Source organism: Jaculus jaculus, chromosome 1 (assembly GCF_020740685.1).
Source record: "Jaculus jaculus isolate mJacJac1 chromosome 1, mJacJac1.mat.Y.cur, whole genome shotgun sequence".
NCBI classification, from domain to species: domain Eukaryota; kingdom Metazoa; phylum Chordata; class Mammalia; order Rodentia; family Dipodidae; genus Jaculus; species Jaculus jaculus.
This window is the reverse complement of record NC_059102.1, coordinates 200,587,880-200,732,058: the sequence shown is the minus strand read 5'-3', so window position 1 is coordinate 200,732,058 and position 144,179 is coordinate 200,587,880.

Sequence of the window (144,179 nt, the reverse complement as noted above, 5' to 3'; positions counted from 1 at the left end):
GATGGCAGGGGAAAATGACAGCATGAGCAGATGGTGGGCATTACCTCCCGTCCAACATCATATGGACAACAGCAGCAAGAGAGCATGCCAAACACTAGCAAGGGAAAACTGGCTATAATACCCATAAATCTGCCCAGGAGGCTTTAATTTCCAAATTGCCATTGGCTGGGACCTAGCAACAAAACACCTAAGTTTATGGGGGACACCTGAATCAAAACACTACATTCCACCCCTGGGCCCCATAAACTGATAACCATACATGTTATAAAGTACAATGCATTCAGTTCAACTAGTTTTTATTAATCTCAATGATGTTCAAACATTGTCATAGTCCAAGGTCTTTTACTGAGCCATAACACCAAAAAAATTCCACATGAAAAACCCATAATGGCACAGAATAACACTCAGAATGCAAAAGATAGCACTGGGCATGGCAAAGAAATATTCAACCAACACAAGATTTAAACAGGGAAAACATTGAACTCTGTAACTGTAAGTCCAACAACTCTAATCAGTGACAACTCTCCAAGCCCAATAATTCTAACTAGCAACAAGTCTCTAGAATTCCAATTTTGCCCTTCCAGCTAGGCTACTCACATTCCTGGAAAACTTTGTCCAGCCAGACCACTCCCCGTAGCAACTATCTCATAGTCCCAGCATCTCCACTGGGTCTCTACTTCAACACATGGTTCATCCTCATGGCTCCATCAGGTCTCCATGCAGGCAATCCTTAGCAGATCTTCACACTGCCCAACGCTGTTTTCAAAACTCAAGACTGTGTTGCAAATTCAATGGGCTTCTCTTTCCTGCATTTCTTATACTCCATAATACCAGGTGAAGTGGCAATTTGATAATCCAAAGGGGAATAAAGCATATTTTGAAGAATAGGACACTCATTCAGTATTCAGGCCCCTTCAAAAGTCTATATTCATTATATTGTTCCAATGCAAGCCATCTGGCCCAATCTCAAAGGTTGTAGTCTCTCCTACAATTTCAGCTGGATGCACAGAAGTTTAGGCCCAAAGATTTCATTTTTTTTTTTTTTTCTGTGTCATATCCCTCTGCTCACATAAGTCCATTTCTATGCACTGCAACTCTGTGAAAGTTTTGAGGACATGGGCATAACAGCAAGCTTCTCACACAAACTGCTTCTAGCCCAGTCCAGGAAAAACTCTTTGTTACCCTCACAAGCCACAAACCTCACAGTCCATAGTTCTTACTGCATTCAGGTCTTTCAACTCTTGCAAGAATGATCCATCAAGCTGTACTTAAAGCACAGCAAGGCATCTCTTAGGCAACAATTTCAAATCCTTCCACATTCCTCTCAAAACTTAGCTCCAAAATGCCAAAAGCCACATACTCAGGTGCCCAGTATCAATAACACCACTCTTGGTATCAACTTTGCATTGCAGTCAGGTTTTCATTGCTGGCAGAAAACACCTGACTAAGAGAAGATAATGGGAAAATTGGTTTATGTTTGCTTACAGACTTGAAGGGAAGCTCCAAGATGGCAGGGGAAAATGGCGGCATGAGCAAAGAGTCGACAGACATCACCTTCTGCCTATTAATAGACTCTCTCCAGGAGGCTTTTATTTCCAAATTTCCATCAGTGAAGGACATAGAATCCAGAACACGTAAGTTTATGAGGGCACCTGAATCAAACCATCACACTTACCATCAGGGAAATGCAAATTAAAATAATTAAGAGATTCTGCCTTACTCTAGTAAGGATGGGCAATCATTAAAAACATAAATAAATAAAACAACAACAAATGTTGGCCAGGTTGTAGGGAAAGAGGAACTCTCATTACTGATGGTGGGAATGTAAACTCTGGAAATCAATACAAAGATTCCTGAAAATGATGAATATAGAATGACCAAAAGACCTAATTATTCCCTTACTGAACATTTACCCTAAATACTACACACTTCACTACAGAGATATTTACTCAACCATATTTATAGCTACTCAATTCATAATTGCTAAGAACTGGAATCAGCCCAGGTTCCCATCTTTGTATGAATGGATAAAAAAGTTGTGGTACATTTAGACAATGGAATTACACTCAGCAGTAAGATAAAAATAGTACAGTGAAACTTGTAAGAAAATGAACATACTTGGAACAAATCATACTCAGCAAACACACAAATCACAGAAAGACAAATGCTGCATTTCCTTACTCATCTGCAGTTCCTAAACTGGATCAGCTCAAGTTGTTGGCATTACTGATAGACAACTTAAGGCCCAGAAAATAGGATCCATCCCTTTGTCTGGGCAAACTTGAACAAACGATACAGTTTAGGGAAAGGGGGAGCTTGAGGGGCAGCAAATGCAAAACTAAACCTAAAATGAACTGGTACCATAGAAACCTTTATCCTTCAAGGTAGATTAAAATATTTAACCCTTAACAGGAGTATAGGTGGGGCACCTGAAAAGAAGGGTCCTTCGGTGGGTGGGATAAGCCTATCCTTAACTTTTTGGGGGCTGTCACCTGTAATGCCCAGTACCAGAAATTGGTTGCTACCCACAATGAGCTGTTGATCGGAGAAATCTATGAGGTCCCCAAAGCAAGCCAGTTTTCTGTCAAAGCACTTGATTACACACTGGAGGTAAAAGGTAAGACCCTATTGCTGAAAACACAACATGCTGCCAACACAGAACAGAGAATCTGGAAGAGAGCCAAACTCCAGACAGCCTGTGTAGTGCTGGACAAGGCTACATGAACCACTGGGGGAAAATGGCCAACAATAGTGTCAGCAATCAGAGATCTAAGCTATTCAGAAGCAACCATCTTGACAAACAGTACACACCTGTGCAATGGTGGCACATAGCCTTGGAAATCAATAGCTTTCTGATTGGCTAAGAGATCTACACAGTATAAAGGAACCCATACCTGGAATTGAGAATCAGATCTGAATTTTATGGAGACAAATATTATGTTCTTCAATGTTAAACTCCCACTAGACTTTGGCTAAAAGAGTGGCTACATCCATCAAATTCTCCCTATATATCCCATTTAACCTATGCTGACTTCACTCTCCAATGGAGAACTTTCTTTTTTTTTTTTTTTTATCAGAAGGGAGCAAGACCCGAGGAAATAAACCACCTGGTGCACTTTAGCCTAGGCCCAGGAGAAACTACAGGGGAACTGGGGAGATGAGCAAGAGTGCTGCTTCCATGGTTTGCCTGACAAGCAGTACCAAAGTAAAGGAGAGAGACCCGAGGATACTCAACATTTACCAAATCAGAGATTGAGAGGTTCCTAAGAGCTCATCACTGAAGTAGACTTAAATTACACTCACTACTGTTCAGGAAATTTTGCAGCACAGGGGGCAGAAAGGTGGTAAGAGCCACATGTTAGGACATCATACCCAGAGGTATTGCACCAGCCCCAATATCTGGCCACTGTTCTCACCCTACAAACCCATGGGAAAACCATCAACCCCACCGAGGAGGGCCTCCAGCAGAATGGGGTTAGGATTGAGAAAAAGAATAGTACCAACACATTATGTATCCATACGAAATATGTCTAAAATTAAAATTAACATTAAATGAAAATAAGAAGTTAAGCACAATCTGAAAAACTGTTAATCAAGTTGTGTAAACCATATGTATTAGCTAGTAAAACAAAGGCTATTATTCATATTTTTGATGTTTTTCAAGGTGCTTGCTGGCATGGTTTATATAAGAATAAATTTACAATTATTTTTGTTACTTTGAATTCCCTTCTAGGTTTATTGAGGTATAGTTGACAAGTGTACATATATATATATATACATACGTATATATATGATGGACAACATGGTATTTTAATATAGATATACTCCTGGAATGATTTCCAAAATCATGCCAATATATCAACCATCTCACATAGCTATAGTCCATTAGTTCTTATGATTTGGATACAGAATGAAATGCCTCTCTTCAAAGATGATCAATAAAGTAGTTATATTTTAAAGATAAATTTAAGAAAACTAAAATCTTGAGTTAGCAATATATCTAAGTACACTAAAGAATTTTAACATATCTTAGACTTTATCAAATCCTTTCAACATTTCAGAGTAAATTCTACTTTAATTTGTAATTCAAAATTTCAAATGAATGCACATGTTGAACCTACTGTTAAAGAGGTATTCTATGTAGTAGTAACAGGAAAGTATATTAAGTTCCAAGCAGATGATCATTGCACAGCTCATGTCTATCCTGAGCACTAGTTAGTGAAAACATGATTAATGATAATGTTGATATCTAGGAAAATCTCAGGCGCTTCAGATGCATAAGCCTGGCTGAAAGGAAGATGAAAAATAGGGAAGGTCAGGGTAAGAGAGGTGTATTTGCCATCTTTCTTATGCCACTCTACTGTGAAATATTGGCCCTCCAAAATAGGGATAGCAGTATGCATGTAATGTATATACATGACCCACCCCACTACAGAGATTAGATAACTGTTGAAAATAGCTTGAACAAAGCCTACCAATTTTGTGCTAAAACAGTGACCATGGCTGGTGGGAAAATTAGTTATGGAAGCCTGCCAGAAGGCACGCTAGGGTGTGTTGTTGAAGAAACACCAATAAACTTTACGATACCAGCTTTCCTAGTAAATATTTATGGTTAAAAATCTACTTTAAAAAAATCTAAAACATGGCAAAATATAGTATTTCTTCCTGGCATATATTAATTATAGTTTAACAATATTGTTTTATTTAATTTTACACATTATGACATATAAAAATTTATAATATTTATAAAAATACACAAAATTGTATATGGCAAAACTGTATAAACATATTTATGCATTATATATATATACATAGATAGATAATAGATAGATAGATAGACAGACAGATAGATATATTTGTTCATAAACTAAAGTCAGAGAGAGAGAAAATGGGCATGCCAGAATCTTCAGCTACTCCAGATGAACTTCAGATAAATGCACCACCTTGTGCATCTGGAATTGAATCTGGGTCCTTTGGCTTCGCATGCAAGCACCTTAACCACTAAGCAATCTCTCCAGCCCCATGCATGCTCTTTCAACACTAAGTAGTATCATTTACCCTACATTAATGTTAACATAATTAGAAATCACTAATTCTTTTAGAAGTAAAATAAATTAATATGAATGATGAAGGGAAAACAAAGCATGGAAGGAGATCTGTTCAGAAAGGGCACAGGGTGGGATGTAGGTGTTTGACCAGGCAGAATTCAGAAGAAAATGGGGAATCAATGAGTAATGTTCATGGAGTATGGTGACAGCAGCTAATATAGAGTCTGTCTTGCTTAACATCCAATCACAGCTCGAGGGAGACAAATACAAGCAGATTACTGGGTACTTCCTGTAATTGTGTTGTGGACTCCACTCAGCCATGTGAACACCTCCACATGTACCCATAAATGCATCCATACACTTACACAAATCTTATCATAGTAGCATAAAACATAGTAGACATCAAATATCAAGACACAAGAAATAGCCAAACAAAAAGAAGAGGAAAGTCTAAGAACCAGAGCTTAGCTACACCTAAAATAGAGAGACATAGGAGTTTCTTGTTGCAGAAATAGAATTGTTTAAGTATCTCTGCATGTAACACATGTTTTGATTTTACAGATTATACAGTTGAGAAACTACCTTTAGCCTCACATGGACTTTAGATTTTTGAACAGTGTTGGAACTGATAAAGACTATGGAGACTTTTAAGTAAGAAGAATCTGAATGCATTCTGTATCATAACCTGGCCATGAGCTACTGGGCACCAGAGTAAAATGAGGAGGTTTGAATGTAAGATGTTCCCCATGACTCATATGTTGGTAGCACTGTTCAGGAAGATTGTGGAACCTTAGAGAAATAGAGCATTGCTGGAGGAAGTATGTCACCAGGGGAACATCTTGAGGTTTTATAATCCATTCTGCCTTGCTATTCTTTTCCTTCCTGTTGATACGGCAATGTGACACTGGTTTCCTCCTCTCACTATGTTTTTCCTGCTGGGAATGACTCAATCCTCTGAAACTAGAAGAAATAAACTGTTTCCTTTCCTAAGTTGCTTCAGGGTCCAGGTTCAGTAATTCATTCCAGAAAAGAGAAGCTAACTGATAAACTTTCATCTATTGTTTAACAAGTGTTCACTTGATTGATCTCATGGGTGGTGGGTGATTACAAGGTAATTCTGATTTCTGCACTTCCCAAAGCTAGTGCCCTGACCTGGTAAAGTACAGTATTTATTTAGATAAGCCCATGTCTCCACTCTGATATCACCATTGGTGACAACAAATGTCACAGCTTAGGCAGAGGTGTTTTCCTAAGAGCCTAACTCCCCTCTCTCTGTCTCTCTCTCTCTCTCTCATTTATCAATCAATCTATTATCTATCTATCTATTATCTATTTATCTGCATATCTGTGTTTAGCAGATCTGGATGCCTCCAAGAATTGATACCTAATGAGTAATATTTCAGGTACATGAAGCCCTAAAAGTGATGAGCTAGTATAAATCAAATGAACTATTTAAAACCAGGAGTATGAATTTTCCAACACCCCTATAACCAAAAGCAGCTCCCTAAGAAGTTTAAACATCAAAGACTGAGTTTAGAGTGGTCAGATATTTATGAAATATTTTCCCTAGGGGAGTTTCCTTTCAAAGATGTTTGGGAGACAGAAACTGTTCAGATGGAGTATACATAAAAACAGATCACATAATTTCAAGGTTTTGAAGTAACATGTTCTTTAACCTTCAGGTAATAATATGTTAGAGTTTCTGAGAATTTTTTTTGGAACTTTAGTTAAGTAAAATGTTACTATTTATATGGAATAGTCAATTATTAAATACACATAGAAATTTTGAAAACTCCTTTTATTTTTTCAGCATCAAAAGGAAAAAAGAATAAGATGAATATGATTTAGCAAAATGGTACATAAAAACAAAATTTAGAAGTCTATAAAACATTTCATAAGTTACTGGAAACTCATGTTTACTTTTATTAGCATGAATAAGAATAAGGTAACTGTATTTTTTATTCCTTCATTCAGACTATTTTCATCTGGCAACACTGCCAGCACTCATAAGTAAGATAGCAAGGGATATTGTCTTAGTGACTATCTTATAAGGGTATAATTATAGCCACATTCTGTCTTATATTATCATTTCATTCAGTTCACTAAAACTTCATTTATTAGTGTGTCCAAGAAATAAAACAGAATCATTATGACTTATGTTGTTTAGGAAAAAAAGAATTCTAAGGTGGAAAAACTCAGACTTTCATCTTTGTTTTTTGTACTTACTAGAGTTAAAGAGAGATCAACAAAACAAGCAATAAGTGAGAAGACTTGGAAAGTATCAGGCTACATTTGAAAACTTCCAGTGTTTGCTGCAATATGGAGAGGATGGGATCAAGGAAATGATAGCAAACATGACCTCTCAAAAGAATTGTTGGAACATTAAATCTTTTAAGTTAAAAAAGAGTAACCCTGATTTTAGAATGATGTATAACCACAGACAATCATACCTGAATTGTGGTGCTGGGACAATGTTGAAAGCTGTTTAAGGAGGAGATAAACTGTATTTCTTCCTCACAACCAAGAAAACACCTCCTATTTCTTCCCAGTCTAGGACCAGAAGTTCAGTATTGAGGGACTATAAAACACATGATTCACGACATCACCCCAGTGTGACACAGGAAAGAGATCACATTTTAGAAGTAAATATTTATGTCCTCAACTTGAAATCCCAGTTTTATTTTTAATTCACTTAACATAATGCTAGAAGCAAGCATAAAGAAAAGACATTGGCAGACCCTTCTTTAGTGATCTTCTCATTCCTGGAGATAAAATCCTGACTGCTGAAGCTAGCAAATGAGTCAAATCAACCTAGAAAGGCACCCACAGCTCACCCCCTAGCAACACAAATCTTCCTTAGAGTTCTCCTTTACAACATTTACAGATATTAGCTGACAGAAAAGGATTTTCAGATTTTGAGTAGATGTAACATGAAATATAAACATCTAAAACAAAAGAGCAACCATATTAGAAAAAAAATACCAGAAGGCATGTAAAGTCAAAATAATGTTCATCAAATAGCATTAGTGCCTCCAGAGAATAAGAGGTAGCATCAAGAAAAGAGTGTTACAGCAAAACAAGATTGGAAATCTTTTCATTTTCAGTATATAATGGCGGTATGGCAAACAAAACTTGCAAAAGTGAAAAATAACAAGAGAAAATGGGGACAAAATATAAAACAAGCTAATAAAATTGGAGGTATGCCCAAGAGGTAAAGCAACCAACCACTAGGAACAGCAAAAAGGGAAAGGTAATTTTCTAAGAATAAATGAAGACATATCTTACAAACTAGGAAACACAAGTTCATAGTGGGCACGGACCTGTGACTACCAGTACAAGCATGTGGCTACAATCCACAATGAGCTTTTGATCAGAGAGACCTACAAGGTTCCCTAAAAGACAGACAGATTTCTGTCATAGTACTTGATGACCCACCAAAGGTTAGTGGTAAGACCCTACTGCTGAAGACACCATATGCAGTTGACACATAAAATGGAATGGCATGGCTAGAAGCTAGAAGAGAGTCAGTCCCCAGACAGTCAGCTCATCTAGTGCCAGAAGGTGCTACATGGGCGACTGGGGGAAAATGACCAATATCTTTCAAAGAAACTCATGCTCTAACCTACTTAGCAGCAAATAACCTGTTATGATGCCCACACAAGTGCAATAGTGGCACACAGCCATGGTGGGGAACCACCTGCTCTTGATTTGGCTAACTGATCCCCTCAGTGGTATGGGACCCATAGCTGGAGCTGGAAAACAAGTCAGAACCATATCCAAACATAAGCCCACTCTCCAATATATTAAGCTACCATCAATCATGTGCTATGAGATGGCCTACACCTGTTAAATTCTCAATAAAAAAAAAAAAAGGATTATCTCATTTTTCCTGGGGCTAACTTACTCTCCGTTGGAGAATCTGCTTCTCTTTTTCAGATAGATGTAGATCTTAAGGAGAGAGCCACCCCATCATACCTCAAAAGGGCCCCGGCTGAAACTAGGGAAAATTAGTGAAACAAGCAATGGTGCTGTTTGCCTGATGAACTCGATACCAGCACAAGGGGGATGGAGACCAACACAGAAAAATCAACTCCTACCAAATCAGAGAGCTAGAACCTCAGAGGCCCCCAACACCTCATCACTGAAACAGACAAAAATGAACCCAACATGGCTCAGGGAAATTTTGTGGAAGAGGAGGCGGAAAGAATGTCAGAGCCACATGTTGGGTCATGATATACAGAGTCATTTATCTTACCCATGACTGTGGGCTTACTCCACAATGCACGACCCATATACCTTAACAAGGAGGGTACAATGGGGAGGGGGTAGGTCATGGATGAGCCTAATAATGGTACCAAACTGACTGCATTTGCTGAATACAAAACTACTTAATTAAAAAAAAAAATTAAAAAAAGAAAATCCTATACATTTTCGTGAAAGAAAGCAGTGCAATACTTTGAAACTTAGGGGAAAAATAAAAGCTTATTTCTAACAAAGATTCTTTGACCATTTAAGCTATCAGTTAAGAGTGAAAATGTGGTCAGATTAGGTGTTTTTTTTTTTTTCTCTTTTTCAAATTGAGGAATGTGACAGAATATCTAATTATCTAACCAAAATGAAAGGAATGCACACAGCGAAGAGAAAGACTGACGTTCAATCCATGATATATGAACAGATAAATGGGATAACCATTATTATTTTAGAGAAAATTTAGTAGGTGTAGGCCCTTTTGTAGTCCAATATTGGTGGGAGCTTGGTAGTGGAGAGTGGGCTCATTTTTTTGGATATGTTTCTGACTTGTTTTCCAGCTCCAGCTATGGGTTCTGTTCCACTGAGTGGATTTGTTAGCTAAGTCAAGAGTAGATGGTTACACACTATTGCTGTGTGCCACTGTTGCACTTGTGTGAGCATCATGTCAGGATTTTTACTGCTGAGTAGCTTAGACCATGAGTTACTTGGACAGATGTTGGCCATTTCCCCACAGTCGCTCATGTAGCACCTTCTGGCACTAGATGTTCCATACCAAACGCATAAGGTGTCTTCGACAGTAGTGTCTTACCTCTAACCTTTGGTGGGTCATCAAGTACTCTGACAGAAATCTGTCTTCTTTTGGGAAACCTTGTAGGTGTGTCTGATTAATAGTTCATCACTGTTTAGTTTTAAGAGTGTTTTAAATACAAATATATTGAATGCTAATCCTTTATCAGATACATGTTTGCATACTTTTCCCCCCAGACTGTAGCATGTCTTCTCATTCTATTTTCTTCACAGTGTAGAAGTATTAGGTTAAATTAACTAAAGTGGGGGCAGGGAAGGAATCACCATAAGATATTGTTTACAATTATGGAAGTTGTCAATAAAATTTAATTAAAAATTAATTAATTTATTAGCTGGCTGATCTTTTTTAAAAACAGGATAATTTGCAATTGCCAAGAATTCAAACTTTGTATGAAAAAATGATAATAATACAATTTCCCTCTTTGTAATGTTTATGCAGTCTAATTAATGCAAGCAGTTAATACTTAGAGAGCAAATGATGATGTAAATATGTTAGAATTGTGGGACATGACTGTTTGCACATGAGTGTGGCTTTGTGGTAATCAAAGAAAGCTAAATCTTCTTCCATTTTGGAAAATGGAGAGGTTAAATTAAATTCTAATAAGCAAGAAATATGATTGGGACCATAAAATCCGCTGTTATAGTTTAAACAGATTGCCTCTGTGATGCAAAAAAAAAAAAAAAAAAGAGAGAGAAGAGTGAACATGGACATTTGTGTTTAATTTATAAGCTTTGTAAGGTTATTTTATACTTTATATAGATACATATTTATTTAAAAATATTTGTATTTATTTATTTCTTTATTTAAGATAAAGAGGCATAGAGAAAAAGAGAATGGGTGTGCCAGGGCCTCTAGCCACTGAAAATGAACTCCAGATGCAATCATCATCCAGTGTATCTGGCTTACATGTGTACTGAGGAATCAAACATGGGTCCTTTGGATTTACCAGTACGCACCTTAACCACTAATCTATCTCTCCAGCCTATTCTTTTAATTTAAATACTTAGTTACTTGAGAGAGAAGAGAGAAAATTAGCAAGCATCAGGGCTTCTTGCTGCTGCAAATGAACTTCAGATGCATGTACCACTTTGTACATCTGGCTTTACCTGGGTACTGGGGAACTGAACCTGGGCAGACAGTTTTTGATAGTACCTGCCTTTAACCACTGAGCAATTTCTTCACCCTACATTTTTGAAAGGTAAAGTTAAATGTTAAAAGTAGAGTTGAGGGCTAGAGAGATGCATCAGCTTGTAAGGTGCTTGACTGCAAAGCCTGATATACCAGGCTCAATGCCCCAGTACCCACTTAAGCCAGATGCACAGGGTGGCACATACATCTGGAATTCATTTACAGTGGTTAGAGGCCATAGCATGCCCATTCTCTCTCTCTCTCTTTTTCTTTCTCCTTTGTTCTCCCTTTGTCTGTCTCTTTCTCTCAGTCTGTATCTCTGTGCTTGAAAATAAATATGTATATAAAACATTTTTTTAAATGAAGTTGAATACCTATTTCATCACATATTAAAAATGTGACTGATGTTTTAGAGCAAACACTGGAAAAAATTCTTCTTGTGGAATCATATTAGTGGAAACATCTACATAAAAAAGTAAAATATACAAGTAGAATCATAAGATAAATCCCCCAAAAGGGACTATTTGCAGGGTAATAACCCATTGTCTCAGATACCTCATGATATAATCAAATAAACGCAACAACAATTAGAGAATGAGGTAAGACAAACAGGAAGGGAGATTTTTGTTGCATACGAAAAAATGTAGTGTGCATAAACTGATAATATTCTTTCATAAACAATACTTGGGGACAGAAAAGATACCCTAAATATGTCAAAATTAGGAATCATGGTTAATTTCTTAGGTGTGATAAAGAGTTTGTGAAGGTAATATGTAATCAAGGACTTATGAATAAAGTGCCATGATATCTGTAATATTTGAATATTTCAGGAAAAGAAACAATAGGTTTTAAATATAGGTTTTAAGGTATATTATATGTATTATTCAGTCCCATGTACTTAGTATACTGTTATAATGAAAACTTAAAAACATCAAATATATCCAGATGCTTAGCATAATTTAAGAGAGAAAGTATTTTTCACATGTTTTCATTTTGATGGTAGAAAATTCAAAGAGCCTTGGCATTTGCCAACTCTGATAATACACAGCTTGTCTCAATTGTACAGAAATCAAGACTGCAGAATGTTATCAATTTTAGTGTCAGTGCAAATTATTTTCAAAAGCAATACAAATTTGAATATATATATATATGACTTTTTCTCTTGATTATTGTGGTGGTTTGATTCAGGTGTCCCCCATAAACTTAGGTGCTCTGAATGCTAGCTCCCCAGCTGATGGATATTAGAGAATTAATGCCTCCTGGAGGGAGTGTATTGTTGGGGGTGGGCTTATGGGCTTTATAGCCAGTTTCCCCTTGCCAGTGTTTGGCACACCCTCCTGTTGCTGTGGTCCACCTTCTGTTGGCCAGGGGGTGCTGTCCACCCTCTGCTCATGCCACCGTTTTTCCCTGGCATTGTGGAGCTACCCCTCGAGCCTGTAAGCCAAAATAAATCTCTTTTTCCCAGAAGCTACTCTTGTTGGGTGATTTCTACCAGCAATGCGAACCGGACTGCAACAATTATCAATGTTTATTTGAAGATAAAATTTACAATTAGTTAATCTGTGATCATCCAGCTCCCAGAACATACCCACTGGGTTTTAAATACATCAATAATTTGTTTATGTAATAATTTTACTTATTTTCCAAAACATTTTTATAAAAATATTTCTGGTTTCTATCAGTGCAAAGAAATAAGTAATAAATAATCATTATAGTTGGTCAAAATTATTTTCTGGTTCATAAGTCAAAATAGAATAGTAAATAACTGCTCCAAAAAGTATTTTATAAAACCCATTATTCATGATCTCCTTTTGGTTAAGGCCATGTGTATATTGCTACCTTTTCTAGCTACTCTTGAAATTAAACATAGTCATGTTGATAAAACACCATTACCAACACCAACAAAGCAGCTCCATTTAGAAGTCTGATTCTTTAGAAAGAAGGTCAATGTTCTCATCAATTAATCCTCATTTTTCATATTAAAAAGTATGGGCCAGCTGCTGAATCAGATACTTGGACAAACATTGCTGCTCATTTTGTAAAATCAGCTATAGCACATTTGTGCATGCAAAGAGTAGCTGATTTTGCAAGATGTTGCAATACCTAAGCTACATATGGTTCCTTGTATTTCTACTATATTGCTGTTTTCAACCAAGAAGACACATTAAGCATTTGTCCCTTCTTTTGTTGAATAACTCTTGCTTTATGCAAATTACATCCTTAAACACAAGGAACATTTGATTTCCTTCTCTAATGAAAGCAGACTACTAATTTTTAAGATATTTTATAGCTTACTAAAATTTTAGTGATGAGGTAAAATATTGTTGTTCTGGGGCCTATCATTTTCACTTTACAACACAAATAAGACTTGGCTACCAAAAGGGACCTTTCATTTGTTGATTTCTCTTCTATTACTCACACACAAAATCTTTGCCATGCCCAGTGTTCTAGTTACAGTCAACTTCATGTTGCTGTCAGAAAACACCTAACCAAGAGTGTCTTGTGGGAGGAAAAGGTTTATTTTGGCTTAAAACCTTGAGATGATGGCAGGGCAACCAATGGCACTTGAAAAGGATGGACATTACCTTCTGGCCAACATCAGCTGGAAAACAGTAACAGGAGAGTGTGCCAAACACTGGCAAGGGGAAGCAGACTATAACACCAATAAGCCAACTCCCAACAATACACTACCTTCAGGAGGTCCAATTACCAAATGGCCACCAGCTAGGAACCTAGCAATTAGTAGACATAAGTTTATGAGGGACACCTGAATCAAACCACCACAGTCCTTGTAGTAGATTATAAAATTAGTTTTTACAATTTTTCTAGAAAACTCTATGTGTTAAAGGAGAAAATATAGTACTAGACTTTTATTAAAAATACATAAGGTTGCCTGGAGAGATTAAAGTTAAAGCACTCACTTGCAAAGCTGGACAGCCTGGCTTCAATTCCCTAGTATCCACTTAAAGCCAGACAAAAAGTTGTGTCATGCATCTAGAGTTCCTTGGCACTGGCAAGAGGTCCTGGCACACCCATTTCTCCCCTCTCTCTTTCTAACTCTCTGCTTGCAAAGAAATAAATTAAAAATTAAATTAAAATTTATTTAATATTAAGTCAATTAAAATTTGAAAATAGAAGGGTGCCAGGCATGGTGGCACATGTCTTTAATCCCTAGCACTTGCAAGGCAGAGGTAGGAGGATGCCTGTGAGTCTGAGGTCAGCTTGGGTCTATAGAGTAAGTTCCAGGTCATCCTGGAATGGAGTGAGCCTGTACCTCAGAAAAGTGGGGAACAAAAAAGAAAAAAGAAAAAGGATTTTTCTGCTGGGCATGATGATGCACAACTTTAATCCCAGCACTCAGGAGGCTGAGGTAGCAGCATCACTGTGAGTGAGTTTGAGGCCAACTTGAGATGAATTCCAGGTCATCCTGGGCTACAGCAAGACACTACCCCCCCAAAAAAGATATAAAGGTGAATTTTATATTTATCCATGTAACTTCTCCTTCACAAAAAAAAAAAAAAAAATCTACTTTAAAGCTTCTTTAAAGCATTTTGACTGGTAGTTTATTGAGTTGTTAGATTTTATGTTGATTTGTCCATATAAATCCCTTAGTATTTAGACATTTTTTTCAATATTTTCTTACTGAGAATGGCTTATTTCTCTAGTAAAACTGAAATAACAAAGTTTTTAAAAATATTTTGATATAATAAGTAGAAAAATGTTATCTAGATATATACAACCAAATCAACATTAAATTAAACTTTAATATTCAAAAGCAAAGGATGATAAAACTGCTGCATGAAATAATTGATAGGCCAATGAAATATGTAAGCCTAAATACTTGATATAATCATTAAGCAAAATTTTTACAAAAAGAATGCTAAGGTTGAGAACAAATCAGAGATCGTTATAATTGGACATAAAAACATGGAAAATATTTAAGTATTTTCTATAACCAGGAAAATAGAAAACAATAATTGCTAAATCTTTCATAAAGCTACTTTGACAAAGGAGAAAAATGTGTAAATTGATCAATGGATCTTGTAATTTTTTTCCAGTAATTCCTGGTGATAGTAAATTGCCATTAAAACAGTAACAAAATATGAAAATGGACTAAATCAGAAGGGATAATATTAAAAGATAGCTTGGCACTTGAAATACTCTTATCTTCACAAAGCTTCATGCAATGCACCTCAAAGGAACTGGGACATCAATTGAAGTATCAGATCTATCGATAGTCCTTGGATTTGAGATAGACTCTTCTTGATAAGGTAGAAATGGTTACTTCTATTTTTAAATATGTGTGTTTGTGTGTGTCTGTGTACAAGGACTTAACATTTATTCCTATATGTTTTAGTTTCCTTATAAGTTGGTTTAATCAATTAGACTCTGAATGAAGAAACACATTTTCTAAGGAGTTTTCACAACATCTGTCAACTTAGAGTAATGAAGGTATCATCTGAAAAGGCTCAAATGATCTGTTAAGCAAAAAAGCATTGATGCAGAGCCTGCAAATTACAAGTCAAGAATTACAGCTTTCAGCAGAGACTGATATGTGGGCTGTTATAGAATTGTTCAAAGGGTCTTTTTAAGTGTTAACCAAGAATGTTTAAGTTACATAAATTATTGGTGAAGTATTGTAACCACAGCATAAACTCATAGTTACACAAAGTTATCCCAGCGTAAACCAGGCCAAAATAATATCAGTGTTCCTAGGAATCAGTCCTCAGGGTTTCTTTCTCTGAGTAAATTAATATTTTTTTTTTCATTTTTTGCCTGTTAGCAAGCAAAAGATGGCATCCTGAGTCAAAAAATGGAGTCACTGTAGGCAACTTTCTTTCACAATGATAAAAAGAGTGAAGAAAATGTGTTTCTTGGATAATAGTAAGCTTTCAGGGGCTGGAGGACATGCACTGTAGCTTCTCTTCTGCAGCTTACGCCCCCACGCATGGAGGCAATTGGGTGTTGGGTGACACTAAGGATGAGAGAGTAACCAAGGTTTCATGTGTAACTAGAAAATAGCTTATCAACAGATCATGAAAAAGTGATAGTTGTTGGCTTATTTGAGTAACCTTTTAGTAACATTGAAGCTATTGATGTCTGTGTGTGTGTGTGTGTGTGTGTGTGTGTGCCCTGTGATGCTTGCAATTGTGACCACATGCACTGTGTGCACACATGTGGTGACTATAGCAGGAAAGGAAATGACCTCTGATGCACTCCTGTTATCTTTCTCTAAATGATAATCTCAGTAAACCAGGTGCTTAGTGTTTTATGATTAGACTAGCTGATCAGTGAGCTTCAGAAGTCCTCCTATCTTAAACCCCCTCAATGATGGGAAATAGGCATGCACATCATGCCTGGCTTTACATGTGTTCTGGCAATTGAACCCCTGCATTCTAGTAAGTGCTCTTTACCTACTGAGCCATCTTCTCAATCGTGAAGCTAATCGTTAAGAAGCAAAGAGGGTAGTATATTTTTAGTGTATTTAAAGACGGCAGTATAAGGTTTGGGAGTGACCAAGACCGTACAATCCACTCTGTGGCAAAAATGAAAGGTTTTGTTAGGGAAAAACATGAGCTGCCAGGGCTGACTCACAAGAGAGGAGCACACGAGCCTGAGTTTTTAGGTAGTGGGCTTTAAAAGACTTTTTCAGTTAGGGGAAGATGAGGAAGGCAAACAAAAGTCATTTGTTAAGTTGAATAGAAAAGTTCCTTTAGGGGAAGTCATTACCTAACAAAGCTAAGAAAAGAGAGGGTTTCTTCCTTAGAGGTAAGCAGGGAGAGAGAGTGAATATGTTGTTTTCAGTCTAAGGTGAGTTGTCAGGAGGTGGCGGTAAGGAGAAAGACCCAGGTGCCTAACTTGGGTGCTTGTATAGGCAAGAGTTGGAGAGTAGATCTTAAGCCTGTGGGGGGAGAAGACAGTGAGTTGTTGCCCAAAAGTGAATTTCTTCCTCTTGGGCCAGAAAAGCAGCTTCAGCAAGAGCATGTAGGCCTGGTGGCCAACCTTGGACAAAGGCTTTTGTTGTTTAAAAAGATAAGCAACAGGGGCAAATGATGAACCATTCATTTGGCCCAGAACTCCCAATGCCATACCCCCTTTTTCTGTGGGATAAAGAAAAGGCTAATGAAGGTCTGGAAGGGCAAGGGCTGGAGCTTCCCAAAGGGCATTGTGCAGGGGGGAGAAGGTAGTGCCTGTCTCTGACTTAGAGTCTAGGGGTTCACAAGGGTTTACTTGTCATAAAGGGGTTTTGCTAGGAGAGAAAAGTTTTAAATCCGCATTCTAAGGAACCCAGCAAACCCAAGAAAAGAGAGGATTTTTTCCTTAGAGGTTGGTGGGGAGAGGAGGTGAATATGTTGTTTGCAGTCTATGGTGAGTTGTCTTGAGGTGGCAATAAGGAAAAAGATCCAGATACCTAACTTGTGTTAAAGGAAGTTGAGCTTTTTCAGGTGAAACTCTATATCCCTTATATCCATGAAGGTTAAGAAGTTTGTTGTTATGGGGCTGAAGAGATGGCTTGCCTGTGAAGTCTATGCACCCCGGTTCCAGGCTCGACTCCCCAGGACCCACATTAGCCAGATGCACAAGGCGACGCATGCGTCTGCAGTGGCTGGAGGCCCTGGCATGCCCATTCTCTCTCCCTCTCCCTATCTGCCTCTTTCTGTCCCTCTCTGTCTCTCTCAAATAAATAAACAAAAATAACAAAAAAAAATTTAAAAAGTTTGTTGTTATGTAGTTTAGATAGAGAAAGTGAGGGTTAGCAGAGCAAAAGATCATCTCCATATTGTAAAAGTGTGCTGGGTGACAGATCCAAGGGGCGGGGGGGGGGGGGACGTCAGTGGAGAGGTGGAGAGATTTTAACCAAATAAATGGCAGCTCTCTCTTAAACCCTGGGGAAAGACAGTCCAAGTGAGTAGAGAGGCAGTGTGCGTACTGGGGTCCTCCCAGTTGAAGGCGAAGAGATCATAGGAACGTGGTGAAGGGGGATGGAGAAGAAGGCAACTTTGAGGTCAAGAACTGGAAAAGGAGTGGTGAAGGAGGGGATGTGAGAGAGGACAGAATAGGGGTTCGGGAGTACTGATGAATGGGCATAACAGTGGCATTGACTAGGCGCAAGTCTTGGACAAAGTGGAAGGTCCCATCAGGTTTGATAACTGGAAAGTTTGGAGTATTGCAAGGGGAATGAGTGGGCAAAGAAGGCCAGCTTGGAACAGCAAGAAATAATATGTTTGAGTTCTTAGTAACATTTAAGTGAGATTGGATATTGAAGATAGCAGGAAAAGTGCACAGAATCTTTGAGTCTAGGAGGACAGGCATGCGCTGAGAGGCTAGTATCAGCAAGGAAGTGTCCCACACCCTGGTATCAACCTCAGAGATAGGAAGGGGGGAAACTTGGATCCTTTGTAATGGATGGGCTTGCATGAGGAGGAAGAGAGAGTGTGAGCAGTAAGTCTGAGAAAGAGACTTTTGCATAATATCTCCACCCAGGAGGGGAACAGGACAAGAAGGTGTTATGAGAAATGACTGGGAGAGGAAAGTTTCTCAGACTATATGGGGGGGGGGTGATGCATGGGGAGTGGGATAGGCCATCAATACCTGACACAGAGATCTGTGAGGGAAAATTCTTACCAGAGTAAGATGGCAGGACTGACCAACTGGCCCCCATAACTAATGAGACAGGCCTTCCTGCCAGCTGGACTGTCACCCTCAGCTCCTCCATTGTGATATGGAAAGTATAGGTGGCAACCCTCTAAGTCCATTCTTGGTCCTCTCTTTATTAAAACATTTAAATGCCAGGTCAAGCAGACCTCCCTGAGGGGTTTGAGGGCCCTTTCTTAGGTGTTTAGCTTTTTTTTTCCTGATGTCAGGAGCAGATCGGGACAGGAAATGGGTATTGAGAACTAGCATTGCCTCTTAGGAAGAGGGGTCAAGGCAAATGTATTGAGTGAGTGCCTCTGTTAGGTGTCCCATAAACTCAGCTGGATTTTTATTTGATCTCTGGGTAAGTGTCCAGAGTTTGGCAAAATTGGCACACTTATGGGATGTATTTTGGAGGCCAGTCAGGAGGCAAAGAACCATCATATCATGAGCCACCTGTCCGGGGGAGTTAGGGGGAACGTGGTATTCCCAGTCATGGTACTCGCTAGAGATAGCAAGCCTTCTCACTGGGAAAGTGTTATCAGCTAAGTGAGCCTCACCAACATGAGCCTGAGCAACCACCCAGACACATTTTTATTCATCAGGAGTGAGAGTGGAGAAAAGAAGTACAAAGAGATTAAATCAGGTCAGGTCCCAGGCATGGGTGAGGTTGATTTTTTTTTTTTTTTTTTTTTTTTGTATAGTGTGTTGGATCAGTGGAGAAAGACCATACATATTTCTAAATCTGCCCTAAATCAGACATGGAAAAAGGAACATGAATGCAAATGACTTCTTCAGCACTTGTTACCTCATGTAAAAGGCACATTCCATCCCTGTGAGAATGAGTACATTGGTGGGGGAAGAGGACAGGAAATGGGAGATTGCAGTAGTGGGAGGGTTGGAGGTGAAACAGGAGATAGATGAAGACAGACCAAGTCATTGGGGCCAGGTCATCTATGACATCTGGGTCAAAAGCAGAGGGTGAGGGTGAGCACAGGGGAATGGTTGAATGAGAGTGCATTCTTTTTTTTTTTTTTTTGATTTATTTATTTATTTGGGAGAGAAAGAGGGAGAGAGAGAGAGAGAGAGAGAGAGAGAGAGAGAGAGAGAGAGAGAATGGGCGCGCCAGGGCTTCCAGCCTCTGCAAACGAACTCCAGACGCGTGCGCCCCCTTGTGCATCTAGCTAATGTGGGTCCTGGGGAATCAAGCCTTGAACCGGGGTCCTTAAGCTTCACAGGCAAGCGCTTAACCGCTAAGCCATCTCTCTAGCCCAACATTCTTGAGACCTTGGATAGAAAGACCTGGTGAGAAGAGCAGGTAGAGCAAAGAGAGAAGGCTGTGCATGCAGAGTGAAAAGTTCCTGAATATAGGGTATTTAAGATCACCTGCCTGTACATTAACAGAAGTTTTCTAAATCAATGAGAATTTGGAAATCAAAACGACCATTTTTAGGCCATTTTGTCCCATTGTCCAGTTCATATTGTGGCCAGGCAGTGTTTCAGGAAAGATCAGACAACAAGGTTTGGTGTCATCCAAGAGTCAAAAAGACATTAAGTTTTCAAAGAGACAGGCAAAGCCAGTAACATAAATTGGTATAGAGGTTTTATTTATCATGGAAGTCTGAGAGTATAGTAAAAGGGATAGTGAGAGGAGACAAAGAGCTAAGCAACGGTGAGAGAAAGGAACCAGGGCTTGATCTGCATTTATATAGAACACCAATATGACCCTCTGGCTCATTAGAATGTGCAGGACCTGCACCTCCTATGTGAGCAGAGGCCAGATAGGTCACAACTATTGGCTGTTCAGTCTGTTAGTGGGCAAGGTGGGCATCTGTGCTCCTAAGTAAGCCACTGAAAGATATGAGCTCAGGAGGTGGAGGGAGAGGAGTGGGTGGGAGGAAGTGTCCCAAGAGTGGTGCAACCGAACCAAAAGACACCCCTTATAGTAAGGTAGATTGGAGAGCAAAAGACTCGAGTGCTCAAGAGTATATATAGTTTAGAGATCTGGGATTGGGGCTCAAAAGCAGGTGAGGAGTGTAGCCTGGCATGCTGGGATGGCTTCCAGGAGGAGGGAGTAACCTGAGAGCAGGCCAACCCAAAAGAGCACTTACCAAGGAGGAGGGAGGAATGAAAGATGGGAGAATAGTGGAGCCAAATTATGGTGAGTTGAGGAGCCTATACCTGGCAGATGGTCCAAAGCTTTCAGAAGGTCAGTGGCAGCTCAGTGGTCTGGTCATGGGAAACAAGGTCTGTCTACCCAAGAAGGCAACTGGGAGCCTCCACTCTAAATCATGGCACCAGATGTAAGGTTTGGTAGTGACCAAGACCATGCAAACCACTCTGAGGCAAATATGAAAGTTTTTATTGGGGAAAAGCATGAACTGCCAGGGCTGATTCACAAGAGAAGAGTGCAGGCAACCTCAATTTTCAGGAAGTGGGCTTTGTAGGGCTTTTTTTTTTCAGTTGGGGGAAGGTGAGGAAGGGAAAAAAAAAACTCATTTGATAAGTTGAATAAAAAAGTTCCTTTAGGGGAGATCATCACATTAACCCTTTAAAATAGCTAGAGTGTTATGCCAGAACAGTGACCTGTAACTTGCTAGATAAGGGGGCAGGAATTCATGACCTGGGACATTGTTATGCAAGAAGGGAATAATGACTCTGTGGTTTCTTGAAGAATGTGGATAATCCACTTCCCTATGCCTCTGTCACCATTCTATTGACCATAGTGACTCTATCTTGGGAGCCCATCCCAACCTAACAGGTAGTGTAATTTATATTTTAAGTTATTGAAATTTCCAAGGCTTTATATCCATAAAGCATTAAAACATATGTTAAGAAACTTATAATGATAATGAACCCAAATATTAATATGTTGCAAGTAGCTTTTTGGTGATTATAGAAATAAAAGAAACTGAGATAGGCAATTTCAGTTTCTAAAACCAAGACAGTTCATTTTAATTAACTTTCACTAAAACATTTAGAAGCCCTTTCAGCTATCTAAGTGATGCCAGCCATTTTGAGAACTTCTAGGTTCGAGTGGCAACTTTTCTTATACTCTCAACTGAAGACCAGTTTTCCTGTATTCTGGGAAGGTCATCCTCTTTGAACAGGGCACCTTCAGCAGGACACACATGGCACCACAAGATCTGCCTAGCCAGCAAGATCAGCAAATCAACCCTGGAAATCAATGAAGTGAACAATGTCACAGCAAGATCGCCCTCACATCCGCCATAACTAGTTGCTGCTAGAAGGACACATGCTCAGTCAAGCCTCTTTAAGATTAATTCTCACCTCTATGCTTATGGCCTCTATGGAATCTCAAGACAAATTGGCTTTTAAATTTTTCTTGAATTCCTCTTTTCTTCTGTTTTTGTAAGCATGTAAATATGTTGTTTTGATCATCTTGTAATGACATAGATGAAAGTACATTTAGATACATTTAGATCAAGTTCATTATTCTATTGGTTAATGGAAATAAAGCAAATTTTCTTTTAGTCATAGACCTAGGCTGGGAAGACTTTAATGCCTGTCTCTTATTTTATTACATACTTTAAACTATCACATAGGCAATCCAGGATTAATTGTGCTGATATTAACTGTTTTCCTCTAATGTAATTTTCTCTCTACAGACTATGCATTCACTTACTTGAGGGCTGGAGTCATTTTTTAAAATCTGTTTTAACATTTCTGGGTTTTTTTTTTTGGTATCACATCCAATGATTAAGACAGTATAGTGCAAATATTAAGCTTCACTTAACTAAAACTGAATGAATTAAAACCCCCTCCTCACTTCAAAATAAATTAAATGATGTCATGAAATATTAAGTCCTAAAGCTTCAAAAATGTCTTGCTTCCTTACTATATTGTATTGGTGAAAGTTCTCTGATTTTCATAGCATAAACTTTTAATATAACTCAATACTATAGATTAGTAGCTATGAACATAATGGCTTTATAAGATATTAGGAAGCAGGATTTCGTTACAAGAGGATATTAGGACTCCTTTCAGCAAAACAGTGTTGCTAACTTTAAAAAAGGGCAGTTCTGGGGTCTCATTGTTTCTTGGAACAATGACATCTTTTACCCACTAACCATAAAACTCAGGGTATTTTTTTGTCTGTTTCAGACTCTTGCAGTTTGTTGCTTATTATGCATTTCCATTTGTTCCTTACATGATTCTCTCACATTTCAAAATCAATTGAATTACTGAATTTGTGTTTCGGAGTCTTAAAATGAAACAAAGGGACGAACAAACCTGAATGTTCCACTCCAAGCTTTGTTCCTTTGTTTTAATATATCTTGTTTAAAGTTATCACTGAAGTTCAGTTGAGGAATTTATTTGTACTATTAATCAATGTGACACTTATGGTGGTAATTACTTCTCATTATAAATGCTAAAATTTACCCTTTTGGATTATAACACAAGTGTGTCATCCTTGTAATAAGGTATTTTTATTTCTGTAAAAAATGTAAATGTGATCATTAGTATACCATATAAAATAATCCAAACAAAAAAATCACTTCAGAACATCATCCACCCACAACCATCCTGCTGTTTGCCAGAATGTTTAGAACTCACTGGGGCCTCCTTTCTTCTTTTGATTCCACATAATGAAAAAAGACAAGTGATTAGAAGGCTTATGGGGTTGCATTTTCCCCTCTTATCTGGAAGAGGGCACTGCCTTTTAGCATCTAAAATTGACAGGTTAGAAATGGACTCCTGTTCATTCCAAATAAAGTGACCAATCAAAAACTCCAAGGGATGCTCCCCTGCAACATTGTGACCATCTTGCTTACACTAAGAAAATCTCTGGAGCTGGTCCCAAAAGACTCAAAATGCACTGACTGTTAGCATTCACACAATTGCTTTATAAGTGTGTTCTATGTTGTCTTCTAATTTGAAGAGGAATTAGATGAATTATCTTACCTGCTTTATTTTGGGGAAAGCAAAACAAATTGCCAGCAGACTAGACTCTGGAGTCATTTTTTTTTTTCCAAACAGGGAAGGAGAAATGGCTACATGCACACTGATGTTGCATTCTACTGGCTAGACAATTTTTGAAAAATTGTTAGTAATAATTATGTGTATATACACATTACATTTACAGCATGCATCTTTTAGGGTGGATTTGGAAAAATTAGTATCTGTGTTCTTTTGTCCTTCAGCAAATTTTGAAGAAGCTTATTATAATGGAAAAGACATGTTTTGTAGTGGTTTGTGCAGATTTAAGCATATGGTCAGTGTGTGTGAGAGAGTTTGGTGGGGGCAGGTGGAGTGAGTGGTATGAGTGTGTGGCTTTTCCCTGCCTTCTTTACAGATAAATGTGCAGGCCTGCCTGAAGACAGGTGCAAGCAGTGTGTGAGCATCTGGCCTTGTACTCTGGCTCCAATCATACCTTTACTTCAGCACAGCAAATTAGCAAAGGATCACAAGTCTGATGATGCTCAGAAAATAACAGGCAAGCCTAAAAGAAAGCAGGAACAAAAGTTACTAAAAGCCCACTGAAAGCCATGGCATGCAAAGAGTTCTGATTGCTTTTCTGCTTGGTAGCTGTTTGCTTTGTTTGCCTGTCCAAGTAAGGCTCCCGACTGTCCGTTCTGGTGTATTTTGTTTGCCTTATTCCTCAGGAAGCTTCCACCTATGTCTAAAATGGCAATGGCTTCTCTGTCTACAGGGAGCTCACAGTAAGGGTGGCCATTCCTTTCAGTGTCTATTTAAGTGTTAGTATTAGTGACTGAATAATTCTTCTGGCTTCCAGTGAAAGGTGAAGTATTCTAAGCACATCTGTAAACTGTCAAGCACAAGTAGGTTTGGGGAAGTCTGTGCTCTCTACTTTGGTTTTGTATAACAAGAATCATGATGGATCTGTAAAGGAGTAAGGGAGGCAAATATGACACAAAATTTTTAATAGTTCCAAATAAATTTTTAAGTAAAAAAATAATAAGAAAATGAGGACAATTGGTGTGAATTTCTAGGATTTGGTTTCTAAAATGTGGTAGGTTCCCATTTTGTATATAGGCAGTCCCTGAGCTCTGTACAAAGTTCTGTGATAGAAAATCAGATGACAAACATCCCTGGCAAAGCCAGACAAGATGAAACAGTAGATTGAAAGAAGGCTTGTCGTTTCTTTAGGGCAGCTTTGTTGATTTGGAGAAACTAAGGAAAAAGTGAAAGCTGAAGGAAGGCATATAGAATCAGAAGCATTATGAATGCAATTTGTAGGCCATAAAATCCAACAATTTGTCATTGTTAAGTCATGACTGAACATTTTCTCTTGAAGGACAAAAGTGAACTTGAGGGTGAAGTGGACAGATACCTCTTAGTACCCTGCTGTTTCAGACCTGTGTGGAACTGACTTTTTTGTTTGTTTGTTTTGAGTAGCTTATATGTAAAGGTCTTATAGCTGATGTTTATTTATTTCAGCAGTCAGTACAATGAGTTTGATTGCACCTGACAATCAGAAGAAATATAGGACTGGAAGGAGGATGTTAACCCCTTTTTAAAATAAAACTATAAAAGACAACAATATTATTTATACATACCAATGAATTCTAAGTATTAAGAAAGTAAATTAGGACTGGAGAAGTGGCTTAGTATTTCAGGCACTGGCCTGTGAAGCCTAAGGACTCAGATTTGATTCCTTAGTACCAGTGAGAGGTCCTGATGTTCCTATTTTCTCTCTCTCTCTCTCTCTCTCTCTCTCTCTCTCTCTCTCTCTCTGTGTCTCTCCATATGTCTCCTGCTCTCTCTCTCCTTCCCTCTCTCAAATATATAAAATATTTTTAAAAAGCAGCAAATAAACTAACCACCTCATTATGGCTGATTTGTTCAATGAACCACATCTTATATAGTCAAAAAGGCACAAGTAGGTATATACTGACTATGTTATGAGAACACTTTTTAAGCTCTGTGACCTCAGTTTAGTCATCAATAATAAGACTTAATTTTTTAGGAAAATTAAGTGACATGGGGGCTGTTAAGCAGTAATGTAGTGCCAATAGCTTCTCAGTCATTGGTATTTTAATTATTTATAATTACATACTTGAAAAAAAGTTAATTAAAATTATAATTCATATTATATCAGGTGACGTGAAGCATGTTTTATATTTAACATAAGACATTCTGTAACATCAAATTACAGTTGAGGTTAGTGCTTTAACCACTAACCACTGAGCAATTTCTTCATCCCTAATGAGATTCCACCTAACTCCAGAAATAATGGCAATCATTTAAAAAGTCTAATGACAATAGATGTTGGTGAGGATGGAGGGAAAGAGGAACCCACATTCACTGCTGATGGGAGTGCAAACTTGTAGAACCATTATGAAAATCAGTAGGGAGATTCCTGGAAAAGTTAAAAATAGAGCTACCAAGTTATCCAGCCATTCCTCTAGTGGGCATCTACCCTACAGGCTCCAGTCTTCACTGCAGAGATATGTGTTCAACCATGTTTATAGCTGCTCCATTTACAATAGCTAAAAACTGAAATCAACTGAGATGCCCATCATTTGACAATTGGGTAATATAGATGTGGTCCATATATACACTGGCATTCTACTCAGCAATAGGGAGAAATTACACAAAAAAAATTATAAAAAATATGTATTGACTTGGGACAGATCATACTAAGTGAATGCACATAAGCACAGAAAGGAAAACACTGCATGGTCTCCTTCAACTGTGGTTCCTAAACTGGAACATATTGAATTACTGTTTTATCCAAGAAGAAACTCAAGGGCCAGATAAGGGAGATGGATGAGTTTGGGGATAGGGGAATGAAGGGGGAATGGAGATATACACAAAACCAAATCCAAAATAAATTGGTACCATATAAACATTCTTCCTGAACACTGAAAGATATAACCCTCAATCGAAGCAGGGAGTGATCCCCTGATAAGATAGGCCCTGGAGAGAATGGGATGAATGAAGCCTAAACCTAAAATATTTGGTCCTGGCTGGTAAATCTCAGTTCCAGAAACAAGTTACAACACACATTGAGCTGTTGAGCAAAGAGATCTATGAGGTCCCCAAACAGACAGCTTCTGTCAAAGCACTTGACTACTTACCTGCCTGATGGGAGAAATAAGACCCTCTTGTTGAAGACCACACATGACACAGACACAGAATGACTAGATTTTGGCTGAATCCATACAAAGTTGAAAGTTAATAAGAAAATGTAAAATGATAGTTGATTAAAAGATGAAATTTTAGTTTATATATCCCTAGGAAAGTAAAAAAAGAAATTGAACTAGGATATTCCATTCAAAAACATCATTTGTAAAATGAATCTAATTTTCAAAAGATTAGATGTTGAGAAGCTTACATCTTCAATCAGTAATGTACAATCCTTCTACTATTCATTTAAACTCTAAATTGTTTATATACAGGATCTGTGGGGGGCATTTTTTACATTCTGTTTCATGAAATAATCTGTCAGTAGTAAAATTAGTTAGAGTTTCATTACTCACCTTATCAAAAAGCACAATCTTATGGACATAGTTCAATTCCTCTCTGGTATTTATCAAGTCACAGGTTTGCTGTCAATTTACCAAGTAGAATAAGTTACTTAAAACGAGATAGCTTATTTTTTTTAATATTTTATTTATTTATTTATTTATTTGAGAGAGAGAGAGAGGCAGATAGTGAATGGGCACGCCAGGGCCTCCAGCCACTGCAAATGGACTCCAGACACATGTGCCACCTTGTGCATCTGGCTTACATGGGTCCTGGGGAATCAAACGTAGATCCTTTGGCTTTGCAGGCAAGTGTTTTAACTACTAAGCCATCTCTCCAGTCCAAAACTAGATAGCTTATTATAGGTTGCTGTATAGTATCTTTGTCACACAGCCCAAGGACTTCTCCAAAATAAAAGTTCAATGTATTTTTAATTATTTTTAAGAGTTTGGAAGAATAAAAAACTGTAGTCATGATAATTGAGTTGTATTACAGTGGGGTGTACAGTGGGTTTTATTGATTGATTACTGTAAGATTCATATGATAATCCATGTGTCTCCCTGTACTTCAGTTTGGTGACCACACTGACTCTGGTTCACTTATGTGAGCGAAGGTAGATGCAGCACTTGGGCATCCCTAGCACGTAGCATCACTAGCACGTATTGGATGTTCTTTTATGTGTGATCACATTTTGGATCATAGGATATCTCTGTAACTATTTGTAGCCAATCACTGCCTATGATAACACTGAAATCATACCTAATTTGCCACTTTGACTTGACTTCCTGGGAACAATGGCATTATCTTCAACAATTTTTTATCTCTCCTATTAATATTTGCTGAACATTAGGGACTAGCAATATGTAATAGTGTTTTCAGATTGACATAAAGAGAACATTCTTTAAGACCAAGTTACTAAATATTTGAAAGTTATTAATATTGTCTTTTCTAAGCTTTTTGATTATTAAATTAAAAACTTGAAGTCAAGAGCTATTTCTAAATTAGTCATAACAGCATAATATAGACATAGTAATTAGTATTTGGAAAAACAACTCTTGAGTTTCTTCTTCCTCTGTAACATAGACCAAGGCATTCAACTTGTGATGAGACATGGATGATTTGTATGTATATTTCTCAGGCAATCTCTAAGTTTAAAAGACAACTATACATTTTATTTAGGATTTTCAATATAGTATTTTATCATAGGCAAAAATGAAGATGGAATTATAAGTAAATTCAGTATTTTTCTAAAGTATAAATGATCTCTCATTTTGGTAAAAGCTTGCCTCCTTCAATGATAATAAAACTCCCAGTACAAACATATTACAATGTCATTAAACCTTCATATACAAATACTATTATGTTATGCACTCTAATGGATTCACAAGGATAAAATTTTCCCAAGACTATCTTCTTAGTATGACATGATATTTTTGAAAGTCTTGAAAAATGTAATATATATATATATATATATATATATATATATATATATATATATATATATATATGTATATGCATATATATGTCTGATTAAGTGAACCAGAGTCAGTTTTCATATAGGCATGCTATTTCATGACCATCAGGTAGAAACTTTTCAGGTTTAATGCTTTGTAATTCTTCCAGCTGAAGCTTTAGAACTTCAAAGTGCTGTAGAACATTTCAAATTTCTCTTCTACCCATGAGAAAACCCTTTGCATTGAAAGTTGCTTTCAACTAGAATCCTACATTTGGTATTACACAACAGTGACATATTTTTGTGGAGATTAAAATTACACACTAAGAATGTAAAGTTGCCCAAGCAAAACCATTTCTACTATTAAAAATGTTTCCCCTAGATACTATGAGGAGCTATGATCTTTTCTTGCCCATAAATAATGCTTTTGTTAATACATTTTAAAACCATTTGTAACTTTCATATTTGCCTAAGAAATGCCTATTAACCACCTACAATTTCCAAAGAGGATTTACTTAAATATAATTAAGTTTATTTTAAATACTGAACAATAAATCTACCACCAATAGCAGACAGGCAATCACTGGGTGTTATAAAGAAATGATGTGAAGATCAATATACAGTTTCTGGAAAGGGCATATACTATACTTTTAATTTGAAATCTACTAGTGTTTAAGTCATGAATATAAAACTTGCTACTGTCAAAATAATTTGTTTGCTGTAAAAACTAGGAATCACCTATGGTTGGTTATCTAATACTTCAAGAAACAGTGTATTAACCCCACTCAGGATCTGTGTGAAGCTAGCCCCCTTTGGCAACTAAAGGAGCTCTTTGAACCATAGAACAGATGTAATGAAAATTGGTTCCATTAAATGCAGCTGGCAAATTACAAACTGAGAAATTAATGCACCATACCATGACTCTAGAGGCTAAAATGAATCAAGGTGTGGTTGCCAGATGCTAGTGTTTCCTTAATGCCTCTCTCAAAAACATTTCTGTTTATAGATTTGCTTAATAGAATATAAAATATTAGTATAGGTAATGCAAATTATGTGATCATGATTTGCTTAATAAAATATTCATCATTGGGATTGACATTAAAATTATGAGGATTAATCAATGAAAACAGTAATTGTATTCAGGTCATAAAATTTAAAGAGGAGTAAAACTAGAATCATGACTTTTACATATACACTTGGGTTTAGGAAGTACCCTGGACTTACCAAAGTGTTCAATGTCCTATGATATACTGACTCTGAATTCCCACAGGAAGGAAACATTGATTTGGTAGGGTCCATAAACAGCATGCTCCTTTGCTGATTTCAATTCAAATTATTCCAACCTGATGTGCTGGATGACTCTTCTAGCAGAATCTGACAAAAGTCCATTTAACATCTGCTTGGGAGGTGCTCTCTAATGCTTCCGAGTGGTCCTCTTGAGGCATTAGCTAAACATTGTTTCAAAGAACTACACTTGCAAGGATCCCCCTGTGAAGACTAAAAATGGAGGGAACAGTAAGCCTGTTCCCAGGTAATTCAGACAACTCCTGAGATGTGGTTTTCTTCTCTTCCCTCTCCTTTGCTTCCCTTCTCTTAAATTTTTTTTTATTAGTAACCGACATACTCAGTATATAAATAGCACATGTTACTCTCATCATTACCTTCATTCCTGCTCTTCCCCCAAGATACCCTCCTCGTTGGGAGTGTCAGTTATCCCCTTGGGGACTGTGGGTAGTGCATTGTGAGGATAGCTATCAGTTATGGGGAAGAGGCTATGTTCTTCCCTTCCTTTCTTAAAGGCAAAAAGCAATCCCCAAAGGGTTGGTTTGGTTAGACTTCTATTAGTTTGTAATTAGTTCAGTAAAATCACATAAAACTAGCATGCTTCAACTTAAGTTTGTGTATACTTAGGTTTTTCAATTGTACATTGAATGAATTGTAATTACTTGAATTTTCCAAAAAGACATGATTAGTCATCTAAAATATTTATTTTTATAATACTTAACTCAGTGAAAGTGTGGAAGGAGGAAGTGACTGAAAAGAGCCGAAGTGGAATGAATTATTGACAAGTATTTTCAACTTATCTGAGAGGGTGATAAATAAATGTTACTACACATTCCATGTCTAAAATCATCCATAATTATGTTAAAACTTTTTAAGTATTTTAATAAACTTACATTAAAATGTACAGAGAAGCAATTGGGGAGAGTAACTATCAGTGTTCTAAGTTTCTCTATCACTACAGTAATTTTGTGTGTTCTGTCATACAAAAATAGCAACTTACTGGAATACAAGGGTAAATACTTGAATTTTTTTTTATTTTCTTAAAATGGTTGCCTGTGGATATGTGTGCATGTGTGTCTGTACTTAGCCTTCATATAGTAATGGATTCTTTTTCTTCATATTTTTATAATAAAATCTCTTATAAATTTTGGCATCTTGAAGGGAGATATAGCAGTATGTATCTTTCTGTAAGAATTGAAAACATAATGACATAGTTGTGATAAAAATGTATTTGTCTTTTCTTCAGCTAAAATATATAAAATTGATTTTTCTTACAAGACGATGTCCCTCTCTCCTTCTTTCTTAAAATAGCTGTTAGGCAGATGATAAACAATCACCTCTAGTTCATATATGAAGGAAAGTATTATAGTAAAATTAACCAGCATATACATTTTAGGCATATGCAATCCACACTAATTATGCTAAAGTAATGAATTACAATATATAGGTAAGGGTAGCCTATTTACTTTTCTGTCCAATAAAGCTCTGTTCTAATTAGAGCACTGCATCATCCAGAATTATACCACTTCTAAAGAAAGAACTCTATGTAAAGTGCACAGGTCCTTCAATATGTATGTCATATGCTTTATCACTATTATGAAAATGCAGCAATGACAATTTCCCATTGTGCTATGGTCACATATATATACTAAATACATGCCATTTCTCACATAATACATATGTTTTGAAATGCCTGTTTTCTACTATTAATAGTTTCTCTCCTTGGAGTCAAAATGAAATTGTCTTCAATATAAGGATAAGTGATTTCCATAATTCTACATAAGGTCAAATTTTCATATGAGTGAAACAATTTAATTCTATACTGTACATATTGAAGGAGCAAGTATAGGTTTATGCATGCCTAAGCATGCTTACTTCCTTGTAGGTATCCATTTGAGAATATTTTAAGAAGGGGTTTTGATGTGCAAGGTAATTAATTGAAATAAATGAAAAATCTGCCTTATGTACAGATTAAATTTGCTTCCACAGCTGCTGATCCTCAAGCTCTGAATGTCAGCCAATTAGTGGGGAAGTTGAATATGGCTGCTGCCCTAACCAGGCTTCCTGGTTGACAGCTCCATTTGCGGTTTCAGCCAGGGAGCTAAGTTTATTCATTATTTGAATTTCATACAGAGGTAAATTCAGTAGATAAAAGATGTGGAGCTGGGTTTGGTGATACACACATTTAATCCCAGCGTTCAGGAGACAGAGGTAGGTGGATCACTAGGTCAGCCTGAGTTAGAGACAGTGAATTCCAGGACAGCCTTGGCTACAGCAAGACCCTACCTCATAAAAACAAAAACAAGGCTAGGCGTGGTGGCGCACGTCTTTAATCCCAGCACTTGGGAGACAGAGGTAGGAAGATTGCTGAGAGTTTAAGGCCACCTTGAGACTACATAGTGAATTCCAGGTCAGCCTGGGCTAGAGTGCAGCCCTACCTCAAAAAACCAAAAGGAAAACACAAAACAAAACAAACAAACAAAAAAAGAAAAGAAAATGTGGAGTTTTTCCTCAAGATTGCTAAGGTAAAATACTACCATATAACCATAACCCATGACTGGTAACATAGAGGTTGACTAATCATTGTACAAACATAAATTAATATAATATGAATTTCACTGGACATAGTGAACCAGATGTGTTCAAACTTGTTATAACAAAGAAATTAAAAAAAGATATGCAAAAATGCAGCTCTACACATTCTGAGAACCTTAGTAGTTTCATTTATAAACCTCGTGTTTCCAAAGTTTCCCTAAATATAAGACAACTCACTTTCTTTTGAATTGTATATAATTCTAAATTAAACATTTTGTTTTACAGATTACATAATTTTATAACATTTAGACTTTCAAAAAACATGATAAAATGGTTGAGCATATTCTATCAAACCCTGTTCCTCTTTTTTTTTCATTTTAAAATAATACCCTTACATAGGAAAATAGAATGTGGAGATTATCACAGATAGACAGTATGAAATTAGTTGTACCATTCGTGGTAAGTGGTGAGAAAATGACTGGTTTGCTGCACAAGAATGTGTTAATTCCACATTCCATAGCCATGTGAAAGTAGAAAAATAGTCAACAGACTCTAAATCCTTTCAAGATGCAATCTACTTATATGCAAGACACTCAAGCCAGCCCATTTGTGGGTAGTTACCCTGTGTGCAAAATAAGAGGTAAGATTTAGCCACATGGAGAAAGCAAATATGATTCAGCGCACAATGAAGTTAATTGGAAATAAAATACATAACATTTATTGGACTCTAAAACAGTGAATTCCAAAATAATTAAGTTAATAAAAGAGTCTCACTCTTTCCTGAACTAAATTAAATGGCTCTAAAATTAATTTCATTGGTTTTTTAATTCACTGTTAACTCAATATAATGAGCTTTTAAAATTAACTTCTTTGTTTTTGAACCCACTGCAGCAGAAGTCTATAAATGAACTTAAAAAAAAAAAATCAGGAGTTAAAACTTTTTCTTCAGTTTGTAGCAGTACTAATTTTACATGCATAAAAAAAGGACATATGTAAAAATATAAGCAGTTTTACTAAGGTACTCAGACAAAGGTTTTAGAGGATATATCCACTAGTATTTACTATGTAGAAATGAAAATGATTTTCTTTTCTGAGAGAAAAAGGTATATTGTGTAAAATTGTTTATTTCAAATAATTATATAATAGCAAGCATATACAAAACTAAAATTAAGTTTTAAACTCCAAGAAATGAAATTCTAAATTTTACCTCAGATAAATGACAAAATAATTTAGATATTTTATTTTTGAAAAAAATTAATGCATTCTGTTGTGTAAATTATAAAGATATTCCTATATTTACAACATGATTTTTTGTAATCTTTGTTTCATTCTCATGTATATATCAAAATAAAGGGAAAAGTAAAAAGGCATTTTACATTTAATTAAGAGGCCATATTTCCATAACAAATTATGGAGAATTGTTTATATTAAATTTTTTATATTTAAATTTTGAAGATCTCTGAGTTGATACATATTACCTTCTATGACATAAAACATTTGTATTTATAGTTATCCTTTCACTTACCCTTATCCATGTTTGGTTAATTTTATCAGCAACTTATTTTTTCATCTTTCCTCATTCTCTGAAACTTTAGCATATGCTGGTACATTTCAAATCCACATCACTTCCATTTCCTGTGCTAAGTCCAATTTCCTGATTTCTCATTACAGGTCATATTTCCTGGAAGTCTTTTATGGCATAATTTCCTACAGGGAGTTAGGTAAAGCTACAAAATACAGGTTTTATTACCTCTAAGTTTTTACACTGTTGGGATTGAGGCCTTCATCATGTTGGAATATAAGTGCTCATGGTTCACATTTGAGTGTCGGTAGCTTTCTCAGAATAAACAATAAATAAAGTCATTGAATGAATGAATTACTAACCAATGTTAGGTACTATTTCTTAAATATTGATGTTACTCTTTTTTATTTTTGGTTTAATAAGTTCCTGGTTATCTCAATAAATTTATACTGCTTTTCATTTTGTTTATAATCTGACTTATTTCCTTCTATTTTTATATTATCTTAAATAGAATATTTGAAAGTTCATAGTCCATTTCCATGCCTAGGAATTCTTTTTCCCTTCCACAGCTAAAATGTGCCAGTTCTGATGAACAGCATTAATATTTTCATTGTTTTAGATGTTTTTCCATAGAGTGATAGCTGTTCTTGACTATTGCATTACCTTTGTTTCTTAGATAGATTGTAATTCTGTGGAAGTAGCAACTACTATATGAATACATACATATACATATATATATATATATATATATATATATATACTCATTAACCAGAAAACATAAAATCACACCAGGCTGAATAACAATATTACTAGATTGAGACATCTACTTTAAAATATGCTCCTGATGCTCCGGATATATAGTAAGAGAGGGGAAAAGACAGAACCTTGCCAGATGTGGGATGTAGGTGCCACCCAGATCTTAAGTGCAATGATTGACCAACACATGGCTGTTTAGCTTTTATTCATGTAACTTAAGCACTTTTAACATGAAATCTCCTCTATTGCTTTTTCCAGCTACTTCCCTTGTACTCAGTAACCTTAGTTGAAGTACTATTTTATAATATTTTAGAAATAGACCTTTTAGTCTGAAATAGGCCCTTAAAGACAGCCTATCCTAACACTTGCTGTTTACTATGAGAAGTAGTTAATAGGGGAAGGCTGTGGAATAGTTACATGCACAGGACTCTCTGCTGAGTTTGAGGGCTCTGAGGAAGACTCAGGTTGGAAGCTGGAAGGGTTATTCTGTAATCTGTAGTGTTGGACCCATGTGTACTGGTGTCTAAAGAGCAGTCTCTGATCTTCAGCTGGACCCTTCCTGATAAGAAGAGCTACTGCCAACCTTATGGTTGCCATGCAGGGGCTCAGCATTGCTGGCACCATCTCAACATAAAAATGACTCTAGAAGTTAGAGCCACTGTTCAGGGAGTTCAAGGGGATGAAAGAGATCGGTCTCCGATGTATCACTGTATATGTCCTTTAGTGTAAAGTGCAGATAAGATAAAAAGAAGAGTGAAATAAGTCCTTTAACCTCCATCCCAAGCTGTCCAGGTGGTTTCCAGTGGGACTCCAAATCCTAGCTATGTAGCGTTTTCATTTTTTTTTTAAATCATTGCTGTGTCATTTCTTTGGATTTGCTTCCACAAGCCCCAATAATCCAACTCACAATTTACTTGAGTACACTAGGGCATTGAACAGATAGCCTCCTTATTTTTCCTAAGAAATAAATACCTTTTTAAAAATTTGACCCAGTTAATTTTAACATTTTGTTCAGCGAGAATGTCAACTAAAGTCATTTGCAGATATTTGAACTATTGCATTTACCTTCACTTGTTGCTTACCTTTGGCCATTATTTTACAGTTACTAGATAAGATATAGAAATATTTGTCTTCAAATTGCACTTCTAAAATTATTATCTTCTAAATCATGAGTTTTTTTCTTTTCACTTTGAAACACATCTCTGTATCCCTGACAACTCTTTTCTCCTCATTTTCATGTAAAAACAAAAAACATTCCAGTAAAAAAACACACTCATCTTACAGTGATTCCTTAAAGCTGGAAATGAATGTTGTTTGTACTAGAATATGTCACACATATTAGCAGCTCACAGCTTGTGTGTATTTCATGAGCATATTCAGCAATTCTACATGAAGATTCTCAGACACAGACCACAGAACTTACAAATCGCTGTTGTAATATTATACTACAGTGTTATTTACCAAAACAAAGATAAGGCTGAACACAGTGATAGTTTTCTCTGATCAAGTACACCTGCAAAATATTAGATTAGGTAATTCATATTACTTTTGAGTTCAGATATAACAGTGGTCATTGACTAGAAGATTAAAAATTCAGTCAGTCTAACCTTTTTACATTCACTATCAAGTTACAATCAGAAATATAGTACTCGAGTGTGGGGAAATGGCTATATCACATTTCTTGTGTTGTTTTTCATGAGTCAACTGAAATCTTTAATGCCTTAAATTAATTGGATTCATTATAGTAACAGGCTTTTTGTTGTCTTAGCAGAAGGTTGTGTTGAGCTGTCAACCTGAAAACAATCATTAGAAGAGTAATTCAGGTTTCTTAGCCCCAGCCCCAGACTATAACAATAAGTTACAACATTTAGTATATTCAATTACCTTGTTTGTGCAAAATAAGATGTGTATGTAAAGCTGTAGAAAAATTATTATGGGGTCTAATTAATTGTGTATTTTCTTGCTTGGGGTTCTCCAAATTACTGTAGTTAATTTCTATGTGAAAATTTATATCTTCTCACAGTTGTACTTTCACATGTTTAAATTTTCTGAATGTCAACACATTTGTTCTATTCTAGGTGGGATTTTTCCCTAATAAAGATATGCATATATTTAAAAAATCATTTCTGGTATAAAAATTACTATTTATTATGGAAAACATCTTATGAGATAACATTTATTTATAGGCATTTCTAAACGATGTTCAGATACTTAAGAGTAAACCATTGTAACTAAAGATATGCAATTATAATAGAGCAACAGAGATCACAAATGAACATGTTACAGGAAAGCAAGCTAAACTCTTATATTTTTAATCTACATATGACAAATATTGTGTTTTGATATGGGGTCTCAATGTAGTCCAGGAAGATTGGGAACTCATCTACAGACCAAGCTGGCCTCAAACCCACGAGCATTTCCTACTTCAGCTTCCTGAGTGCTGGGAGTACAGGTAAGAGCCACCATGTCCACATAAAACAATTTTACATTTAAAGATCCAGCCACAAACAGGTATGTCTTAATGTAGTATAACCTATACTATCTGTCACATTTGTGCTGCAGAAGTAACATGCTATACTGCCAGTGAATTTGGGAATTTTTTCACACTCAAAGAAAGATACAAGATACAAGGCACAGAAAATGGGGCCATTCATTGTGCACTGTGTTAGAATTTTTGAAGAATAAATGACACCTGAAATTTTTCTGATATTACTGCAAAATACATTTTGTGTATAATTTATTATCTTATAATTTTAGATATTACTTCACAGAAAAAAATGACCTGAAAAAATTATATTAATAAGGATGGGTTTTTTTCTGTATAGATGTGTCATGTGCATGCTTATGTGTATGCTTGCTTATATGTGTGTGAGTGCACATGCTTTTATGTATGTATACTTGCTAAATTTGGGGATCATAAGCATATGTTGGGTGTCTTTTCCAGTTTCTCCCTACCTTATGTTTTTGAGATACAGTCTGTTACTAACTCTAACTCTTGAGATTACTGGTTTACTTAGACTAGCAGTTCAGTAAGCTCCTGGGGAACTTCTGGCCTGGTCTCCTACAGCATTGAGATTATAAGTGCATACCATTGTGCCTAGTTTTTTTGTTTTTGGTAAGAGTGTGTGTGTGTGTGTGTGTGTGTGTGTGTGTGTGTGTGTCTGTGGCATTCGGAACTTCGGTTCTCATGTTTATACAGCAAGCACATTACACACTGAGCTACCTCCCCAGGCTCCAACATGGAAGTTTTAATGCTAATGTTTATATTATGGTATTGTGTTGTACACATATAATGATGTATATTTAAAATAAATAAATGAAGACTTTAATCCCAGCACTCCGGAGGCAGAGGTAGGAGGATTGCTGAGAGTTCGAGGCCACCCTGAGAATACATAGTGAATTCCAGGTCAGCCTGAGCTAGAGTGAGACCCTACCTTAGAAAACCAAAAATAAAAATAAAAATAAATAAATGAAGAATTCATAGTCTTGTGCTCTCTGTATACCACACTGGAAAGAACCCAAGGGCTCAAACAATGATTTAGATGCTTAGGTAACAGAAATGAAGAATGACATAGGATTAAACAGTATTCTCCTCTAGATCTTTACATTTTGATAAAGTTATTTTAGTAATTATAAAACAAAATTTGCCACCATTATACAACTACATATTCATTACATAATACAAAATTTTCGGTCACATGAAAGATGGATTTCTGCCTGGCATGGTAGTTTATGGCAAAAAATCTAACACTTTGGGACAGCGGAAATTGAGCTTGAGGCCAAGCTGAGTTAGAATGAGAGAGACTCTGTCACAAAAATACACAGCAAAACTGTCTCTCTTATCTATCTCAATATGTTGTTATAAGAGGAAATAATCACTTATACTCATTTACAAATGGAATATACTTAATAAGTATTGTCTATTTAATAAGAAATCCATTATTATTTAGCCAGGTATGTATGGTAAACTTGATAGTACATACTTTGAAGCTCATCCTTGTAAGAAAAACCTTTACAACAATGTACAGGACCTAAAGAATCAAAAAAAAGCAACCTGTCCACTGTAGAACAGGGAGCTCCTCTGTATCTCTCTCTCACTCTTATATTCTCTTAACTCCAACACATTCCTTGTCCACAGCATCTTGTGGCTGAATAAAAGAGACTTAAAACAGTAGCAGACATTAAGGGATCATATGAAAAAACGATTTCAAAATCCACTGAAAGTCATACTTAGCTTATATCTTATATGACATAAATTACATAAACACCTTTAGTTAGAGCTTTATACTCAAAAATATCATTGAGAATGTATGGTAGACATTAGTGATGACAATGTGCGAGAAGATAAAAATATCTGTTTCTGGAAGAGTTTTATGGTAGATTGGGATTGACAAATATTTTATAAACACTTAATATGCCTTTGATATAAATGTTGAGAAAAAATAGAGTACATAAAAGTCCTTAATGGTTCTCCTTTACCTTGGCAGGATATTAACCTATGGGCACGGCTCTGAGTAGCATTGATCATTGCACATACTTATTAAATTTTCACTGTGTGTCAGGTACAGGATTCCCTGGTTTATTATATAAACTAGTTCTTGCAGCAATATTTTGAAATAAATATTATAATGTATTTGTTTTACATGTGATTAAACTGATAACAAGCACTAGGAAGTTGCTCAAGTTTACATAGCAAATGCTAACCCTGTATACATTTTGGTCAACTTAACTTGCAAAGCTAATTCTTAGTCACTAATCATTTTAACTAGAATGTTTTGCAAGCTATTTACAAGGCTAGGTGTGGTGGTTTGATTCAGGTGTCCCCATAAACTTAGGTGTTCTGAATGATAGGTTCCCAGCTGATGGATATTTGGGAATTAGTGCCTCCTGGAGGGAGTGTATTGGTGGGACAGGCTTATGGGTGTTATAGCCAGTTTCCCCATGGCAGTGTTTGGCACACTCTTCTGTTGCTATAGTCCACCTTATGTTGGCCAGGGGGGTGATTTTCACCCTCTGCTCTTGTCATCGTTTTCCCCTGCCATTGTGGAGCTTCCCATAGAGCCTGTAAGCCAAACTAAATCTCTTTTTCCCAGAAGCTGCTCTTGGTTGGGGGATTTCTACCAGCAATGTGAACTGGACTGCAACAATAAAGTGGTACCTAGGAATGGGATTGCTGCTAGACACTTGACTATGTGGCTTTGACCTTTTGGAGCTGATTTTCAAGAGGAATGTGGGAGATTTTGATACCTTGGCCTAAGAGATGGCTGCAGTGCTGTAAGTACAGCTTAATGGACTATTCTGGTCTGAGCTGCAAGACCTGAATGTAGTAAGAACTATGGACTGTGAGGGGTGGCTTATGAGGGTAGAAAGAGCTTTGCTTGAACTAGGCTAGCGGTTTGTGTGAGAAGCTTGCTCTAATGCTCATTCCCTGAGAAGTTGTGCAGGATTGCTTTACATAGAACTGAACTGGTGTGAGCAGAGAGATATGACACAGAAAGGGAAATCTTTGGGTGAATGGCTGCCCATTTAGCTGCAACTGATTACAACCATTGAGATTGGGCCAGCTGACCTGTGCTGGGGTAACAGGAAGAATGTAGACTCTTCTGAAGGGGTTTGAGTGCTCAAGGAGTGTCTTGTTCTTCAAAGTCTGCTTTATTCACCCCTGGGTTTACAAATTGGCACCCTACCTGGTATTGTGGAGTACAAGAAATGCGAGAAAGAGGATCATTGAGTTTGCAACACAGTCTTGTGTTTTGGAAATGGCCATGGGCAGTGTGAAGCAAGTTTGTTGGTTGCCTACATGGAGATCCCATGGGGCCATGAAGATGAACCTCGGCTAGCAGTGGAGATCCAGTAGAGATGCCAGGATCACAAGATGGTTGCCAAGGAGAGCTGCTGGCCTCGATGAAGTTTTCCAGGACTATGACTAGCCTAGCTGGAGGGGCGGAATTGGAATGCCAGAAACTTGTTGCTGGTTAGAATTAGTGAATTTGGAGATTTGTCACTGGCTAGAGTTGTTGGACTTGAAGTTACAGTGTTTGATGTTTTCCCTGGTTGTTTATAAATCTTGTATTGATTGAATGTTTCTTTGTTATGCCCAGTGCCATATTGTGCAGTGTGAATATTTATTCTATGCCATTATGGTTTGGGAGGGTTATTTTTTGGTATTATGGCTCAGTTAAAAGATCTTGAACTATGGGGATGTTTGAACATCATTGGAATTGATAAAAGCTATGAGGACTTTTAAAGCTGGATTGAATGCTTTGTATTGTGCATCATGTATGGATATCAGTTTATGGGGGCAAGGGTCAGATTGTGGTGGTTTGAGTCCATATTCAACTAAGTCCATATTCAACTTAGGTGTTCTGAATGCTAGGCTGATGGATATTTGGGGATTAATGCCTCCTAGAGGGAGTGTATTGTTGGAGGCATGATTATGGGTGTTATAGCCAGTTTCTCCATACCAGTGTTTGGCACACTGTCCTTTTGCTGTGGTCCACCTTATAATAGCTAGGGGGTGATGTCCACCCTCTGCTCATGTCATTGGTTTCCCCTGACATTCTGGAGCTTCCCCTTGTGCCTGTAAGCCAAAATATCTTTTTCTCAGAAGCTGCTCTTGGATGGGTGATTTCTACCAGCAATGTGAACCACTGTGAATCAATGTGAACCAATGTGACTACAACACTAGACATGAGGGGGATTATTTTATACCACTATGGTATATTTCTCAGATACCACTCTAAGTTAATCTCCATCAAGCTTGCTATTAGAGAAATAATTTTATTCAAGCAGGAAAAGACTGTCAGTGCATTGCTGGTTTTCAATAAAGTAATTAGAGGTTTTTGATAAATTTGCCAGTAAGCTATATTAAATTTATGCTTTTCCCTTGTTAAGTTTATTACCTCTGTTCTCATTTGATGTGAGCTATTGCATAGAAAAGCACAACTGAGAATAACAGCCTAAACTAGGCAGTGAATAAATATATCTCGTTGTAAACCAGTTTTATTGATTGATTGGTTGTTAAAATTAGGAAGGTTTTATTATATTTCTGTGGTTTACATTTAAAACAAATCACCAAAAGCTTGATGCCTTTAAAAAGCAGGGATGTATTCTCTTAGATCTGTGGAAGCCAGGAGGCTTCAGTCTAGGAATTAGCAGGGCCACCTTCCTCACAAAACTCCAGGGGAAAATTCTTGTTTGTCTCAGCTCTTAAGTGCTCTAGAAGTAAGTTTGTTTGTTTGTTTGTTTTTTCCCCCAATTTAACATGGACTTTGCCTTCTCTTTGTGTCCTCTGCTCTTCCCCTGTGTCACTTAAAGATAGCTGTCATTGGATTTAAGGCATGGTCTAATAACTATAACTGATCTCATCTTTTAGAATACATTATTCAATCAAAAACTGCAAAATTATATAGGAAATGATAGTAAATAAAACTGTGGACAAGAAATATAGTCAGACCATTAACTTGAATAAAGAAACAGAAACAGAAGTCTGAGGATAAAAAGAGATGTTACAACTTAGTTGAATATGGACTTAAAGGGTGCTAACGGTTCATCTGAAGGTCAAGAAATAGGTCAGGATTAGAAAAATGCAGATTTTTTAATTTGTTCATCACAGAAGATGAAGTTGTAAGAATGTTTTAAATTTTGCAAACAAGACAGTATAAATAAGCAGAGTGGGTGAGAAAGAACTATTGGAAGATTATAAGTAATTTCTATTTGTTTTTTAGATGTATTAAGCCTCATAGCTATAGGCAAAAGTACCAGAAGACATGATGATCATAAAGGTTAACACCATAACCATTTTTATAATATTTTAGATTGTGTTAATAATTTTAGAGTTCATGGAGCAAATCACCTCTATGTTCTAATATTTAAAGTGACTAGTAAAACTTCACATATATTACTTCTCCTTGTGCTTCCTTATTAAAATAAGCTGAGGTTAGAAAGCATCAGTCTCTCCCTTGACTGCAATAAAACATATAAATATAAAGTTAAAGAATTTTGCTAAGTGTAGGAGATAGTGCATCTAACACCTGCCAAGACTTTAATTTTTTGTCAGTAATGCTGTCTAAACAGGCACTTGAACATTTTCAATATTTATGTACTTCTCTTTAACTATTAAGGCAAAAAAGGGATATTGGGCAATCTCATATCTATAAAAGCTTTGAGGTAGATTATCCTCCGTGAGTTGAGAACAGATTCTGTTTAATAGCATTAAAATAGAAAAAAATCAGAATGAAGAGGGCCTCAGTACAATTACCTGGTAAGCAACTCATAAGAAAAAATGTTCTGTTAGAAAAGCCACTGTTTACAATTACTAAAAATGAAAAAAAAATCCAATTATTTGAATTATATTTCTGGCTTTTGGCTCAATTTCCAGATTCATAACATGTTACAAATAGTAACTTGACACAAGTTTTTATATTAAAATTATTTATGTAGTGTGTTTTAAAAAATATTTTTTTAAAAAAATAGGTTTAATATGTTAGTAGGTTTCAGTGCTAACATATTTTAATTAGTATGTTGGCGGCACCATGATCCACAGGTCTGTGAGGTTTTGAGGTAATTCTTTGTATGTGGCTGGCCAAAATGTGATTCTAGACAGAGATTGTTTGAGCATATACTTCCTTTTCCTTAAATGCTCCAACTATGACAGAAACTTAAATTTTCATCATAACTAAATCTAATTGTAAAATTAGCATTCTTGATAATATAAAATACATGGATATTCATGTAGACTTAGGAGTATGATCTCACAGACCATCTGACTACATTTAAACCTATGCTCTATGTTCAGAAAGCATGGAACTTGGACAAATGATCAAGTGACCTAATTTATCAGTGTTTCAGTCTCTATGTAATGGAGATGATCACAGTGGTGATGATAATGAGCACATGATTAATATGAGTTAAATTTGAAAACATTTTAGAACTTTATGATATTATGCAAATATTTACTGATAGGTTTTTGTCAGTTTCATATGAATTAGAACTTTAATTTCTATGTTATTCATAATATAGTAAAATGATTTGGAAAACACACCAAGTCAGAAGCTAAAATAACTCAGGTATAGAAACAAAACAAAATGGTAAAGTTGGGAGAGCAATGATCATGGCTCACTAATGTGGGCCATTGGAATAAATAATTTCAGTTGTTCGTCATACAAACTCATGTGGATAAAGTAGGATTAGTCTCATTTTAAACAGTGATAAGGGCTGGAGAGATGGCTTAGCGGTTAAGTGCTTGCCTGTGAAGCCTAAGGACCCCGGTTCGAGGCTCAGTTCCCCAGGTCCCACGTTAGCCAGATGCACAAGGGGGCGCACGCGTCTGGAGTTTGTTTGCAGAGGCTGGAGGCCCTGGCGCGCCCATTCTCTCTCTCCCTCTATCTGTCTTTCTCTCTGTGTCTGTCGCTCTCAAATAAATAAGTAAAAAATGAACAAAATTTAAACAGTGATAAAAATATTTTACCTTCATCTGTTAATTGCAAATGCAGTAGTAATTGCCTTAAAAGATATTATAAGCATAAAATGAATTTATGTGGAAAATCATTCTGAAACAAACATATAGTCCTTAATGGGCATTCCGCAAATGCTTTTGCCACTTCAGTCTTAGCTTTTGGTTTTGCTTTTGGTTATATCAAAGGTTAAGACTTTATACATCCTCTCCCTATTTCCCTCTCCCTCTTTCCCTCTCCCTCTCGCTTGCTGTCTGTCTGTCTGTCTGTAAGTAGCAAAGTGCCTTCTTCAAATTTGGCAGCTAGTTTGTTCCTGATAAGGTGGATAAGAGCCATCGCTTTAACTCTCCTGTTGTCAGCATAGAATACAAACATGTTCTATAGCCCATTTTCTTACACTTAAGATTATGACTCGATATAGAATCACATTGGTGAAAGTTCAGGGATTATAAGAATGAGTACGAATGATAGGTTTTGGAAGGCACAGGACCAAAACACTATTGAAACCAAATACCCAAAGAATTCAAAGTGTTTTTGGCATTACTGGCTAGTGCTATACTTTATGACATCACTACAGCCTTGATTCTGTGCCCACACTATGTACACTCTGCATTGCGTGTCCTGAAATATTTCAAAACAACAATAATGCTACCTGATACACCTGAACCTAGATTCAAAACTACTGAATGCTATGAATTGCACTGTTCTTAAGGTACAAACATAGTTTTCTGCTTTCATTTAATCATACTGGTTTCATCTCTAAAAGCAAAGCCTTATAATATTTTCTACACTCATTCCTCAGCATGTAGATATTTAATTGATTTATGTGTGTATTATAAAAATACTTAACTTTAAAAATTACTGTTTAAGTTGCTGACTAGAGTTTCATTTAAAAGAAACAAAAACATCTGTGGACCTTTTGCTTGGGATTAGGAGAAAATTTGCAACAATTATTGAAATGGCCTTTAACATATTTCTGTTATTTTATACTGTGTATGTATGTCAAGTGACATTCTCAGCATTGGTGGGTATGATGTCAACATGTCAATCAACTCTGGAAAACACTGAAGATGCTCTACCTCCTAAAGTAATTAATGCTTTATGGAAAGGAAATACAATTTATATCATTAGTTTACACATTTGCTTTCATCTTTAACAAATGATATATTAGGTATACATAAAAATTGTCTAATACAAATTAATAGTTTATTACCTGTAAATGTTTAATTTAAATCATTTACAGTGTTTCATAAAAAATCCTCAGGTGTAAATGGTTGTAAAAGGGCTGGGGCAGATTGCTCACTGGTTAAGCACATTACTTGCACAAACTTGAGGGCCTGAGGAGTGCCTAAGGCCATCTGAGTTTGATTCCTGACTTCCCCCAACATACACATAAAGAGCTACTAGTAGCTACCCACATTTGTAACTCCATTTCTGTGGAGAGCAGTGAACAGATAATCTCAAAGGATTTCAAAAGTGCAGCAAGCTCTGACATCAAGTGACTCTATCTCCAAGAAAAACATCTGGGTGAGTTATGAGTTGGAGTGACCAAGGGGTTGCTCTGGCCTCCACAGCCACTCATGCTATATTTGCACATACATGTGCTCATACCATCACACATACTTCATCGCAAGCCCACACATATACTATGCACATGCACAAAAATGACACATGGTTCTGAGTAGAAGTATAATGCACCATACACTAAAGGACTGTTCTAGCAAAAAAAAAATAATAATAATGAATATAATTCATTCTTACAGGACTCCATGACAGAGAAGAAAGGCTGGCTGAATGTGAAAAGCAAAGAACTTTATTCCTTGTGTCGCCTACTTAGTTATGTGATAGAAGTTTCACATATAGACAAGATTAACTGAACCTAGAATAGAGAAGTTCTGCACACTGACTGAAGCAAAGGACATTCACACTTTCCATTCGGTCAACATCCCTGAAGCTTATTACCTTTTTCTTGCTTTTGTCTTTAATATGGAATTATGTTTCTGAAATTTTTATTGTTATTTTTTCATTCTCTTCAAATAATTAAATTTTAAGTGAACCTTAAATGCATGGATAGCTTCATCTTAAAATAAGTTCATTTTGGGAAACCAAAAGATTCATAAACAATATGGAAGCAGTGCCCATTAAAGAATAATCTTCTGTTCACAATGACTTCAGTTCTTATCTTCCTTTCTGAAAGGGCTTATTTCTTTTCCTTCAGGAAACAAACTTGGTGGCACCAGGTGCCAGAAAAATAGCAAAGATTTTGCCCCCTCAGAAGAATTACCTGGAAGATGGCTTGGCAGCTTGTTACAAGAGCAATGAGCAGTGTCTCTCTCATGTTTGCTAAACTCTGGTCAGGTTCCTTTTGGAGTGTCAAAGAGGAATGGCCCTTGAACTCCCTGGAATGCAACAAGCATCCACACTCTTTCTCTCATCATTTTCTTTTGCTACTTGCATAGAAAAAAATTTTTAAATTATCCCATAACAAAAGACAATTGAAATAGTAGGGAGAAGGGCATGGATATGCATGAGACTCAATATTTATAAATGAAACAGTGTTGTCTTCTTCATATTCTGAGTAATAGAATCTCCCTGTTCACCTCAAGCTCTGGACAAATACAGGATCATCCCAGGGTGGTTTCTATATATCTATGAACTCTTTACTTGCTAATGTGGAATCAAATTACTCAGTGTCATCTATTTTATAGGGATTTGATTTCATATCTGAAATCTAGGGAATGGAATAATGTGATAGTTAAGGGGAACAGAAGCTATTCAGCTCTCACAAAAGAAAAGAGAGGTGCTACAGTTAAGGAACTAAAATGATTTAGGTGAAAAGGATAAAAGAGGGAAATGCACACATACTAGGTAAATCCCATATTAGTCCATCAGCATTGTATTATGACAGAATGAAGTCCAATTATAGAATTCTCATTCTCAGCATTCAGACATTTACAGGTAAACTACCAAATATAATGATTACAAGTTCACTGAATCAGAATCCCACCTTTTGGTATGATTAAATTTTAATTGTATTTCTCCTTTGGGATCACTAGTAGCTAATAAGCTCAAGAAAATAGGTCTTTAAATATCAGGAGCAGTAAAAGTCTCTCTGTGCACTATATTTTGATGTGCTTGGCTGCCTAAGGCATTCTACTGCCTACAGTCTCAACTCGTCAGTTTCCATATCAATGGAATATCTAAATACTTATAAATCCTGAATGTTGATATGAAATGATATTAGATATACAGCCCATATGAAGTTCCCTTTAAAGTAATTAAGAGACTGTATTGCATCTTATTGATGAGTTAAATAGCTAAGACACACAAGTACAAATGCACAAAGTTTTATTTTTAAGTAAACATGTTTGACTCAATAAATCCTGCTTTGTTGGTTCTCTTATTTATTTTACTATTTTACTGTTACATAACACAAAGCAAGGATAAATTCCTTGATTTATGAAAGAACTAACTTTCTACTGTGTTCAGCATACTCTGGTGGTATTTTATCCTACAAAGTCGAAAGGCTCAGTGTTTGTAAATCAGGTTAACAATGTCAGTGTGAGATGTATGTAAGTGCCTTCATGACAGCATCTTGAGTTCAATGGGCATGCGTAAGGAGCATTTAGATAATTTTTGAAGTTGCTTATATTTTCCCAAAATATAAAAAGCTCTACTTCAAGAAGAGTATAATTAACATTTCAGTTCCTGAAGAAGTACACTGCTTCTGAGAACTACCCCAATTATACTTCAGAGGGAATTGGTACAGGTTGAACTACAGAATCAAGGTCATCATCATTACTGCTCTGACTGAAAGGACATTGCACTTGAATCAGCATTCCTACCTTCACACATCTAGTTCAGTCTTTCTTTCTGTTTTAAATCTTGTAGTAATGCCTCTTTGCTTGCAGGTAAATCCATCATCTTGAACTAGACACTTGACACTAGGTCACTCTCTGCCTCATTCCTCCCCTCTTGCTCTCCTCAAGCCACCTTCTAGGACCTAAGTCATTGAGTTCCTTTTTTCTTCTGGCCTTTGCATAGATATGACTTTTCTTTTTTAATCTAAGAAGAAAACCTATAGAAAGCTTTATTCAAATTTTCTTTCTAGCTACATATTATGCTTCTTCCTGATTTCTATAAGGTACATCTCCTTTTGACAAAAATCACATTTATTTTTATTTTAATGGGCTCACACAAGACAATGGTTTGTACAGTGCACAGAACAGCTCAAAGGAATACATTATAAAGATGTTCCTTTAAGTGTGATTATTCAGCTTAATGAATTTTGACTTTATAATGTGATATACCCTGAGTAGTGAACATACTTTGAATTTGGAATGTTACTCTTTGCCTAGTCTCACCATCATGGGGTTTGCGGGCTTCAGAAATTCTTGAACCACACGTCCTCAGTTCATGTCTGTTTTAACCCAAAGAATTGAGATAAACCAGACTAAGAAGAATTATTACACTTATTCAGGGCAAGGGAAAATGAAGAGAGAGCTTGTCATGTAGAGGACAGAAGGGTATAGAGAACCCATGTGGGGGTGGGGATTCTCCCTCCATTTTAGCCTGGCTAAGCTTACCAGGAACCAGAAGTCAGGAGAGTTAAATATAAAGCAAAAAGAAAGACCTCAGCTGGACAGATGGCTTAGTAGTTAAGGTGCTTGCCTGTGAAGCCTTAGGACCCAGGTTCAGTTCCTCAGGACCCACATAAGCCAGATGCACAAGGTAGTACATGCATCTGGAGTTCATTTGCAGTGGCTAAAGGCCCTGGTGCACCTATTTTCTCTTTCTCACTCTACCTGCCTCTCTCTAAAATCAATCAATAAATCAATAAATAAATAAATAAATTTTGAAAAGAGAGATTTGTTCATTGCCTAACTGGTAAGTGTCTACTTATAACCTAAATATGGTGGGTCTTACCTTCAGGCTCAGGAAAGCCAGAGTGAGAGCTGATTAGTCTGGGCTAGAGCCTGGCTCAAGAAAAATCTATCCATGTAGCCACATTTTGGAGCTGAGCTTAACCAAACACAACTTCAGAATCAGATTTAAATTCTAGGAAAGGGGAACTCCCTCCGAAGGAGGAGCCAAGGTTCTTTATGGAAAAACAAATCTTGCTAACTCCTTTAGTCAAGAAATAAGGAGAGCAGAACTCTCCTTCTCAGAACTCCAGTAAAGTGGAGATTTCATGGACAGATTAAGGACATTGCTAATTTTGGTTTCCAGGTCTAGGCACCCCAAACTATCTAAAAAAGCTACCCGACTCTCATGGCCATCTGCAGTGATGATGAACACTGGTCACCAGGAACAAGTACCACTCATTCACATGAAGGAATGCATCTAATATTCCTCAGCAGAATGTGTTGCAGAGCTGTGAGTTGTTGTACTTTAGGTCTATTAAATGCAATGATACTTTCAACTTCCGATGGGTTTATAGACACAAAGTCACACTGTTAGTTCAGGAATATCTGTATATGAAATATTTATCTTCAATTCTCAGCATCGAACCTGGTATCTGGTACACAGTGGCATGTTGTATCTTCTACATGAATTGAATACAGAATTTTAAGAATAATATAAGCATAAGAGATACCATGAAAACCTTATAAATACAGAAGCTGCTAAGTGATACAGTGCTATCACACTGTCCAAGTCTCAGAGACCATTGAGCAAGAGGTGATGGAAAGAAAATAAGAGCAAAATGATGGGAGGAATACTTTGAAACACTATCCTCCATACACAAAATAGCCTTTGCATTCATGTCTGCACAATGGCTGTTATTTCCTATACAAAATCTGCAAAATAAGGGCAAACAAAAAATAAATAAATAAAAGGGCAGTATCATAATGGAAGAGTGACTGGTTGGAAAGAGCAAAGGGCTTAGTTGAGAAGGAATGAAGGAATTGAGGAAGGTAGAAAAGTGAGAGTTGTAGGTGGGTCTTACAAACAGGGAGCATTGTGTTTATGCATCATGTGAATTAAAAGTTTAAATATATAGGTGCCAGTGATATATATGTAATCAATATTTATATGAGAAAAATTAATTTTTGGGTAGCCACATTTATGCTTAGAAATGAAGAAATGTATGTGGATTCTTTTCACGAAACTGCACTTGACATTATAAACTCTTGGTGTTCCTTCTTGACATTATGTTAAAAAAAAGTAACTCTATTTTTTAATGGTACCCTGTAAGGGCTTATTGCCCCTCAGATAAAATACAAGGCAAAGGATGCTCTTGTGGTATTTTTGAACTGACATGAGGTATATATCAACAGAATCCTTGTTAAAAGTATCTCTCTCTGGACTCCCTCCCAATTTTGAGAAGGCAAAAGGTTCAGATAAGCATTTCAAAGTTGAATCTTTTGAGCTTAGCTCATCATGACTGTTTTTCCTGACCAAGTCATTTTTAGGTTGCAACTGTCACTCCATTGATCATACCCCTTTGGCCACAAAGTCAATACCATTGAGTACCAAGAGAAAACATTTGTTATAAAAATGTAAGACAGAGCTCCAGACCACAAATGAGCAAAATTTTTCAAAGCATATTAGCCAAAGAATGATTCTTTATTACTGTTTTGGTTACTTTAAAGTGGAGAGATGGCTCAAGAGAGAGATTTACAGATTTACCAATGTCTCTCTGCTTAGGATCCCTAATTTCCCACATGCTCTCTCCTCTCCCTGGAGACTGTCTGTGGTTTAATAACACATGTTGCCTGGAGGGCTATGGAAGAGCAGAGGAAGCATCCAATCTGACATTCAGCTGTAGGAATTGGAAGTGGGAGCATTCAGTTTTATGCTACTGAAAATAATTTCAAGTAAAATTCTAACACATCCCAGACATACAGTAAATCTTAATAGAATCAATAGATTCATCAAAGCAAGAAGTGTTTACAGAATTTATGAGCAGAATTTTTTTCTCATTTAAACCAATAAAAGTATCAGTTACCCTCAAGCTTCCTTACCATAAAACTTAAGTAAAACAAATATTCATGCTAATAGCACAGTTATTATTATCATTAAAAAGATCAAGGAGGAAAAATACCTATGGTATTTTTTTGACAAATGAGCATCTATTAGATTCCTGATTCCTAATTAAAGACCAATTTTCAAAAATCTACCCCAACATACTACTACTTCCAGATAACTGTTAAAATGAGCCATCATCTTTTACTTTAACCACGAGCCTGACCTACCCATTTTTCAGCCTCCCATTAATAAATGTTGCTTTTCTATGAGCAAGAATCAAGATGATTGCTTTGAAGTTCCTTAGAGATTTGATTCCCAAATAGTTCACACTGAATTACCAAGGGTTAGGGAAAAGGGGGGGTTAAAAGTTGCAAGGGCAGATGGATTGATTTTAATACAAAGAATAGTCGAAATGTATGTCCTTGGCAACAACCCTTTAAGGGAATGCGTATCTCACACAAAACAAAACTGAACATTCATGATATCTTTTTTTTTTTTCTTTTCAATCCAGACTCAGCAATTTCAACAAATCAACCGCATAAGCATAAACATACATGCACATCTCTAAGTATGCACAAAACATATACAAATCCCACATCCTGGATGGACAGGTCATTGTTAAATATAGGGAAAGGGTGCACATTGGCTTTTCTTAACTGAATGGCTGAGAGTAATAGCAACTCGCCATGTGAGCAGCCCCAGAATGAACTGCAGGTGATGTCAGTAATGCTCATCTGGAGAGGCACATCTTTCTACCCTGAAGAGCCAATTCAATCCTTTTGCTTAGCTCAGATCTCCTTTTGTCTCAGCAGGGGGTGCCGTTTGTGCCAAACAGTGCTGAATTAATTGGGTTTGTTTGGCTCTATCTCGAGTTACATTACATGCACACACACACACACACACACACACACACACACACACTAAGAAGAATACTAACAGGGAGAAAAATCACCTTGGCATTATTGTTCTTTTATACCACATATCTACTATCCATCTTATGTTCTTGTGTTTAATCAGTGGGCTACTCTGAAGTTTAGGAGATTAATACAGTTCAGAATATTCTTCATTACAATTATTTGTTGTTACTTTTTACACCAACTTTCTTTTTAAATATAATCTTATTGAAATAGCTGATACTTCTTAATTTCAACTGATAAAAATGCTCATTTTATGTGTATAGGAATGAAATATAACAAGGTTTTGAAATCAAAAGTGAGGAGTAATTTGTTCAAATACAAACATTGAAACACATTATGAAAATAGGCACCATGCCTGCAGAAACATTACAAACAACCTCACTCATAGAAAATAAATACTACACTACTAATACTATGTGATAGACCACATAACGAGTCTCGGATTTCCCAGATCTAAAGAAATGCCATCTGGGTAGCTACTTCTAGTGGTTTAAGAATTCTTAGTGGTCCAGATGGCGAAAGGTTGTGTTGCCAGCTACTCAGGGGACTGAAGCAGGAAAATCACAAGTCAAGACCCACCTGATGTACATACTGAGTTCAAGGCTAGCCTTACAACTCTGTAAGAGACTGCCTCAAAGTTTAAAAAGGTGAGAAAGGGCTAGGAATTTTGCTCAGCCATTTAGTGATTGCCTAGCATGCACAAGGTACTAGATGCAAACACCAATATCCCCTCAGCCCCTGACCAAGAAGAATTTTTCCTGGTATTTCAATGCATCAATACAAATCCCAGGATCCTAATTTAGTCCCATTCTGATGATGCAACTTTATTTTTACCTTTTTGCCAACATAAAACCATATATTCAGTCATATTACCCATGACATTTCCTACTGCATTGAGTTTATTACTTCCTGCTTTTCTGACTTTTCATTCAACGTGAACATGCTTCCTTTAAGCTTTATGAAGCTTTCTGTCTTCTGTCTCTGGTCCAGATGGTCTTCTCCCTCTACGTTAAGTGTGCTTGCAGATGTACCATCTGGATACATCTGTGTTCTGGCATTTCTATAGATTCCATGTGTATTACACTTGTTTGCTCAAACATGTGGTAGAAAATGTGAAAATATAAGACTTCACCTTTCTTTTGACTTCTTTTGAGAGTGTTTTGAAATATACAGTAGATGTTACCTGAAAATTAACTACACATACTTTGAGAGAGGGTGAATTTACTCTCCTTGGACTATGTTAGGTTTAAATACTATGAGGGCATCAATGTGACATTTGAGAGGGTCTCAGCCTAAGATTCACAAAGTACAGCATATGATATATAGGGTTTTTTTAGTCCCTACAATTGTACTAAGTGTATTTTCTCATGTTAATCATTGCAATACATTTATCCATTAAATACATAACTTATTTATAATTTAAAGACATGGATTGTACAGTTAAAGGTTTTCTGAATTCATTTAGAAAACAGAGAAAATTAATGAATCTGCACATTTTTCTACCACATTTCATCATTTGTAAGAAATATGTTTTATCCAGAAGTTATTTCGACTATCTAAGCAAATCTTCCACTAGCATAATTTTCTAATCTTTTATTTATTTTTCATTTCTAATTGAAAGATGGTGAGTATGATTGTCTTAAGTGCATCATTGTAATCTATTTATTATTATCATAATGTAACATCTCAAGTGAAATTATAGACCTGTCCAAGAAATATAAGAGAAGACAAGGGAGTTATTATAAAAGTGAAATAGCAAAATTGTACAACCATTTGTAGTAATATTCTTAGACCGAAGAAAATTGCACAGTAGCAGAACTCAAACAAGGTGAATTTTTCCAAATTTTTTATGAACATATAGTCTCATATACTATTCTCCCAGCAAAATTCAAGTAACCAAAAGAAGGAAAGACACCATCCCTGTTCTGTAAAACAATACTGAACCCCAAACTAAATCCTTTTCAGAACTTTGGAGAAGATAGGAGGTCCAAATACACATTTCAAAGCAAAGCCTTTTAAAGTTAGCTTAGCATGACAATATTTACTTGGCAACTTGGAAACCAAAAATTTTCAATACGCATGATTTGAGAATATTTATTATCACTGATAAAAGTTCAAAATATGATATATAAACAAACTAAATGTAAACATATGTGTGTAGAAAGGAATTCAAAATTATACTGTTAGTGAAGGGGACATGCTTTGGTGAGTACTGTGCTTTCTCCATCAGTATGAGGAGTTGAACTTGGATTCCCAGCACCCATGTAAATGTGGTGGACCTGGTGGCTCATATCTGTAATCCCAGCCTAAGTAGGTGGACTGTGAGAATCCCTAGGACTCACAGACTAGCTAGCAAAGCTACATCAGTTAGCTGTAGATTAATGGAGAGACTATCTCAAAATTAATGTGCAGAGTGATATGTGTAGATATACAACATAAATCAATGGTCTCCACCCACTTGTGCACAAACAGGACCCTACACACATGAACATATTTATATGCATACACAACACACATGCATACATGTATATAAATAATTTTACAGTATACTTTTGTGATAGATTTGGAATGACTTGTAATTTTTAAAGTTAGTTTTGTTTAATTTTCAAATCACTTATATAATCAATATTGTTAATTTTGAAATCAGAAATTTATGTTTCCAATAAATTTTAATGTCTGAGGAAATGATGGAGTGCATATTTTTTGAGTTTTATCTTTAAGTGTAATTCATGACCCTCTTAGTGGTTATGTTAAGCCAAAAAATAATTGTAAGAAATATGGAAGATGGAGAGATACTCCAGTGTTTAAAGGTACTTGCTTACAAATGCCTGCTGACCCAGGTTCAACTTTCAGCACCAACATAAGCCTACAGAAAGTGGCATATATTTCTGGAATTTGTTTGCAGTAGCAAGAGACATTGGCATGCTCACAATTCTACCCATATACATGTAAATAAATAAAAAATGTTTAGAAAGAAGATTGATAAATCAAGACTAAAAGTTAAAAGTAAAAAAATAATGCTAAATTGAATTTCACAAAACAGAATGAAATATTCTAATGTAAACATGGTGGTTCTTCCCTTCATTTGAAACACAAAATGGTCAATAGACATCCTGCTGATCACTTCAGAGCTCAGTATAGCATTCCCTGTTTCCTTGGTGCCACTTACTTTCTGCATTAAGTGCTGTTGACCTGATTAAGGGTATACATTATGAGCCTTTAGACATATATGCTCTAAGAAGCACTACACTTTGGAACCCTCTGGGTCACAAGATGCTATTTAGACACTGTACATTTTAACACCTTAGAGATAACCATAAAGGGCTTATGAAATAACTGTGTATATTTTGACCTTTCTAGCAAATTAATTCTGTGGTGACCATCGATCTTAACCATTTGATGTGTTATCTGTCCCATTCTCTTTTAGCAGCCCTTTACTTATGCGAGATTACTCTGTTGAATGAACAATGATCACATTTGTGTGATGTCAGTTCTTCATGTTGCAATGTATGCTATCATATGTTTTATTTCTTATAAACAACATGCATAGTTAGGAACTTGTGGTAAAATTTTTTACATTGTTGAATAATGGTCCAAATGTTTGCTAATGAACTACATCTTATTCTGTAAAACTGGCTGTAATCATTCCTTCTTTTCTTGTGATTTTATGTTTTGTAATTAATACATATAGCAAAGATCCCAATTAGTTGTCTTAGGTTTGTGTAACATAAACAAAATGCTTCAATATCTGCCTTTTCAAATAGCATGTACTATGATTTTTTTTAAAAAAAATCTTATTTGAGCTAAAAAGAAAATAATACGCATAGAAATTTCCCTGAGTCCACTAATTATTTTTCTTCCTCTATTTATCTATTCACACAGAGAAATATTTTTTTCTCATTTATACAAGACAATATTAATATAAGTATTTGAGACAGATAACAAGAAGTACAGAAATTGAAATAACATAATATTGAATATCTCCAATGCACAATAATTATACTACATTATTGTTCTGTGGCTGTCTATATAAACTAATTTTAGGGGTTTAATGAATACTAATGCTTTCTGGAAGTAATTGTTCTGTTACACTTAGAGTTCAGTAGTTAGGTTTATTAATTTTATGTCACACAGAGATTTTTAGCTAGGCAATGGAATTTTCTCCAAAATAAGCTGCTTCAAGTTATAGAGTTTATTGACTATCTGAATTGCAATTATGAAAATATCATTGAATTTTCAGTGTTCCTGTGGTTAAAATATTCACTTTCTTCGGGGTTGCACTTCTACTATTAAAAAGCTTAAAGCTACTGACCCTCATGTAACAAAGTTTGGTGCCATGCATGTGTATTCTTTCCTGCAGCTTCCACAATTATCAAGGCAACATGTTCTATTAGGTTCTTTAATCAATGTTTGTTTTCTCTTTCTAGAAGCTAACCATATTAGGATATTCAACACATTTTTAGGCAGGATTTGACTTGAGATTCCTGAGTAGTGCTTTTGTTTTGTTTTGTTTTGTTAATAACAAGGACCAGGGGAATTCTCTAGCTCTCTCTGGCCTTACTTGACCCCCCAAGGAGCTTAACTCAGAGAGCTGTGGAAATCACAGCAGAGGAACTGATTTAAAGAATAATCTAGTCCTTGCTCCTGACAGGGCTTGCTGATCCTCACACCAGAGGGACTGGCTGGAGCAGGGTGAAAGCCTTGAGGCTTCTGAACATGACTCTAGCTTTTTACACTTTGGTCTCATTCCTTCTGTTTTTGTGCCTTTCTTTGAACATTTACAGTTGTGAGAACTCCAATTAATGATGAAAACAAAATAACATTTCCAAGTAAAGCCCCAGTAGTTTCTTTCCAACTTATTAGGTTGTAAATTTTTTAGCTAGTTTCAAGTCATTGATTCAATTAAAGTTAAATGGTTATTTTTTGTTTGTTTGTTTGTTTTTGTTGTTGTTGTTTTGTGTAGTTAGTTCATTGGATAAGATTTATGCATATTGGTGAGAATGTAGCCTTAGAAATGATTTTCCTTTCTCATTCTTGACTAAAGTACGAGTGGAAAAAAAGAGAAAAAACAAAACTATAGATACATGAGACAGTTCTTGTTTCATGACTACATAATTTATTCTAAAACTTTAACAAGGGAAATAAATGCTGGACATGTGATAGTGACTTCTGATAAAGGGGAGCAAGAAAGAAAAAAGTAAAGACAGATATGTTTCTAAGAGAAGAATATACCAAAATATTTTAAAAACTAGACGACCATTTTTTTTTGTTGTATAATTTCATACTTTTTATTGCATGGATTATTTTCTCTGTGTTAAAGAAGTCATCATAATTGTGAAAGACTCTTGTCTAGACAAGAATGGAGGAAGGAATAAATACCTTGACTGTGTAATGTTAGTTGACATAGTATTTCTGCATACTTGCTTTTATATAGCTTCTTAACAACTATTGGTGGAAGTTTTATAAGCATGTTCCCTTGGAAACAAAATAGAGAGACTGAGGCTACAAGTACAAGTATCCAGTCAGAATTTCCGCAATGAGTGTTGTAATATCTATACTTTGCAGCATGTGAAGTGTCAGCTGCAGTGAGGATTAAGTGCCAGAAATATGAATAGCTACAGCTGAGAAAAAAATGATTTCAAATTATATGTAACTTCTGTTAATTCAAACTTAAATGTAAAACATCACAAGATGACTAGTGGCTGGCAGGTTGGGTAGCATAGATTTAAAAGTTCTGAAGACTAGATAGTAATGCAACCAGTAAATACATTCTCCAAATGATACCCATGTGATCCTTGCATATTCCTTTATAATTAAGACCTGAGTGACAAGCATGGTTTAGTGATTAAGGTGCTTTCTTGCACAGTCTAAGGAACTAAATTCACTTCAATTCCCCAATACCCATCTAATCCAGATGCACAAGGTAGAACATGCATCTGAAGTTCATTTGCAGTGGCTAGAGGCCATGGTGCACCCATTCTCTATCTGCGTCTCTCATGACAAATAAATATACAAATAAAATATTAAGAAAAGAACTGAATGATTTTAGACATGCATAAGTACACAGGATTAGGTTTGATGACACATTCGCACTAAAAATCATATGCAATGAATTTCTAATAGAATTTTTATGAATATGCTAATTTTCATTGTGAATAATTTTATAAATTTATTTACATGTGTGTGTTGGAGTGAAGGACATGCCAGTGTCTCTTGCTTTCGCAGTCTATCTAATGCTATTCTGTCTTTACATGGGTATCTGGGAAAATTGAACCTTGGCTAGTAGGTTTTGCAAGCCATCACTTCTAACCACTGAACCATCTCCTCCACCTTCTGTTAACAATTTTTGTTTGTTTGTTTTTTTGAGGTAGGGTCTCACTCCAGCCCAGGCTGACCTGGAATTCACTATGGAGTCTCAGGTTGGCCTCAAACTCATGGCAATCCTCCTACCTCTGCCTCACAAGTGCTGGGGTTAAAGGCGTGCACCACCACGCCCAGCTTCTGTTAACAATTTTTAAAGGTAGATTATATTATTTTTCCAAATTTTTGTTTTTAATCTTTATACTCTTTATAAGACTCACAATGTATTATTAAATTAAATTTTAGATGCATTTATTTAGTTTTCTCTTTAGAAGATGGTTAGTTTAGGGTAGAAAATACTAAGTCATCTAAACACAAATTTTAAAAAGTTTGTAATATTATTTCCTTGATGATTGGAATGGTGCTAATCTACATGAAATATTCAATAACAGGCAAAAAGAAAAATAATCTGCCTCCAAATAGAATATGGAAACAATTCTATCTAAAACTTTGGACAAATGCAACTGGGAGCTGAGCCAAACTATATGCAGTACTTGTCAACCAAAGGTCATTCCTAGGTAGGAAATGATTTTATTGTTTTCATATATTGGATAAAAGTATAATGTAGACAATACTGCATGATTTGTATAAATTTGCACTGTTTTTCCTATTTCCATATTATGTGTGTCTAATATGATTAAATATGTGACCACATATTTAAATTTACTGAAAAAAATACCTAAAATAAGGGTCAGATAATTAAAATCAAGATCATATTATCTGAGAATTTTTCAAACAACTGACATGAATATGTAGCTTTTGGTTAAGTGAAATATTGTATATTGTAGTTCTCATATACTGTATGCTTAACATTTTTAAATAGTCTTGAGATTTAACATGAACTAGGATAAACGTATTTATACAACAGAAACTTAATACACTGTTTGAAAAACTGATTAAAGCAATTTGTATTACTCAGAAATGAAGAACTGGATTTTGTTTATAAAATCATCAAAATGTCATAAAACCCAAGTGCATAAATAATCATTCTAAAACTATATTGGTGATTTAAAATAGAAGTATTTGGGGCACAATTAAAGCTAGGAGACAAGTTTGTGTATATTTTATTATTTTTGATCTATTTCTTAGTAAATGACTCAATTTTTTAATACTAATTAACTTCATTTATGCAGAATATGCAGAATCATTAGGTAAGCAGTCTATTGAAGAGTATGCATAAAGAGAATTGCTTTATAATTATAAATTAGGGCTTACAACATGAACTATGAAATGCTTAATATGTACAGCTGAGGATCATATCCTTGACAGCAGAAGCTGACTTATTTCTTGTTCACATGTTTGCTATCTGGTTAATGATTTTGGAGATCCTCTCTTCTCACAGCTGCTTCTGTACTGGAATGCAACACGGCATTTCACTAGCAGTTTTCTCCTCAAACAATAAATGATGGAGCCAATCATACAATACAGAAGAGAAACAACTGGGGCAAACCAGGGAGGGTGAAAGCCCTCACAGGTTAAGCTCTGACTCAGTCCTTTCTACCTCCTCTTTTTTTTTTCTTTCTTGTTTCCTTTATTTATTTATTTATTTTTATTCTTTGGATTTTTGAGGTAAGGTCTTGCTGTAGCCCAGGCTGACCTGGAATTCACTAGGTAGTCTCAGGGTGGCCTTGAACTCATGGTAATCCTCCTACACCTGCCTCCCAAGTGCAGGGATTAAATGTGTTCTCCACCATGTCTGGCTTTCTACCTCTTCTTTCTTAAGATGCAGAAATAATTTCTGTGTCATTAGAAGTTACCTCAGTATAACTTGAAAACCAAGATCTAGATGGGAAATTATAGATATTTCTTCTCATGAAGTTCACCATATTTATAGTGACAGTTTTTATCTTTCAGGAAAAAAAAAGTCACTGAAGTTGGATATTAAGAGGAAAAAAAGTGGACTTTTTAATTATCCTAATGTTTCTTTACTTTTTGATATTAAACTGCTGAATTAGCTCTCTTGTTTCCTGTATACGTGTAGTTACAAAGATATTGGTGTATATGTGGTAATACATGTGTTTGTGCATATGCATGTGCCCCATGCCTATGGGTATAAATGCCAGAATAGCATGTTTGGTATCTGCCTCTATAGCTTATTCACATGTTTCCTTGAGTTGAGACTCTACTGAACCCAGAACTACTGTGTTTGCTCAAACTGACAAACCAGCAAGCTTCAGTAATACTCAGGTCCCTGCTCCTAACAGGACTGGGGTTACAAGCATGCATGAGCATACTCAGATGTTTACTTAGATACTGAAGAAATGAGCTCAGGGTTAATCAAATCATGCATTCTTGGGTCCTCATACTTGGGTGGCAAGTGCTCTTGCTCATTTAGCCATCTCCCTAAGATTGTTTAGTTACTTAGTATATCATAATAATGTATACATATAATATATATATATATATACACACACACAAAATTATATATAGAATTTTGACATGTTTACAAATTGAGTAAATGTGGGTGACAGAAAGAAAGTTAGTACTGTAGTAAGACCATGAAAAAAGATGGTTCAAACCAGTGCTGAAAGTATTCTATATTAAGTTACCAGTTTAAGTTATCACTGAGAACTAATGTGTGATTTGTACCCCTAGTTTTCATTACATGCATATTTGTCAGAAATTTGACATGAGCTGTCCCACCTGTGAGCTGAGGCCTGCCAGCACCATTTGAGTCTTCTGAGTGTGCTTCAGGAAAGGGCCTCGGAGAGTGCTATAGCAATTCAGTGACTTTGATACTGAGTGTGCAATCATCTGCTTCCATTTGTCCCTGTGGTTGGCATGGATTAATAGACCAAGGCAGGAGATGGGCAGAGCACAAATTGAAAATAATGGAACATTTTACACCAAAGGAGTCAGTGGCCGAGAACTACAATGGACAGGAAATGTTGGGCAGGCTAGAGGCAGTGCAGTATGTCACTTAAAGACGGCAGCAGCTCCAGGACAGGAACAGTTCTGCAAATGTGACTCTCATGAAAACAGGGTCTACCTTCTATATTTTTTTACAATAATAACCACGGTGACTTTTACATGATAACCTAATTTTGGATGCCACATGACACTCATGCATAATGACCAATGTAATGCTCATTAAACATATGAGGGGAAATGATGGAAATATTCAGTTGCACAAGAAAAATTGTAATTATCATCTGAATTGTAGACTCATTATAAACAACAGAAAATTCATTTCTCATTACAGTTGGTTTCTACAAACTGTTATCTCTTAGACACATTCAATCAAAAGTCAGAGTAGAAACACAGGACTGTAAGTCATTCAGCAGGCTGTGGAGTGGGCATTCATGTAACCCAGATGCATCTAGAGTTACAAGGAAGTGACCAACTGTTGTTCAAGGAAAGATAAATAGAAAAACAATGATGTCTAGAAAGCTATAATTATTTGAGTGAAATATGTGTCTTGGATAATTTTGTCCTAATGAAGAGATGAGGGTGGATTGTGATGAATTCTGGAAAAAAGTCATCAAAGACAGTGGGTCTGTCAGTGTGACAGAATTGTACTTGAAGGGCATGATGACCCTAGATAAAGAATTCACCATTAGCACGGAGCCTCATTATAATGACCAGTATAGTCATCCAGCCCATCCTCTTGGAGCTCTGATCTAATGTTTTACAAAATTACAAACCATGAGATCATGGACTAGGCCTGTACAACATCTGTCATTCCTAGCTACAGGATGAATCTGAAATGCTCCAAACCAGACATATCTCAGATGTGGATTTTGTTGATATTATAGTTGTTGTAATTCTCAGAATGTGTTGAGACCTTATCACATACTCAAGAAACTTTGGATTTTGGAACAGGTTAGATTTTTGATTTTGGGATTAGATAATTATGCTCAACCTTGTATTACTATTTCATGTAACTATTCAAAACAGATTTGTTAATGTGGATGTGGCAGCCTATTTCTGAAATGCCAGCCTTCATAAGCGTAATAATTGATGAATAATCATGTGATTATGGGATTAATAAATCCAAGACTAGCCTGGGCAACATAGCAAGACCTCATCTCAGGAAAAAGAAAGAATAGAGGTGACTAAAGAAGGAGACAGGAAGGATCTAAGGAAGAAAGAAATATTTGTTGAAGAAAGGAAAGAGCTAACTCAACACAAACTATAAAAATATAGTTTAAAAATGATACATGTTTTAGTAGAAAGTAAAAGAAATAATTGAATCACTGATGCTGAACCTGTATAGTATCAATTAGAATTGGAAACCTGGGGCAGGAGAGATGGCTTAGCGGTTAAGGCGTTTGCCTACAAAGCCAAAGGATCCCGGTTCGATTCTCCAGGACCCATGTAAGCCAGATGCATAAGGGGGCGCATGCATCTGGGGTTCGTTTGCAGGGGCTGGAGGCCCTAGAGCACCCATTCGCTCTTTCTCTCCCTCTTTCTCTCTCTCAAATAAATAATAAAATATATTTAAAAAAAAAGAACTGGAAACAAAAGGGGGTTGGAGAGATGCCTCAGTAGATAAAGTCCATGCCACATAGACTTGGTTACTAGGTTTTGATTTTTAGCACCTGCCTCCATGCTGATGTGCACAATGGCCTGCCTAGAATTCCAGCACTCAGGAGGCAGAGGCGGATCCCATGGTAATCTGGCTAGCTGGACAAGTCAAATCTGTCCTCATTCCCACCTAGTCAACTTTTCTAGTGTGAAATCATTGTGCACATGTGTGTAACCGTGCAGTCAAGCAAAGCAGATCATAGAAGGCATGGGACATTTCCATTAGATTATATAGATCTCAAGACTACAATGAATATCTTGATCAGGTATAAAACTACAGGAAAGGGCTGGAAAAATGGCTAGTGGTTAAGGCATTTTCCTGCAAAGCCAAAAAAACTCAGGTTCAATTCCCAAGGACCCATGTAAACCAGATGCACACATCTGGAGTTCGTTTGTAGTGGCTAGAGGCCCTGGTGCTCCCATTCTCTCTCTTTCCTTACCTATTTCCCTCTCAAATAAATAAAGAAAAATAAACATTTTTTAAAAAAAATCTACAAGAAAAATCTTTGTGCCAACAATTAAAATATTTTAACACTTTAAAAAATTCAACTGAAATTTTAACATTATATAAGGTCTCACTGTGTATATTATAATTTAAATAGGTTCTAATGAATATAGTGTTATAATCTATTATATGGTAGCATTTTTAAATGTTTTTGCAAATTTGTAGTTAATACCATGGAAACTCTAAATGAGCAGTTGTGTTGTGAAATGACTGCTAAGATTAAAATGCAAAATCCTGATATCTCTCAACTGTATCATTAATATGGTAACAAGCCCAAAGGAGTTTCACATCCCTTAACACACAAAAGACATATATTCTCTCATTTTTGTTTATACCACTATAAAAATAGAAATTAAACCACATTTAACAATCTTCCAAAAATATCAAGGGTCCAATCCAAATACTGAAAATATTTTTTTTATATTAAACTGTACAAGCCATGTTGAAATGCTACTAAGGAACTGACTTATGTCCACCAAGCTTAGGAAGAATAGAAAATTAGTTTATATGTTTTCCCAAAAAATTAAGAAGTACTGAAGAAATTGAGAAACACTGAATTGTATGGTATACTAAGCTATTTTGTTTTCTGTATAGACTAAATATAATGTGTGGGTTCAAAATGGACTTTAGAAAATTAATTGTCCATGTATTTTCCAGGGTTTTCATCAAGTCCAGACACAATACTAAGTACAGCACTAAATCTTTTTGTGGTCTAATAAGGAAGAAAATAAAAACAAATTATTCTCTTTGTTATGGAGGCTATGTTTTACAATATCACTGCATGGTGACAACTTCTTGTCCTCCTGTCACTGCCTGTCCTTTAGACCATACTGCAGAAAAGCAATTTTCTGCCTCAAAAGCACTCTATTTTTTTAAAGTTTGTCTCTGGGCAATTTTCAGGTCTACTAGAGCTGCACAACTGTATACAGATGAGAAAGACCCAAAATAGGGCAATTTATTTGATTCCTCCTCTTCAAAACATTTAGCTGAGATTGCATATCCAACAGAGAAAACCCAAAAAAGAATATGCAGTAGTGACCCCCAATGACATATATCTTCATGGTAAATTTGCATTAAACAGAGTCTTCAAATAACAGACATCCTAGAGCTGATATTTGTTTAATGTGAACCTTTACCACTAAATTTTTCTTAAGTTATAAGAAACCATTCCCTACTACAAAAAAGAAAGGAAATCCCTAAAAGTAGGTAGTTAAATACAACATATGGAATATTCAAATGAATAATTTCTTAACTTTAACTGGCCTGCTCATTTGAATCACAAGTTTGGTTTTTCTGGTTTAAGAGAAAAGGGTGCCTTTGATTGGAAAATATATTCCTCTAATGTCCAGTTGTTGATAAATTCATACTTCTTAATGCCTGATACTAACATAACCATTATAACAATCTGATGGAACTCTATCCTAGCACAGTGCATAATGATCTGTAGTAGTTGTTTACCCTAGTTGGAAAGCTTATCTATAAAATCTATCTATTATATCTATAATGTTGTCTGCAGAGAAATGGTCTAAAATTTGTCAAACTTTAAGCCAAAAACCTGCTGACATAATTTGGAAAGAGTATAGTTCTTCATTTTTTGTTTAAATAATTTACCCTCTTAAATTTGAATTATTTGTCTTGATTCATGCATTTTCAATGTTACTAGAAATGATTATGTTTTCAATGTTATCTTGAGCAGTACACAATATAAAGTGAACACTAGCAAACATTTTACTGATAAGCAAATTTCCTTGTCCAAATACTAATTTTTAATTAGATAAAAATTATGAGCCTAAACAGATTATATAAACTCAGATTTATTGAGTCTATTCTCTTTCTTTTTTTCTTTTTCTTTTTCTTTTATTTTATTTTTAAATTTTTAAACTTTTATTAACATTTTCCATGATTATAAAAAAATATCCCATGCTAATTCCCTCCCTCCCCACCCCCACACTTTCCCCTTTGAAATTACATTCTCCATCATATTACCTCCCCATTACAATCATTGTACTTACATATATACAATATCAACCTATTCTCTTTCTTGATGTGTGCATGGAAGTTTGTATAAGTGTGGGTGCACACATATTCTGTTTTTATCATTCTCTTTCTTGCTAATTTCACTTTGATTATGCGTACTTGGAAACCTATAGAATATTAGTTACTTGTTTATATCCTCTTAGCCTCATAATTAGTAAGCAAAAGAAGTTGAAGATACACAGTGAACATTAAACACTTGGAGAACAATTAAGCACTTAGTAGTATAAAAATAATACAATGGTTGGTGATTATTTTAATTTTTAATTTTTTTGGAATAAAATAAAGCTTTATTAAAAGCTCTCATACACCATGACATTATCTTGTGGATAGGTTCTGCATTGTAGCACATGAGTTCCTAGGCCACATTTTCTTGTACTGACCCAAATTTTTCTTCTAAGACTGCTTTTCAACTTTCTCTGGTCCAGCCTGTGACCTTGTTGCTGGGGAGAACCTGACTTTCAGTGAGGTCTCTCATGACCTCATTATAAATAAGCCCTAGGGCCAGTCCAATTCTGAAACCTCATCTTTCCTCCACCTCTTCCCAGAAGTTGACACATTCAACCATTTCCTGTTTTTCAAAATATTTTCTGAGCTCTGTCCCTGACTTCTGCTTACTTGTGCCAGTTTTTTTTTTCTTCTGAATCATGTTTACCTTCCATCATTCACAGCATTGAAGGTAAACTTCTATAATTCTGTCTCTGTGTACACACACACACACACACACACACACACACACCTTCCTTGCTTGCTTTTCCCCTCCCTTCTTTTCACCTATGGCAATGGACAAACATTTAAACCTAAATCTATAACTTATTCATTTTCATCATTTGTACAATGATAGGGTAAGAGTTGCCATCAATGTGCTTTTGGTCACCTCCTCCTCCTGTGCATAAATCAGAGTTCAGTATTTAGACCAGGTTTAGTAACCTATCCCTACAATCATTTTTTGCTAGTGAGCCACACATGGCTTTAGTTTCTTCCACTTTTAACAGGATCTTTACTCCTGACTTAAACAAGTTCACCTTATATTTCTATTGCCAATGTATCCAGTGTATCCATCAACAGTGAAAAGTAATGTTTTTCTTCACTGAAGGTTGCTTTAAGGACAATAAGGATGCTTCATCTCAAAGCAATAATAACTTTAATCAATGGCATCTAAAACTACTCAATTCCAGATTTATGTTATGTACTATATATGAGACTCATAATTTGCATTTCATTCTTTGTAACTTGTTTTAGTTTTTGATTTTGCGATTCTGCTATAACATCAGGTTAGGAAACCTTAAAATATATGAATTTAAAATTTAATATTGAAAGGAATCTATACCAGACATATATTTATAGAATGCATTCTTCAATCATAAGTGCTCATGAGAGGAGAGTGGGCTCAAGGCTGTTTGTTTCTACATAGATTGAAGGCTCACCTTAGCTAATAGTGCTGAGTTTCACCCATAAGTGACTTCAAATACAAGTAGTAGATTAAAAAGATGATAAAATTGAATGATATGCATATTCCTTCTCTCCTTGTTTCTTCTGTGCTTTGAAATGCAGACATCTGGTGACAAGTCAACAGAACAATAATCATATGTCACAGATAGATCACAGTTTTAGTCACTGAGAGCTATTTGGTTAATTAATGTGGATTCTTAATTTTTGCCACAATCAATATAGGAAAAGAAGTCAGGGTGATAATTATCATTAAGATATTCTCTTTAGGTAGATAATAATGAATACTGAAACACAATGCAAGAAGATACATAGGAGAGAATCTTGGCTTCTGATTTTGCCTCCCAGTACCTAATTATGCAAGCTACCCAACCACAGTGTAGATCTTCTAAATGATGGAAAACATTTCATGCAGTGGCTGGTGCCATCAGTCAGGCCTCAGTGGTCAAACAGCACTGACAGTTTAAGGCCTGGCTGAGTGAGGCTAAGGGATTCATTTCAGTTTCTTTAAAGTGATGCTGTAGTGGTGTCAATCAGACGTTATCAGGAGGAAAAGGGAAGAAAGCCATCGATGCATAAATTTACCTAGTTTGAAATCCTTTCTTTAAAGGAAAAAAAAATTATATATATATATATATATATATATATATATATATATATATACTATTTCACATTTGCATTGCATTGATAGTTTACTTTTTGTTGTCCAATAAACATTTCATTTTAGCATATGCCTTCACAGGAAAATGCTGAGAAGGAGACGACTTAGATTGAAACTGCTTATAACTGTGTGGGGCATGGAATACAATCATCTTATCTTCATATATAAATCAGAATTGACAATTTCATCAGTGTGCATATCTGGTGTATAGACATATTCAAATTATTTTTCTGTAAAACCCATTTTTAAAAAGCATTCATATAGTAAAATATTGTGTGAGATAACAGAAGTTCCTTCCTTAAAACTTTCTATAATTAAACTTCAGGAAGCTGGAATGCTTTTGCATTGAAAGTGCTTCCCAATTACAATGTGTTAATAAAGATTTTTAGAGTGTCAAAGAAAACGAGTGGGTTGACTTAGATACTTCTAGAAGTTACCTGAGTACTCTCATGTATAACATGACTCAAATCCATTACATCCTAAAATTCAATACAATGATCACAGTTCCTAAGGATAAGCCTCTCTTCTGTTTGATAATGTCACTTAATTACATCAAGGATTTTTTCAATCACCCAGTAATCAGGGTGGTGTTATATCTATTATGTCTTCTTCAGACATATCTTTTGATACCCACTTCCTATATCTTTGACCATTATTAAAATTAAAATACAAGTTTTAATTCTGCTACCAAATTGAATTTATATTCCTGAGTCAATATTTATTCCAACATTTCTTCCAAATTCAATAACATAAAATCATATTTCCCATTATAGCCCTTAAAACTCCTTATAATCTGCTGATCCATATTTATCAAAATTTAATACCAAAGCTTGTGAAAGGGGGCTGGGAAGATGGCACAATGCTTCAAGATGTTTTCTTGCAAATTCTGCTCACCTGGGTTCAGTTCCCAAGCCACCTCCCTCAGATGGAGGCAAAAATTGGCATGTCTGTGGTTTATTTGGAACAGGAGTGGCCCAGGAGAAAGTGTGTGTGTGTGTGTGTGTGTGTGTGTGTGTGTGTGTGTGTGTATAGTCTCTTATACACACACATACATGATTAAAATAAACACATGTTTTAAAGAAAACAACTTGATTTCTTTTTTTTTTTTTTTTATCATCCTTTGTGTGGTAGTTTGAACATATGCGCCCATAGCCTCAAATGTTTTATTCAAGCTTATAACTTGAGTCTCCAGCCTTCTGGATGTAGGTGGTGTCAGTGGGGAAGACCCTGATGTCCAGCATAAAGGTGTGTGTGAGTGAAGATCTGAATTCCAGTCACAGGGTATGCAGAGGTTTGAGTTCTGCCTGGCTCCTGCTTGCTGTCAGTTAGTGTTTGCTATTTAATGTTTGCTTCCAGTTTGGTTGTTTCTCTCTGCCTGACTTTATTGAAGCAGCTTTTTCTACTACATGTTGAACTTCCCCCTGGATCTGTAAGCTTGAAATAAACCCCAACGTCCCATAAGCTACATCTGGCTTGGACATTCATCCCAGCACCAAGAAACTGACTACAACAACAATTTGGTACTGGAAGAGAGTGGAATGTTGCTGAAATGAAACTGACCATATAGATTTTGGTCTTTTGAAAATTGTGTACTCAAGGAGGAATGTGTACAGACTTGGTACTTTTGACTAGAGAAGCAGGAGAGAGCAGTAAGCCCAAGTTTATGGACTATTTGGGTGAGAATGTGAAAATGCTGAATGAAAAGAGATTGCATTTGGAGACTTTTTGTGTGAACTTTCAAAAGAGAATAAAAGACTGTAGAGAACTTTATTGGATCTGGGCTACTGCCATAAAGGCTGGCTGCATTCTTTAGCCCAAACCCTAAGAATTGTTCAAGGTTAATGTACTGATAATGCTTGGGAAAGATATAGAACTGAGATATAAAAGATTAAAGGTGTAAAAATTAAGGAAGTTAAAGGTTACTGGCACAGAGACTGGTTGCTATAGGTGATATTGTTAAGGAGATTACCACTATCAACTGCTTCCCACTGAAACAATGAAAATGATCCCTGAGAAGATTCCACCCAGGAAAGAATGAATGGTAGGAGTACAAATTTTTGAATGGAGGAAACCTGCTCTTCCAGGTAAGGATTTTTTTTTTTTTTTCCCTGAGTCAACAGTATGACTGTGTCCTCACACATCTGGTATTAATTTTTGAAGCATGAAAACTTCATGGAAGTAGGTCATGAAGTACACATGGTTCCAGGAGCCTCTATGGAGATGTGACCTATGAAACAGGGTGTGATGTCCCTGGTAAAGATGAAATTGAGGCCATTGTAAGATGGACCATGTCTTCAATGGAGACCTGAATATGTTTTGTATATACAAGGACTATGCAAGGTTTACCAAGGAGGGCTTATAGCTCAGGATGGATGTTTCTCTGGCTACTCAGCCTAGCTAGAGGGATGGAAATTGAAAAATTCAGAGAGTGTGATCACTGGTTATAGTTGTTGAACTTGAACTACAGGTGTTTGATATTTACCTGATGGTTATATTTATTTTACATTAGACCCGTCTCTCTTTGTTATTCCTTATTACAATGGAAATATTTACTCTATGCCATTATATGTTGAAACTATGTAACTACTTTTGATTTTATAGGATTTAAAATTATGGGACAGTCTTACAACTGGTAAAGACTATGAGGACCTTGGAAGTTGGACTAACTGTAACCTACAATGTGAGAGGATTGTGAGTCTATGGAAGCCAGGGGTGGGATTTGAATGTATGTCCTCTATACACTCAGATGTTTTCTTACAGCTTATAACTTGGTCTCCAGCATCTTGTCTAGTGAAGTTGTCACTGGAGGTGGGTACGGGGGTCCATCCCAAAGGTGTATTTGGGGGAAGATCTGAATTCTATCCAAAATGTATACAGACAGCTCTACCTGAGTCCTATTTGCTGCTGGGTTTGTGCTTGCTGTTTGGTTGTTTCTCTCAGTTTGGATGTATGGAAACAGGTTCTTCCACCTGATGGAACTTTCCTCTGGATCTGTAAACATGAAATAAACCCCATCCTCCCATAAGGTATGACTGTTTTAGATATCCATCAAAACTGACTACAACACTCTACAAGTGTAATCTTATTTTTTTTTAATTTTTTGTTCATTTTAATTTATTTATTTGAGAATGACAGAGACAGAAGGAGGCAGAGAGAGAGAGAGAGAATGAGAATGGGTGAGCCAGGGCTTCCAGCCACTGCAAACGAACTCCAGACACGTGCACACCCTTGTGCATCTGGCTAACATGGGTCCTGGAGAATCGAGCCTTGAACTGGGGTCCTTAGGCTTCACAGGCAAGCGCTTAACTGCTAAGCCATCTCTCCAGCCCACGTGTAATCTTATTAAAAGTTAATATGGGGCTAAGGAAAGGGCTTAGCAGTTAACGTACTTGAATGTGAAGTTGAAGGACCCAGGTTCAGTTCCACAGTACCCACATATGCCAGATGCATAGGGTGGTGCATGCATCTGGAATTCATTTGCAGTGGTTAGAGATCCTGACATACCCATTCTCTCTCTTTCTCTCTCTCAATTAGTAAATAAATAATATTTAAAAATAATATGAATTATTTAAAAATCTTGACCAGATATAAATAATTTAAATGTATTTAGTTGTGTTTAAAAGAAAACACAAGTTTATCCATACCCAAAAGAGAAATCCTTAGGTAAATATAAAAATCCCATGCTGCACACAATGTATAGTTTTAGTTTGTAAGGAAAAAGGGCAACAAGCCACCATCAGGGTCTTCAACTCAGCTCCATTTTATATGTATTCTCTCTCACGTGTGTGTGTGTGTGTGTGTGTGTGTGTGTGTGTGTTATGATCTCCTATATTCTGGGCAGGTCTTGAATTAGATATGTAGCCAAGAATTGCTTAAAATTCTGAATTGCTTACCTCAAGTTTTTCTGTAGTATTATTATAGCATTACAAGTGGGCACCAGAAAACCTGGTTTATATGGTGTAAAGGCTCAAGCCCAGTTTGGATGGAGATTGATCATAGGTTGCCATATATGCTAAGGAAGCGATTTTTCAAAATAATGTAAATCCACATCCCCAGTTTTCTTCATTTTATATTAATTTGTTGGTACACATGTGCATATGGTATGTGTATATGCGTGTGGGTGTATATACACCTGAGCATATATGTGGAAGCTAAAGGTTGACATTGAATGTGTTCCCCCATTACTTTCCTTTACTATGGCAATGTTTTTCACTTTAGCCCAAAGACTGGATATAGGTAGTCCAGTTAGTCAGCTTGCCCTTGGAAACTCACTATTTCTGCCTCCCCTGCACTGGGATTACATTCATGTGAACGATGAGCACCTGAAATACAGGTCTCAAGCTGATGAAGTAAATAATCAACTAAGCCATCCCCTTATTCTTTTCTTCTTCTTGAGTAACTAGATCACATGAACAGCCTACCCTGCTCAGGCTCTGGATCCCAAGAATTCTTAGCTGGCAGATGGACTGCTTTTGTGTCTCTTGGATCATGTAATTTAGGGGTCTCTGGGTGTCTGCACAGATAATTGACGTTGTAATGCATAAATGTAGAGGTGGCTTCTAACTTCCAGGCTCATTTCCTATGTTTTTCTTGTCCTCTTCATTGCTCTTCTCTCTGGACTGTCTTTGATAAGGAGGGCCTTTGTGGAATGGTGGTCTGTGACCCCAGTGCATATTCATATGGACCTACATTGTTCTTCCTATCCTCTTTCAGACAGTTTCATCATCACTTGGACTGCCCAAGTGGATTACAATACTATGGTTTAAGCCCATACTATTTCTTCCTACCTGAAATGCCCACTTCCCTTTCATTCATTTATCTAAATTAGTCGCATGCTTCAAAGCTTAGCTGGAGCCCTAAATTAATTGTCAAATCATTTTCTTTTATTGAATACCTTGGCTTTCTTTCTTTAGAATGCATGAATAAGTTCTCTTTTTATTACTCAATCAACACTACGTCTGCTATGCATTGTGTTCTTAGCTACTAGGTCCAGATCTTTAGCTTGTAAATCTCAATGCAAGATAAAAATGGGTAACACTAAACCGGGCGTGGTGGCACACACCTTTAATCCCAGCCCTCTGGAGGCAGAGGTAGGAGGATCGCTGTGAATTCGAGGCCACCCTGAGACTACATAGTGAATTCCAGGTCAGCCTGGGGTAGAGTGAGACCCTACCCTAAAAAACAAACAAACAACAACAACAAAAAAAATGGGTAACACTAAATCAAATTTTTCAAAAACATTTTCAAGGTGGTGACAGCCTGGCACTGAGACAAGGATGGGACTTGTCATATAGGTTCCTATGAGACTGCATTGATGACAGGAACACCCACCTGAAGCTGACCCTCTTCGCTGTACTATATAATAAATATTTGAAATATAACATAGTGAAAGTTAGAACCCTAAATTCTGTGGGGAAAAATATCAGACATTTATTTGTTTTTCACTATGATACCAACTACTATATGATGACTATTTAATAAATTAATTATCACATTTTTATATTATGTTTTAGTAGCAAAAGTTATCATTGATATTGTGACAAACCAGACAATCTTCTTGGATAAAATTTTCTTCCACAAGACTTTTCCACCCTGCCTTTGTACATGATTATAAAACAGTAATTGTGGGTATAGGGTGACAATATATGCATATATATGTGTGTGTATGTGTGTGTATGTATATGTGTGTATATGTGCATATATATACATATATATACATATATATATATTTGTGTGTGTGTATATATATATATATATATATATATATATATATATATATATATGGAACATGTCTTCAATGGAGACCTGAAGATAGATGTTTTATATATACAAGGACTATATATACATACATACATATATATATATATATATATATATATATATATATATATTTATATATATATACATAGTGAGCACATATGTGTGTACAGGTATGCAAGTGCATGTGCAGCTGTGTGTGGAAGCCAGAGGGGTTAACACCAGGTATCTTCATCAATCTCTTTCCATGTGTTTCTTTCTTTCTTTCTTTCTTTCTTTCTTTCTTTCTTTCTTTCTTCCTTTCTTTCTTTTATTTCTTTCTCTTTTCTTTTATCATGGCTAGACTAGCTACCCAGAAGGCCCTGGAAATCCTCTTGGATCCACATTCTCTGTTCTGGGATGATAGGACATACCACTGTATATAGCATTTCACAAGGATATTAAAGGGAGGTCTCTGAACACAGGTCTCCATGTTTGTGGGTTGAGCCTTTTCATCTTCCCAATCTTCTTGCTCTTTCAATTTTAAAGGCATGCTATCCTCTTATAAAAAGTGTCGTGTGTCTTTATTATTTTATGGTTAAGAGGTTGCTTTCGGGGAAAACAATACTGTACTCCTCACCTCCGTTCGTCAAAGCCCAAAGTACTTAGAGACTGATGTTTTAGGTTTGGTAAAGACACAGTAAACCAAAACAGAAGAACAGATGAAGCAGCAAATGGGAGGGGAAGTTAGGAGGAGCAGTCTCCATCAGCTAGCATCTTCTGAAGCTTCCTTCCACAGGGGACCAAAACTGCCATGTTTCCCTAGCACTCCTCCTACCTAAGGCACTTGAACAGTGATGAACAGAAGGGAATGAAGTCTGCTCTGCAAAGCGCAGCACATATTCTTATGGGATGCTGTTCACTGCATGACACAATATGGTATCATTCTTAAAACTAATAAAAAATAAATGTCAAGACTTCTCTCCAAAGAGATGGACTGTTCCTCTTCATTCTGCCTTTTGAAGAACTTTATGTTCAGGGTGACAGTGCTAAGTACAGCCTATAAATCCATCTCTGCCTTGCCTTTCGACAGTTATAGTATGCGTTAGATTTCTTTGCTCCAAGCAGAGCTATAGCCTAACCCTTGTTAAATGTATTACTGTAGATATTTCAGTACCTCCAACAAAAATGTCACCTTTGAAGTTATTTTCTTGCAAAATTCAAACTACATTAATCTTACTTCCAGAGGCATTTGATGTTTGGGCTTCCCCAAGTTGAAATCATTTCTCCTGATACTCAAAAAAAAGAATCAAGCTCTATAACTTAAATGTCTCAGTAGCAGTAAGAAACATAAAAATAGCCTTAAACAATTCTTTTAAGTGGAAAATGGCAATTGAGGAAGAAGAAATCAAGCAAAAGTATCTACTTCCACATCTGCAATGACAGAAATGTCTGAGGAGAATTCATGTAATTCATGAGAAAGTTTAATTGTCTTATACTTTCTTTAGATGCTGCTGAATTATCAGTTGATTTTATTTTGCAAGTGCTTTGTAAAAGTTCCTTTCAGTATAATGACTTACAAAATGTTTCATTGTAGAAAAATTTGCATAAAACTCATTTTACATTTCATGCCATAATCAGACACAAGGACCTGTCTCAGTATTGTGTGGAACACAGAGGAATGAACTCCTTCTGATTTGAAAGGTTGAAGTTGACTTGTTTTTTTTTTTTTTTCTGTGTTACTTCCAAGATGACCACATACTTATTGAGCTTTATAATGACATGTTTTTATACTTTCAGGCATTCTCAAAGCTACTATTTTCTTGAAAAAGCATTTTTGTAATTATTTATCAAAAAATGAGATACAGTAGAATTTCTATACAGAATGCTGTAAGAAATTGTATGTAATCATGAACATTCAGAATGTGAGCTGCACTTCTCAGGACACAAAACAATGAAATGTTAGATAAAGAAAGAGTTCTGAAGGTACCAGCATATTGCTTTTATATCTACAATGAAAACAGAAACAAAACAACCATTTTCATATGCATGGGGGAAACTGACTAGAAAGTATATGCAGCAATTCAAAAGTCAGCACAGTAGAAATCAGTATACAGTAATTCTTTCAGATGTTTGCCTAAACTCATATAATGTAAAATAGAAAAATATAAAATTAAATTGACTCAAATATAAAATTGAAGTAAAATATAGAATAAATAATAAAAGCAAAGGGTTATATGATTAAATACAACAAGATAAGTATTATTAATCAAGTCACCTAAGTAGCCATATTAACATAATAGACAGTGTCTGTATTAATGAATGTTTGGGCTTTAGAAAAGCAAAATTAAACTTTCAAATATTTATGTTTATAAATAGATTGGACAAGTTGTACTGAAAACACCATTTTATCCCCTTGTCCCTGTAAATATAGAACATATATCTCCATTAGTTTAGGGATTTTTTATGTCTTCATTGAGCTGGTTATTGAGGTCCTCTTTATTTTTTCTGTCCTTCAGATCATTTAACTGTCTTTGTGATATACCACTTTTAGTTGAATGGCAATATATATATATATATATATATATATATATATATATATATATATATGTATGAAGTGTTCTATAATCTCAAAATCTGTTTAGAATAATGTACTCCTGACTCATGCAGCTACAAATAAACTGAAAAACTATATTTCTATTAGTTTAGGAATGTGACAAGTGCCAGAGGGAAATCCTTGCTAATTCTTTCTATGTTCCCAGTTATAATTATCTATAGATACATAGACCAAGAATTTTTTGGCTTCACTTTTCTAACCATATCCTGAAGAATATCCATGCCAATGAACATATGCATATGCATTGAGAATTCATTAGCTTTCACAACAATAAGTAGTAATTCTACCCCAAAGTAGTGATCAATTGTAGTCTGCAGCTTCAGCTGTAACTTAAGACCCACTAGAATTTTCCCTGAGCTGCAATATTTGCAGAAAAACACTAAAAGTTGTGCTAGAATACAGTATCCAAGTTTTGGACTAGATGCTTTTCCTCGTGAGTATATGAAGTTTTAATAATTTACTCATTTTTTTCAGGAGAGGGAATTGAATCTAAGCCTCTGAGAAATGAAAATCTCACCATTTACATTCTGGTTTGTAGTCTTCAAAGAAAAATAATGTTATAAATAAGGTTCAGTGCTTCTTTGTTCACTACATATGGTATGAATTCTTATGAAATAGTCTATAGCCTTGAAATCTATTTAAGATAATGTACACCTGAAGTCATGCAGCACACAAGCAAGCCAAGAATTATTCACTTTTAGATTCAAAAACCATTGTCCAACTTATGGATATATAAAATACTAAATATATTACCTTCAAGTTCCTGCAAGAATATAGTTTACAGATAAATGTCATGTTGTCCCTCTTCTCTCATACATATGTATGTATGTATGTATAGATATATATATTATATACATATACATATATATATGTATATATATATATATATATATATATATATACATATATATATGTAAAACCACATTTGTATATTCCTTATTTTTCCTATTATATTTTTGGCTGAGAAAATAAAACTTCCATTTTCTGCACTTTCCTTTATAAATCAGTATCCCTACAAGCGAAGCTGAATTTTGACAGCCCTTAAATTTCAATATTAGCTAGATTCATGATTCATTCAGGCCAGGTAAAGAATTATTTCCCTATTATTTGGAGGCATTGTTGATGTAGAGTTTTTTTTTTTTTTTTCTCCAACCCTTTACTCTTGATATCTTCTACTTTTTTAGGTTAAAAAATAGAATAAACAATATAAAATTATAACAAAAGTAACAGAGAAAGAAAAGGAACATAGATTGTGAGGAAAGAAGAAACAGTAATGAAAAAGATGAAAATAAAAGGAAAATATAATTAAGAAATAATAAAAAGTAGGGCTAAATATAGACTTTTATTCTGGAAATGTTTCCTGGTAGCAGAGCATAAGAGCATGGGTAATATAAATTACATAGAATCAAGGCAGCAATGAAGCCACATGATACCATTTGGCCACAAACACCTCATATACTTTTTGCATTTGATTTTGATTTTTGTTCGAGTTCAGAAATGTTTACTGTTGCTAGATTTTTCATGATTCCCTTATTCAGTTATATAAACTCATATGGGAGTACAACTCATTGTTTAAGAAACTGGTGTAGAGGCTGGAGTTAAGGTGCTTGCCTGTAAAGCGTCGTAATTATGGTTCCCTTCCTCAGTATCCACAGAAAACCAGATGCACAAAGTGGCACAAACATTTGGAGTTTGTTTGCAGTGGCTAAAGGCCCTGACACCCTGTGTCGTATTCTTTCTCTCTTGGTGTCTTTTCTCTATCTCTCTGCAAAACTAACAAATAAAATAAATTAAAGAAAAAGAAACTGGGTATATTGTGTACACCACCCTTTTCAATCCTTGAAGGTTGGGGATACATCAGTACAAACTAAAGATAATATATATCATTTGCACGTCATATGTGTTAAGGTAAATAATATAGCCTAATTAAAAGCCAGTTTAAATTCTCAAACTTTCCATGATAATTAAACCTTAACTTCTATAATATTCAAAAGTATCTTTACTAGGGTACTCATTTTTCTTTTTTCTATTTGTGAAGATCACATGCTTGAATTTTTAGTGAATCTGAATCTACCCCTGGTAACATGACTCCTATGTTTCTTTTTAACACTAGCCCTCAACTGAGGCTTTCTCCTATCATGTATTTTGCTCCTTTTTTGAAAAAAAAAAGAAATATTCTAATATTTCTATCTAATAATCTAACACAGATGCACTAATAGTGAAATATCAACTTGTCACAGTTGTTTTCCAGTAAGCTTATTATTAAACAATTTGTATTTCTTATGGCCACTATAACAAATTGTCATGTACTTAATAGTATAAGACATATACATTTAGTCTATCACAACTATTTCAGCCAGAATCTAAAAGGAGAGTGTTCCCTCTGATTCTAGGAGAGAATTACTTGCAAATTTCAGAGCACTGGAGTACTCTATATTTCAAGTTCATACCTACATGTGAGGCAGATAACACTACAATATTAGCTTCTGATCTTGAGAAGTCTTAAAAAATGGAAATGCATAGAGTGCTCTCAGCCCATATAATTATGCAAAAATAATTAAAATTAAGACCTCAAGTGGATTATGTATGTTCATTTGGATTTGTTCACTGTTTTATGTAGGTGTAGGCTGTATTCAAGTATATATATAGTTGTATGCATGCAGTGTGCAGGAGCAGAGGGCAGAGGAGCACTTGATGTGTTCTTCTGTATTGTTCATCTATATACTTCCTTGAGATCAGGTCTCTCCTTCAACCCTGAGCTGTATTTATATATATATATGTATGAAAGAGGGGAGGGGGCAGACACACAGAAAGAATGGGAATTCCAGGGCCACCAGCAACTGCAAACATACTCCAGAAGCATGTGCCACTTGGGTCCCTTGACTTGACAAGCAAATTCCTTAACCACTAAGCTATCTCTCCAGACCTGAGCTGTCCTTTTTGGTCTGTGAGTCATAATGATTCTCTGATCTCTGGTTCCTATGAGCTGAAGATATATAGCAACTTCTTTTGTAATCCGTTTCTCCTACTGTCACTTGGAAAGAACAGTATGGCTTAGATAGCTATCTGTAAAACATTGCTAAATACTTTTGGTGATTGAGGAACAATTTTAATGATGCTAATCTATGGAGAGATTCAAAGCCCTCAAAGGTCCCAAAGGAGTTAATAGTGTTTTTGGTTTCTGCAAAGATGTCAAATAGCCAAGATTATATTTGATTATACACTTTTATCATGGTCAGCTCCCATGCCCTGGAATGAATCTCCAGATCAAAGACAGTGCACGGGAGGAACAGTATTTATTTCAGGCTTACAGATCCAAGGGAAGTTCCATAATGGTGGAAGAAGCTGGCCACATTACACAGGTCCACAAAGAGAAGAAACCACCAGCAGTACCACCAAAAGCAAGCACCAAATCAACAGCAGCACCCCAGGCATGGATCATGCACTCTGTACACCTTTAAGCTGTAAACAAATTTTCCCCAGTAACACTTTAGGGGTGGACGCAAGGATCCACCCACAGTGACACCTCTTTCAGCCAGCAGCTGGAAATCCAAGTTATAGCTTTAATAAAACATTTGAGTTTATTAAGGGACAGAAATTCACACCACCACAACTACCTACCCAGGAGCACAGTTCTCATCCGTAGACTTAATATAATCTGAAGTGACTACTGGAAGGATGTATTTGCATGATGATACACAGTACAAGTGTACAATGCAGTCTTCTGAAGAAGTAACTTACTTGATCCATTTGCAAAGCATCCAACAGAATAGTTAAGAGGGAAACTCCATAACTCTTTGCTTGTCTTTAGCAGTAAGTATAATGAGGACCAAGTCACAGGAATACTTGTGAAGTAAGTGTGGTGAGGACCAAGTCACAGGAATACACTTGTGAGGTAAGTGTGGTGAGGGCCATGTCACAGGAATACTGGTGAAGTAAGTGTGGTGAGGACCAATTTACAGGAATACTTTGAAGTAACTGTGGTGAGGGCCAAGTGACAGGAGTAAAACATTCTGCAAAGATGAAGAAAGACAAAATCCTGTTCAGGTGAAAAACACTACCATAGGAAACTCTGCATTGACATTCTGGTCCCATCATACAGATCATTGCTAATTGTACTGGAAATCAATAAGGCTGAATGAAGTAAACCCTGGATAAGACAACATTGTGCAATGGTTCTGTTTCATCTCATTATACAGCTTTAAATTTTTTTTAAATGTGAAATTAAATTCTTTCCAAAATGTTGATTTTCAAACAACCTAATAATTGCAAGTTAGCTTTAGATGTGGCTATTAAGCACAGTCTCTTTATAATGCTGATGTTGTTTGAGCTTATTTATCCTTTTTGTTTTATCATGCTGATATGTAGATTATTAGCACTCTTTCAGTTTTCTCATCTGATCCATTGTAATGTCTTTGGAATGTTTATATCACAACTTAATGATACTTATATGTTAAATAGATATTTCCAATGTATATTCCACTATATATCAAATTCTCACAAGTAAGTATGCCCAAATATGATGTTGTATTATATTAATCAAGTTTTAAGTAAATTCTTGCCTATACTAATGAATTCTGCTCATTTTTGTTCTCAAATCAGTATGGCATATTAATACAACAAGAAAAAATAAGCTTTCACTATAATCACTAGAGTCTCTGCCATATTAACTAAGAGAAACACTTTTTTACATGCATAGACGTAAAAACATATATATGTATGTATATATATATATGTATGTATATATATGTATGTGTATATATGTATGTATGTATATATGTATGTATGTATATATGTATGTATATGTATGTATGTATATGTATATGTATGTATATGTATGCATATAATGTATGTATATGTATGCATGTATATGTATGTATGTATATGTATGCATATGTGTATATGTATGTATGTGTATGTATGTGTGTATATGCATGCATGTGTATGTATGTATGTATATGCATGTATGCATGTATATGTATGTATGTATATATGTATGCATGTATATATGTATATGTATGCATGTATGTATATGTGTGTATGTATATATGTGTGTGTATATATGTATGTGTGTATATATATGTATGTATATATGTATGTATATGTATCTATATATATGTATGTATATATATGCATGTGTGTATATGTATGTATGTATATGTATGCAAGTGTGTATATATGCATGTGTGTGTATATGTATGTGTGTGTATATGTATGTGTGTGTGTGTGTGTGTGTGTATATGTGTGTGTGTGTGTGTGTGTGTGTGTTTGTGTGACAACAATCTATAAAAATAACTGATGGATTCAACATTTTGATACAATATTTTGAGGTTTTTGTGATAATATTTATACTATTGGAATGGATTCATTCTTTTATAGGTATGTGAGTAGTGTGTTGCCTATCTCACAACTGTAAAGAAATCTAAATACAAATGAACAAATCACATAAGCTTCGCTCTAACTGACCATGTAAATATCCTCAGGGACTATTTGGGGGTATAACAACAAGGATCATTTCGAAAAATAATTGAATTGTTCTTTGTCATTTTTGAGTTTCCTGTTGAAAATAGGAGCCCCATTTTACTTGTAGAAATTGGTGAAATAAGATCTTGGCAAGAAGCTATCCTTACAATAAATCAGAGGAAGTAATATGTTAATACACTTTTTAATGTTTTTTTTATTTTTATTTATTTTTTTTTTAATTTTTTTTGTTTTTCAAGATAGAGTCTTGTTCTAGCCCAGGCTGACCTGGAAATCAACTATGTCGTCTTAGAATGGCCTCAGACTCATAGCAATTTCCTACATCTGCCTCCTGAGTTTTGGGGTTAAATTCATGCACAACCAAGCCTGGTGGAAATAATATGATTTAGATCCACTCATCTTTGAGATTACTTGCATTTAAATAATATATCTTAATGTTTTCTTATTTATTCACTGACTTTTACAAAGCCACTAAAAAAGCATTCAAAGTTTAGAATAGATCTCAGCAGTTATTTCACTGGGAAATACAGAGAAAATATGAAGTAAAGGCAGAGCAAATCAAAAATGATATGAGAACTTAAATTGGATTTTGAGGCTTCCTCCCTTTGAATGGCCATGGTGGTATGTATGCCTGATCATGACAGCAGAGATGGGATGAAGCAAGTCTCAGAATTCCTTATTCAGGTTTTAATAGCATGATTGGATTTTTGTGTTTAAAGCACACAAATATTTCTACAAAAGTATATTCTTCCCCCAACTTGACAAATGCCTGTTGGTACTATGAGGTGCTTGGGACTGTGGTTTCAGATAACCTTTATTGTCTCCTGCAAGGGAAAATTGATCAAGAACCAACTATATACTCTGCCATCCTTAATCCAAACCTGCATATGTAAGGTGGCTGTGTCTTGCTTTGCACTCTGTAGAAAGAAATTCAATTAATATTAATGAAGGAATATTTGCTGATGTTCTTCTTTGGATATTTTGTGAGTGTAGTAGTTATTTGGCATGGTGATTTCCTCTCATACTTTTGATATTTAAATACAGTCTACAACCTGGTTTATGTTTGTAAGGTGAAATGTACTTAAGTAGTCCCAAATATGATGAGGTACTGAGTTTCTCCAAGTTCCTTCTGCAGGCATATTTTTCCTTCATTGATTTCATTAAAATTAAAAAAAATAAAACTGCAGTTGTAAACAATGCACTATCCTCCAATCCCCACATTTTGAAAAAATATGAAAAAAAAAAATCTTGCTCCTGTATGGCACCAGCTTCCTGTGAGACAACTCACTGATGTTTTCAAGGCAAGTTCACTTTTTTCTTTCTTTCTTTCTTTCTTTTTTTTTTTGAGGCAGGCTCTCACTCTAGTCTAGGAATTAATTATGTAGTCTCAGGTTGGACTCAAACTCACGGCAATCCTCCTACCTCTGCCTCCTGAGTGCTGGGATTAAAGGTGTGCGCCACCACACCTGGCCCAAGTTCAATTTTAGTGTCGTAGAAGATGGAAGAAGAAGAGAAAAAAATATGAGGGGAAATTGTTTTTGTCCTCACTGATTCTGGCAGACTTACAGCAGAGACTGACAATACAAGACAGAAGGGTTGTCATGGTCCCTTATTCCAACCCAGTTCTACCCTAGAAACAGTGAAAGAAAGTGAGACATTTCTTCCCTGTAATGTGTACAAGAGATAATACAAAATATTAAAATATGCATAACTCTCAAAAGATCAACATAATTGTTAACTGGCTTTGAAAACAACTTTCTGAAACAGCCATAAAAATACTAAGATTCAAAAGGAGCCGTAAAAACTGAACTTGTATAAAATTAATTAATCACTTTGAGGATTTATCAGGAGGAAATAGCCACAAACTTCTTACATTCTCAGCTGGTGGTAGGAGGTAGACTGAAATGACAATTTAGTAGAAAAATGGAAAGAGAGAGGAAGAATCAGATTTAGAATAAAGATATTTTATGTATGTATGTATATATATTTTTGGGACAAGCAGAAAGCACATTTTATATCTACACGTGGCCTACAGAGAAGTAGAAGAAAAAGGTAAAAGATTAATGAGGAGATTTTTTTTTTTTGCATTTTCTATCATCTATGTGAATTATTACCTAGATGCTGATATGTCCTAAAAGAAAAACTGTGATGAATAAATAAACAGCTCTCGAAATCTTCAATAGGGTGCTTTACCTTGCAGGGAATATTATCATTGGCTTTTGATACAATTTCTGCTGCAGGGAAGGACTTTCAAAGCTCTGAATGCTGAAGCATCGCCAAGCGCTCAAAGACCCCCTGCCAAGCGCGTCAAACTAAGAAATCTCTCTGAACTTGTCGAATTAAAAGTCATCTCCCTCTCTGTGCAACCCCTGCATGAGCTGGGAAGCTCTGTCCTCATTCTTTAGGCCTCTCCATGATAAACAAATGGAGCCTAGAGCATCTTTACTCTTTACAGCCATGCAATTAAAATTCCTTTAAAAACTGTAATTGAAGGCAATGAATTTCAAAAGGAACTTCTAGTTAACAATGAGACCCAACAGTTGGAGAGGGCCACATTCAATTGTGCTGGCGAGGTGAAAGCAAAACCAGCTTGTTAAGAACCCCAGAAGTGTCCTTTTTTATTTTTTATTATTTTGATTGTACATCAAGAGGTTGTTCTAAACTTAAACATCTCAGCAGGATTGATGGTTTCTGGGATGTCATAAGACTTAATTACTCAGACTGCAAAGAGGAGTGCACTATTAAAATATGAACAAAGCCATGTGGGATCCCTGCTTGCTGCAAATCATTATTTATCTATCCTCCACACAAATTAAAAGAGTCTAATTTGTGTTTGCAGTGCTAGGCACCACACTGCACATTTCTGCCCTTCCCCCATCTCTGTGCCTTCACAGAAACGGTGTCATCTCAACAATTCCACCACCTCAAAAGTCCTCAGTTGTTGACGCTATAAGCAAACACAGCAACACTTTCAAATACTTTTTTTAATTAGCAAAAAAATAAAAAATGAGGAAACTGTTTTAAGTTTTTTTTTTCTTCTGTAAAACAGAAGCTGGAATGAATTATCAGTGTCTATAGATCAAGAAAAAATGTATTATTTTTTTTCAATGTCTGACATTGTAACATTAAACCTTTGTGGAGAAGTTTTTAAAGGTCAAGTCTTTGGGGTCCACATCTTTGTTAGTATTATTTATTTCTGTGGGTATTTATGTATGAAATTCTATGATATGTGTATAAATGGGCATGTGTATGTCATGGCACATGTATGGAGGTCAGAAGAAAACTTCAGAGTAATTCTACTTCCACCTTCTTTGGAGCCAAGGTCTGTCTGCTTTGCTGGTACTATGCAAGAGAATCCAGATACCCTTGGCTGCATCTCTCATTCTAGTAGGCAATTCAGGATGTCACAATGAGCCTTTACTTAAGTGGATGCTAAGGAGGATAAAGCTGGGGTTGGCAGGCTGGGAAGCAAGTACCTTGCAGTATTGATGTATCACCCTAGTCCCTGGTTCACATCTTCATAAGAGAATTTATATTCATATTATTAATTGTTCTCTAGTGTCTGAAATATACTTGATGGCAAATATAAAAAGTGAAAATGTTGAACATTTTCTTATGATCCATGGAATCAGTGTTGATGGTGTCTGTATCTATGTATAATTTTGAAGGAGGAATGGGAGCTAGACAGATTTTTAATAGGCAGTCAGCCAGAGGCAAGAACATGGATGACACCTCTCCTGCCCCGGCAGGACTAGAACCTCCATCTGATCCACACCCATTTAAGAAAGCTACACTCCCCAACAGCATTTTTCTGTTCTTCCTCAGTTTCGCACATCTAAGTGGGTTGTACCATCCTGATTCAGCCTCTTGAGTCCACCAACCAGTCAGATCCTTTCTTACACACCTGAGTCTGATGACTATGCTCATCCTGTTTGGAGGATTAACCCATAAATGGGCCTGGCACTTGTATAAAACTCTTGGCCCTCCCTCGTGTTCTCCAAGATCCTGACTACCTTGGTCCTTGCTTGCTTAAGTTGTCCACACGTGCAGCATGGCTGGAAGGAGGGGGATTTCTTTTGACCTGGGCATTTTTCCTGCTGGCCTTTCTACATATATGAGGTTTGGGATGCTTTCCTTTTTTGTTTCATGAGGTGATCTCTCTTTAAGCCCTGAGTCCTTTACCATCCCTTAGACCCTTAGACTTTCCTGACTGTCCTGTGTGGAAGTGAAGGTGAAGGAGACCTTTTGGCTTGGTCCTCTCTCCCTCTGTGTGTGTGTGTGTGTGTGTGTGTGTGTGTGTGTGTGTGTCTGTGCGCTTGTGTGTTTGTGTGCTTGTATATACCAGGGTCTCTTGCCCACTACAAACAGAACACCAGTTGCTTGTGTAGCATTTTTGCCTCTGCCCTCAGGTTGGGTGTCTGGGGAATTGAAGCCAGGCCAGCAGGCTTTTCAAGCAAGTGACTTCATTTGCCAAGCCATTCCCTCAGGCCACAAGGCAGAAAAAGGCATATTAAGAGGCATATGAGAATGAGGCTAACAAAATGTATTTTGACCAGCAGCTTATACAGATGGTTGATGAAAGAGCAAAACATTGGACATCAGTCCAAGAGTAAAGAAACTTTGAGAAATGCAGTCAATGAGGAACTTATATTTGTTTGGGACATTATTTTGTAGTGGGAAGAAAATGAAATAGTTGAAAATGGACTTAAGGAATTTTGTCGTGTTTTGTTTGTTTTATGTGGTAATGGGAATGAAGCCTGAGCTTCCTGCAGTCTAGACAAGCACTCTGCCATTGCAGCCTCACCTCCAGCTCATCACAATAGGAAAAAATATAGATTCTAGGCCTGAGGGGAAATGGATCAGGAAGTCAAAATTGTGATAGAAGAGCAGGCATCTTTTGCTTGACAAGTTAATCTAATATGAAAGTAGTACAAAATAAATTATTCATGTTAGGAACTCATGTTGATTGAAGAAAGTTGTTCAACAAATGTATATAATCAAATCAATTTTAACCATACAGAAAAACTTCATTATTTTGAGTTCCAAATAAAAACAAAGATTGGACCACAAAACTATTAGACATATATAAAGAGATTTCTTAACATAAGAATATCTGTGTGTGTGTGTGTGTGTGTTTGTGTGTGTGTATAATCCATCTATATATATGTTAAATACATATATCATTTACAATAGATTATTGGTAGTGTTTAAATTACTTCATGAATAGAACATAAATTAGTTTTAAAATTATATGCCCTTTATGCTTTTCCTTAATCTCACCTTGTTATTTTATTTCTATGGAACTGTACACTAAAGGTGTTATATTTTCCCTTCATTTAAAGAATCTGAACAGGTAGAAAGTTAACAAACTTGTTCTTTTCATGAGAGAATTAAATATGAAATATAATGTCTAGACATGTATTTTAAGAAATGCTATAATCTATTCAGAAGTCCTCACTGATACATCAGACATCTTAACCCATTTCAGAAGACTCCCTAGCAGCTCTTCTCTGGATACGTGTATTCTTCAATCAGAACAAAGAAGGATCTCATTTTCTGATATTTCAGCAAAATGTAAGAGTAGCCCTCTAGGTTAAATTATGTGAAAATCCTTTCTTTGAAGAAGGATTCAGGAAGAAGCAAGCAGAATGGAAATTGACTTGCATCTTTAAGCTAGAGTTACAATCCTAGGTGGGTCATAAACACTTACCCCATTTGATCCTATTTGCCCCATTCTTGGCCCTGTTTGTTTTTAATGCTGTGTTCTGATAAAGTTGGAGGAGAACAAATATATATCACAATACTCTTACATGAAACAAAGATGAACAATTGACGGCCATAATGGTGGTTGCAGCATTCGCCATATCTGATTTATATGAAAGTTTTCAAATTCTCTAGTTCTGTCCTATTGGTGACACTTGGAATTACTTGTGATGGAAATACATGTTTATCAATAGACATGTTGAAGATGACTTTGGCAATTGTTTAAACAAGAATCCTTTTTGTCCCATAATTTTGAGAAGTGAGGTTTGTTAAAAAGAGGGTGGGATAAAGCCTAGTCTTAAAACAAAACCAAAAAAAAAAAAAAAAAGGACTGGGCTTTGGAAATATTAAACAGCTATTCTACAATGAAATTTTCTATACAAGCTTGAAAAAAATCATTTATTTTTAGAGAGAGAGAGAGAGAGAGAGAGAGATAAATAGTCAGGCAGAGAGTGAGTATGGGTATGACAGTGCCTCCTGCCGCTGGCTCTAGCTTCTAACTCCCAGTGCCAGATATTATTTGCTACACACAATAAGCTGTTGATCAACAAGACCTGTGAGGTCCCCAAAGCAAGACAGTCTTCTGTCAAAGCTCTTGATTACCCACCTTAGGTAAAAGGTAAGACTCTCTTTCTGAAGAGATCATATGTTGCTGACACAGAATACTGAGAGACCAGGCTGGAATCCAGAAAGACGGCCAGTACCCAGACAGCCCTTCTAGTGCTGTGATGGGCTACAAGAGGTACTGGGGGAAACTGGCCAACAACAGTTTGCAACCAGGGGTCTAAGATACTCAGAAGCAATTGATAAGAAGTACACACCAGTGCAATGATGGTTCAGTCTTGGTGGGTAACCCATGGCTTTCTGATTGGCTAAGAGATCTGCTCATTGGAAAGACACCCATATCTGGAACTAGGAACCTGGTCCGAATCCTATGGAGACAAATATGTTGATCTCTAATGACAAGCTCCCACTTTCCTTTGCCTGAAAGAGGGGCTATATCAATCAAATTGCCCTAAATTCATAATATGAATCCAATTTAACCTATGTTGATTTCACTCTCCGTTGGAACATCTGCTTCTCTTTTTCAGAAGGTAACAGGACCTGAGGAGATAAGCCACCCCTTGCACATCAGCTAATGCCCAAGTGAAACCACAGAGGAACTGGGGAGATGATCGAGAGCACAACTTCCATGGTCAACCTCACAATCAGTACCAGGCTGAAGGAGATGCTGAGGGTAGTCAACACAGACCAAAACAGAGATCCCTGGCTTTGAATTATTTTCTGTTTAGAAAAATTGCAGGTTCATGTATTTGGGTGGAAAATATTCTTGTTAAGAGCTAGACATTAGACATGACCAAGTTATCCAGGAATCTTTACCTCTCAGATCTGAGTCCACAAGAGTTCCTACTGACAGAAGGGTGCTGTAGCTAGTGAGCCTCTACCTGACAAAACCCTGTCATTCACTATAGGGCTCACACACTCTGCTACAGACAGCCAAGGCCCCACTGACCACGTAGTGGAATAAGAAGCTCATAGATACTTTTATGAGATTCCCTACGGCTTTCTATTTTTCTAGCTAAGGCTACATCAGAGATACTCTAACATTTAGGCTCCTCCCATCCCATCGTCAGTGCTCCACAATTCTTTTCCTCCAAATCTGTCAGATTTGTATATGGCCTCATCACACTGCTTATATTTCAGAGGTGCTTTCCTCAATAGATTTTAAGTGTCTATAATTCCATGCTGTCATCTGCTTCCTGGAAGAACCAAGCTGACATGACAGTCCTCAAATGTATGCTTGATATAGGGCTGCTATTTCCCTACAGAGGGTCCACACACTTCATTAAGGAAGACTTCTTTAAGATGTACACAAACAAAAGTGTGATCCACCATCACATGCCTCCTGTGACAAGATATTATGAAGAGCCAAAAATCAATACATCTGTTTCAAATGCAAATAGTTGGTTAGAGTCCAGGCAAAACACACAGAGCCAAATCTAAATGCCATTGCAGGCACTGGAACGTTTGCTTGACTTAAATAGCCAACTTTATTTTTCAATAATCCAACAAAGAGAAATAAAAAAAAATATGCCACTGCTGTGAATCAGGGAATAATATGTCACTACTCATAAAACTTTGGTTTGTCCTTCATGCTACATGGAATTGAACCAGTCTATAATGACATTAACTTGTTCAGAATCTTCTACATTCTCTGTGAGGTGTACATCAAACACAGATAGCTGTAAACCTCTCTTTATTGCTCTATTTTGACTACATGGGATGTTTCATAACTACTTCAAGAACTGACCTTTTAAAAGGCAGCACTGGGAGAATAAATCATAATATATTTAGATTCAATGTAATCAAACTATTTCTTTAATCAGCTATACCATCACTGTTCACAGCCTCAGAAATACTGGGCTTTGGAAATATTAATCAGTGCTATTCTACAATGAAATTTTCTATCCAAGTTTGAAAAAAATATTTATTTTGAGAGAGAGAGAGAGAGATAAATAGTCAGGCAGAGAGTGAGTATGGGTATGACAGTGCCTCCTGCCACTGCAAATGGATGCCAGATATATTCACCACTTTGTGCATCTGGCTGTATATAGGCTCTGGGGAATCAAACCTGTCATAAAGCTTTGCAAGCAAGTGGCCTCAAACCACTGAGTCATCATTTTAGCCCTCTTGCCATGTTTTTAATGTACTCTTTCATTGTCTACATATTTATGCATGCATGGACATCTTGAAAGTGGTATAAATGAATTATAATTATAGAAACTATCTTTCAAAGTGACCCTAACAATAAGAAGTCGTGATAATGCCTGTGTCACAGGGTCTTGAATAGAAGTTCTCTTAGTCTTCTATGGGAAATACATGTTTGTGTCCAATCCATGTTTCAAAGAATGTGATATAGTAGCATCATCACATGTAGCTTCTTTACTGTTTCCCACAGGTATTGAATTTAACAGCCTGCATAACGATGTGAGAAAAAATGCTAAACTTCTCTGGCAACCTACCTTGTCTCATGGGTGCTATTTACAAAAGATTAGAGAAGTCCTTGAAGATGGTGTGGGTTTACTTTCAGTCTAACTTTCAGATCCTATGATATTGCATTTGTCCAGGGTCTTAAATGAAAACCAACAACACACTGGACAACAAATAATGTCCCTCTCCTATTTAGCATAATACTTACCCAGAAACAATAACACTGGTCATTTATAACTTGCTGTAATAAATAATAACTGTATATTATACTGTATACCAGTTGTTCCAGTACTGAAATTCAGATTTCAATGTCTACATTTTTCCATAGACTTGCCCTTTTACTCATTTTAGCTTACAGACTCTGAAATATAGATTTGGCAGTTTCTTTCTGAAACCAGCATACACTAAAATTTAGAAAAAGATTTCTCTGTCATGTTGGACATCCTCAGAACCAACAAGCAGGCCAATGCAAAACTGAGACTAAAAGAATAGAGTATAGATTCTTGAAGCTAGTTTAAGTGTTTTATTCCAAATTATATTTCTGAAAAGATAGTGTCTTCAGTACAGAAAGTAAAAAGCTCCATTGTTAAATGCCTTACTTATATAACACAGTACACTGAGGTGTGAGTATCGGCTGTGTTTTCATCGTTCAGTCTGCTCTGAAAACTGCAAACTCAGGAATCATGGTAGGGACCACATAGCCTCCAAGAAGTCAGGAACATCATGAGGAGTCTTAGAATGTTTTATATTGTACTTTCAACTTCATGAGAAAAAAATCCTTGTGAAGGAAAATTATGGACATGGTTTGTTTCAGAGGGTAGCAAACTCCTAGGCTCAGTGCCATCCTTATAGAACCCCTAGCTAGGCTTTTGAGCTTACGGCTGTGCTCTTAGGAGGCAGGTGAAAGAACTTGGAATATGCCATCCCTCAATATGGCTCTCTTACATATTGACTACTTTGAGCTAAAGACACTTAAACAGCATGTGACAGGAAGATTGCTCTAATCTTCCTTCTGTTTCTTAAAAGCAGAAGATGAATGCCTGTGAAAAAGATATCCTCTTCAGAGTAGGAGATAAGTCTTTCTCTCCCCCCACCCCTCTCTGTGGATAGTATGCATGTGCATGTAGAGGCCAGTGGTTGAAGGCAGGTGTCTTCCTTAACCCTCTCTAACTTATTTATTAAAACAATGTTTATCACCTTAACCCAGAACTCAACATTTAAGATAATTTAGCTAGCCAGCTTGTCCCAGGACTCTCCTGTCCACCTGCCTAAGCACTAGTCTTATAAGTGAGTCACTATTACCACCCAGCATTCTGCCATTTACCTGGTTATTAGGAATCCAAACTTAGGTCCTAATATTTGTACATTAAGCACTTTACCCCACTGAGCCATCTCCCAAGCCATTAATTCCCATTAATATCTTATTAATATTGATTTAATATTAATATCTTAATTAATATCATAATTAATATCTTATTAATATTGACTTCCTCTCTGTCCTTATTTCAAATACTTAGGTTAAGTTGGGCATGGTATTATATGCATGAAATCCTAGGCACTCTGGAGATTGAGATAGGAGAATCATCAATTCTAAGGTAATATGGGCTACAAAGGAATAATACCCTATCTAAAAATGATTAAAGAATAAGAAAGATATAGCCAAAAAGGATGGACAGATGAGGCTGAGGGAAATTTATACAAACCAGGCTTATACTCACCTTTATGTGCCAACCCACTCCTTGGCCAAGTTAGCTACACTTACTCATACCCTTTACTATAACACTTTTCATATTGATTTCTCTTTGTTCATTTACATGTAGAGGAAGGTAACCCTTACTTGCATATTTTGCCTTATTAGCACAAAGGCTTAAAAAGTTTCCTTTAGCTTATAAAACTGGTATTAAATAAATTGTAAGACTTTCTCTGTTGATCTGTCTTATGTCTCATTTAGTTTCAGCCCAAGCTACTCAATCCTAAAGGAGTAAAATTTTGCCTGTCCTATGCAGGCAAGATCTCCTGAAATATTGCCAGATCACTGTAGTCCATTTCATATAGTTGTGGACAGGATCACACAAATAAGTGTAAACTATGAACTAAGAACAATGTCTGCCCTGTAACTAGCACTTATTAAGTGATTCTTTGCTAAATCAATGCCAGGAATACTCAAAGCTATACCATGGAAGCAAATGGACAACAACACTTAGAGTTTACCTTACTCAGTGAATCAAAATACAAACTCGGAGACATGATACTTAGGGTAAGTAATTGAGGCCAGCTGATGAACAAAGGACTGGTTTTGAATGGTTCTTTCTTGAGAGGGAGTCAGGTAGTCAGGAAGCTCTTTTAGAGAGTTAGGGTGACCCCTAAAAATAAAAAAAAAAAGGCAGGATGTTTTCACTAGCTGGAATTCTTACCTCTTACCTAGATACCCTTTTCAACAAACAAGCTGGGACCCTTCTGGGAGGGAGGTCTTTCCTAGGATTTAAATATTGTAGTTGGTCAAGTTCAGCCCCTGGTATTTGATGTCAGGGATAGCCTCATTCAGAGACAGCACCTAGCCCTAACTAACCAGCTGTCTTCCTGGTTTACTTGAGTCAGAAGGGAAGGCCCACCACCATAAGTTTATGAATATGTTAGCAAGGGGAGGGCATGCTCTCTGAGCTGCCTGATCGCATGGGACCTTCCATCGGCTGGAGAGATTCCCCTTAGCCTAGCCAAGAGGAGGACCACCTGGCCCTTACTCTCCACATGGGCTCTCTACCCCATTCAGTTTCTCACATGGCAGGAGCTCCTTGAGCTTTCTCCTCTCTTTTCCTTCCATGGTTTTCCAAGACCCTCCACTTGGAATCTCTAGCCACGTGGGTGACTTTCTTTGGTTCTGTACTTCCCTCAATCAACATAAACTAATAATTATCCTTCTCAGTCTTTTTATTCAATTCTTTGATTAAAAGTAGACACAGACATAGGGTTTAAGGTTCAAGGTCTTTCTTAAACTCTTAAGACCCCACTGCACTCTGAGTTGAAGGGCAAGAAGTAAGATATAAATGGATTGGTCTGAGGCCAAGATGATAAATAAAGAATTTGCTCCTCAAGGATGCGCACAGATCAAATGAGTTCACAAGGTAACAACAAACCTTCAGGCAGTTCAGAGTAATGTGGTTCACATAGTCACATGTCTCTGAACTGCAGGAATGGTTGATGAGGTTCAAAAAAGTGGTCAAGGGCAGCTGTTCAAGAAAAGAGCTCATGTTTACTCTTAGAGGGACTGATGTCCAGCAATGGTTTGTAGTTTTCTAAAATTCCAAGCAAGCACATTATATTCATGCCTGATTCCTACCTTATACTTAAAACTCTCATCTCTCCATGATTTTATAAAGTTATAACATATAAGCTTATATAAATTATAACATAATTTTATAACAGTCAATGTTCTACAGATAACCTCCTCTAGTAAACATTGCTTAAAAGAAATAGCTAAGTTTTCTTTTGGCTTTTGATTCAAATGCAGTCAAAGTTACTCAATGTGTATGTTATATATGCATAAAGTATGGATATAACATCATGTTTTGATTGTAATTTCAAAATTCTGATGGTTATGAAACATAGGCCAGAAAAAATTAAAGAAGTGCACCTATTAGAAGACATATTGTAGCAGTAACGTAGTGGAATTATATGTATATAAAATTGAGAGCTATCATTTATTCTCTGAAGGAACTTACATAAGTTTACATAATTTGTGTGCTGTCTCTTTATATGTGGCAGGGAGATAATCACATCTACTGCATGGCTCAGTGAAAGATTAATTAAATAAGTTATGTAAATTTGTAAATTACTTATCACAGTGTGGTAATGTAGTGACATGTCTTATTAATGTAGGTTGTATAATAATGTTCAAAATCAATGAATATATCCACAAATTTAGGAGTGCTCAGTTTAAAATTTTGTTGATCTTTCTATAGTTCATAGTTTTATCAGACATATAGAAAATCATAGGAACTCCTGCTAAGGTGTCTGTTTTGCTCTATGCCACCCTGTTAATAGTATTTTTTGTTTGTTTGTTTTTTAGAGGAAGGGTTTCACTCTACACAGGCCAACCCAGAATTCACTATGTAGTCTCAGGTTGGCCTCAAACTCATGGTGATCCTCACACCTCTGCCTCCCAAGTGCTGGAATTAAAGGTGTGTACCACCATGTCCAGCTATAGTAATTTATTATAGCATACACAACAAGTTAATATTCTAGTCTGTTCTTGTTTCACATACCTAATGAAGATGCTGGAGAGATTGCTTAGCAGTTAGAGCATTTTCCTGAAAAGCCTAAGGACTTGGGTTTAATTCTCCAGTACCCAAGTAAACTCAGATGAACAAAGTGGTGCTTGCTTCTGGAGATCACTTGTAGTGGCTGGAATTCCTGTTGAACCTACTGTCTGTCTCTGTCTCTGTCTCTCTCTGTCTCTCTCTGTCTCTCTCTCTTTTTCTCTCTCTCTCATCTCTCTCTCTTTTACTGCTTGCAAATAAATAAATAAACAAATATTTAAAACATATCTAGTGAAGTTGGGCATGGTGGTGCATGCTGTATAACCCAGCCACTCTGGAAGTTGAGGTACGAGAATAACTAATTCTAGGGTAGCCTGGGCTACAAAGTAATAGCCTATCTAAAAAATGACTAAGGAAGAAGGCAGAGATAACTAAAGTTTGTTTTTTTTTTTTCCTTTTGAAATTAAGATAGTAAATAACACAGGCCTTATTTTTCAAATAGTCTAATACTGTTAAATTTACAGCACAACCAAAGTTAAATTGTATTTCCACCAAGAAAATATGTACCGAACCCTTGTTTTCCATATATGTGGTAATAAAGGCTTTGACCTTTAGGTCCTCAAGTTGCTGATTACATAGTCTTCTCTGTGTTGTGGGAATAATAACAGAATCTATCTGGGGAACTTATTGGGTAGACATAGTGGTTAATAAGGGAAAACCACTAGAGGCCATTGCTTGCTGTCATTGTATACATTTTTGTATAATTGTGATTACTAGTATTGAATGCTGTACCTGTGTATTATGCCAATTTAATGCAAATATCAATATAATAAAAGGCTTTGTACATTTCTATAATCTGCTTCTACCAAGGTGAGATGATCAGCCACAATGAAATACTGAAATAACATGTTATAAATAAGGTTGATTGTTTTAAAAACATTAAAAGTCAATGTTAGCATTAAAGCCCAACATGTCATGCCTGCATGCCATCCTGTCACATTCCCTCTGTTAGGACTTCATTCAAAGCTATTAAGCTTTTAATATGAAAAGAATACTTTAAAAACATCCTGCATTTTATCAATTCTGTTCACATTTGAAGCAATCTGTACTGAGAAAAATCATTCTTATTCTTTATTTCAAATGCTAAAATGTTGATCTTCCAAATTGCAATTACCTTCTAGAAGATTTGCCACTACAGTCAAATCACAGTATTCTTTGACAGAACAGTTCTATTAGCCATCACTTTCAGGTTAGATATTTAGAAACAACTCTGTTCTTTTATTCATGTTAAGCTCTGAAATGTCAAGCTAAATAAAAACTACTAGAAAGAGGAAAGCCCCAAACAGATCAGATGCACTTTCCAAAGGCAGACAAGAGAAGAGCAGAATGAATGGATGACCCAAAGCTTAGGTCTCCATGTAAGGTCCAAGCAAGCTAGGAGTCAAGTGACCATTTTGACAGAGCTGAATATACTGACTGGAATCCTTTGTCATCCATGACTGAGAAAGGCAAGTTTTCTCTCTCATTTTTCCCCTGACTACATTCATACTGTACTTTCAAAGGTTAGAGTTCACCTCAACTGACCAGATGTTAAATGCCTATGTTTTCACAGACATCAGACATTTGTTCTACATCAAGTTTCTTGTTTTGATGAGCTGATCAGGAGCATATATAAAAACAGAAATGACTTCCTTGCTGAGTCCAATGTTACATCCCTACCAGCCTTTAGAAAACAAGCAATGTTCACCTGCCATTAGCATCAGGACTGGACCAGGGTCGCTATAAGTGGTCACCAAGGAGGTTCTTGTTTAGAGCAGCTGAGGGGAGATCTCAGTGCAATTGAGGCGAGTGAAGCATTGTGAGTCTAGATGCTTCCTGTCATGACCTATCATTTTGAGGGTAAAATGTCCAGAGTTTTAAAGCCATTTGAATCCCAACTTTTACAATTATGGGCATAGAATTCCTCTACTTCTTTTACTGTAAATAGACATAATTCAATGATTATATGCCTTCTTTTTTGTGAACAAATACTTTCTATTTTCTATAGGCCCTAAGGTTACCTTGGCATTGATATATCCATCCTGTAAATTGCTATTGTTTGTTATGGCCCCAATAAAATGAAGCTAAATGCCACATAAAGAAAATTCTTGACTGAGCTATCAAATGTAGACTTCACTCCTAGAGCCTAAATGTAAAGAGTAAGAAAACCACACTTCATGAAGCAGAGAAAAGGAAATTAGAGGGACAATTCAAAGAATAATAGACAACTATAGTGAGAGAAGTAGTTTTAAGTTAGTCTAGTAATTAATGCAAATGATCTTTCAACTACACATATCTATGCATACAACATGAATCATATGCATATGTCAAGTGTAGTGTTTATGAATCCAGTGTAAGGAAAAGATAACATTTAATTTTTATTTACCCTGAAAAATGAAAGATATTGAGTAGCTAAAAAGCAGATAAAGAAAGCAAATATTATACTGTAAATATTAAACTTACTTTCTTGTCAAATTTTCATGAGAATTTTTACAAATTTTTTTGCAAATCTTTTCTTTTTTTTAACATTTTTTGCTTTAAAAGCAAAAATAAATTGATTTAATGCTGAAGTAAGCTAACAATTCTGCTACAGGCTGCAGGGGAACCTTCTACTTAGTCTTTCAGTTTCTGTAATATCTAGGCACTATACCATGGCTCATGACCATGGAAGTCAAACCTCTGCTTCCCTCTTCACATGAACTTTTCTTCTTCCTTGTTATTAATGTAAGACATGAGATTTCACATATAACCTGTGTTCTCCACAGGTCAGAATTCTAGGCAGATTGTTTTCTACTGATGTCAGCATTGAACTTGCCAGCAGACAGTAAGTTCCTATTTGCACTTCACCTTACATAAAACGTAATTTGTCACAAAACTTGATCAACAATAGTGCAAGTGCTAGACAGTGGTTTGTAAGGAATGTTACGGGAAAGGTAGAAGGAGCTCAGCTCTGTTCTCAGCTGTTTGATAGGTGTTTGTGTAGTCTGAGCTTTCTTGGAAATGTTAAGATCTTTGTGCTTAAGACCTGTCTTTGTTCTTTCCTACTGCAGCTCTGGCAGGTCTACCCTGAAGATCATATCTAGTAGACTTAAGGACTGATTTTCAGCATTTGAGAAGTCTCCTGGAAGGGATAAGTGCCTGATGCATAGGCAAAAGGAACTGGGAGCCACGCATTCCGAAAAGGTGACAAGGAATTAGATTCCAGGTACACATATGCAGCCACTCATTTTCTCTTGAATTAGAGCCCGAGGAAGGGAGGAACAACAGGAAAAGAGATGTTTGTGAGTTTTAGTGACAGCATTTTTTCTTCCCTCAGAAGTCAGAAGAGCTATTGGTCGTGGAAGTTCTTAGAACTGTGGAAAAACTGAAGAAGGCTTGGAAAGGAAGTCCAAATTAACATGGAATTTAAATTGATACCAGCAGGGTGCTTATTAAAGGGAGGAATGGAATGTGGTGCATTGGAGGACTTATGCAGTCCATCCTGGAACTTCTGTAATCTCTCTTTACATTTCATTTGAAACCATAAAAGGTACTTAAACATCCCCACATATACAATCATAAAATGAAAACAATATACTAATTTTTCTACAAATTATGAAGCTAGAAAAAACAATTATGAAGAGTTTCTTGTAAGATGGATATAATGTTCTAGAAATTTACTACTGTTAACAACATGCAAACTTTTGGGTTAAGGGTTGAGGAGGGGAATGAGGAAAGCTGAGCATGGCAACACCCCGCCCCCCCGGAGTGGCATTTCTCATATGGTACATTAAGTGGGTGAGACATTAGAACTTTTTCTTTTGGAGGGGGGAGTACAGAATACTGTGAAGCTATTCAAAGGGGTAAAATAAAACCAGGAATGGAAAATGATGCATTTAAGTATATTCAAAATTTGAACCTCATATTGAAAATAGGAGCTGAAGTGTACGAAGGATTTTAAATCTTTCAGCACCTCACTTATATTTTTGCTTTCTGAGAAGCAATAAATAGCCCTGAATAGATGCCTTTACATCCTTTGTAAAGAATGCTAACAATGGAGCAAGATCTTCCTTGCTTATATTCAAGTCCAACCTTCAGTTCCTTGAGAAAGTTGCTACTTGCTTATAATCTCACCTAATTTAAAGTAATTGCATGATGTCAATTTGTCATAATGAATGTTGTCTCACTTTGTAAATACAAGGAACCAAGGCTGACTAAGTGTCAGCAAAGAGACACAGAATTTGAGAGGAATAGTGTTTACAGCTTTTCTTGGGTTGTTAGTAAAAATTATGGTAAAGTAATATTCCCTAATTCATAGTAAAATACTTCTGAATAGTGGCAGGAAAAAAAGTATTAAACATGCGTAATGCTTAAAAAATATCTTTCTGACAACAGAATAAACCTTCTAACAACTTGGAAATGATTTTGACCCAGTATCTCGAGGTAAACACAACACATTCTTTTTCTGTCATACAAATGCTTCCTCACCAAAGCAGCATTTCAATAGTGCACACACTTAAAATGTTTCTACTTTCATATTGCATATAAACTTTGAGTTGCTTTCCTAAAATCCAGATTGGATTGCATTATCCTGTTAGGAGAGGAGACGTTATTCAAAGTAGAAACCAAGTTTTCTGTGAGTATATTTGCTTTTTGAAAATTCTGAGGGCATCAATATTGACTATGATAAGAACCTTGACAACAATGTGAATCAATCCTCAGTATCTATATGAAAGAAAATAAAGACTATCTTAGAAAATTCTTTCAGGCTAGGCAGATCTTTTTTAATAATAGAGTGGCATCTTATAAAAGAAAGACTGTCATAATTTTCCATTGCTTTTACTAAGCAAAGTTAACAAAGTTTTATGAACAAGCAATTATCTGAAATGATGGAATGAATGTGGTGACCATAATGAGGTCCATTTGATCCTAACATTCTAGTTGCTACCATCAGTGGCTGGTTGTTATGGGTGATAAATAGCTCAGATTTCCCCTTCTGTTAAGTACATCTCTGATATCTTGAGGAAGCAAACAGAGCTAAAAGACTGGCAACATGAAGGAGGATTAGGTGTTAGGAAATCACCTCTCCACCCTCTGAACTTGATAGGAATATCAAATGTTACTTAAACCAAACAAATAGCTTGTCCAATGTGCAATAAGCTTGTCTTGTTTCTCCAAAAGTAGACAAAAGATTTAAATTAGGTTGAGAAAAGTATCTTAAATGTACAGATATACTTACTAATTTACACCTTAAAGCTGTGATTTTACAACCTTTTGAACAAAAAAAATTCTTGGGAAAATGCTTAGAAGATACTCACAATAGGTATTTAAATAGGTATAATGGCTAAATTATGACTTAATATATAATTTATGTTGTAATATGATTATGTAGTTACAGATGTTGATAGAAATATATTTAAATATCAAATATAATAAATTATTTATTTTATTTAACTGATAGAGGAAGAAGAAGGGGCATATGTAGAGAGAATTTGTGTTCCAGGGCCTTCAGCCACTGCAACCCCACTCCAGATGCATGTGCCACCTTGTTCATCTGGCTTACATGAGTACTGGAAAATCAAACTTGGGTTCTTTGGTTTTGCAGGCAAGTGTCTTAACCACTAACCCATCCCTCCTATCCCAAATATGCTATATTTAAAAAGCAATACCTGCCCATTTAATCACTTACTGAGCTTATTTTTTTCTGAATTTCTCACCTAATACTCCATGTGTAGCACTATCCCAAATAATTTAGTCATTACTATTTTTATAAAATAAATGTCTTTTAAATGGCCATATCTTCTACTACTGTTAATGAAATGCTTACAATTGAATGGTATAGAAACAAAAAAAAAGGGAGCATGATTTTACAGAGTAAAAGAGATTTTTTTTTTTTTTCTTCCAAGTGACTGCCTCTTTTCACACTAGCCTCAAATTATAATTAACTTTCTCTCATGGCCACAGTGTCTGGAAATTGGTGGTCACTTTGGATCAAAGAACACTCCTAAGGCCTCACTGAGCTCCTACTGGTTGCCAGGGTTATGGATGTGCAAGGTAAAGATACACTGGTCCTGCTGTCAGTAAGCTTCCCAGTAGGCAAGTTATGTTCCTCAGGAACTGAAATATTTAGGAGAGTAAAGTATAGATCCATGTCCAAGAAGGACAAATTACTTCTAAAGTATACTGAGCAATATAAAAATGAGAAGGATAAATGAAGAAGGCAGTGAGCTGAAGAACTTTAGCAAAGACATTTGCATTCTTAGCATGGTACTGGTGATTGAACACAGGGCCTCATGAATGCTAGACACTCTTTCTACAACTGATCCACACACAAGTCCTAATGCATATAAGTTGACAAAGGTAAATGTGGATTGGAGGAACTTGAGACTTATTATGAATTTCCTTTGAACTTAATTTAATGTAGCATGACCATCAATAGTTTCCAGACACAAAATAAAGTCCATTATATTTTGGGGATACTGTGAAAAGGCTCAAGAAATTAGCATAAAGGTACCCTGTTTTATAGTTTAAAAAATAAAACATAATATCTCTTGTTTTATATAAATAAATGAAAAATCTGTAGTGCACATTGGCTGAAGTCAGTGCATTGACTTTGAAAAATAAAATGGGTTTTGTAGGTCTATAAACGAGTTGATGTCCTAAGTAAGAAAGTAGGAAGGAGGATCAAGAAATACAGAGTTGTATCTAAAATTGCTGAGCTACTGGATGGCCATGGAGCAGAAAAAAATCTAAATAAGGAGGGTTTGTTCATAAAGAGATGAAACTAGGGTTAGAGAAATTGCTCAGCAGTTAAAGCACTTGCCGGCCAAGCCTAAGGACCTTTGTTTGATTCCCTAGTATCTATACAAAGCTAGATGTACAAGGTGGTACATGCATCTGGAGTTCTTTCATTGCAGTTATTAGAGGCTTGGACACACCAATTCTCCCTCTCGCTCCCTCTTTTCCCCTCTCTCTCTGACTCTTTCTCTCTTTCAAATAAATATTTTAAAAAATTAAGAAGGAGGACTACAGGTTAAGATGGTGGCTTAGGAACCACACCAAAGCAGCCTAGGGGAGAAAAAGCCAAAGAATACCCAGCAAAATACACATGTTCACTAAGAAGTGAGGTTTATAAGAAATTAAAATGGTAGCAGAGAAGTAGGAAAGATCCAGGGCATCCAGAGCCCACACAGGCAGGCCTAAGCAGCCCCAGCAGCAGCTGCTCTGGCTGCATCAAAAGAAGCAGGTGGCTCTGGCTCCGGCTCCAGCATTGGCAGTACCGGCTCAGGCAGCATCATCAGTGGCTCTGGCAGCAGCAGATCCAGCATTGGCAGGAGCAGATCCAGCTCCAACTCCAGCAGCAGTGGCAGCTACAGCAGCTGTGGCTCCAGCAGTGGTAATGCCAGGCCAGTGGGGCCACAGCTGCCAGGCTCAGTTTGCCCCACAGGAAAAGCCAATGCCCAGCTCCAGAAAAGAGACCAGCAGTCGACTGATCCAGCCAGCCTGCTTGAACCCACAAGGCACCAAAGAGGGATGCAAGCAATGTGCAGCATAACTGAGATCAAAATCATCCAAAAAGGTAAATGGGATTGCACCAGGGAAGGGTCTCACTTGGTCACAAGCTGATTTGGAACCCTCAACAGACCATAAATCTTAACCTCTTTGTTGATAGAGGATCTGGTTATTATAATACCTACTCTGGCATAAATATTTGGTGCTGTTTTTCATTGAATGTGTACATTGTTTAGTTATATTTTAGAATCTATCTGTATTTTGTTCCACTCAGCCTACTTTAATACTCCCATAGCAGGCAAACCCAACCCCTAGGAACACCCTTGTAGATACTCTGAGAGTCTTAAGAGCCACACCTAACAGCTTAAGTTCCTACCCTGAAGATATATAACATCAGATAAATTGATACAGCTAAGAATACCCAGCTAGCTAGAAAATCCAAGCATTAACTTAATCCAAGATGCAATCATATATATATACACACAAGAAACACGAAACACTAAAGGCAAGACAATATAAATCCACCAAAAAGTATTAATGCATCAGAAATGACCTCCAGTGAGAATGAGTTAGAGGAAATGCCTGAGAAAGATTTCAAAAGAATGACTGTAAATATGTTCAAAGAAGTCAAGAAGAAATTAAAGGAATCAAACAGGAAATCAAAAGAATCAGAAGACACAGGACACCAATTTAATGAAATAAAGAAGTCAATACAAGACATAAATAAGGAAATAGAAATAATAAAGAAAAACCAGTCAGAATTACTAGCAATGAAGAACACAGTTAATGAAATAAAAAACTGTAGAAAATCTCACCACTAGAATGGATGAAGGAGAGGACAGAATATCTAAGCTAGAAAACCAGGTGGCAGATCTAATACAGTCGAACAAAGAGAAAGACAAATTAATAGAAAAGTGTGAATGGGAATTTCAAGATATTCAAGACACTGTGAAAAGATAAAACATAAGAATTCAGGACATAGCAGAAGGAGAATAATTTCACTCCAAAGGCATAGTAGGTGTCTCCAACAAAATCATAGAAGAAAACTTCCCACAAATTGTGAAAGAGGTGCCAATGCAGATACAGGAATCCTTTAGAACACCAGCCAGACAAAACCTGGAAGAAACTCTCCTTGCCATACTGTAATCAAACTACCAAACATACAAACCAAAAAAAAAAAAAAAAAAAAAAATTGAAAGCAGTCAGAGAGAAAAATCGAGTTACCTACAAAGGCAAGCCCATCAGGATTACAGCAGATTACTCAACACAAACTTTAAAAGCCAGAAGTGCTTGGAGTGATGTATTCCAAGTTATGAAAGATAACAACTGTCAACCAAGGTTACTTTATCCTGCAAAGATATCCATTCAAATAGACTGAGAAATAAGGACATTCCACGACAAAAGCAAGCTAAAGGAGTATTTGAAGACAAAACCAGTTCTACAGAAAATACTTGAAAGAATCCTCCATGCTGAAGATAAGGAAAAGCACACATATAAGGAACCTGGATAAAACAAACAATACTCAAATACTAGTTAACACAAGAGAGCAAAGATAGAACTGGATCTACAAAAAAAATGACAAACTTAAATACACACCTTTAAATAATATCTCTTAATAACAATGACCTCAATGCCCCAACCAAAAGACATACATTTGCAGACTGGGTTAAAAAGCAGGATGTTACAATTTTTTTGTCTCCAAGAAACTCACCTTTCTACAAAGGATGGACATTATCTTAGGGTAAAAGGTTGGAAAACGGTGTTTCAAGCAAATCAGCCTAGAAAAAAACCATGGGTTGCTATCCTAATATCTGACAAGGTACACTTCAGTCCAACATTAGTCAAGAAAGATAAGGAAGGTTACTTTATATTGTTTAAGGGCACATTCCAACAGGAGGGCATTACAATCTTAAACATATATGCACCTAACATGGGGACTCCCAAATTCATCAAACAAATGCAATTAGAATTAAGGTCACAGATAATACCAAACACAGTTGTTGTGGGGGACTTCAACACCCCACTTTCATCATTTGGCAGGTCATCCTGGGAAAAAATAAACAGAGAGGCATCTGGACTAAATGAGATCATAGAAAGAATGGACCTAACAGATATATACAAGACATTTCATCTAAATGCTGCAGAATATACATTCTTTTCAGCAGCACATGAAACATTCTCTAAAATAGAACATATATTAGGACACAAAGCAAATCTTAACAAATTCAGGAAAATTGAAATAATTTTTGCATTCTATCTGATCACAATGGAATCAAACTACAAATCAATAGCAAGAAAAGCTATAGAGCATACACAAAATCATGGAAACTAAGTAATACACTACTAAATGATGAATGGGTCAATGAAGAAATCAAGAAGGAAATCAAAAAATTCATAGAGTCAAATGATAATAGGAACACAACATACCAAAATGTCTGGGAAACAATGAAGGCAGTTCTAAGTGGTAAATTTATAGCCTTAAGTGCCTACATTACGAAATTAGAAAGGTCACAAGTAAACGACCTAATGCTTCACCTTAAAGTCTTGGAAAAAGAAGAACAAGGCCAACCAAAAATAAGTAGATAGTAAGAAATAATAAAGATTAGGGGAGAAATTAATGAAATAGAAACAATCCCCCCCCCAAAAAAAATCCAAAGAATCAATGAAACAAAGAGTTGCTTCTTTGAAAGGATAAACAAGATTGATAAACCCTTAGCAAATCTGACCAAAAGAAAGAGAGCAGAGACACAAATTAATAAAATTAGAGATGAAAAAGTTAACATCACAACAGACACAGAGAAATTCAAAAAATCATATGGACATACTATAAAAACATATACCCCACTAAGTATGAAAATCTGAAAGAATTGGATGGTTTCCTTGATTTATATGGCCTATCTAAGTTAAATTAAGATGAGATTAATAGCTTAAATAGACCTATGATAAGTATGGAGATCCAAGCAGTAATCAAAAAACTCCCAAATAAAAAAAGAACAGGCCCAGATGGATTCACTGCTTACCAGACCTTCAAGGAAGAAGTAATGATACTGCTTCTTAAGCTTTTCCATAAAATAGAAAAAGAAGAAATCCTACCAAACTCCTTCTATGAAGCCAGCATCACCCTGATACCAAAACCAGGCAAAGATAGAACAAAAAAAGAAAATTACAGACCAATCTCCCTCATGATCATAGATGCAAAAATTCTCAACAAAATATTGGCAAACAGAATACATGAATATATCAGAAAAAGCATTCACCCAGACCAAGTAGGCTTTATACCAGAGATGCAGGGATGGTTCAACATATGCAAATCAATAAATGTAATACATTATATAAATTGACTGAAGGACAAGTTCATATGATCATCTCATTAGACACAGAAAAAGCATTTGACAAAATCCAACATCCCTTCATGACAAAAGTCCTACAAAGGGTAGGAATAGAAGGATCATATCTCAATATAATAAAGGCTATTTATGACAAGCCTACAGCCAACATATTACTAAATGGGGAAAAACTGTAAGCTTTTCCACTAAAATCAGAAACAAGACAATAGTGTCCACTGTCCCCACTTTTATTTAATATAGTACAGGAAGTTTTAGCCATTGTAATAAGGCAAGAAAGATACATAAAAGGGGTACAAATTAGAAAGGAAGAGATCAAGTTATTATTTGCAGGTGAGATGATTCTATATATAAAGGACCCTAAAGACTCTACCAGCAAACTGGTAGAGCTGATAAACACCTACAGCCATTGTAGCAGGATACAAAATAAATACACAGAAATCCGTAGCATTCCTATATGCGAAAACTAAACACACAGAGAATGAAATCAGAGAATCAATTCCATTCACAATTGCATCAAAGAAAATAAAATACCTTGGAATAAACCTAACCAAGGAAATAAAGGATCTCTACAATGAAAACTAGAAAATACTCAAGAAAGAAATTGCAGAGGACAGTAGGAAATGGAGAAACATCCCTTGTTCCTGGATTGGAAGAATCAATACTGTGAAAATGGCAATCTTACCAAAAGCAATCAACCCATTTAATGCAATCCCCTCAAAATATCAATGGGATTCTTCAAGGAAATAGAAAACACAATCCAAAAATTCATTTGGAATCACAAAATACCTTGAATATCTAAAATAATACTGAGCAACAAAAATGAGGCTGTTGGTATCACTATACCTGATTTTAACTGATACTACAGACCCATAAAACAGCATGATACTGGTACAAAAGCAGATATGTAGATCAATGGAACAGAATAGAAGACCAAGATGTAAGCCCAGGTAGCTATAGCCACCTGATATTTGATAAAATTGCCAAAAATACTCATTGGAAAAGAGATAGCCTCTTCAGCAAAAGGTGCTGGGGAAACTGGATATTTATCTGTAGAAAGATGAAAATAGATTCTTCTCTCTCTCCATGCACAAGAATTAAATCCAAATTGATTAAAGACGTTAACACCAGACATGAAACTCTGAAACTGCTAGAGGAAAACTTAGGGGAAATCCTTCAACATATTGGTCTTGGCAAAGACTTTCTGAATATAACCCCAATTGCTCAGGCAATAAAACCACAGATTGACTGCTGGGACCTCATGACTCTACAAAGATTTTGCACAGCAAAGGACACTATGAATAAAGCAAAGAGGCAACCCACAGAATGGGAAAAAATCTTTGCCAGCTATACATCTGATAGAGAATTGATATATAGGATATACAGAGAACTCAAAAAATATAAATAATAAGAAATCAAACAAGTTAATAAAAAATGGTCTATGAAGCCGGGTGTGGTGGCACACGCCTTTAATCCCAGCACTCGGGAGACAGAGGTAGGAGGACCACTGTGAGTTCGAGGCCACCTTGAGACTCCATAGTGAACTCCAGGTCAGCCTGGCCTAGAGTGAGACCCTACCTCAAAAAGCTAAAATAAATAAATAAATAAATAAATGAATGAAAATAAAAATAAAAATTAAAAAATGAGCTATGGAACTGAATAGAGAGTTCTCAAAAGAAGAAATATGAATGGCATACAAGCATCTAAAAAAATGTTCTACATCCCTAGTCATCAGGGAAATTCAGATTAAAACTACATTGAGATTCCATCTCCTATCAGATGGGCTACCATCATGAAAACAAATGACCATAAATGCTGACAAGGATGTGGAAAAAGAGAAACCCTTCTACACTGCTGGTGGGAATGCAATCTGGTCCAGCCATTGTGGAAATCAGTGTGGACGTTCCTAAGACAGGTAAAGATTGATCTACCATATGACCCAGCTATAGCACTCCAAGGCACATATCCTAAGGACTCATCTCATTTCCTTAGAAGTATATGCTTTTCCATGTTTATTGCTGCTCAATTCACAATAGCTGGGAAATGGAACCAAACTAGATGTCCCTCAACTGATGAGTGGATAATGAAGATATGGCACATTTATACAATGGAGTTCTACCCAGTGGTATAGAAAAATGAAGTTGTAAAATGTGCAGAAAAATAGATGGATCTGGAAAGGATTAGACTAAGCGAGGTAACCCAGGCCCAGAAACCCAAGCGTTCAATGTTCTCTCTCATATGTGGATCCTAACTACAGTTGACTGAGCTTCTGTGTGAGAAGGAAAAAACTCAGTAGCAGAGGCCAGTGAGCTAGAAAAGAGATAGAAAGGGAAGAGAAAGGAAGAGAGAGGTGTACTTAATAGGATGGTATTGTATATATGTAAGTAGAAGAATAGATTAATGGGGGTCAAAAGGCCCAAAATAAGGTCTGGGGAAGAGATTGAGTGAAGTAAAGGTGAAGGGACAGTTATTCAAAATTTAAGAGGATATTAATAAAACATATATAATCATACTTTTTTGGACAGGAGCTGTAGATTGTTGCTAGAAAATTTTCAGTGCCAGAGATGGGATATCTTCCAGTGAGTTGTTGGCCAGGGAGATCCCTGATGCCCCCAAAACATTATAGGCCATTGGTGAGGCCCTATTCCACCAGGCACAGATGGTAAGAGCCTATTGCTGAAGACTTCATATACTTGGGCTTCAAGGCCACTGAGAAATCTTGCTGGAACTGAGCTGATATCTCCTCCATCTAGACCAGCTGACAGAAAGCTGGAAGAAGCCATTCTGCATGCAGTTCAATGGGAGAAAGAAATCACCAGTGAAGATACTCATCAATGGACACTGCAAGCCTTATAATTGGCCAGCCAGGCCAAATGAGCCAACAGGTGCATAGTGGCATTTCTGTTCTGGGGAAAACCAACTGCCCTCTAATTGGACTGGAGGCCAGCTCCTTGGGAAGGGAATACATCTCTGATACTGTAAACTTAAAACAGGCGTAGTCAAAAGCCCTAGGGGTGTAACATCTGCTGTTGTCTGGCCAACTGTATATACTATGCTTATCAAACTGCCTTCTAAGCACTTCTTTTAATGTTCACACCCTTATAATAATGCTACTCTTACTTTTGGTTGAGAATCTTCTCTTTTCAGATGACAGTGACCTTGGGATGACTCAGAAGGTATCATGGTGATGGAAAGAAATGACTGTAGTACTCAGTACTGTAATATGTGTATCACACCTTCCAAGGCTCAGGGTCTAATGTGGAAGAGGAGGCGGAAAGAAGGTAAGAGCCAAAGGAAGGGTAGGACTCCTTACAACATGCTCCCTCCAGACAATGGCCTGGATATCCATGCCCTTACAGTGCCTGATACTACCTGCATAAGACCATCATAAGAGGAGGAAAAGATCATGACATCAAAATAAAAGAGAGATTGATTGAGATGGGGATGCAGTATGATGGAGAATGGAGTTTCAAAGGGATAATGGGGGGGGAAGGTATCACCATGGGGTAATTTTTGTAATCATGGATGTTGTTAATAAAAAAATTTAAAAATTTTAACAAAAGAAACACAATGTGAAGCCTGCCACAAAAAAATTAAGAAAAGAGATGACATCTGGGGAGGTGGCTCAGAGGTTAAGATGCTTTCTTGCAAAGCCTTCAGACTTTATTTCGACAAGTACCCACCGAAAAGCAGATGAACAAGATGGCACATGTGTCTGGAGTTTGTAGTAGCTAGAGGCTCTGGTGCACCCATTCTCTCTTTGTCTCTATTTGACTTTCTCTTTTTTTTTTCTCTCTCTCTCTAAGTAAATAAATTGATAAAGTATAAAATATAAAAAAAATATGAAATTATATGTATACAAAGTGCCATATAGAGGACAAGGAAAAGGAGGAAGGTGGGAAAATAGGAGAGTATTCTTTTCAATTCAGATTCCATCATTAGAAATTTTGCATCAATATTAAATCAAGGGTAAATAGGTCTAAATAAAATATTCACTCAAGTCACTCCTACCAAAATAAATGTAGCTTTTGGCCCCTTTCATTTTGTTTCCTACTCTTTGGCTATAAACACTTTTTTTTTTTTTTTTTTTTGCAGTGTTGGTGATTAAACTAAGAGGTATGTATATGTGCTATACCACTGAGTTATATACCCAACCCAAATGTGTAAGTTATTATTGATTTGTAAAAGGATAGAAATATCTCATTTTTAGGCATCAATATAATGCTCTAATATTGATCTTATGCCTGTCATGTTTTCTGAAAATATATGTCTAATCTATCAAATTACATTCCAACACTGTATAGATTTTAAAGTTCTTTATTTTTTAGTGTCAATATAATGCTTAACTACATTTAGCAAAATTTACTTGGGATATGCATGTTTAAGTTATAGGCTGTAAACTGGGTGTAGTGGCTCATGTCTGTCATTACAGCTCTGAGATTGATGTGAGAGGATCATTGCTGGTTTGAAGCCAGTTTGGGCTACATAATAAACTCCAGACTAGTCTGGGCTTCAGCAACACCATTTCAAGCTCTGGAGGGACAGGGAGATCCCTAGAACTTGCTGGTCAGAAAGTCTAGCCAACTTGCTGGAATCTAGCCACAATTTTGTCTCAAAAAAGTTTGGTGCGGTGGAACTGAGGAAGATATTCATCACCAATCTCCGGCCTTGGCATGCATGGGCACATATGTGCATGTGCACCTACAAACACATTTGGACCTACATAAGCACACATACATACCTGTCACAGGTATGCACATATACAAAAAGCCACATGTATGAATCTGACACATTTTCTTCCTGAAGTTAATTTGGAAACAGCTAAGCTAAATATATAATGATAAAATATTGCTGAATAAACTTATTTGTAATGAAAATAAATATATCTTCTGACCTCAAGCTAAACTGTAGTTTTTAATTTAAATATTTGTAAATGCTTCCAACTCATATCAAAATTTGCATTCATTTTATTAATGTGAATACTTATTTTATTCCTTACTTATGAAAAAGTACCTTTTACAATTAAACAATTATGCTAAATCAATTTTTCTTGTATGTGTTCATCTATGTTTGAGATATCTATAATTATCAATATATTGCATTTTTAATTTCTCTTTGGAAATTTTCAGGGAAGATATATTCATCACCTCTACTCAGAAATGGTCAATCAATCATTTATGCTTGTGTTTCCAAGATTCATTTTAAAGCATGTGTCTACCAGAAATTAAATTTTGCAAATTGCTTCTCAAATTGTATTTAATATTTAATTTAAAGATATATTCTTATGTTAAGTATGGTAAATAAGGAGATTTGAATCCTAACACATCATAGCCACACTGCATTTGAAGTTCTTCTACATATAGGGAAAATATTTTAAAGTAAGCTGGGTGACAGAGGCACTATGTTAGCTAAGAGCCTGTTGAATATCACTCAGATCCCTTAAAGCCCCTTCTCTGCAAAGGGAGGGTTAAAAATAAATTAGAAACTGACAGGTTCCTCAATGTTTCCATAATTAGTTATTTTAAATTAATTTTTAATGTTAAAAAAATCTTCATTTCAGAACATACTCCCTTACATTCCAGAGGTACTTATACCCCCACTTTTTTTCCAAACCTTGTAATTGTACAAGAATGAGATAAATCAATGTTTCATTAGTAATCTTAAAAGAGAAGGTTTTCCAAAATATTTTAAGGTGATTTATATCTATTTCTGAGAAAAGGATAAAGTTACATATACCCTGATTTAGGGAAACATTTAACTGAAGAAAGCTTCTGAGAGGTAAAACGTTCATTTTTTCTTTGCATTTAGTTCCCAAATGGAGACAAATAGCTTAAAAGCAATATTAACCTCAGTGTGCTTGTGCTATTTATCTTCATAAAGAACAGTCTGAAAACAAGAAAACAAAGCCCATAAAAATGATTTTATTTAATCACACAACTATATCTCACCAAAAATCTTTAGTTATTTCCTTAGGGCTTAATTCTAACCTCAGTAACTCATGCACAATGTCTGTGGTAGTCAGGGGAAGCCTTATGTGTATAGCACGGGACCAGATCTGGTTGTCACAAATGAATTAGTCAATGAGTGCACAAGATCAATCTTTTAAAACACAAAGCACTCTCATATTGTAATTCTTTTCCATATTTCCATATTTATGGACCTAATGCATTCTTAATTACTGGATCTCTATAACACACATTGAACCACACTTTCATGCATGCATAATAGTTACTGCCCTTACATATTACCTTCCTGTAAAAATGTTAATAGTTCCACAGCAATATTTCATCATAGCAAGACGAGAATTTTGCAACATCCTTTGGACAAATTCAGTTTCACTTAAGGAAAACATGCTAACATTTTAAAATTCAGCTACTCAATCTGGGTTATTATTACATTTTGTTTTTGAATCTTTTTATAGGACCATAATGTGATTGCACTATGGCCATAGTTATTTATGTAGTCTGAAATATTTATTCAAATTCAAGATATTTAAGGGAGAATCAATTTGTATCATCTTTCAGGTTCTAGAGAAATTATGCTTTAGAAAATATTCTTTTAAAATTGCTTGTGTATATATTTTTAGCACATTAGTTTTGTCTGATAAGATAAAAATTTCTTCCACTGACATGTGACTTGTTACAATAAACATTGCTTCCCTGGGGGCTTGACCCTAGCTCTTGCCTGAGTAAGTAATCTTAATGTTAAAATGCTTATGTAACATAAGATGCACATTTGTGTTGTAAAAAGCATATACAGAGCTAGATACTGTAGTACCTGAATTGAGACACTGAGTGACTCATCCGTTGTGCCTGAAAGCATTTACTTTTCTCAAATGTGGTATAGTAGGCTTCTGCAGACACCGTGGTAGATTAACCTCAAACTGATGGAAGTCATGGGGATCTTTAGGAGAGCCTTAGAAATGAAGATTTTGCAGGCCCTATATTCCATCATTTTTAGTTATGTGGTCTAGTATATAAACTCTACATTTTTTTAGATTTGTGTATGTGCTTGTGCATATAGTGAGTTTATTTTGTATATTTGTTTTGTGTAGCATAGGCATACATGCATGTGTGTAATATGTGTGTGTGTGTATGTGTGTGTGTGTCTGTGTGCTGATGGGCCTGCCTTATGCACATGCACATGGTGGACAAAGGAGATCTTGAGTGCAGGATGTCCTCCTCTACCATTCTTCCATTGAAACATGGTCTCCCACTGAAGCTCTCCATTATTTTCAACTAGACTGCCTGACTAGCAAGAGTCTAACCATACTTCTGTCTCTTCCCTTTCAGCACTCAGGTTGTAGCAGGTGCAGCTATATCTGGCTTTTTTATGTGGGTGCTGGAGATTGAGTTCAGGGACTCCTGTTTTCACAGAAAGTACTGTTAGGTATCAAGCCATCTCCCTAGTGCCTGCATTCTCTATTTTTAACAAATCTTCCAGGTAGTATGGGGCTCTGTTCCTTCAAAGACATATTTCTGAACATGAGTCCAGATGAGCAAAGGAGTCCACAAAGGGAAAGTAAACTAAGAATGAAGAATGCAGGGTTCTAGTTGCTGTTTGCATACATATGACAAATACAGAGAAAGCTTTGTACTAAGGGTGCCTGGCTACAGAATCTGGCTCACCTAAACAATTAGCACTGAGAATTAAATCAGATGATGTTTTTGATTGACCATGAGACATTACATCTACAACTCCACTCTGAAAGAATCTGTTATGATTTAGTGTAGCTATCAAAGAGTGCTATGGGCTAAATATCCTATTTCCAAATCCATGTATTAAAGTTCTATACCCCCTAGTACCTCAGAATGTCATCATATTGGGCTATGTAGTCTTTAATGAGGTAATTAACATACAATGAGGTGAATTAGTTGGACCTTTTTCTATAGGGCTCATCCTATAAAGTTTATAAGTTTTATAAACTGAAGTTTAAAGGATACTCTTGAGGGTTAAAGGAATTTAGTAGTTATGCTACTGGGAGATAATGGGATAACAGACATGAATGGAGACTGTCCTAGAAAACTAAGAACTATAGTCGTCCTAACTATAAGGCATGTACAGTTAAGTGTAAAGATATAACTAGGTCTCAGTACATGACATTTATCCTCATGAAAGAGAGCCCTCCTGATGTTAAAGTGAAATAGCTTTTCATACTTCCTCACTTCAAAAATCAGAGTGATTCAGAGCTATTATACTTTTAGTGTATTGTAGGATTTTTATTAATATAAAACTACACATGGGGGAGCTTCCAGAAGTAATAGCAGAGTGGAGTGGTTATACAAACATTTTCACTGAAAATATGAGATTTGGATAACATTTTAACTACTATTTAGGCCCCAGCAAGCATAAAGGAGTCAAAGGATTCTTGAAAATCTGCCATTGAATGACGAAAGAAGTTGGAATGTGTGTTAACACTTGCTCATGTTTGCTTTCAGATCCCCAGGGAGCATTTGGTGGAAAAGCATGTAGAGGCCTACTGTCTTGGCTTTGAGGTGTCCATGAGAGCTCTAAGCTGAAAAAAAATACTTGAAAGTTGAACAATATCTAATACCAGGCAGAAATCAATCAAGGGTGTATCTTTAAAAAGAAGCTGTATTAAAAGTAAGAGTTGTTTGTTTTTTTCTTTTATCTTGTTTTTTATTTTATTTTTATTTTCCAAGCATGCCCCCTTAAACCACAGCCCTTACAGTATAAAATGTAGTTATCTACCTTGGCTCAGGTATAAACATAATCCAGTGTCTCTCTGGAAATGTCAGATGAAAGTTCTTGCAGTGAGAGAAGAGAAAGTACAGATACCCACACTTAAGTTAAAATTCAGCTCAAATTCTAGGGACACCTGAATTCTGTCTGCAGAAAAGGTTTGAGGAGCCCAGCACAGGGTGGTGAAAGCAAATACTGGAGACAACTTTATCCCCAACAAACTTTCTTTCATGGAGAGAAATTTTATGTTGTTTCTGCTTTTTAAAACAGTAGACATTTCCTAATCCATCTACACCTAAAGTAGCAGAAACTTAAGGCTGAGAGAATGGAGGTGTCAGAAAATAGAAGTAGAATTTGGAGGATAAGGAAAATTTAGGTTGATTTTCCAGAGACATAGAATCCACAGAGAATAGGAAGTATTCTGAATGCAAACTTTGCCTGAGTGGAGGTAGGTGTAGTCCTAGGGTTTGTGGGTTCTGTTATGGCCACATCAATGAGCGATGTGTTTAGTGAGAAACCCTGTCTCAAAAATAAAATTCAGAGTAATTGAGGAAGCTTCCCAGTGTTGACTTCTGTTCTTACATGTGCACCCACAGATATGTAAACATGCATACTGATACATGCCATATACACATAAACATGCAGAATAATTTCTAATACTATTGTATTTTGATCAGTGACTGGGTTCCCTTAAATTTATGAAAATAGTTTCAGTTCTATTTGCTAATATGGTTAACATTTTCATATTTATTTTAACTTTTTGCTTCCTTTATCATTCATCATCAAAGGCATTTATTGTCTATGGGTGTCTTGTCTGTGAAAAGAGGGAGAATTATAATGAATAATATTCAATTCTTCTTAAAATTCTTACTAGGCAATATATATGTAAAAAACCAAACAAACAATGATTCAGTGAGTACAAATCAGAGCAGCATTAGATGCAGGTAGAAGCATGTAACAGCATTCAGTGTAGAGTTGGACTGTTGTTTTAATAGCATGGTGAAGAATGAGAAGGATGCTTTCATTTTTAATTTTTTTTAGAAGGATGCTTTAAAATAGATGATGGGGAAAGAAGTTCTAGGAACAGTGATGATTATGTCATCGTAGTATAAAACAATGAGACAAGTTCTGGGAATTGTGAATAATTCCGAATTTTTAAGCATAGTGGGACACAGGGACTAAGAAGATAAGATCTGATGGGAAGAGGAGATGTAGATTGGATTTTTATTTAATTCATATGCAGTGAGAATCTGAAATAAGGCCCTAGAGTGAAATTTGAAAAGAGAGAGAGTATTGATTTTTAGGTATACGTATAATAGGACCAGACAGCTGATTTGCTATCTAGCAAGGGAAAGACTATAATTGGTTTTGGATTTGAGGCTGTGGGAAAGGCTGGGTATTAAGAAGTAAGGATGGCTCATATTTTTAGCCTAAGGTGGTAAGGGTTACACTAGCAAAGACGAGCATCCTAGGAAAAAGGACAAGACAAGGATGCAAAGAGAAGATACTGCCTACCTCTGTAGATCTTGTACTTCTGCAAGCATTAGATTTATGGAGAATAGCAGGGAGTGAAAGATTTGCATCTAGGGGATTTGGAAAGTCTTAAAGGAAGAACAAGATAAGATTGCAAAGTGAGTCAAGGTTCACTAGAGATAAAAAAAAATAAACAATAAGATATGTGCATGTGTACATGCACACACATACATGCATTTGGGAATGGATGGGTAAGATTTTGAAGACTGCAAATCTAAAGTCTTTAGGATAGGAGGGAGACATAGAGAACCCTCAAGAGAGGCAAGCATTTTATGTTAAGGCTTTTAAGAGATCAGATAAAATTTACTAACCCAGTGAGCACTACTTTTCCTTACTCCAAGTTTACTAGTTAAAACTTTAATCTGATTGAAGAAATGCCATTGCATGAATATCCACAGGAATGTTTGACTACACACTAGGTACCATGGCCTATCTAAGTTCACACATTGCAGAAATAGTATTTAGTCATGAATAGAGAAAAGTTGACTAACAGAGATTTCAAAAAAAAAAAAAAAAGTGAGAGTAGGATTACTTGTACAAGACATATTCCTGACTTTTGAAGTAGGATGTTGTATCAGACAGATTTAGGTTGTTGAAATGAGCTTCAAAGCCAGGCACAGTACTGCAGGAGGGATATTTATTGAAGTTTACAGATCCAGGGGAAGTTCCATAATGGCAGAAGAACTTTCCCTTTCTGAAAGGACCAAGCAGATAGTGAAAAGCCTGAGGCCACAAACAATACAAAACAAAACAAAACACCCTAAAGTCATATCACAAAACACACTTTAGGAACGGCAGGCACTCTGTAGATCTTTATATTGGAATTTAAGTTCTACCACCACATCTTAGGGATCCTAAGATCTGCCCAGTAGCACTTCCTCCAGCCAGGTGGCTGAAAATCCAAGAAATTTTAATACATTCCTGATTCTATAGGGGGACATTTATTTAAACTACCACATTCTGCCCTGGCCCACAATAGATATAAAATCATCTCATAATGTAAATGTACTCAATACAATTTCAAAAGTTCCCACAGTCTTTAGCAACTGAAGATAGTTCCAAAGTTTCAAGTCTTATCTGAGATTTAAGAATGTCTCTTAGCTATGAATCCTATCTTTTTCCTCATTTTCTTAGTGGGCACTGACCTGTAACTCCCAGTACTAGCATGGAGCTATCATCCACAATGAGCTTTGGATCAGAGAGATCTACAAGTTTTCCTAAAAGACAGACAGATTTCTGTCAGAGTACTTGATGACCCACCAAAGGTTAGTGGTAAGACCCTATTGCTGAAGACACCATATGCAGTTGACACGTAAAATGGAATGGCGTGGCTGGAAGCTAGAAGATAGTCAGTCCCCCGACAGTCAGCGCGTCTAGTGCTGGAAGGTACTACATGGGCAACTGGGGGAAAATGACCAATATCTGTCAAAGAAACTCATGCTCTAACCTACTTAGCAGCAAATAACCTGTTATGATGCCCACACAAGTGCAATAGTGGCACACAGCCATGGTGGGGAACCACTTGCTCTTGATTTGGCTAAGTGATCCCCTCAGTGGTATGGGACCCATAGCTGGAGCTGGGAAACAAGTCAGAACCACTTCTAATCATTAGCCCACTCTCCAATATATTAAGCTACCATCAATCATGGGCTACAAGAGGGCCTACACCTATTAAATTCTCTATTAAAAAAAAAAGTAAGGGTTATCTCATTTGTCCTGGTGCTAACTTACTCTCCGTTAGAGAATCTGCTTCTCTTTTTCAGATAGATGTAGATCTTAAGGAGAGAGCCACCCCATCATACCTCAATAGGGTCCTGGCTGAAACTAAGAAAAAGTGGTGAAACAAGCAAGGGTGAATTTTTCCTGATGAACCCGATACCAGCACAAGGGGGAAGGAGATCAACACAGAGAAAAATCAACTCCTACCAAATCAGAGACCCAGAGGCCCCCAACACCTCATCACTGAAGCAGACCAAAAATGAACCCAACATGGCTCAGGGAAATTTTGCGGAAGAGGGGGCGGAAAGAATGTCAGAGCCACATGTTAGGTCATGATATGCATAGACATTCATCTTACCTATAACCGTGGGCTAACTTCACAACCACTACCCATATACCTCAACAAGGTGGGGCCAATGGGGAGGGGGTAGGTCACAGATGAGCCTAATAATGGTGCCAAACTGTATTTTCTGAATACAAAACTAATTAAAAATTAAAAAAATCAAACAAATTATATAAATTTAACATATAAAGGCACAGAGTAATCATTTTCAGGTGCTAGAAGGCATAACAGGGAGAGACTAGAACAATTCAAACTCAACAAACATCATCAAATTTCTGCAGTTCAAGTCTGATACCATAACCAGTTACTAACAGTCTCTGGATTTTTCAGTTCTGCCTATCCAGCTGGGCAGAGTAGCCAAGTAAGACTTCTATCTCAGGCCAACAGTGCACTCAATGTTAGCCCTTGGATAGTTCTATTATATCCCACACATCTTCAGGTATTCGTGCAGACCATGGTCCATCTTGCAAAGGCTCCTTCAGCCTGTTACGGTCACCATACCCTCCCTACCTCATGTTGTATCTCAGCAGTGCCTCCAGCAACCATAATTCATGACCATTTTAAGCATTTGTATGTTTCTGAAACCAATTCCAGGTGTGTAGAACCCATCCATATTCTTAATACAGGGATGAAATAAATTATAAGCTTGAAAAGCAGGCTCCTTTTCTAGACAAATCTTTCTAAAACAGTTTTTATTTTTATCATAGTCTTTCAACAGGCATCCTCTCCATTGTTTTCATGTAAAGCAGTTGAGTCATATTCTTTAGGATTGCTAATGGGTTTGGCAATAGTAGCTTTAATAACTTAAAACCAGTCTCAGTGCCTGTAATTTTAACTTGTTTAAGGTTTTCCAATTTCAGGTGTTATATCTGTCAGTGCAATATCTTTAGCCAAGCACATCAGCCCATTACAAATTTAGCCTTGATCAAACTCTCTGGGCCTGTGCAGCAGGACTCAGCCAGCCCTTATGCCAACAGTCATAGTTCTTACAAATTCCTGTGTATTCTTTCTTTCCCTTCAGAAAGTTCAAAAGGGAAGCCCTCCAAGTTCAATTCTCTTTGCATTTAGTATTCCCAAACTCTCAGCAGAATAGTCCACAATACTTGACTTACCACTCCAGAGGCATCTTCAGTTGTAAACACCAAGTCCATAACTATTTGTCCAAAACAAAAAGTTCCAAAAGACCAAAATCTACATGATCAGATTTATTTCACCCCACCTCTGGCACCAGTTTCTGTAGCAGACAGCTTCAAATCACTGAAGTGAACTTAAAAACAAGATGGTAACAGAGGAAGGAAAGTTGATCCTCTCTTAAAGGACCATGCTGAGAGAGAAAAATCTACAAAAAAAAAAACCCAAAAAACAAAAAACAAAAAACAAAACCTAAAACCATACCACACAGTACACTTTAGGAACTCTAGGCATTTTTCATATCTTTAGATTGGAGTTTTAAATCTACCACTATATCTTAGGGGTGGACCCTAAGATCTGCCTACTGATACCTCCTCCAGCCAGGTCAGTAGAAATCCTTAAAGTTTTAATAAACTCATGAATCTATTGGGGGACATTTTATTTAAACTACCACAGATGTGGACTGAAAATCTGCTATGGAGTGAAGCAACAGGAAATCATTCTGGTAGTACACTTTTCATGTGGCTGAAGCCCAGTAGTAGAAACAAAAATTTAAGAAGCTAATTATAACTAAGATATGTGGGACATTTCATGTTAATTATGGCATTTAAAAATTTTGCTTGTGTACAAAATAAAAGCTAGGTAGTTATGGCCATGGGGAAAGTAAAGTGAAGGGGTATGCATTATACTATGATCTGTGGAGGACACTAAAATAAACCTGCTAAGACTAACGCTTTAGCTGATGACGGTAAAAGTGACAATAGTTCAATGTGTTAGCACTAGGTGTAGTTGAAATTTAATAGAGATCTACAGAAACACAAAATACTTATAATTTGATACCTTCATGTTTCTGCAACAAAACACCCAACCAAATTTAGCAGGAGAAAGGTGGTTATTTTGGCATACAGCCTCAAAGGGATATTTCAGCAAGGCAGGGAAAGGATAGTAGAGAGGCTCAATACCACTTCTGTCACAGCGGTTGGTGGAAAGCAACAAGAGAATGAGGGGAGCTCTGGCAAGGGAGAAGCTGACTTAAGCACCCCAAAGCCTGCCTCTAAGAACATACCTTCTCAATTAAGGTTCCATCAATTGGAGAATAGGTATTCCAAAAACATGAGCACACTGAGGATTTCTTATGGAAGGCACCACCACAATCCCATTCTTTTTTTTTTTTTCCTTTTTAGTTTATTTATTATTTGAGAGAGAGAGAAAAAAAGATAGAAATAAGATAGCTAGATGATAGATGGATGGATAGATAGATGATAGATAGTCAGATAGATAGATAGATAGATAGATAGATAGATAGATATATGACAAGAGAATGGGCATGCCAGGGACTGTAGCTGCTGCAAATGCACTCCAGACCCATGAGCTAACTTCTGCCTCTGGCTTTACATGGGTCCTGGGAAATCTAACCCTTACATTTGGCTTTTCAGGTAAGCTACTTAACCACTGAGAAATCTCTCCAGCTCCACATCCCATTCATACAATTTTCTCATAGGTCAGGAAAAAGTAAGTTGAGTCATGTGGAATGACTACTTTCAAGGTTGGAAGTTAGAATATTGGAAGGTCTGGTCTGATGACAATAGTTAAAGATAATTGCTTGTAAAACCTGTGAATGCAAGTTCAATTCCCCAGCCACCCACATAAAGCCATATGGACATTTCATTTGCACCACCCAGAGACCCTGATGTGCACATACACACGTACACACACACACACACACACACACACACACACACACGTAAAAACAAATGATAACATGCGATAATACTGGAAATTTCAAGTGATTGAAACTAAAATTATTCTCATGTTAACAATAAAGAAATTGAGGCCCATTGAGTTTTAATAATTTATTTGGGGACAAATAGATAATATGTTCCTTAATTACATGCAAAACTGTGATTTCATTACTACACATTCATTTCTTTGGAAAAAAATAAGTTCTAATAATCATATTTTAAGAAAACTTGGAATTCTAAATGTCTCAAAATTTGCTGGTAGATATTATTTTAATATATACTTACATGTAACCTAATGAGTTATTTTAAGGCACACAGAATCAAACTGAGAGTGTCCCCCATATACCCAAATTGGAACAGTTTGGTCAATGAAGAGTACCCCTGCATTATAACCAAAGATATACAATATATGCCTGTTCATTGACATCATTACAAATACATGATTAAATAATTAAATAGATGGGAGAACAGACAAGTCCCTGATATATAATTCAAAATAATTTATGTAAATAGTATATTTTTAAAATATGGATTAAGTGTCCAACTCCACAGAGTACAATAATTTTATTTCATTGAAGATAGTTTTTATCATGCTGAATGAATATAACTAACTACAGTCAAAAACCTAACAAACACTACCTCCAGCCCAATGATCAAGGTTAACCTAAGTTGTGATAAGTCATGCTGATAATATATACCCTTGATATGATGTGATGAGAATGACATTTTATCTCTGTGATCTTCTTTGCAAGGACTCATAACCTCAATCTAATCATGAGGAAAACATCAGACAAATCCCAACTGAAGGGCAGTCCACAAAATACCTGACTAGTACTCTTTGAAACTGTGAAGGTCATCAAAACAAGAAAAGTATGAGAGACTGTCAGAGCCAAGGGAGCCTAAAGAGATATAAGAACTAACTACGATACAATGTCCTAACAGGAGACTGCAGAGCAGAAATAGTATTTAATAAATTCCAGAGAAAGCTGAATGAAGCATGGAATATAGTCATTAATATAAGGAATCCATGTTTGAGCATTAACTATGACAAATGGAGAGGACTCATAAAGAACACTGATAGCAGGAAACTGTGAGTGTGTGATGGGACTTTTGTGAACTATTATTGTAACTTTTCTAATAAATATGACTATTCAGATTATTTTTTGAGGGGGCATTGAAGGTAGGGTCTCACTGTAGCCCAGGCTGACCTAGAATTCACTATGTAGTTTCAGGGTGGCCTCAAACATATGGTGATCCTCCTAACTCTACTTCCCAAATGCTGGGATTAAAGGCATGCACCACCATACCTAGCTTCCAGATTTTTTTTTTTTATATTTTATTCTTATTTGTTTATTTGAGGGAGAGAAGGAGAGATAAAATGGGCAAGCCAGGACCTCTAGCTACTGCAAATGAACTTCAGACACATGCATCACCTTGTGCATCTGACTTTACATGGGTCCTGGGGAACTGAACATGTTTTTTTTTTTTTTTTTTTTTTTTGGCATTGCAGGCAAGTACCTTAACCACTAAGTCATCTCTCCAGCCCGACTATTCAGATTTTTCTAGAATATATAAAATATAAATGAAAAGTCAATACTGCATCTTAGGTTAAATAACCATTAAAATACATCACAATCATGGAATTGCTACAAAATTTGGTGTGGGTTTCCTTTTATGGAATGGCAATATGATTATGTTTTTCTAATAAGATTAGAAAACAATTACTTTAAGTACTTAAGGATGGGAAAATTCTACTCTGAAAAACTTGTTTTAAGAGACATGCAAATATTTTGCATTTATGTATGTTTATTTGTAAGTTTAATAACTCCTAGTGATATGAGTATTAAAAATCACTAAGTTTTGTTGATATTTTCAAACACCTCTCATAAGCATATAAAGATTGATGAAGCCATTAACAATGTATAAGTACATTATCATATCATAAAATAAACTACTGAGATTAAAGAAAAATTGGTTCATGGCAAGAAATCCTGAATGAGTTTCTCTGGTTTCACAGTACCATCCAGTTATATCCACAGGTAGATCAGATGAACTCCACACAATATCCTGGGACTATAAAGAAGTCACTTTCACAGTATCATTCAAAATTAAAATCATGACCTAATTTATGGAATTGTTATACTTCCCAATTAAATTCTAACTAACTATTTCAAAAGTTGAAATAAGGCAAACACTGAAATAGTATTATCTCTTGCCATAGGAATTTGCAAAGACCATTACTTTGCATGCAGGTAATGACACTCAAGTCTTATTAGCAAAATGTGATCAACTTCATTGAATTTATAGTCCAGGACATGAAACAAAAGATGTCTCTCCAAAAGCAATTTGTTTTAATTCCTATAGCATAGATTGTGTTTGAAATATTTTTAAGTTTATTTAATGACTTCAGACTTACTAAAGACATTGAATACTTATAAAAAAACACACAAAGTATCATTACAAACATGAATTTTTTTCTTAAATTCCAAAATAATTATAAGGTCTTAAAATTCAGATATTTTGATTTCATAGAAAAGTATTTAATAAATACTTAAAATTTTAACAAATTATGTTGCTGAATTATGCCATGTTAATATATTACTAATATTCTGTGATTTTAGAAAAAGTCCAGAAGGCACTTATCTCTAATGCAACACATTCCTTTTTATATAACATCCTTAGAATGCAGTCATTTCATATCATCTATCACCTCTGTCACAATTTTCTTAAGATTTCTAACCTCTCAAACTTACTTCTCTTATTACAGAACTCATGATTTATGAGTCCCGATAGCACAGAGACAGCTGTGAGATTAGCACTGCAGCCTATCCCAGAGCGCCTCAGAAACAGTTTCTTCTAAAAGGTACTGTCACATGGAAATAAAATTACAGAACATTTGAGGGGGGACAGTCCTGACATGTATTTTAAGTGTACTTTCCCAATTGTCAAAAATATATTAAAGAGATGAAAGAAAAGCAAAAAATTAGGGTGTGTTTGTTTTCCTCGGTTTCCTAAAAATAATATGGGTTTTAATAAAAGATTTAAAGGAATAAAGTATAATTTCCTTTAACATTGTATGAATTTTCTGTATGTAGGTATGGAAGTAATTACACAAGTCATTAAGAAATGAAACAAATGGGTGGTTTTATTATTCCAATGGAAATATATTAGAAGCCATCCTTTTCATTAATGATTTTATTTTTACCAAAAGAATGCTTTCAGCTCCAATGAGAGGAAAATTTGAAATATAACAATACATTTTGATCTGAGAGTGATGAGTGCCCACAGAAGAAACTGTGAGAATGTGTTACTTAGAAAACTGTATAGGGTAAATTTTAGAGTACCAGTGTGATAAATTAATGGCATCTTCTCATGACATTTTTTCCCTCCTGTGCTCAGCACAACAGACACCAAACAAAGGTGTGCAAATTGCTTATTATTGTAGAGCTTTTCTGGTGGAAACTTGAAATAGCACAGCTGGCCACCTTGGGATGCTCTGATCTTTCTAGAAAAGAGAGAAGCTGGAGTCCAAGTCCTTTACTGAAGATGAAGCACAGCCCAATTGAATAGTCTTTCCTACAACCATTGGCCACTCTCTAAATCTTTCATCTATGCTACTCACACTATGGTCAGGGGAACAGCAGCAGCCACATCCCCTGGGGCCGTGTTGCACACAGGACAACTCTGGCTTGTCACACATTGGCTCTTTGATTCCCAAGTACTTCACAGTCACAGAGAAATCTGAGGACCGACTTATTCCTCTCGCCATTATCTTTGACTACTTATTAGAAGTAACAAGAGTGATTTCCAAAGCATTGGAAATCAGGATGGTACTCTGGACAACTAAATCAGAACACTTGGGTTAGTAACAAATATTAGTATTAGTATTGTTTAAAATATAGCTACAGATGTCAGAGATCTGATAACGAGAACCAGGTCACTGTTATCCATTTATTCCTTAACCTCAGGAACATTTTTAAGAAGGAGCTGAAGAGAATTTTTTTTTAATTTTTTTAATTTACACTATATATCAGGTTTATTTTACTCCAATATAACTCCTAATAGTATTATTTCTCTTTTCCCCCACTTAATTTCCATATTCCCAGGCAAAATTCCTAATGGATTATAAACATACACATATCAATGTGGGTGTGTTTCTGTTCCTTATTTTTTATATGAAATGATTTGGAACAGAAGCTGTTTAGTTAGACTGAATATGTTCTATCTTTATTTTCTGTGATTTGGTCTTTCTCTACTTATGGTTCAGAACTTCCATGGAAACCATAAAGGATGAGGATAATTTTATGTGGAACTACATTCCTTTCTATATGTAGCTTAAACTCTGTATATACTACATGGTGTGTATGTGTGTGTCTGTGTGTGTGTGTGTGTGTATGTGTGTGTGTGTACAGAGCACAGTGTTAACAAAAAAGACACATGCATAGCGGATGTTGTGAAACTGTGACTAGACAGAAAATTAGCTTTAATAATAAAAAAACTTTTGGGCTGGAGAGATGGCTTAGCAGTTAAGCGCTTGCCTGTGAAGCCTAAGGACCCCGGTTCGAGGCTCAGCTCCCCAGGTCCCATGTTAGACAGATGCACAAGGGGGCACACGCGTCTGGAGTTCGTTTGCAGAGGCTGGAAGCCCTGGCGCGCCCATTCTCTCTCTCTCCCTCTATCTGTCTTTCTTCTCTGTGTCTGTTGCTCTCAAATAAATAAATTTAAAAAATAAATTAAAAAAATTTAAAAAAAGACTTTTGCCAAGATATAAAACTAAGTTTACAGTGGAAATAAAGTAGAAGGCCTTGCAGGAAAATGGAAAAATTAATACGTAACTCATGGGAAGACCCAAGAGCTGGACAGTTAATCGCTATCTTGGCCAGGAGCAGGTTCCATCAAGATCACCCTCTGAAAATTTTAGTAATCTGACAATCACTGGAGGTGATTGCTGTCTATACGTCTAGTGAGTTTCCCAAATAGATAGTGTTTGAAAACCTCTCCTTCAGTGTCAGGTTTTATTTGTGTTCCTGATTATACTTGATTAAGTTGTGACAAAGTTAAGTCAGAGAATCTTAAAGATACTTTATTTCTGCTTTTCATTCTTTGTCACTGAAAACCAACCAACCAAACAAACAAACAAAAACATGTAGTCAAGATTTCTTTTTTTGTTGTTGTTTGTTTATTTATTTGAAAACAACAGACAGAGAGAGGGAGAGAGAGCGAATTGGTGCACCAGGGCCTCCAGCCACTGCAAACAAACTCCAGACACGTGTGCCCCTGTGTGCATCTGGCTAACGTGGATCCTGGGGAATCGAGCCTTGAACCGGGGTCCTTAGGCTTCAGAGGCAAGCCCTTAACGCTAAGCCATCTCTACAGCCCAAGATTTCTTTTCTTTTTCTTTTTTTTTTTTTTTTAACCAGGTAGATGACTCGGTGCATCATGCATCAAGTGCTTGTCCTGAAACACTGAGTCCTTCAGTTTGTATCCCAGATACCATGGTGAAGCTGGACATTGTGGTGGGCTCCTGTTAATTCCAGTGATTCTACATAGAGAGCGATTTGTTTTTCCCAGAATCTCATGAATGGAACAGTGAACACAAAAAGAAACCCTGCCTTACAAGAAGACTCATACCAATGTAGTCCTCTGACTTGCATACATTTACACATACACACGTGTGTGCACACATGCACACACACGCACATCAAATAAATAAAAATAATAGGGCTGGAGAGATGGCTTAGCAGTTAAGCGCTTGCCTGTGAAGCCTAAGGACCCCGGTTTGAGGCTCGGTTCCCCAGGTCCCGCGTTAGACAGATGCACAAGGGGGCGCACGCGTCTGGAGTTCGTTTGCAGAGGCTGGAAGCCCTGGCGCGCCCATTCTCTCTCTCTCCCTCTATCTGTCCTTCTCTCTGTGTCTGTCACTCTCAAATAAATAAATAAAATTTAAAAAAATAATAATAATAATAGAATTTTTAGAGTTTGGAGCATGGATGTTTTGGTATCCATGTTTACACATTCAGCTTTTCTATGACCTTTTCTAGTAGTTTCTGATGCTGAATTATATCACATAGCCTGTGTTTTCCAAACAGCTTCCGTTTGACACAGTGGTATAATGAATGAGGACAAGGAGCTTGTGACAGGTCTTTGTACATATGCTTTGAACATGGGAAAGCATACGAATGATTTTCTCATCATGCATCCTCTATACATGATGCATCTTGGTTTTCCTTCCTGAACTTCTCACAGTGTTCATTGTAGTCAATACTGTGAGGTTGTTGCTTTGTGTTCTCCCAAATACTGCAGCATACATACAAGCTAGGAGGAGTGTGACAATAACAAATTTTGGGTTAAAAAGTTTAAATGAGTTGCCAAATATCATATAGCCAGCTCAGAAACTGTTCCATAGCCCAAGTACCTGTGTGCTTTCTTTATTTAGCCTTGGGATGGTAAGATTTCTTTAAAGTTTTCAAAATTTTTATCTTTGACTATGTGAAGGGCTCTGGAGTTCACATGCTGTTAACCTGTGACATTGATTTTGAATCCTTTTCTAAGAGCCATACCACTGTGGCATGTGAAACAAGTGGGGTTGATTTTATTTTACTTCACAGCATTGAAGTGACTTCTAATTATGAACAAATATCATCCACTGGATAACATTGTTTGATATCTGTTGCAGTAAGGACGTTAAACATGTGATCTTTTATTCCAAAATAATAATGATGATAATCAAATATTTAAAAGTTGCAAAATGAAAAAAAAAAACTAGTAAAGTGTCAATTAAAGGGATAACGGAGCAAAACATTGTGATCTTTGGTTGTAACTATCAAATTGACATGGTTTCAGAAGTCCTGAGATCTAGGAATCCCTATTTCTGGGTGCATGTATGTGGGATGGTCTATCTAAAACAGATTAGCATTCAAATAAGGAGAAAAGCAAAGAGGATTTGCCTTCACTAACTTAGAAGAGCATAATGTAATGTATTGAAGTTGTAAATAGAACTAAAGGGCTGAGTTAGCAAAAGACCTCTTTCTCTTGAGCAATTCTACTGTCTGGGGGCATCAAAACATGCAATTCTCATGACTTGTACTCTTCATACTGCCCCAGTCTCAGACTGAATTAAAATACTGGATTTGCTTGTTTGCCAGCTTGCAGATGGCATATGACAGGATTTCTTGCTGTCTGTAAATCACTAAACCAATTGCCATAATAAATGCTAATCCCGCTCTTCTATATGTGTGTGTGCATGTGTATGTGTGTATCCATAGATCATATATCTCTACCACACACACACACACACACACACACACACACACACACAGTGCTTGCTTTCGTGTACTGGAGAACACTAAGACAACAACCAAATTAGCAATATTTAAATTAACTATATTATAGTGCATGCTTAAGGATTTCACATAAGCATCAAGTTGTAGAGGTTTCTTTAGCTTGGTGTTGTAAGGACAGGGGGATAGAATTATCCTAAAATAATTTAAGTTGCTCTCCCTAAATTAAATGTCTTCAAGCCTATTGCTGCAGATATGGAATTTCAGACTCACAGCTTCTCTATATTGATATGCCTTACACAGACCCATGCCAATTATATCCTTACTGTGCTCTTCCCTCTCCCTCCCTCTTCAGGCAGATTTATAGAAACTATAGTGTATCACATCTTCAGAGGTATTGGGGGCCAGGGTTAAACTATGTTAGTTCAATAGTTACTAACCTTCTTGACTCCAAACATTGGCCATTGTTCTGTCTCCTTGAAGGAAAATCTATTCAGCAAAACCAAAGCTGGCTGGACTGGGGATTAGAGGCAGCTTCCTTTTTCTTGCCACTCTGCCTGATCATGCTGAGTGTCCCTTTGATATCACTGAAACCCATCTTATTTAAAGTGGAGCATTTGGTTTCTTCACCACCAGGCCTCTCTTCCACTCCAGGAAATAATCCCCTTTTCAATCTCTTACTCATTCAGATATAAATACCATCTCATATTAATAACATCTTTCCTGAAGAAGCCCAAGTAATTTTTCAGATATTTCTCTAATCCTCACAGCATTCTCATAAGATAGGTAATGTCCATACAACAATTCTTCTCAACCAAGTCAGAATGATTATGCAAGGGTATTAGATGCTCAAGGGTATTATTGAACTGACTTTCATTTCCTCTAAAAATATATTTACTGGGGATTGAAGCAGTGCATTTATTTGAAAATATATATGTTTGGGCTTAAGGATAAATATTTGACTTGGAATAATGACTATGTTGACCATAGTATTTTGGCAGTCATACAGATACATTGCTTCTAGTAAGATGCAGTATGACTCATTTGGAAACTATTAGTACAAATTTCTTGCTTGGAAAGTTTGTATCAGGTTGGGCATATTGAAAATACAATGCATAGATCCCATGAAACAATATCTTTATATAATTATTATGCTCAAATTTCAAATTTTGAAAAATATTGCTTATTATAAAGAAAAAAAATGAATTTAAAGAAAACTAACCTTGCTAGTTTATGAATAAGTTTTTTACCAGTGACTAGAGATTTTTCTCTTCGGGACCTATACACACTATGACCAAAATTAAGATGAAGTTTTAAACAGTATCATAAAAATGTTTTTATTGGCTAAAATGATCAAGTTTGTAGAAATTGTAAGCATGTTAAATGTTTTTAAGTGATATCCTCAAATCAAAGATAGTCTCTCAAGTATACTGTGAAGATAATAATAGATTATTATGGATAACAATTATTTACTAAAGATAATAATACTGCCTCCTGTGTTAATGTAGCTCTTCTTAGCACATTTACCTGATTCTTCCCCAGCTTGTTGTCATACTCTATCCAGATATAAAAGTAAGGCACAGGTCCCATCCCTAATACAAGATGGTAAAGTGTAATTTGAATCCATTATGTACAATGAAAAAAAATTATTCATTAATCCAATATGTATTTTGAGTATCAGTGATCAGAGTTGTAGAATTCCAGCCAGTAATATGACTATATTCTCAAGGAGAGGACTAAAAGTTTGCGTAGATGAATGCAAAGAAATTAAAACATACTAGCAAACAAAAAGTCATGCTGAGATACATGCAAAATATTTAGAAAATGAAAACTGCTATGAATTGAAATTCACAGAAGTAGTAATACTCTAAATGTTCTTTTTGAAATGATGGATCTTGAGAGAAGCATATTTACCAAACTTAAAATTAAAATAGAAATAGGTGTCAACTCAGTTATCATTGACATGCATTTTGCTCCAGTAAATTTAACATAATAGAAGTAGTCATCACTTATTGTTAATTGTATATCAAGTACTGCCTTAACTCTTCAAATATACGTATTTTACTAGTTAAGTGTTTGAAACTTCCTTAAAGTCTGGGGAAAATGACTCAGCTGTTAAAATCAGTTGATTGCAAAACCTACTGGCCTGGGTTCAAATCCGTAGCCACCCCCATATCTGGACCCAAAACGTGGCACAAGCTTCTGATGCTCCTTTTGCAGTAGCAAGAGGTGCTGACATGTGTACGCGTGTGCACCCATGCACACACACACACACACACACACACACACACACACACACACAAATAAAAATTAAAAAAATAATTTCCTAAAGTAGGTAACATCATTATGTAAATGTTTAAAAAGGTAACTGAGGCTAAAAGGAAGGAAGTAAATATCTAATACATCAAATCAGAAAGAAATAGAGCCAGAATTCAAAGTCAGCTTTATATTGACTTTGTAATGCCTAGTTTCCAGCAACTATACTATATAAAGGACTTATAAATTTCTGAAGTTAATGAATATTTAATATAAAGTTATTTTAAATATAGCACTTCAGAAACATGTATTTAACTCCTAATAATATTATTTGGTTCATCCTGAAAAACTTCCCCTCCAAACTACTTACTGATATAAAAAGACTTCAGAAGTTAATTCAAGTATCACCCACCATTACTGCTTTATTTAAATTCATAACCCATTCTCATTTGAGAATATAAGTGTAAACAACTCTAACAACATTATCAGGGCAAATGAAACATACATTAACCTAACCTGATGCTTTCCTAGAAAGAAGGAAATATGTAATAATATATTTACATAAAATAAACTACTGAAACTGTCTATAAATATATTAAAAATAGAAAATATATGCATATGTCTATATAGGCAGAAATTTATTCATTAAGATTCACTACCTATTCATGATTAAATTTACTTCAAAAATTCAAGTGGAAAAGTACCTAGTTAAACTGATAAAAGAATAACTATAAAAAACATATAGAAAATGTTGTATTTAAATGTAAACTATTCAAGTCCACTTCCATTAACTTCGGCACTAAGACAAAATTGCTTGCACTGAATATCCTCCTCAAATCCTCCTCTGATCAGTTTCCTTCCAATAACCTCTCCTCATGTTGCTTGCATGCTAATTTTATCCTTTCAATGTCTTGAAAATTCCTGTTTGGAAACTGGTGACATTTATAAAAGAAAAAAAAATCTCTTTAAGTATGAGGACTTGACACATGAGGAAAGGTTGGTAAATGGGCACTAAATTGTAGCTGCACAGAGCAAAGGTCTAGTATACTACTGATAAGGTGAGGTGAATATTGGTACAAAATTTACCATTTCTTCCTACCTTAAGTTGTTTTTGTCAGATACTTTGGTACAGAAACAAGACAGTTGAGCAATGTACACTGGAGAAAACACAGAATCTGCAACAAATTGGGCTGGACACATTGGATAATAAGATGTAGAAAAATGAAAGTAGACCTACTCATATCATGATATACAAAAATCAACTTCTAAATGGATTAAAAACCTCAATATAAGATATGAAACTCTTCAACAACTGAAAGAAAAAAAAACTAGGAGGAACTCTGCATAATATAGGAGTGGGGAAAGACTTTCTGAACAATTATACAGTGCCCAGGAAATTAAACTGAACCAATGGGATCTCATAAAGCTCAAAAGCTTCTGCACAGACAAACATACCATAAGCAGAGTCAATTAGATTACCCACAAAATGGGAGAAAATCTTTGCCAGCTATACCATTGACAAAGGTCTAATTTCTAGAACCTACAAAGTACTCAAAAAATTCACCAATATAAACTCAGACAACCCACTCCAAAAATGGGCAGAGAACTGAATAGGGAGTTCTCAAAGGAAGAAATACTAATGGCTAATACACACTTAAGATGATGTTTAAGGTCCCTAACATCATGGAAATGTAAAGTAAAACAACTATGAGATTCTACCTTACTAGAGTAAGGATGGCAATCATTAAAAAAAATCCATTGACAATAAATGTTAGTGAGGATGTGGGGAAAGAGGAACCTTCATTCACTTTTGGTGGGAATGTAAACTTGAACAATCACTATGGAAATCAATATAGATATTCCTGAAAAGGATGAACATAGAGTTACCAGCAGACTCAATTATTCCTCTACTGGACATTTACCCTGAATGTCCCATGTTTTCATACAGAGATCTTTGCTACGAACTGGAATTAACCTAGGTGCCTATCACTGGATGAATAGATAATGAAGTTGTAGTATATTTACACAATGAAATTCTAATCAGCAGTAAGAAAAATCATACAATGAAATTTGTAGCAAATTGGGTGGACTTGAAACAAATCATACTCAGTGAACACATACAATTGCAGCATGTTGTCACTCATCTTGTGGTTCCTAATCTGAAGATCTTGAGTTGCTGACATGTTTGATAGGCAACTCAAGGCCCAGATAATATGGATGGAAGGGATTGGGTGGAGGGGAAGAGGAGGTATTGGAGGGAAACAAAAAAAACCAAACTCAAATGAGACAGTACCATAGAAAACTGTCTTCTTGAAGACAGACCAAAAGACTTAATCTTCAAATGGAGTATATGGAAAGAACATCTGGAAAGAAGGGCTCTGGAGAGGGTGGGATGAAGCCTAACCTTAAAACATTTGGATTTGGCCTGTAACTCCCAGAACCAAGAATTGACTGCTCCCTATATTGAGCTGTTGCTAGAGAGACCTGTGAGGTCTCCAAAATAAGGCAGGCTTCTGTCAAAGTGCTTGATTACCTGCCTGAGATAATAGGTGAGACACTATTGCCAATGATACCTTATACTGTTAACACAACACCAAGAGACCTGGCTGGAATCTGCAATGAAGCCAGTTCCCAGATGGTTAGCCCTTCTAGTGCTGGAACAAGTTACATGAGCTATTGGAGGAAAGTGGCCAACAACTGTTCCAGCAAGAAGGAGTTAAAGCTACTCAGAAGCAAACAACCTGACAAGAAGTACACACCAGTGCAATGGTGGCATACAACCTTGGTAGTTAACCACAGGCTTTATGATTGGCTAAGAGATCCTGTTAGTGGAAAGGAATCCATTGCTGGAACTGGGAACCAGGTCAGAATCTCATGGAGACCACAATTATAGTTCCCAATGGCAATCTCCCACTAATCATTGGTCAAAAGAGGAGGTACAACCATCATAATCTCTTTAAATTAACAATGTTTATCCCATTTAACCTATGCTGACTTCATTCTCCACTGGAGAATATGTTTTTCTTTATATTTGGGGGGGGGTTCAAGTTAGGGTCTCACTATAGCCCAGTTTGACCTGGAATTCACTATGTAGTCTCAAGGTGGCCTCAAACTCACAGTGATCCTCTTACCTCTGCCTCCTGAGTGCTGAGATTAAAGGTGTGCACCACCATGCTCAGCCTACCATATATTTTTGTCTCTGCTCTGACCCTCAGAGTTATGAGCAAGCAGCCTCATGCTTCTAGTGTTATGCCTAGCCCACCACAGTGCACTGTGCCCTATCAAAATGTAAACAAAAAAATTCCTTCCTTCTCTAAACTGGTTTCTGTCAGTAATGAGAAAAGTAACACAATTGGTAATCAAGAGATGTATGTTAAATACATGAGAGTTACAATTTTGCTTTCATCATCCCAAAAAAATTCTTTAAGTCTGCCACAGCAACTGCTACTGAAAATGGACATAATGGGAACTTATAAACTGTTTGTAGACCTGTGAGTTTTCTCAGAAACTTTACATGCTCATATCCTAAGACTTGGTAATTTCATACTGGAAATATTCCTGCATTATTGTTTGTCATTGACATTTATCTCAGTCTACAGTAAAATGTCTATTAAACATATTCAGTACATATGAAACAAAAGCAATTTAGAAAAAGTTACATATTCTTCCCGTATGATATAAAGTTTGAGATTTTCTATTGTAGTCATAGTTAAAGAATATGCATTTTATCTCACTGAGCTGATTTTACCAGATATTTCCAGTTAAAAGTTCATGGTTTGAAAAATTTCTCTTTTGCAGAGAAATCCTGTCTTATAGATTTTAAGGGACATATATAAAAATCCTCATCATTATATATTTATTGGAAGAAATTGGCAATGTTGGAAATATTTGTTAGTGGAGAGTGACTATATTTTTCCATTATTAAAACATTCACCAGACCGCAGACAACACTACAGCAATGGCATTTTTTTTGTTTGTTTGTTTGTTTTTGAGGTAGGGTCTAACTCTAGCTCAGGCTGACTTGGGATTCACTATGAGGTCTCAGGGTGGCCTTGAACTCATAGCAGTCTTCCTAACTCTGCCTTCTGAGTGCTGGGATTAAAGATGTGCACCACCATGCCCAGCAACAATGCTTTTTATGTAAACTTCTCCTGCTTCTTCCAACTCCAGTAGAAACCTTTCTCACTGGAAGAAACTGAGGTGAGAAGACAAAGTTAAACCAAGTAAATAATATTACATGCATGTTTATAGGTACCTTTTTCCATGTGTGTGATTGGCATATATGTATGAATAGTTTTGTATGTGGGTACACATTCCAGCATTAGTATGTGTGTGCATGAAAATATGTACATTTATGTATAGAAGTCAGAGGACAATATTGGGTTCTCCTGTTCCTCAGGAGCACCATCCATCTCTTTTTTGAGCCATGCTTTCATTGGTATGAGATAGATCATCAAGTAGATTATGCTTCCTGGCCAGTAAACTGTAGGGATCATTCTGTCTCCACCTCTCAAGAGCTGGGATTGCAGGTGCAACAAACCCAGCATTTTCACATGGGTATCCAGCAATTAAATTTAGGTTTCCCTATTTTCAAGGAAAGCCCATTATTGTCAGAGTAATCTCCCAACTGCTGGAGGCACTTTTAATTTCTACCTAACTCCTGGAAAAAATTGCTGGATTCCCAACTCCTCTCAGAAAGCAAAGAAAATTTTTTTTGTACCAGAGAAGGTCTGGGAATGAGACTAAATCCTCTGGTCATAAGCCCTATCCGCAGTTTAGGAATTCCTAAAACTCTACTCCTCTTCATAGCCTGGTTTAGCTCCCTGTTGAGGTCACTCCAGACCCTCTGGAGGAGAGACAGATACTAGCATCTGTGAATTTTTCTGGTAAAAATGACTTCACCTTGACGGTGCACTGCTGATTCTTCCAGGTGTTTATACCTTTAGATGTTTATTTCTTTTAGAAAATCAATACTGCTGCATTTCAGGATAGATTATAAATACAACTTAAAAGCTAACTGAAACAAGATAGAATCTTTGTGCTCTACAATTGTATACTATGAAATCTGTAGATGAATAAGTGGTGAGAATGTTTTGTTGGAAAAAGTCTTGCTGATGTTCTCAGCCAACTTGGTGCCCTTTTCTGTTGCCATAGGGTAAAGATCATTTTTATCAGCACTGAAAGTATGAGCAACTCTAACTTCTTAGAGTGTTTTTATTAACAGAAGAAATTTAACAAGGCTTGGGTGATAAGATTATTAAATGATACAAATTGTAGATAATTACTTAGTTGCTAAAAACAATAAATATAGTTGTCACTAAGGTGATGACATAAATCATATAACCATTAAAATGATAGGTCCCTACCTTTCTTTTTTTAAGATTTATTTTAATTTATTTATTAGAGACAGAGAGAGGGGAGAGGGGTAGGATGGAGGGAGGGAGAGAGAGAGAGAATGGGTGTGCCAGGGACTCTAGCCACTGTAAATGAGCTCCAGAAGCATGCCCCACCATGTGCATCTGGCTTATGTGGGACCTGGAGAATCAAACCTGGATCCTTAGGCTTCACAGGTAAGCACCTCTAAGCCATTTCTCCAGCCTAAGATTCCTCTCTTTCTATAGATATGCATTGAGTATAAATGTTCAGGGCTAAGACACACCTGGTCCTTTACCATTTGTAAAGGGAAAATGTTGGTTATATTTCCATGTGTACATAGCAGAAAGAATGGATCCACTGTGCAGGAGATTTTTAGGAGCTTGGAAACTCCAGGATAGAATCCAATTATTCAACCCTCCTGGTAGTTTCAATGGATGTCCTCTAATTGATTCAAGAATTTTAGCCAAGCTTGTAACTTGATATCACTGTGTGGCTGGATCCTAGGGTCAAGACCTAAGTTGTGGGGGCAGATTTGGAATCTCAGCCAACTATGAGGGGTTCTTGGAGCATGCTTGCTTGTGGTGCTAGTGGTGGTTTTTCTCTCTGCATGTCCCTGTGAAAGGGATTCTCTGAAAGCTGATTCTGCCACTATAGAATTTATCCTGGAACTGTAAGCTTCAATAAATCCTTTCCATAACTTGTGCCTATTTTAGAAGTTCATCTTAGCAACCTTAAGCTATCTGCTACAACCCCAATGATGGAAAACTAGCTAGAACCAAAGTACTGTGCTAGATTTTAGGAATATAATTGGGTGTTTCAAAGTATGGCTGCAATATGATAAGTAACCATAGAGATGTGAACAGCTCATGATGAAAGGATACTCAGACTGCAGAACAAAAAGCCAAGTACAGGCTCTAGGACAGATGTTAAAAGCCTAAGCTAAGCCAATTATGGAAGATGTCTATAGATATAAACAGATAAATGATGCAAACACCAGGGTGTGGTGGTTTGAATAGATGGTCCCCAATATATTCAGTGTTTCATTAGTTTGGAGTTTGCATCTACAGCCACCTGGCTGGAGGCAGTGTCACTGGATGGCTATTAAGGTGTAGTGATGGGTTTAATATTTCAATCTAAAGATATACAAAGTGTGCCTAGCTAGAGTTCCTGGAGTGTTCTGTACTATGTGGTTTTTGACTTCTGGCTTGTGCTTCTCTCTCTCCTTGCTTGGACCTATGAAGGCCAGCTTCTACTGCCGTTATGGAACTTTCTCTGGATCTGTAAGCTTCAATAAATATCTCTTCCTCCATAACTGTGCCTGGTCCCAAAGTTCATCTCAGTGAACCTAAAGATGTCTACTACACCAGGCTTGGATGAAGCCTTGACCAGTAATCATGCTTGTCTGTGAATTCCATAATCCCATAATCATTTTGCATATGGTTTACCTCCAACATCTGCAATAGCACACTTTATACTGCATCAAGCAAAATGGAAGCTTTATAAACCACTCTAAATGTAGGCACACGTTACACAGGTTTTAGTTTTCTGATGTGTTTTCAACATTCATTATTTTCTCTAGTCCTGAAATAAGTTTGTTAGTCAGTTTGATAGGATGTTCAGGATTGTATAGAGTCAACACCTAATGATTGTCGTGATGACTTAGGAATGAGGTGTAAGGTTAAGCAAAATTCCTGTGTCATGGTGTGACAGGTGGACTGTAGGGCTCACACAACATGCAATCCTTCCAGCTGGTTGGAACATTGCATGTTCCATGACAACCTCCATGACACCTCTTCTCCAAGAGAGGACTCACAAATATTAGTTAAGTCACGAAAAGGGCTGCAAAAGAAATGCCCTCACTCCTGCTTTTGACGTACATCTTAATTCCAGTAGGCACTTGTGGCTGATCAGAAGGCTATAGCCATAAATCATACGTATCTACAGAGTTTCTTCCATTAGCCAAGTCAATCTTATTTGAGCTTTTGGGCAAAAACATCATTTCTTATCTGTAGATCCTGGGAGAATTTCTAGTTCAATAAAAAATATTTTACTTCAACCAAACAATATTATTTCTCTAAGAATTACTATAAAACAGTGAATTTTCCATTCTGGATTTTAAATATAAAATGTAGACAGGCTATTTTTATCTTATCTGTTGCTGACTCTAGAAACTTGGTCTTCAAGCTTGCCCTAGCCTGGTATTCATGAAGCAGATACAAATCCAAATACTCCAGTCACTAGAAATAAAAATAATAATTAAAAAGCCAGTTACAGCCAGAAAAATTGATTTTGTATTTTACTCTTTACTTTTGCAAAAATAATAGTGTTCACTTTAGTAGTAAAACAATATAGCATTTACTCTATATTATACACTGAATGCCTAAAAACTCATGTTAATATATAGTGAGTATTTTAAACTGTAAAGTTAAATATTCACAATTGAGCTTATTTTCAAGAACAAAGCATATGTAATTACTTCTAATTTTTATTTATTTTTAAACTTTTAAAAAATTATTTATTTGAGAGAGAGAAAGAAGGCATGAGGGAGAGAGAGAGAGGGAGAAAGAAAGAGAGAGACAGAGAGGTTGGGTGTGCCAGGACCTTCAGCCACTGCAAACAAACTCCATACATGAACCACCTTGTGCATCTAGCTTATGTGGGTCCTGGGGAATCAAATATGGGACCTTTGGCTTTGTAGGTAAGCATATTAACCACTAAACATCTCTCTAGCCCAATAACTTTTATTTGTAAAGTAGAATTTTTTTATATACTTAATATTTAAGGCATTATGTTTTTCTAACATTGTAAGCAATTATATTATTTGTCCAATGTCTGAAAACATATTATAATTCAAAGTACCAATTCAGTAAGTGAAATCATTTTTGGCAAATAATTTATAAAATTCATCTAACTAATGAAAAATATCATTCATATTGCATAACAATAGAATAGAAAATGCAGAGAAAAATAGCACATGAATTGTGCTGTTCCACTACCCCCCCAACACCAATCACATAAGCGGTTACCATCTAATGTGATAGACACATGCAAGGGCTGCATGTGTATTTCAATAATGTTGACCTAACATATTAGTAGTAATGAATAAGGAAAGACATGATACTTCAAACCAACCCTTCTTGCATTCTGCTGCATGTAAAGAAAAGCTAGAAGTTTCATTTGCAAATGTTTGGTCTGTCAGAGGCATATTCAGGTTGCCTTCAGTGGTAGCCTGCAGTAAACTAACTCAGACCTAAATTCTAGGTTTTGAATTAGAAACTTATGCTCAAAATGACAATCATCAAACACAGCCACATCTAAATTGGGCCTTTAAAAAAAAAACTCTACATGGAAAGTTAATGAATGCTACAAAGATTAAAATGTTTGAAAAATTTCTAAGTTATCAATACAAATACTAACAAGGCAAAACACATTAAAAAAATACTTAAAAATCTAAGACCTATGTATTAATTTTTAAAACAAGTTGTCATTAGCTTTATTCCAATAGGTTAACAAGTTAAATTAAAACTCAGCCTCCTTGCGAATCATTATTTAAATTATTAAACCATAATAATACTTTTCTCTCTTTTAATAGTTTCTATTATGACATGTGCATCTACTCCTGCAGAACTATGAAGACCAATAAATTTCCATGATGGAATTTCTGTAAAATATTTTCCTCCAATTACTTTGTTTTACAGTAACAAAGACCTTAGTTTTGAACTTTGGATTAGGGAAAGCACAACTGGCTGACATTTTATTTATAATGGAAGAAAAGATGCTGATCTCATGGCTGCTCTGTTAGCTCTGGAAACAGTAACACCATATAGGGATTGTGTTGATCCAACCACAATAGAAAGAGATCAGAATGAGGTTAGTCCTGTTTTCTTTCCTTTCCCACTTCTGAACGCTCTACATTTGTGCCATGATTACACATTACTCTGAACATTGCCTAAAAGCAGAATAAATGGAATATTTTTATCTGTAGGATCCATGTTTCTGGGTTCTTTGAGTCCATTTATATCATCTCTGCTTCCCAAGAGAGTTGTGACTCTTTGATAAGACTAAAAAAGAAACATATGTACACATGATTTTGTTATGACACTTTAATATATGGAAATAATGTACTTTCATTGCCATCTCCCTCTCATTCCTTCTTTATTCCCACTCATCCCTTTCTTCCTAACTACCCCTTTTTCTATTTTTTTTTCAATAACCTCTTGCATTTTGATTAGGTTTATTAGGTGACTGGAGTGAATTTATTTGTAGGAGCATGGATTCTTAACCTGTGGATCACCATTGAGGAAAATGTCCTTTTCTCTAGGGGCCATAGATTACCTATAAATACTTAGCCAGGAAGTAGGGCCCCATGAACACCTCCCATGCAGCTAAAACCAAAACTATCCGTCCATAAGCCCTCAGGAATGCAAAAACAAACAATCAAGCAACAACAAAAAATCTGGGTACCTTTAATCCCAGCACTTGGGAAACTGAGTGTGGTGGTTTGATTCAGGTGTTCCCCATGAACTTAGGTGTTCTAAATACTAGGTTCCCAGCTGATGGACATTTGGAAATTAATGCTTCTTGGAGGCAGTGTATTGGTGGGGGCGGGCTTATGGGTATTATAGTCAGTTTCCCCTTGACAGAGTTTGGCACACTGTCCTGTTGCTATTGTCCATCTTATATTGGCCAGGGGGTAATGTCCACCCTCTGCTCATGCCATCATTTTTCCATCACGGAGCTTCCCTGCATGTCTATAAGCCAAAATAAATACTTCTCCCACCCCCCAAAAAGGTGCTCTTGGTCATTTCTTGGTCATTGGTGATTTCTGCCAGCAATGTGAACCTGACTGCAACAGTTGGTACTGAGGAGTGATGTTATTTGCTGCTAGACTGTGTGGCTTTGGCCTTTTGGAGCTGATTTTCAAGAGTAATCTAGAAGGATTTGAATCCTTGGCCTAAGAGACAATTTGGAGTGCTGTAAATTCAGTTTGATGGACTAATCTGGTCAGAGTTGAAAGACCTGAATGCAGTAAAAACTATGAACTGTGAGGTTTGGTTTATGAGGGTGAGAAAGAGCTTTGCATGGACTGGGCTAGAAGCAGTATGTGTGAGATGCTTGCTTTTATCCCTCTGTCCTGAGAATGTGTGCAGGGTTGCTTTACATAGAAATGGAATGGTATGAGTAGAAGGATATGGCACAGAAATGAAATATTTGGGCTTAAGCTTCTTCCCATTCAGCTGCAATCATATGAGAGATTACATCTTTTGAGATTGGGCAAACAGACCTGCACTGGGGCAACAGGAAGAATGCAGACTCTTTTGAAAGGGACTGAGTGCTCAAGGAGTGTCCTTCAAAATCTGCTTTATTCCTCCCTGGATTAACAAATTGGCACCCCACCTGGTATTCTGGAGTATAAGAAATGCAGGAAAGAGAGGGTTATTGAGTTTGCAACACAGTCTTGTTGCAAACTTGTTGCAAATTGCCACGGCAGTGTGAAGTAGTTGTTAGGTTGCCTGCATGAAGACCAATGGAGCCATGAGGGTGGACCATGAGTTGCAGTGGAGACCTAGTGGAGATGCTAGGACCATGAGAAGGCTGCTAAGTAAAGCTGTTGGCCCTGATGAAGTTTTTCAGGACTGTGAGTAGCCTAGTTGAGGGGCATGATTGGTTATAGGTTTATGTGGGCCAGGGGCAAAATGTGGTTATTTGAGTTAGGTATCCTCCATAATCTTTGGTGTTCTGAATGCTATGTTCCAAGCTGATGGAGATTTTGGAATTAATGCCTCCTAGAGGCAGTGTATTATTGGATGTGGGTATTATACTCAGTTTCCTCTTGGCAGTTTTTGGCACATTCTCCTGTTGCTATTTTCCACCTTATGTTGGCCAGGGGGTGATGTCCACCTTCTACTCATGCCATTGTTTTCCCTTGCCATCATAGAGCATCCCCTGAAGTCTGTAAGTGAAAAATAAACTTTATTTTTCCCCAAAAGGTACTCTTGGTCAGGCTATTTCTGCCAGCATTGTGAACCTGACTGCAACACTGAAGTAGAAGGAATGTCATGAGTATAAGGCCATTCTGAGACTACAATGTGAATTCCACGTTAGTCTGGACTAGAACGAGACCCTATGTTGAACAACCTAAAATAAAAATAAAAAAATCCTCAGGCTTTATGGGTCTTCCCTCAATGACAGAAATTGGACAGAACCAAGGTTTTACAAGTAATCACAGCTGCTGGTGAGATCAAGACTACATTGGCAATGACATGTTTTAAACATAGCCTTCCATGGTACCATACAACTTTCTCAAGCTCTTAACATTCTTAAAAAAATGTTATTTATTAAAGTCAGAGAGATAAGTCCAGAGAGAGCAAGAGTGAGAGTGGGCATGCCAGAGCTTCCAGCCACTGCAAATAAACTCCAGACGCATGTGCCCTCTTGTGCATCTGGCTAACATGGGTCCTGGGGAATTGAACCTGGTTCCTCTGGCTTTGCAGGCAAGTACCTTAACCACAAGGATATCTCTCCAGCCCAGTTATTACACTCTTAACAAACCCCTCTTCTGTGATGGTTCCTAAGCCTTGGAAGTCCCATTCTGGATGCACATTCAACAGTTTATTATTTTTAGCAAACTGACCACTTATTTATCTCTGCTGATACAATTGCCCTCTGGAAACATATGCTTCTCTGACCAAAGCTAGTGGCAGCACTAATTTATGGATATAAACATAATTATAATTATTTAGAAGGTCAATTAAAATATGTGTGTATGTGTGTTCAGGTGAGAAGAAACACACACACACACACACACACCAGGGTTTCTTGTTGCCTCAAAGCAATAACAAGTGCTTGCACCACTTTTTCTAGCTATATGTGTAGTTTGAAAATTGAACCTGTGCTAGTAGGCTTTGAAAGCAAGCATAGAACAAATTTTGAGGCTATATAATAGGCAAGAAATTCTCCAAATTCACTCTTAAGCACAAAAAAAAAAATTGCCTTTCATTTATTCATCCAGTTCCAAATATGTCAGTTCTCTACCTTCTAATTTCCCCTATTCATAATCCATTTCCATTCATCCACACTGATCCCATCTCCATGGGAGTCCAAATAAGATTTTGTAGGGGATTATCTTTTCTTATTCTTTTGGGGAAAGCCTTTATATTAGTTACCTTTCTTGCTTCTATGATACAATTCCTGACAAAATCAACTTAAGGAAGGAAGGCTTTATTTCAGTTTACAATTCCAGGTTATAGTCTATGGTGACGGTGAAACCTTGGCAGCATGAAGTAGTGGGCCATGATGCACCCAGGGTCGAGAAGACAGAGCAGTGAATACCTATGCTCAGCAAGCTCTCTTTTTTATATGCAACCCAGGACATCCAGCCCATGGAATGCTTCTACTCAGCCCCATTAGCCGTACCTAGAACATACCTCACAAACATGCCCAGAGATTCATATGCATGGAAATTCTAAATTTGGTTAAGCTGACAACTGGAACATTAGGTTAATCATAACAACCTTGAATCTAAAAGAATTGGCACTGTGGTGTTCAGAAATCTTGCCTGTTTATTCTTTTAATAACTTTATCTTTTTTACCAAAATGATGAGCAAGGACCACAAATAAGTTTGGTAATGCATCAATCTACACAGTGACTTTAAAAGTAAAGGAAAAGAGAGCCTATCAAATAGAGGTGACAAATATGGAGTGAGAGATAAAAATGAGAAAAATAAATAGGAAGCAGATTCAGTGTGGTACACAGTTAGTGATGTACTTTTTATAACCAACTGGGAAGTTTTTGTTTTCTTCTTCATGTTTCATGCATTTTTGATGAAACAAATATGTTGAATGGATGTAGGTGGGTAAGTGTGGGTAGTGGTTTGACAAATGGGAAAGTAGGAGCTGTGGAAGATGTAAAGATGATATCCTAGAGAAATAATTTCTCTTTCAGAATAATTATGTACCCAAACATAATACCACTTGAATCTAATAAAATAAGGTTATAAAGTGATCTTGGTTATGTGGGCTTCTGTTCTTTCCACTTGATATTTTTGGAAAGTTGGTTCACATTTACATTGAGAAGACTAGGGTCTAATGTGAATGCAGTATATACATCTGGCTGCATGAGAATAATAATATATACATGGTAACCTTATGGGCACAGACCAAAGTCAGTTTCATGCTTTGTACAGCATTTCATCACCTATACAAAGGTGGAGGCAAACAAGGTGTTACTTATGTATTATAATTGCCAAGGCTGCCAACCATTGTGAAAAGGAAGGGTGTTGGCTTCTCATAAAAATTGGGATTAAACCCTGACACTTGAGACTTGAGAACATAATCTTGTGCTCTATTTGTTAGTATTATTTGTCAACTCAAGTGGGGCTAGGGACAAGATTAAAAAGGAGATACATATATATAGTGGTTGCCTTACAGGTGCTGAAAATTGGCAGATTTATTTATTATCATCACGATTTATGCTGGGCAGAAAAGATTGGTAAATAATTAAAATCTTTTTCTGTTATCAAAATGGTATTTTTAAGACAACTAGATGAAAAGCAGACTGTGTGCGTGCTGTAATCAGGTGCATTCTGAAGGATAACAGGCAGTGCAGCTGTCTGGAGATATAATTT